This window comes from Natator depressus, chromosome 6 (genome assembly GCF_965152275.1).
Source record: "Natator depressus isolate rNatDep1 chromosome 6, rNatDep2.hap1, whole genome shotgun sequence".
In the NCBI taxonomy this organism is placed as follows: Eukaryota; Metazoa; Chordata; order Testudines; family Cheloniidae; genus Natator; species Natator depressus.
In genome coordinates, this window is record NC_134239.1 from 102,603,493 (window position 1) to 102,724,363 (window position 120,871).

Here is a 120,871-nt window from a genome sequence, read left to right on the forward strand (position 1 = left end):
CTCCATTCACTAAAAATGGGTTGTATCAACTTAAACCAAGGGCATAATTTGGCCTACTTTGCCTATACTACTTAAAAACTAGAAGAAAAAACTGTCAGCATTACAAGCTAAGTCTCTCTTCTCAAGGAGACTCCAGTGATGACACAGGAAATACAAACTAGACAACACTCCTTTGATACATCTGCAAGAGACACTCCACTGTTACCTGGAGGTTCCACCAAAAACAAACAAACAAAAACAAAAAATCATCTCACTTAACTGATGATATTTCTAAACTGGTTAGGACTTGGGGGGGGGGGGGGAGGGGAAGTGATGTATGTTTACTATACACAAAAATATAAAACACCCCTGGGATTAGAGGACAATTACTATAATGCTGTCTCATGCAACTTTTGGCTTCAGTAATTACACTTTACCGACAATTCAGAATGTAGATTAAATCCTACAATCTAAAATAAGAAAAACCCCAATGAAAGATGACAAACGGTTACCCTCCGCTGAAAATATTTTCAGATCAGCAGCAATTCTCTATCTTCTTCCCAGATCAATATGCTTAAGTGAAAGTGTAGATTGTCTTAGTGGCCTGATTGTCTTATGGCCTGTCGAGGACATCACGCTTTTTCATGGATTTTTTCCTTAAGTACTGCTTGACGGTGTGAAATGCCAGCTTCTGAGATCTTGAAAGTGGCAACTGGTTTCTAAGGGCAGACAAACTTTCCAATAAAAAGCTTCTCACCAACATATTCCACCACAAACACATTTCATGGGTGCGTTCAAAATATACTCAAAAAACTTGTCAGCCTTCTTCACAAGCCACCCCTCCACAAGTTCCATCAAATAACTACTCATACTATTTCTAAGAGATTTGAGCCAGTTTACCATACTGTACCACATCAAATATCGTCAATAGCTAAAACAGGTTTCCTGTAAGCAGACCTATCAAGGTGTAGGTAAAGTAAGTTATACAGAAAAGTCAGTCTTCTGTTGGAAGCTAGGATTTAAAGTGATCAAGTTACTAACATTTGAACACAGGCTTCAATGCAAGTAGTAATTTACTTTTTGGGAGAGGGTTACATTGATTTTAGTGCTCATGAGCATGGCGGGGGGAGGGGGTATACGTATGGCTAAGAATTAGTGTTAGAAAATGTTGTGACAGACTTCACAGAGCAAGACCAATGCACCTCAGTCCCTAGCCAGTGCGACACCAGTGTTAACCCATCCTACCATTGCTGGAGGTGAGGACAACTGTCACACTGTGTTACAATTCTGTGAACACAACATAGATTAGACATGAGGTTAGAATCACCACATGCATTTTGTACTTGTGACCCAACCCAGATTTCAAACCAAGCCTCCTAAGATGAAAAAGACAAATTATCAACTGTGATTTAGTCAACCTTCACCACCCAGTATCATTAGACTAACATGACTGTACCTTAAAGGAATCTTAACATGGTATGAAAGCGCTGCAGGAGAGATTATGATTTACTAGATCACAAACCCATGATAGTTTACCCAACCCCCACTTTCTAGATTGAGAATTCAGTATATAGTTGCACAATAAGGTCTTATGGCTCCTAAGCCTTGTATACATTAATGAGAGGCGGGGAGGTTGTTTTTGAGTTTTGGGGGGAAGGGATGGGCAAGAAGAGACACCTATCTTTTACATGAAAATTGACTTATACTAAAGAAAATTGAAAAAGATTTACATTTAAATAGCATTAAGCATTTTTAAGGTTAAAATAGTCTTTAGCTCACACTGATTGAGGTCTTCAACTGCTACAAGATCTTTCGTTATAGTGACCAACCCAAAAAAAGGCATTTACCAGAAGTTACTACACTGTGGTATCATATACCAGAGTCTTCACAACATTCAGAATGGGAAATAAGTGTGGGGTAACTATTGGCAAGTGTTGACTTTCCAATGACTATCACTAAACCCCTTATACCATGTAACCGCAGCACAATGGCAAGGGACGTGTCTTGGCAAACCACCAGTCTCTCCTCTCTATCTTGTATTCATGTTAGTGGAAGAGTCAGGACCCCCCCCCCCCAAAAAAAAAAATTACTGTTTTAATCAAGGGGCTAGAGGTGTAATTTTAAAAAGTACTAAGCCATATGCAACCAATGAAGCTAACACAGTTACTCTTCAGTCCATGAATTTGTTCACAAGAGAGAACGGCTGAAATGATAAATTCAAGACTTTAAAATGTTAAGGAACACTGAATGACATCAGGTAGACTAAAGCCCTTTGTTTTTCTCATAGGCAGAACAAAAGAAGGCAATGAGCAGTCACTTCAGCACCTCCACTAGAGAGGCAGCCCTCTCATTTGACAGTGTTATAATTTAGACATCATCAGATACTAAGCCTGATCTTCATAGAACTTTAGGTTTTGGCATGAATCCTCTGAACTCTGACCTTCACTCAGCCCAATTCAAGGGTATCCTGTCTAGCACAGTAATGTTACGATCAATCTGCAGTATTTCTAAGTTTTCTTCGCAAATCAATCATTTGAGTCTGATAATAAGTATTTCTCAGTGCCCATGAAGTTCTCCAAAATCACAAATGGACCAGATAACGTAGGCTGAGATTTTCAAAGGAGTCGAATGCAGCAACACCCAACTTCAAATGAATTTCACTGGGACCTGGAAATCGAAATCCGTTAGGTTCGTTTGAAAGCCTCAGCCATATGTTTTAGAGTAGACTTGCTGAATCAGAATGAATGGAGACCAGCTGCCATGACTCGTTAAACAGAATGGTATTAGACTGGATTTGCAGTAGTGATAGACCAGGAAGATTTCAGACCTCAACAATGTTACTAAAAAAGTATTCTGATGTGCTGTTCTTTGGAATTCCTACAATAATTCAAAAATAAACACATTGTTACTATCTCATAAGAAAATACATTTCATAGTGTGCAACCCAATGCACATGGAGAACTGGGAGGTGAAAGGTAAAATGCAGAAGTATGAAAATACAGTCCTTTAAATGTAACAAGAAAGTTTAACATATTAGTACAAAACGAATACAGGTAAAATAAATGTACAGGTGCAAAAGGCTACCAATCTGTAAAAAAAAAAAAAGTGCCAGCTATTTTTTTGTAAAGACTTAATATCTTCAAACCACAAAAATAAACCCAGAAGCAGCATTCAAAATAAACTGATAGCATGCTGTCTCTAATAAAGCAATGTATATACAAAAAAAGTGAGCAAAATTGAGTTTTCTGCTGGCATTAATGAATTTGTCTGACAAATGTCAGGCCAAAAGCTGTGAAGAACGGGGTGTTTCACAACTCTCAGGCACAGAGAAATAGTGGAGGTTGCTTTCAGAGGGCAGATTTTTTGTATAGAAAGTCTGGTTTGCTTGGAGACCTCCTTCCTCTGCTTACTGCATCTTCCCTTTCCAAATCTGTATTTCTCTGTGCTTCGTGTTCCAGAGGCTCTTCCTCTGTCAGTCTCCTGCTGGATCGCTCTTCTTGTATCTCAGAGCTGTACGTAGAGAGTGAAGGTCTGTTAGAGGTTAGCCCATACGTTAAGTCAGTTTCCATTTTTGTTCTTCCCCTGATGTGAACTGGGCCATTACCAGCATTTTCCTGGGCAGCCAATGCCAAGTCCAACCGCTGGGGAGGTTGTTCTAAGACATCGAGGTGTATTGGCTCATTCTTTTGTCTGTGCTGATGCCCATCTTGGGAAAGCACATATTCTCTCCTAGAATCCTCTTGCTTTTTAGGAGATAACTGGTTAGGTAGATAGGCTGACTTTAAGCCACTCGGTGATGCCTTATTGTGGCTATACAAATCTGGACCAAAATACATGCCTTGGGAAGGTGAAGGAGTATGTCTGCTAGGTGCTGGAGTTGAAGGTCTGCATGCAGCATTAGAGAAATCATAGAAATCTGGATACTCCTGTTGATTTTCTCGAGTATCTATTTTTTGCTCTATTGCATGTTTCTTTCGAGAACTGTGTATGTGCCTAGTCTGAATACATGAAATATGCTGGGGTGGTCCAGGTCCGACCTCTGCCACTGGCTGGCTTAATTCTGTGTCAACAGTGAGCTCTGGCAATCTTCTGTCCTTTAGAGACATTGTTGACACACCCATAGCAATATCTGGCATCAACTCATTTAACATGGGCTGAGTACACTAGAAAAGAAAGAAAAAAAGAGTTAACTTTATTTGGATTTTCCTTTACTTCTATATTTGAATAACATTTATCTATATCATCATTTTCTCTAGTAGTTGGTGATACTTTTCCTTTCTGACCCACTTCAGTCTTCTAGAGCAATCCTGGCCAGTAAATTCAACATTGTTTCAAAACTTGTTTAAGAGCATGTGCTACTCCAAATCAGTTAATATTTATATTTATACATATATATATACACACACACACACACACACCCACCATACCAATCAGTAGTTTACTTTTCAGTTTCCTAGAGGAGGGACTCATCTACTGTATTCCATACATTTGATCCACACTAACCAGCTTTAAAAGCAGGTTATTACCCAAAATTAGCACTGAGAAGCAACTATTGAAAACATCCAACTCTGCACATTGCCCTTGGAAAGAATAAGTAAAAGGCAAAAGATCATGCATATCATTTCTACATTGGAATATGCAACTAATCAAATCCCAAGAGAATGTCCCTCCCTTGCAAAGAGCAAACCATGTCCAATCTCTCTTCCCCACTCCCTTATGAAATGGTAGCTACTTTCAATTGACAAAGAAGATTATTTTAGTCCTTTGTTCAATAAACAATACAACATAAAATGTATTACATGTGCAAGTTCAGACTGCCAGTCAACAAACTTTAAATATGACTGCTTTCAGCCACCTACAATATTAGTTTTTCAAAAAATATACATTCAGTGCAAAACACAACATTAGTGAAACATTATGGCTGAGAATTTAAATGCATAAAAGTCAGGAAATGTATATATCTGGTTGCAACTTCTCTGCACGTATACATATTCTGTATTTTGTAAATACAGAATAATTACATTTATGCTTTGTATATTTATATGCACACAATATGGCTGAGTTAAAATTGCTGTGGTAGTTATGAAATTGATTCTTCTCTCCTTGTTACATGTTTGGAGGTGATCTTGCCAATTACAGACCAATAAACCTCCCAGGAAAATGATAATTTCTACTTTTATCATCTCCAGCAAACCATTAGATGAACACGACTTGACAGGGATAACCTAGTACAAGGGCTGTGAAGGAAAATTGTGCGTTTCTACTTTACTAGAATTATTTGACCACACTGGCTAAAGAATGGATAAAGGAGAAGAAGCTGACAAATTTGAACCCTCATATAAGGCTACTGAGGAAGCTACATATTCATGGATTGAGAAGTAAACATTTTTATTGATTAGAAACTAAGACAAGTCGGGATAAATAGTCAATTTTCAGCATGGCAAAAGGATACAGCAGGATACGCTATCAAGGATTCTTTGCTAGGACTGGAATTGTTTAATATATTTATTATCTAGAAAAGGGAGTGAGTAGTGAGATGACAAAATTTGTAAGATGACAAAATTATTTAGTTTAGTCAAGACTAGAGAAGACAGAAGAACTTCAGATGGAGCTAGCAAAGATAGGTGAATAGGCAGCATAAGTGGCAGGTAAAAAGTCAATGTTAAATGCAAGTGAGAAGGAATAATTTGAAACAATCATACATGTTTCTGGCTCCTAAATTAATTGTAATCACTCAAAAAAATACCCAGGTGTACTTTTGCCTACCTCAATTAACACTTCCCCCCCCCCACCCACTTTTACATGCTGAGCAAACATTGGTATGTCTAACAAAACAGGGATAGGAAAGACTGGATGTATTACGTCATTTTATGTATTAATGGTATGCCCTCACCTGAGATACTGTGTTCAAATCTAGTCACTCAATCTCAAAGGGTAACAGAAAAAGAAGGGCGCAGAGATAAAGTGAAAATTGAACTGACATGGAAAGATTTCAACAGGAAGAGAGACTGAAAAGATTGTAACTGGTAAGAAAATGAATAGGGGACAAGTTAAAGGTATCCAAAATAATGAAGTATAGAAAAGATAGTTGGGATTCCTATTAGACTTTTTAGATAATATAAAAATAAGGAGACAACCAAAGAAATTGAAAGGCAATACAATAAGGAAATACTTCTTACCCCAAAATATAAACAAACTTTGGCGCACCATTGCCACAGGATAAAGAGGCCAAGGGCGTAAGATTTTTTTTAAAAAAGGATTTATATGGATGATGACAATGTCTAAAGTTATGTTAGAAACGATAAAAGGATATTTAAAATGGTTCCTTATGCTTTAGCATGAGGCAATTATTAACTGAGTGTGCTAGGAAGAAACTTCTCCTGTGGGCAGGCTGTCTACTACAGGATTTCCTGCACCTTTTTCTGAAATATCTAGTATTGGTCACTGTTCAGAGACCAGTAGGGCAATTCCTATGCTAAATACTTAGTTATTACTTTGCATTCAAGAGAGTGGGGGGTTTCTTTAAGTTAATGTTAAAGAGAACACAAAGCAGCATACACACAAGTGCTTTAAATCAAGTTCCTTCTTTAAAAGCAGTTTCACTCACTCCAATCTGTGGAGTTCCCACCATATATTTGCTTGTTAATAATCTAGCGGCAAATAAGCATGCAAGCTTTGTGCATGACTTTCAGACACTAACATATGTCAAAGGCATTTCTTAATATGAGGAATAAGTACATGGCAAGCTTGAAATCACTTAAAAAAGGTCTATTTTGCAATGGGATCATAAGAAAGCACTTGAATATTTTTCTTAAAATATGAAAACAATTTCTCCCAAGTTCAAATAATTTAGAACAGGGGTTCTCAAACTGGGGGTCGGGACCTCTCAGGAGGGTCGTGGGCTGTCCGCCTCCACCCCAAACCCCACTTTGCAACCAGCGTTTCTAATGGTGTTAAATGTATATAAAAAAAGTGTTTTTAATTTGTAGGGGGGGGGGTCGCACTCAGAGGCTTGCTATGTGAAAGGGGTCACTAGTACAAAAGTTTGAGAACTACTGATTTAGAAAGAGCTGAACTGAGTTTTACCAACTGAAAAACAAGTCACCTTTGGGTGCAGAAGCATACAGAAGTTCAGATTTAAGTAAATATAAATTGTTTGGAAAGATCTGAGTGACTATAAGCAGGTTTTCAGAAACTGAAGTATAGTGTGTTGGGAGACATGCACATGCAGTCTCAAAACAGGTTTAGGAGTCCTAGAACTGATATCAAGTAATGTCAACATTAAAACTTTTCTTTTTAAAATGTGCTTTTAGCAATTACATTTCTATCCAGACATACAACCAATCATATGATGAAGTCAGCTTCAGTCAAGGAAACCAGTCTTCCTACACAATTTTTTCTTTACCTTTAAATATTAATCCATGAACGCTTTCTACATATGCATATATCCCATTCTCCATCACCTGCCACCGGCTTATTCATTTTAGAATCCAATTCAAAATTACCCCCCAGGCATTCAGAACTCTCCATGGATTTCCTCCACATGCCTGTCTGTCTACATTACTTCTCAAGTGAATGTGTATCGCAAGACTAACACCTACATCCACCTATGCCCCTGTCTATTCCACTAGTTCTGCTCCTTCTGTTTTGGCTCCCTCTACCATGATGGTTCAGGTATTTTACAGAAGGGGTGGGGGGAAGAAGGTTTATTTATGCTCCCTATTGAGTTATAAACCCAGCCTTTGCACCTCCCTCCAAGCCATGTTATGTCATTACATTTCACCTTAACTTTCCTTTTTAACAAATTACTTCAATGGGGGGAAAAAACATGCACTCACTGCTTGCTTTTCAGCTGCCATTACTGCTGCTGCTGCAGCTACTGTTTGTCTCCCCAGTCCTGTAGTGTTAGTGCAATCAGGGGGTGCTGCTGCTTTGACACCAGGTAAGTAGACAGGTGGGGGAATTTTAGGAGCTGTCCTGGAGTGGAACAGTGAATGGTTACATGGATAAGAAAAGGAACGTGAGGGATGTTGACTCGGCGCCCTTTGCTTCCAGCCCATTTTGAACTGGCTGTGAATAGGAGTAGCTGGTGGATGGTAAGGAGGTGGAGGAGGGGGCAGTGGTGGATGGAAGGCCACATAAGAGTCAAGTTCTGTAAACATGGTTTCTGCAGTGGGAGTGCTGTTAACTCGACATCGTCCAGACTGTCTCATAGTTAGGAGTGGACTTTCATCCCCAAATCGCTCGTCAGGAAAGAACTTGTGAGGATTCTGCAAGGGAACGCAACAAAATAGAAGAGATTAAAAAAAGTTGCGGTTTTTGGGGCAGATTTCCTATAAAATTGACCAAAGACTGGGACTTGTAATCTAAGATTAGTACAATGACTAGTTAGTCCCAGCATTTTAAATAATACACTGAAAAACTCAAAGAAGGTGACGAAGAGCTGATCACGAACGAGTCAGAGGCGAGAGCCTTGCATCAGCTTCACTGGTCAAATTACTCACCGTGATCAAGATATCCAAATGTATTATTTGCATTCCAGCAGCATTTGGAGGCCTCAGTCAAAATTGCCCCTTTCCCTTCCCACCAATCACAGTAGGTGCTGTACAGGCACACTGTAAATTCTTTAGGGGGCAAGGACTGACTTACTATCTAAATATTTAGTCCTTTTCACTCTTCATGACTTGTTCTTGAACCAATTTGTTATTCTTAAGTATTCAGAGTCGTTTGGATGAACAATTTGCAGCCTCAAAGTTGTTCACAAATTGCTCATTTTCACTATTTACAGTGAGTGGTCACTTAAGTCACATGGTATAATTTTTGCTCCGTGTCTAGATGGAAGCTTTTTGAAACAGGAAAATAACCAACAAATTACAAAAAGCAAATAATAAATAGTGAACACAGTCTGCTCCTACTCATGCTTGAATGCTTGTGTAATACCTATATTATTTTGGGGGACAAGTATACCTATTCTCTAATGTTCATGCATAGCAAACACTGCAAACGTTACTGAACCAATAAACAAATCAGAATTCAAACCAGTGTCAAGCACTGGAACACCGTTTTTGCAACATTTAACCAACCAGTTCAAGTGGAGGAAAAGACAAAACTCTTCTTTAGTGGGTGGTTGGGGTTTTTTTTTTGTTTGTTTGTTTTAAGTGACAGAAATGTAAGAATTCTTATGTGTAATCAGTTTAAAAAAAAATCTACTGGTGTTCCCCTGGGGGGTTCAAAAACAGTGTATTTTACCACCACTGTATTACATTATTGCAAAGACCTTCTCACCTTCCTATCTACTTTGAGTCTGTGCGATTATCAGCCCTTTCCCCAGTGAGAATTTTTTAAAGGTAAGAGAGAAATGTCTGAACATCAAGTGCTTTGCACAGTGACAATGACAACAGCTTCTCAGATTCTGAGACTACATGTAACCAACGTCACTGGAATCAGGCACTGGACATTTTCACTCCACATTATAGCATATTTTCCAAAAAGAAGCATTAAAATTCCTTCTGTGTCTCCTCCACTTCTTTCAACAAATGCCACTGCTGGTTGATGCTGGAAATAAGCTTAATTTATTTGATATAATAAAAATATGCGTTTTCTCACTGGTAAAAATTCTTCACTTCCAAGCCCATTTTATGATGTATGAATACCACCCTCTTTCTAGCATCCAATTTTCTACACCTCCAACAAGCAGTTCATTACTAGTGCCTGATCACTGAGTGTAAATACAAGGGCAGATTAAAAAAAGTAGTGAACACCTATACGTTTGTTTTTGTTGCAGTCCTAGTCAAACATTCAGTTTTCAAAAGATTTGCACCAAATCACTCTGGAAAAGGAATTAAACTTATCCAGACAATTTTCCATACCTGCAGAAGCTCAGCAGCAGCATCAGAAAGTCCAAACTCTCGCAATACACGAATCTGAATCTCATAACTGACAGTGGCTCCTTCTCCACAATTAAGACCATATGCTCTTTGAACCTGCTCAGTATGACGGAGTTCCTGGAGCCGTTTGACCATCTCTTTAACAACAAGGAGATGGGGAACTGTGGGGGGAAAAAAAATGACAGTGAAAAGTTACATGAGAATTTATTTCTTAAGACATTAATGGAACTAAGCAATTCAACGCCGTGACTAACTTTAGTTTTTCATTCAGAATTAATGTTAGGCTGACTACATTGCTGAAGACGACCGGCACCGAGCCAAGAATAGTATGACTTACATATTTGTGCTTAATGCCTTAGAGCATCTTTATGGGATAAAGTGTAGAATAAACTAGTGCTAAGGATGTGTGCCATTTTTCTGGCTTTTACGAAAGCGAACCACAAATATACTCTTCTTTGTAAACGTCTTACAGGATGCAGGAATTTTATGATTTGGGGGCCATGATATTTTAAATCTCAACTGCACATTCCCTCTAGAATACTATAGGCCAACAATATGCTGATATTCTTGGCGCAATTTATGTTTTTGGTGGAACACTGGGATCACAAGATCATAGTACCAGTAATAACTACAGAAAATGCATTTTAAAGAAATTACATGAGTTTTAAGCCAACATAAACCTGTGAAAATTACACTGTTTTATGCAGCTGCCTTGAAATAATTAGAAGCCTTTCCAAAAGGAAATCATATGTAATTTTGGTTATTTGGTTATCCTATTGCACAACTATCATGTAACATTTTGCTGCTGTCTGGAGATGGGTGATATTTCTTCGTGAATTTTCTGTCCCTAGTAACATGTGCATATCTTGAGAAAAGTTAAATTCAAGCCTCCCTAAATGCAGCGTCTGAATCGTGAACCTCACCAGCTATCCAATGGCAAAATATTACCATCTGTGATGTCCACAAAGATTAAATGGATTAGACAGCAAGAGTAATGCATGGGGTATTTGCATTTCAGAGGTGAAATAAACACCACGTCACGTAACGACAATCAAACATCAATTGCTTCTAGTTTCATAAAGATCACCACAGTGTGTGCAGTACAGGGTGGATTTGATTTAAATAATGATTTAAATCACTAGTCAGGAAGACTTGATTTAATAATGGATTTCTACATAAAAGTGCATTCTTGTTGGTTGTTATAACCTTAATGCATATTCTTCACAACTCAGAGATAGATGTGGGTTTCATTTTTAGAAGGTACACACTATAGATTTTTAACGTAGGTTATTTTGAAAACTTTTCAGATTCGTTTTACAGCTATATCAGAAAATGAATGATTGTTTGGTTATTTCATTTACCAAAAGTAATAGAACCAGATATTTATGAAGTCATTGAGAGGTGAACTATCGCCAATTCAACAGGTTAATCATTAGTATTTGGAGGATTTTCTTGCCATGCTGTATCAGGAGGAAAACATCACTAGACAGACATTTAAATTGTTTTATTTAACTAAAACAACAACAACGTTATGTATTCTGGTTTTTTTCTTCAACAGCAAACATATAATATATTAACAAAACAAGCATATGAATTTTTGAATTTAGTTAAACATTCAAGTTTTTTAAAATCAGGTTTGTTTTTGTTAAAACTGTTTTTAACTAAAAAATTAAATCAACATGACAGCCAGCTCAACATGAGAAATTTAAAATATTGGCTTCTGCAGCTAACTCAGTTGTCTTCCATCTTCATTTTCCTGTTGGTCATAATCTGGAAAAGAAAAAACAAGCTTTCCTGCTTTTTCAGATCCCAAATGATTTCTCAGTTTGGAATGAATTCATCCAAAGGAAGAAACTATTCTTTCGACACCGACAGAAGAAGCTACTGCTGCTAAAAGTGAGATCATCACTTCAACAGTCTCTGAATCCAAGTGCTTAAGTGACTTCTACCAGTTCACTGGTGTGACTTTCTTTAAAACATCATCAGCAAACATATTTCTTGCATGGTTCTTATCCCCAAACTTGGTCTCTTTTACGGTCTGCTGCCATTGTAAGTTTTCCCTTCTAATGAGAGAATGGGATGGTAGATCTCAAATCAATGAAGGCTACACTCAGAAAGACCTCAAGACTTCCGGAATATGCTGTTCAAACAGTTTCACTTTTGTTTCTACTGCCTGTCCCTCCCTTCTCACATTTATCTCCAGACTTCTTCTCCTTGTCCAGATCTATTCCACCCCCAACAATCTTCTAGTCATTGAAATTTTTGAAACTTTTCATTTTTAGAGAGAGGTAAGGGATTGACTGTGTACACAAATGTGCAGAGGGACAATAGGGTTGAGATCTGTTATTTCTCACCTCTATACGTTATTTATTTAGAAACATTTTTGCTGTTAACAAGCATGTTGTCTCTGGAGACACAAATCCACAGTCTGAGAACTGCAAAACTAAGCATTTCTGATGGTATCTTCTAGACTGAGCACTGAGTTCCATTGGGTAGATGGAAAGATTAACCTAAATAATCTATACAGAAGCCCTTGAAACCCCATAAAATTGGGTCTCTAATTCATGAACTGCTGGAACTCATTTATAAAACTTTTCTTAAACATTACATGAATATATTGTCTCATACTATAGAATTAGTATTTATAATCCCTATTCCATGATGAGCTATCTTTTTTTTTTTTTAAAATCATTGATTTTTATCCACCCTGGTGCAATATCAGACTTGCTAATTTTTCCAAAATGTTTTCTTTTTTATTTCTGGCATATGAACTAACATAGTAAAAACGTGCAGATCTGCAATATCTCTAAGAGTCTCAAACAAACCTCTATACAGTGGAGTTGCATCTTACACGGGGGTTAGGTTCTGAAGTCAGCGTGTAAGGTGAAAATCGCATATAGTCAAAAAGAGAGAGAGCGACGGAAGAATGAAAGAATAAAAAGGAGAAAGACTACTTCAATGTCGTTATGCGCAAACCAGAGTGCCTCAGGATGGCCAGGAGCCATCTGTCTACGATCAGCAACACTTTAAAGTCAAGTCCTTTCTCTTCGAGGTACCGCTTGCCCTCCGGAATGAAACACTTGTGGAACCAATCCAGAAATAATGCTGCCGTCACCCAAACCTTTTTATTTGATTGCCAGAACACAGGCAGGAGATTTTTGTTCTTGCCTTTTAGGGCACAGGGATTTGCAGCCCTGTAGAGCAAGCCCGGCTTTATTAAATTCCCAGCTGTATTGCCACAAAACAACACAGTCAAACTGTTTTTAGCTGCTTTGAAGCCAGCGGCTTGTCTTTCTGATTTCAAAGTGTAAGTGCGGTTGGGCATTTTTTTCCAGAAGAGCCGAGTCTCGTCAGCATTAAAAACTTGTTCCGGAAGATAGCCCCTTTCTTCTATGATTTTCTTTAATTGTTCGGGGTAGGCTTTTGCTGCCTCTTCATTGGCAGATGAAGCTTCACCAGTAGTCTGCACGTTTTTGAGGTTGAAGCGGTTCCTAAAACTGTTAAGCCAACCTTGGCTGGCTTTGAATTCCTTCTCATCAGAAGGCTGTCCCTCTTAGATGGGAGGTTTGAACAGCGCGTAGAGGCTAAGAGCCTTTTCTCACACGATAGGCACATGTTTACAGTTCATGTCTTCCAGCCATAAGTTTAATGCCTTTTCAGTCTTCACTAAAGTCTTATCACGCACCTGGCTCTTCACCTTAGCAGTTATTGGAGCACTTGATGCCATGGATTGACAAATTTCTCTCTCTCAAATCTTGACACAGATGCTAGATTCGTTGCGGCCATATTTACGCACCACATTGGAGACCGACATACCCCTCAGTAAGTCCAACACAGCCAGTTTTTCCTCCAGCGTTGGAACAGATCGCTGTTTCTTCGGTTGAGCACCAGATGAAGTAGTTGGCTTGTGTTTAGGGGCCATGTTGTACAAAAAATACGTATCTTTAAACACTAGAATCACACTCAGCGCGGTGAGGTGCTCACCGGATCGGCAAGCAGCGACAATCCAGCGGGGGTCAATTTATCGCGTCTAGTCTAAACACAATAAATCGACCTGAGCGCTCTCCCACTGACTCTTCTACAGGACTCCACTACCGCGAGTTATTGTTATTTTTCTTTCTTTTTTTTTTTTGCTGAGAGCATATAGTTGAATTAGCGTAAGTTAAATGTGCGGATGATGCAACTCCACTGTACTCTGTTTCACCATGGCAAAACACTCAGACAGTTAAACACTGTATGTATCAAGGTAACACTATATGAAAGGAAGATTTCAAGGCAGTATGACTCAGCCTTCCCTTCAAAAGGTTTGTTAACAATAATCTGGCTTGAGTTTGGAGCTATTTTTCATAAGTCAACACACTCAATCTTCTAAAATCACACACATTTTAGTGTTTCTGGATGACATGAGTGTTGTAGAAGCAGGATACAGAACAATATAGTTTCACTCAGGAGTTCATGGGCCAAGTTCAGCTCTTGCATGATTTCTGATTCAGACAAACTCAAACAGGTCCAAAGCAACCCCGACAAGAGTTTGCTGACCCTAACCTGAATACTGCAGGCACAGTTCAGCAGAGGTTCACAAAGCCTCAGAAACATGTCACGCTACCAGCCCAAAATGTTCAATCTTGTCCTTGTGGGGGAATGATCAGCTCAGAATCATACCTAGCCCCTGGAGCACAGACAGGAGAACGCTGCTTGGTTCTTCAGGCGGCCAGCTCTTTTCTGCTTCTGTGCTCCAGGGACGGCTCCTGGCATGAGTGCACAGCTTGTTGTAACATATGCCTGTAACACAAACCTATTTGGCTCAGTCCACAGCTCTAGTGATTTCCCTGCTCATGAACCTGGCTAAACAATCCCTCTTTCATGTTGTTAGTGGAGCATTAAATAAGGTGGGCCACTACCAGAACAAAATCCTTGTGCTCAAAATGCTGCACTGACTCACACCTGAAAACAAAGAGTGAGCCAAAGTGTTGATGACAATCTTTAAACCTTGAATTGCTCAGAACCCAGCTACAATGGCATTTAAGATTGGTCAAGATGTTCTCATTCCATGTCCTTGGTGTGGAATTTTTCAGGAGTGGCAGCAGAACATTTTCAGTCAAGGCCAACTTATTTTGGGGAACTTTTTCCCATTGGCAGTTCACTAGTGTTTGAATTTGGCACAGTGCAACGTGTTATATAATTTGACATTTGGTTGATTTTTTTTGAGTCTAGTCTATAGGATGGCAGTATTTCTTTCTTCTGCTGTTGGTGGCATAGCTGAATGCTATCAGTTATGGACATCTCTGTAAAGTAGATATTTGATTCTAGTCTCATTTATAAAAGTGCTTCTAAACTAACTGAATACTAGCACCCTTTCTACCAGGGCGCCTCTCCCTCACAATTAGAATTCTATTCAAAAAAATTCCTACTCATCCCAAACTCAGAGTCCTTGGAGGAAATCTCTTAAAACAAGCAGTCCATCTACCAACCCCAGATGTGAAAACTCTGGGAAACAACAAGAATTTAATAATCCCCACGAACAAAACCCCCAGAGAAGAGTAAATAGTTTGCTGCAGATCTGCTAGCATTCTTACCTGGGATTTCATTCGCAACAACTGAAGGAGGACTGGACTGATTACTGCTGATTTGCTGGTGGCTAACCATATGACAGCACTGTGGCACTGCGTTGTTTACCATGTAGAGGGTATCGGGGACGTTGGACATTCTAACCATCCGCAAACGAACTAGGTCTGTTTGTTCCACCATCATCTCATCTAGCACAGACTAAAATAATAGTAGTTAGATAATAAGAACTGCTAAAAAAAATTACTACTTTTCCAAAGTCATATTTTCCACATGGAGTAACCATAACACAACCAACTACTGCCCCTTGAAATATGCAGATCAATTCTTTCAAAAGATAACATGAGTACATAGGAAGCACAGTACAGTGCTTATGAAGGCCCAACAGTACACAAACCCATTTCTTCTGCTCCCAATTTATAACATTACTTGGGTATTCTAGAGTATTTTCCACTCAAAAAATCTCACAGCACTTTACAATCAACAAAGTAAGTTTAGGCACCCCTCACAGATAATGCTGGAAATATAATATCTTCATTTTATAGATGGAAGAAGGAGAGTCAAGTCTGCTCTCCCTCCACCCCCCTTGGGTCACACAAGTAGTTCGAGACAGAGGCGGGAATATTACTTATATTTCCTGACTCCTAATGCTATAACTCTTAAAGATAATCCTTCCTTTAAGCCAACACACTATGCACCTTTCCTAGAGGTGAAACATGCTTCCTTAAAACTTCTCAACTGATGACAGAAGGGGATTTTCATGGACACCCTGATTAAAGTTCTCATTTAGTTCTAAACTGATTCCTTTACATGAGCAGGAGGGTAATTTAGGTATCTAAACATTAATGAAGGTATAAGAATTTGATGAAACTGGAAATATGTGAATTCTGTGCATAACAATACTAATCTGGTATATGAATTAACATATATAATCACTAGATGCAAAATGAGTATGTATGTATCAAAGGTCAAACATAAAATGTTCATGAGAATCAATTTTTCACATACAAAGTTAAATACTTAAGGATTGATTTAGAAACAGTGGAACCAAGCAATCAAACACACTCAGACACCTCGATTCCAGGCAATAAATACATTTACAGAATGTATCATCTTGTTTTTCCTTAAGACTAGTGGTAATGCACCCTCATGCAGATTGCTAAAAACCACAAATATTAAATCTGTTATCTTAAAAGCATTACACTAATAGAAGTTACAATCAAAGATTTATTATGGTTAACTTTTTTAGCCAATATCTTTTCTTGCCGCTATACACATCAATGTTAGGTTTCAGAGTAAACAGCCGTGTTAGTCTGTATTTGCACAAAGAAAAGGAGTACTTGTGGCACCTTAGAGACTAACCAATTTATTTGAGCATAAGCTTTCGTGAGCTACAGCTCATTCATCGGATGCATACTGTGGAAAGTACAGAAGATCTTTTTATGCACACAAACCATGAAAAAATGGGTGTTTACCACTACAAAAGGTTTTCTCTCCCCCCACCCCACTCTCCTGCTGGTAATAGCTTATCTAAAGTGATCACTCTCCTTACAATAGTGATCACTTTAGATAAGCTATTACCAGCAGGAGAGTGGGGTGGGGGGAGAGAAAACCTTTTGTAGTGGTAAACACCCATTTTTTCATGGTTTGTGTGCATAAAAAGATCTTCTGTACTTTCCACAGTATGCATCCGATGAAGTGAGCTGTAGCTCACGAGAGCTTATGCTCAAATAAATTGGTTAGTCTCTAAGGTGCCACAAGTACTCCTTTTCTTTTTACATCAGTGTTAGAAATTTTAAACAATATTCTCTAAGTCTAACACACAAACTAGAGGGTAATGTGGATATTTTAGTGCAAATGTCTTAGTTCTTTTGAGTAACTCTGGCCAGATCCAATTTTGTTTTAGGTAAGATCTAAAACATGGAGGAATGAATTCCGATTAACATTAGCAAAAGAGCCCTTTAATGGTAGCAAAAAGGAATTTAATGTTGGAATTTCTTTAGTTTGACCCCATGAAGAACAAATTAGGAATCTCCCCTCAAAAAAAACACGTCAAAATCTCACATGCTTATGGACTCTTCTTATGATTACAGAAGTTCGATCTTCAGATGCACAAGAGCACCATGGGGGGAGAGAGGTGGAGGGGCAGCGCTGGGACATGAGAATAGCTGGCTTTACACTGCCCTTCTGCCACCCAAACCTACACACTGCTGAGGCCAAACCAGCTCCTGGCGTAAGTCATGCCTGCTTTAACATGTAGCAGTGGTCTACAAGGGGTCACTCTGTGATCCAGGATTGCCAGATTGCATCATACTCCTGGCCCCATCACAGACATGCCCTGGCCCTTTCCTAAGCCTATCCTAGAACATCACCTACACCTCAGCTGCTACCTTAAGGTGAGTTATGGGAAGACGGTTGTTAGAGGTGCACAATGGAGGGCTTCAGAAAAGCTGGACAAAGACAGTCATTCTGTTTTGCAGAGGATTTAGAGATTTTAAAATGTGGCTTAGTTTACATTTGGAATGAAAACCAAAAATTTCAAAATTCTCTGAAAGGTGGAATTGCCATTCTCCACCTAGCAGAAGCCAGAACCCCTAGGCTCTCAGCTCTCCATCAGCCCACCAGGCAGGTCTTCCCTCAGAATTTCATCAAAATCAAAGACTCATCAAAACATTTTGATTTCAGTGAATCAGGAAATTCTGACTAGAAAAGTTGTCAAAATTCCTCCGACAAGCTGTAGACTTGGGTCTGATGATCAAGCCCATAAGCTTTGTTAAACTGTAAGTGTTAGTATTTTAGACCAGCACATGCACACAATACAAGATATACGGAAACTTTATGTCTGCAGAATTCCTTGTTGACGCCAGTTTAGTAATGTCCACATATTATCAATGGTTACCTTTGCCTCCTCTACATATGGTGAGAACAGTCGTGGCCTAACATATATCCCAGCACTTTTTTGCCGTAGCCAGGCATTTGACTTTCCACCTTCTGCTGTTGGTAGCATATCTGAAGGAGGGGTGCTAATGAGGCCTCTCTTCATCTGTAAGAGACAGAATTTTTAAACTGAACATATTACAATTTATATTACTAATATTTTAGTAACCAAACACTCTGAATAGGTACAGCCATATTCCCTGAGGAATTTAAGTGAAATCTTTTTTTTTTTAATCAAGTAGTACTCACTTGGATCCAAAATTCACTAGTCATTCCAAATTTTAAATTTTGCACAAAACTTGCATTAAAAACATTATTTTAGGATAATTATTCATAACAAAAGTTTATAAATATTCTGACTGATAACATTTTGGTGCTTCTATCTCAAAAAGGTAAAATAACCCAGGACTTTTGCACTGCTTGAAGTATAAAATCCCATAGGCTAGATCTGTGTGTCTGAAAGGTAGACTGTGGAGTGAGGGAGAAGAAAAACTTACAGCATCACTCAGTATTTCACTGTTCATAGGTAAAATGTGCTCAGTGCGGACAACAGGTAAAAGAGAAGACAGGATCTCTCTCAGCTCCTCAATGTCAAGATCTCGCCTCTTTACCCCTCGTTTGTTCACACTGTGGGCAGTACCACTCAGTAAATTGGGCTCTGTGGAAAGGAATAATAAATATATTGTCTCCACCTGAACATTTTTTTAATAGGAAAACAGAAGTTCTACCTTTCTGTTGCAGGAAGGAAAAGGACAGTGTCTGGTATTGTTTTCCCACAAAATGAACCTGCATGCCACCAGCATAATCCAGTCTGGTTCCTATGGATGAGAGTCACCTGCCCCAAAGCCATTTCCCCAACATTTATTTTCTATCTGGCTTGTTACTGCTTAAACTGACAGAAAGATGGTTTGTATAGATATTTCTCAGGCCTTTGCAAAACCATGCTCCTGCAGCAACAAAAAACTCTTTTCATCCCCAACTGTTGGTAGTTCCTCAATACTCTTTTGTGGATTCTTTCCCTTTCCCCAGTGGTTTCCAAGAAAGACCAGACTATTTTCACAGATTTTTAAGGGCAAAAGGGACCATTATCATAACTGAGTCAGCTATACAGCACTGGCCATATAATCCATCTAGTAATTTCTACATCCAGCCCATTATTTCTGCTTGAGATACAACACACATTTTACTACATACAACTGCAAATATGTTGAACAGCTCTGCAGAACGACTTCAGAAAAAACTGAGGAACCATCTCTTGCACCTCACATATTCCAGAAGGGATTACCTAAAACAAGAAATCACATGCTTCTACACACTGGAAGAAAAAATATCAGGAAACCCACCCAGAGATCATGCAAGAACCCCCAAACAACTATAAAAAACCTGATGACAGCTACCCACCACAAAAACAGAAAGTGGAACCAATTACAACTATTTGACAACCATGGAACACCACATTCAGGAGAAACCATAAACCAGGACCCACCACTTGGACACTACACCCAATCCTCCACTTATCAATGCTCCTTTAACTGCAGTTGAATTATATGTACTCTCCACGGGACTGAACTTCTCCCCACCACAGAACTTGACACCATACTACAAGAGAACTAGAAGAATTCTTTTGCTTACTCTGCTTCAAACAATTCTTTCACAACAAAAGACAGCACCACCCACAACTACCGTCATACGCCCACAGACAGTCATAAGAAAAAAATCATCTGACTGGACATCCCACAGCAGACGAAACTACACACTTGATCATTACATTAGTTGCTTGAGGAAAATAATCAGTGAAATTCTTAACAAGCATCACATCCACCACAATCTTTCCACTGCGGAGAGGACAGCTATACAGTCCCTGAAATCCAACCACCAGATAGGGATCAAACCAGCAGACAAAGGGGATGCCACTGTAGTCCTCAACCACGATGATTACGTCAATGAGGCCAACTGACAATTCTCTGATACCACCTATTATAAAGGAATCAAAGAAGATCCCACACCACTATTCAACCAGCAATTTAAGGATATCATCAAATCCTTTCCCAAACAACTCTGAGAAATTATACAACCTCATCCCCCATCCTCCCAAGATACACAAATACGGGAACCCAGGCAGACCCATTTTATCTGGCCACAGCACTCTTACTATAGGAATATGAGGACTCTTAAACCAACCTCAAACCACTCAACACAAAGGGACAGTTTCCTCCACGACACAACTGACTTTCTCCAGAAACTCCACAACACCAACCTCCCACAGAACACCATTCTTGTACTTCCTAAATACGTCAATCTCTCTCAAAACAATAGAACTGCTGCCTGTCTCAAATATCTAGAAGACAATGGACAACACTGAGATATCCACTCCACAGACATTGTAAAACTCATCCTTTTCATCTTCAGCTTTAACAATTTTACATTCAATAACAAACTTTATCCAAACCATTGGAATAGCCAGGAGTACTAGAATGGCTATTCATGGACCACCTTGAGGAAGAACTTCTGAACAAATGCACCACAAAACCAGGGTGGATAAAAATGATTTTAAAGTAAATAAATAAATAAATTTTAAGAAATAGGTTTTTTTCCTCAAAAAGCATTTTATCAAAAAAATCCGATGTAAAGACACATTATAGCTCAAAGATCTCTCTTCATGGAATAGGGATTATAAATTCTAATTCTATAGTATGAGAATATGTTCATGTAATGTTTAAGAAAAGTTTTATAAATGAGTTCCAATAGTTCATGGATTAGGGACCCAATTTTATGGAGTTTCAGGGGCTTCTGTATAGATTATTTAGGTTAATCTTTCTATCTACCCCAATGGGACTCAGTGCTCAGTCTAGAAGATACCATCAGAGATGCTTAGCTTTGCAGTTCTCAAAGTGTGGATTTGCGTCTCCAGACATAACATGCTTGTTAACAGCAAAAATGTTTTTAAATAAATACATAAATAAAATAATATAGGGAGATGAGAAATAACGGACTTCAACCCTATTGTCCCTCTGCAAATTCAGGTACACAGAGTCAATCCCTTACTTCTCTCTAAAAATGAAGAGTTTCAAAAAGTTCAATGACTAAAAGATCTTGGGGGCAGAATAGACAAGGAGAAGTCGTCTGGGGATAAATGTGAGAAGGGAGGGGACAGGCAGTAGAAACAAAAGTGAAATTGTTTGAGCAGCATATTCCAGAAGCCTTGAGGTCTTTCTGAGTGTAGCCTTCATTTATTTGAGATCTACCATATTCTCTCACTGGAAGGGAAAACCTATAATGGCAGCAGGCCATAAAAGAGACCCAGTTTGGGAAAATTTTAATGAAGTTCCTCCATCTGTGCGTAAGACAGGCATGCGTGCAAAATGCAAACAGTGCAACAAAGAAATGCAAGGCCTGGTTGCGCGAATGAAACATCATCATGAGAAGTGTTCCTTTTCAAGAGGAAGCTGCACTGAAGATGATGAAAGGAACATGTCTGAACATGCAGGATCTTCAGGTTGGTAACCTTTTTTAAAGGTAACTTCTTTCTTAAAGACTGCCTGACTTCCTTCTGGACTATTCTTGAATTCTCATGTTTGAGCAAAAAATATAGTTGTTACTCTATGGTACTATCATTTTAGATGCAGTTGTGATAAAAAAAATAAATAGCTGAAATAGGCAGATCTTCCTTTTACAATCTCACCTTTAAAGAAGTACTGAGTGCTAGTGAATGCAGTGAGTAATATTAAATGAGCAGTATGGTAATAATTAAATAACTGCATTGACTTATTTTGTTTAGGAGAATCCATCCTCAACATACAGGATTCTGAAAACTATCCACCTTCAAGATCACCATCATTTTCTATAGTTTCAGATTTATCTGCCAATGATAGTGTTTCAGTCACATAATGTATGTCACATAGCCACAATATTTCATCTGTAGCAAAAAGAAAAAAAAAATCTCCATCATCTAGAAACAACCATAGATAAGTTTGTGATACGGTTCAAGTGCTCATTTGATGCACTTCCTAACCAAAGACTTCAGTGTTCCAGAAATAAAGGCTAATGTTGTTGAAACTGTAAAAAACTTCCGTAACAACCACTTCGCAGCAGCTGCTCTGAAAAAAGTGGGAGGAACCAAGCTAACTCTCCCACAAGACGTGCGATGGAACTCAGTAGTGGACTGTTTTGAGCACTATATCAAGAACTGGCCTAATCTGATGACAGTTTGTGAACAAAATCATGAAAAAATAGATGGCACTGTCACAACCAAAGTTCACAACATTGGGCTTAAGAGAAATGTTGAACACATGCTGAGTACCCTGAAGCCTATTTCTGTAGCCTGCAGGGAAACAGCTGTTTTATTGCTGATGCTGTTGAAATTTGGAAGGAACTGAGTGAGATCTTAAAAAGAGAAATATGCAATGACAGAATTAAATTACAACCATTAAAAAACACTAATGGGACAAGCACTGTCTCCAGCTCATTTTCTTGCAAATACTCTCAATGCTCAGTACCAGGGTCAAACCTTAACTGCTGAAGAAGAGAAGCTGGCTATGACATGGACATCCAGCAATCATCACTCCATAATGCCAACTATAATAAACTTCAGATCTAAGGGTGAACCCTTCAAGAAATATATGTTTGCTGATGATATTTTAAAGAAAGTCGCACCAGTGAACTGGTGGAAGTCACTTAAGCACTTGGATTCAGAGACTGTTGAAGTGATGATCTCACTTTTAGCAGCAGTAGCTTCTTCTGTCGGTGTAGAAAGAATAGTTTCTTCCTTTGGACAAATTCATTCCAAACTGAGAAATCGTTTGGGACCTGAAAAAGCAGGAAAGCTTGTTCTTCTTTCCAGATTATGAATAAACAGGAAAGTGAAGGTGAAGACAACTGAGTTAGCTACAGAAACCAATATTTTAAATTTCTCATGTTGAGCTGGCTGTCATTGTCGATTTAATTTTTTTTTTAATTTCATTTAACTATTTTAGTTAATACAATTTTAACAAAAACAAACTTGATTTTAAAAAACTTGAATGTTTAACTAAATTCAAAAATTCATATGCTTGTTTTGTTAATATATTATATGTCTGCTGTTGAAGAAAAAAAATCCAGAATACATAACGTTGTTGTTTTAGTTAAATAAAACAATTTAAATGTCTGTCTGGTGATGTTCTCCTCCTAATACAACATGAGAAGAAAATCCTCCAAATATTAACAATTAAGCAGTGGAATTGGAGATAGTTCACCTCTCAATGACTTCATAAATATCTGCTTCAATTACCTTTGGTAAATGAAATAACCAAACAATCATTCATTTTCTGATATAGCTGTAAAACTAATCTAAAAAGTTTTCAAAATAAATCACTTTAAAAATGTATAGCGTGTACGTTCTAAAAATGAAACTATATCTATCTCTGAGTTGTGAAGAATATGTATTAAGGTTATAACAACCAACAAAAATGCACTTTTATGTAGAAATCCATGATTAAATTGAGTCTTCCTGACTAGTGATTTAAATCAGTTCGAGTGCTGAGGGAAGAGGGGTTTGGGATGCGGGAGGGGCTCAGGGCTGGGGCAGAGGATTGGGGTGTGGGGGTAAGGGCTGCGGGGTGGGAATGAGCCGCCTTGACCCAGTGCCTTACATTCCGCGACCCAGTACTGGGTCGTGACCCGCAGTTTGAAAACCATTGCCTTACCCAAACAAGGATATTCCACCAGAGAAGTAGACTGCATCATGGAATGGACCACCCAAATACCCCAAGAGAACCTGCTTCAATACCAGAAAAAAAACTGCTGACCACACACCCCTAGTTGTCACCTATCACCCCACACAGGAAAGTATATGGGGTATCAAACAAGCAATAACAACCCATACTTGATGAGGACCATATCCTGAAAGAAATCCTTCCCAAATCCCCTCTCCAGAGGTAAGTTCCCCACAGACCAGGAGACACAAACTCAAAATGGTACCAGACCCTGCCGTAACAGATGCAAAAAACCTGCAGACATATCTCCACTGGTATGATGTTCAACACCCACCACAACATACCCTTCAATATCCACGAGTTCTACACATTACTATTACAACATGTTGTGTACCACATCCAGTGCATTAAATGTCCCTATAATTCAGTGGGGGAAATGAGACAATCACTATGCTCTTGAAAGAACTCAGAAAAATAAAAGACAAAAACACCATATCACCTCTGGACGAACGCTTCTCAAAAAACCATCACTCCATAGCTGTACAACACCTTCAGAAGATGAGCCTGGGAACTTAAATCCAAAATTCTGCTAGACACCAAAAGTCATGGACTTAAAGACACTGTTATAAGAAGCCATAAATCCAATCTGTAACCAACTAACCCACTTTGTCTTATGACTATGGCCCTACCAAATTCAGGGTCCACTCTAGTCAATTTCATAGCCAGAGGGTTTTAAAATTGGTCAATGTCACAATTTCAGATGTTCATATCTGAAATTTCACAGTGTTGTAACCGTGGGGGTCCCAACCCAAAATGGGATCCTGGGGGGGTTGCAAAGTTGTTGGGGGGTCCAAGATTGCCACCCTCACTTCTATGCTGCCTAGGTAGCAGCCTCCGAGATTCTTGCAGTTAGAGGAGGTTCTGGGAGGTGAAGGTGGGTAGAATCTCCCCTATGCCGCTAGGAGCATCCCAGCCGGGGGCTCATAGTCCAGGCCAGTGACAGATTAAGGAAGTCCCAAGTCTAGCCAGTGTAGTGCGAGAACCTGCTACTTGAAGCAGTTACTCTTATGCAAGGGATTGTAAAAAACGGCTATCTGATATAGCAAATTCCTACAGATAGCCGTTTTTTGCAATCCCTTACATATGAGTAACTGCTACAGGTAGCAAATTCCTACAGTTAGCAGTTTCAGTTTCTCGCACTACACTGACAGGAGCTGAAGCTCAGAGCCATGGGGGGGGGGGGGAGGTTTGAGAGGAGGAAGAGGGGAGAGAGAAGCCCTGAGCCTGGGCTACCCCGGATGCAGAAGCCCAGAGCCCAGCTCCTGGGCTGCTCCAGCACAGAAGAGAGGGTGTATCACCCTCATTTCTGTGCTGCCTCTGGAGGTGGATCTGATCTCCCCACCAAGAGCAGCCATGCAGGGGAAGGACAAGTCCTGTCCCTCCCCAGCATGGCTGGACTAGCAGCTAGGAGCCACAGGCTCCCAGCAGCAGGGGAGATCAGATTTCACAGGGAAAGACTGATTTCAGATCGCGAATTTGGTAGGGCCTTACCTATGACTGTAGAGGTGTTAACTGGCCATATTGTGTTAAATGGTCTTATTTTAACTGATCCCCCTTTGTATCTAGCTGTAACACTCTGAGTACCTTTCCCAGACCTGAAGAAGAGCTCTGTGTAGGTCAAAAGCTTGTCTCTTTCACTATCAGAAGAAGATAAAATAAAAGTTATTACCTCACCTATCTTGTCTCTCTAATATCAAGAGTGCTTGTGCTTTTGGCTATTTTCTAGTACAATGTTTATTTGCTACTGCTGATGTTTCAGGGCTTGTCTACACTGGCACTTTACAGCGCTGCAACTTTCTTGCTCAGGGGTATGAAAAAACACCACTTGAGCCCTGAACGTTTCAGTGCTGTGAAGTGCCAGTGTAGACAGTGATCCCAGCGCAGGTAGCTATTCCCCTCATAGAGGTGATTATTTTATAGCGCTGGGAGAGCTCTCTCCCAGCACTATGCTGTGACTACACGGCCATGTTAAAGCGCTGCTATGGCATTGCTAGTGAAGACATGCCCTCAGTGAAGACAAATTCCCAGTGCAGTGCTTTTGTTTAGCTTTCCTTTGCTCACAGTATAGTCAGATTACATGTTTTCTTGAACTAAAAACTATCAGTTTGAAATGTCCTCCATTCCATTCAATTTTTAAAAACAAGGTTCTTACCTCTGTCTGCTATTCTTTTCATCAACTGATGTTCTCCCCATTTAACAAGATACTTAAGAATATCTTGTTCACTTGCCTATAATAAAGAAAGGGAACACAATGCATACTTAGTTTATTAACAATGCGTTGCATGGGAACCACTGAACATACAAATATTTCTCAGACAAAAAACTTAATTGAGTCACCTCACAACAAAAGCATATTCACATTAGCCTTCATTCTACTGTACCACTATTGCTTCAAGTACTTTGTAGTAAAACTGATAGCTAAACTTAGGAAAAGATAGAGTAGGAATATCTAGCTTTAAGTTCTGCTATACAATATATGTTTCCCAAAGCAATACAATTTGCAAAGAACCTGGTGTAATTCATCTAATCTACAAAGTGACTATTTATTTAAAAAAACAAAAATAAATCCTCCTCAAACCTGCTAACGCTGTTTGTTTTTTTTCATTATGATTTTACAAGTGTCTGCCCCCACTGCCTTCTCTCTTTTAGGAGTTTAAAATTTTTTAAAAAAATATTGTTTCTAGAGTTAAAAAAATCTTCATTTTTAATAAATTCTTTCTATTCATAAAAAGTTCTGGAACTCACCTGTGCCACATGCTCCACCCTTTTCTTCTCAGCAATCTAGAGTTACCACTGGGCCGGAATTTTTACCAGTTGCCAGGGAAATAATTTAATCTGCGCCCCCCCCCCTTTTTTTTTTTAAATCGCAGGATCTAAAGCTTTCCATCATCATCACAATACACTGGGGGGAGAAGTGGGGAAAGATATCTAATGTTAAAACTTTGTGCCCAGTAGGGCCATCAATCGCAGTTAACTCAAGTGATTAACTCAAAACAAATTAACTCGATTACAAAAATAAATTGTGATTAATCAGTTTTAATAGCACTATTAAATAATAATAAAATACCAATTTAAATTTATTATGAATATTTTTGGATGTTTTTCTACATTTTCAAATATATTGATTTCAATTACAACACAAAACAGTCTATAGTGCTCACTTTATATTATTTTTTATTACAAATATTTGCACTGTAATAAAGATAAGCAAAACAAATAATATTTTTCAATTCACCTCATACAATTACTGTAGTGCAGTCTTTATTGTGAAAGTGCAACTTACAAATGTAGATTTGTTTTGGTTACATAACTGCACTCAAAAATAAAAAACAGTGTAAAACTTTAGAGCCTAAAAGTCCACTCAGTCCTACTTCAGCCAATTGCTCAAACAAGTTTGGTTACATTTGCAGGAGATAATGCTGCCCGCTTCTTGTTTATGTCTCCTGAAAGTGAGAACAGGCATTTGCATGGCACTGTTGTAATCAGCATCGAAAGGTATTTATGTGCCAGATACGCTAAAGATTCATATGTCCCTTCATGCTTCAACCACGATTCCAGAAGATATGCATCCATGCTGATGACAGGTTCTGCTCGTTAACAATCCAAAGCAGAGCAGACCAATGCATGTTCATTTTCATCATTGGAGTCAGATGCCACCAGCAGAAGGTTGATTTTTTATTTATTTATTTTTGGTGGTGGTGGTTCGGGTTCTGTAGTTTCTGTATCAGTGTTTTGTTTTTAAGACTTCTGAAAGCATGCTCCACACCTCGTCCCTCTCAGATTTTGTTCGGCACTTCAGATTCTTAAATCTTAGGTCAAGTGCTGTAGCTATTTTTAGAAATCTCACAGTGATACCTTCTTTGCATTTTGTCAAAATCTGCAGTGACAGTGTTCGTAAATCAAACAACATGTGTTGGGTCATCATCCGAGACTGCTATAACATGAAATTTATGTCAGAATGAGAGTAAAACAGAGCAGGGGATATACAATTCTTCCCCAAGGAGTTCAGTCACAAATTTAATTAATGCACTATTTTTTTAACGATCATCATCAGCATGGAAGCATGTCCTCTGGAATGGTGGCTGAAGCATAAAGGGGCATATGAATGTTTAGCATATCTGGCACGTAAATACTTTGCTACACCATCTACAAAAGTGCCATGCGAACACCTGTTCTCACTTTCAGGTGACATTGTAAATAAGAAGCAGGCAGCAGTATCTCCCGTAAATGTAAACAAATTTGTTTGTCTTAGCAATTGGCTGAAGGAGGTCTGAGTGGACTTGTAGGTGCTAAAGTTTTACATAACTGCACTCAAAACCAAAACAATCTAATAAAAACAATTTTACATTTGTAAGTTATACTTTCATGATAGAGATTGCACTACAGTACTTGTATGAGGTGAACTGAAAAATACTATTTCTTTTATCATTTTTACAGTGCAAATATTAGTAACAAAAATAATATAAAGTGATCACTGTACACTTTGTATTCTGTGTTGTAACAGAAATCAATATATTTGAAAATGAAGAAAACCAAAAATATTTAATCAATTTCAATTGGTATTCTAGTGTTTAACAGTGTGATTAATCAAAATTAATTTTTTTAATCAGTTAATTTTGAGTTAATCGCGTGAGTTAACTGCGATCAATAGCCCTACTCACAATTAATTGCGATTAATTTTTCAAATTGTTTGACAGCCCTAGTGTCCAGCTAAAGATGCTGCAGTGTTCCCACTTCCGCAGTTTAAAAAAAGAAAATGATGTTATCAACCTTGTGTGTGTTCCCTCTCTAGATGCTATAAGTGGCTGTTGAAGGGGGGTTTGTGAAGTCACCTTGTGGTTGGAGTTGCAGCGGGCTTGCCTTGTGAGGTGGGGATGTATTTATTTTGCATTTCAAAGGTGGTAATCCTATAACAATCCTATATATTACTTTTTAAAAATATAATTTTCTTAGTATGTCCCCAGTTACAGACATGAACATGATCTTCAAAAACAAGTTTTGTAAGCTTAAAAAGGGAAAATTGTGTCTTATCTGTGAATTTTCATTCTAGAACCCTCCATGTCAGACAGTCTTCACAGTGGGCATTCCCTGTCTCCAGGGGAACTAGGACCAGATCTTTGCTCAGAGCCTGAATTTAGGATCACCCCACAGAAGGAACTCTCCAGAATTATAGCTTCCAAAGCTGAAGAATACTAATTATATAGAAGTTCAAAAGCACTATTCAACTCAAACCATTTGAAGTATTGTGACATGAAATTTAGGGATTTCCTGGAGAAACACATTCTTCCCTTTCAAAGTGCTTAAGAGAGCAATAGCAAGAAAATACCCTGGACATATTCCAACCTTCCAAAGGACAGTCCTAGAATGAAAATTCACAAGTAACAGAATTTTACCTCTCTCAATCCCCTTTCTGTCAGTCTTCACAGTGGGATGCAGAAAGCCATCCCTAGGCAGGGAACAAGGATTCATTTTACCCACACGGGATTGAAGATGAACTTGTGGGTTACTGGGCCATCCTGGTCTGGAACATCTTTGCTACCAAACGTTGCATCAGGAGGACTGAAGATGTCAACATAGTGTTTGAGAAAGTGTGGGTGGGAGGTCTCATCATAACACGCGTGATCTCTTTGCCCATTAAATGGCTGCTGTTTTCACAGAATGCATGGTAGTGAGAGGAGTTTTACCCCCTGTAAGCTCTGTTCACATCTAACATGAATTTTACTTCCCTAGGATGTTTGGATTCATCCAGAAGGACAATATCACCACTTATTACAGGTGGAAGTGGAGATGGAGGCCTGGCTAGTACATGGAACCACCATGTTTGATAGAACATATAACAGGTTTTCAGTGAAGCATGGCAAGCTCTAAAAGCCCCTGGGAAAGAAGGTGGTGAATACGCAAGATAGTTTTAGTGAGAAGAGGAAGGGACATACAAACTGAAGCTGAAGGCTGATTTTATTAGGATTCGTATTGCACAGATCAAGATCATGACAGGAATCTTCACATTGTGAGAGATTTGTTAAGATTGGTGATACTCAGGAATCTTATGTGACAATGATTAGGAATGGGTTTCTTACAGTGAAATATGCCTGCAGTCACTGACGTGTCTTTCCAAGAAGTTTTGGCCTTGATCCCCATGGTTGGGGAATCTTGTAAAAACACTACAATATCCTTTGCTTCAGCCGACTTGGCCCATGTCTCTTTCTTTTAATGCCAATATCTAAACCTCAAGTGATATATACAGAGACAAAATTTGTGAATTTTCTCTAAGATGCTAGTAGAATATTTATCACCATTTTAGAACAAGTGACCATAGTTCCTTTCTCTCAGCTTCCCAGCTGATGGGTTAGGCAGCACTGGATGCACTTAAAGGCTAGATGGTCAACAGCATTCCCTCAGTTCTAAGTGTGTCTTGCTGAGCTGGCAGACCTTAACTTTTCTTCTTGGTGTAGAACCCTGAGGAACAGAGTGAACATGGATAGGACATGAGCAAAGCTGCTTCTCCAAAGAGTGCTGAAGGTTTTTTGCCTTTTTAGAAACATACCCCATGTGTCTGAAGAACCATCTGCTAAAAATGAAGGAGTGAGCGTGATGGTCCATCGCATGAGACAAGGTATACTCCATGTCTTCTCCTTGGGCCACCCAGCCCCTCTGAAGTCATATGAGTCTAGATATATTTCTACATGCAATCTGGGACCTGCACTGATGACCAGATTCTCTGGACTTTACATCTGGTAACTTAAATAATATTAAGAACCAGTTCACTATGAGATTATAGTACTGGATCTGGATCAAGATCTTTATATACTGATTTCTTGCAATTCATGGTTGGAAACAAAGCAAGAATTGTGCTGGGTGTTAACACAAGACCCACTACCCCAGGAACTGACTCAGATTATTTTAGGCGGCGTGTGCTAACTTTTGGCAAATAAGACACAATCTTCTATCTCTTTTCTGAAATAAAGATGGTCTTGGAAAATAGAAGATGTCCACATTTTGTGAAGGCTGTAACTGGCCCTTCCACTTGTTCATTCAAAGTCATGTTTCTAGAGACTTGGTGATGGCTTCTGGGCCCTGCATAACATGATGAGAAGCCAGTCGGACAATGGTAGACATAAATCCCTTTTGCTTGAAGGAAGGGATGATATGGCATTTGTGAATAATCATGCAGAAGTTGCAAGTCCAAAAGGGGACTATACTATATTGAAAATGCTTGTTGTAACAGAAGCCAAAGTATCTTTGAGTGATTCTCCCCAATCATATATTCACTAGATTCCAGGAGTTTGTTTTCATATTCTGAAACTCTGGGAAGATAATTCTGTAATGATAGATTTCAGTATTTCCATTTGGAATGTATATCTCCTTGTAGAGCTAAGACCTGAGATCTTAAATGGGCTGCACTGTTTTATTTTGTACCACAGACAATTGTGTGACCATACCAAAATGTGTCTCTCTCCATGGAACTGGTGCTACTGTTCCAATGAGCAGGAGATGGACTATTGCAACCTGCATCATTTGATGCTAACAAAGATCTTAATCATGTTCGTATATTTTAATTTACTTTGGGGAAAGAATCAACTTGCCTCTGGAGCAATGAGTGAGTTCTACTGCATACAGTTCTCAGATTATCTCAAGCCTCCTTTTCTGAAGTGGTCCACTCCCAGGAAAGGGCCAATCCTGAAGCACCGCTCAGAGACCTTGACCCATTCCTACTGGGAGCTGGTTTCACTGTGGCCTGTTTGAGTCCATTGGTGGGATCTTGCCCATACTCCAGCTGGGAGCTGGGTTCCTTCGGCCTGTTTTCTCCATCTGCCATTTCTGAGGGTGGGGAAGGGAGAAGAGATGCTGTCCTTCAAATCCTTCTCAGAAAGCCAAACACATTTTTCTGCTTTTCTTTTGTAGTTTTGAGGAATACCTTGAAGCCACTGAAGAAACCAAGACATTAGTTAAACGTCTTTTGAAAGCTCTGCTAAGGAGGGAAACCTGGAGACTGTTGTGTCTGCTGCTTGGAGGCAGAGAATTCTGCAGAGTTCTTCCTGAGGTGAGGTTCTAAGCCCAGGCTCAGAGAAAAAGATCTGGTCTGCCCCCAGTTGCCCTGGGGGCACCCAATGTAAAGACTGTCTGACATGACAGATTTGTGCTGCAGAACTGAAGCTTCTAGGACATGGCCTGGATAGTTTCACTCTTAAGTTCTTACATTTTGCCCCATAGTTACAACCTTTCCTCTAAGACAAAGGTGTTAGAGAGGCAGGCCATTAGCATAACTGCTTCAACATATCTCCCAAGTCTCAGAAGCTTACTAACTAGGGCTGGTCAGAAAACAAGAATTCTATTTAAGGGGGTGAGGAGAGGTTTTGACATTTGTTTTTGTTCCACATCAAAAGACATTTCTTACTTACTCACACATACACACGTATAGGGCACTCATCTCTGATGTGGGAGACTCAGGTTTAAGTCCCTGCTCTGCCTAATTCAGAGAGAGATCTGAACCTGGTTTTAAAACATCCCAGGAAAATGCCCTAATCAGTCAACTATACAGTGAGTCTCTCTAGTTTTGACCAGAAATTCCATCCTACACACGAGAAATCTTCGAATTGAAACCAATATGTTTCTGCAAAAAAGTCTTAGTTTTAACAAATTGGCATTTTCTGATGAAAAACATTGTCAAAAGACATCCAACCAGCTCTGCTACTCATGGATCACTTGTGTGGTGCAGTATGGCCATTACTCTTTGCCTATTATCTATTTCTAGGATGCCAAGGGCCAAACTACAAGAACTAGCAGTCTGGGACCATGAGAAAATGCCAATAAATCATGATTAAGAATGAACTTTCATCAAGCCATAGAAGTTACAGAAGTTATTCCAGGATCTACAGCACATCACTATGAAATTATGAGGAGCTTTCGCTTGAATCAGCAGGCTCTAAATGAGAAGGGAAGAAAGGACACAGAGGCTAAATGCACTGCTGGCTGAACATCATTGCCACAGAATGGCACTTATGTCATTTGGATTCTAGATTTAGCTCATACATTCAGCCACACTGCAAACATAATTACTTTGAGAGGAAAGAGAAAACAGACAAGTGGGAAAGTATAAAAATAAAGGTTCATCTGAGTGACTACTCTTTAGGTATGTCTATGTTACCCGCCGCATTGGTGGGCAGCCATCGATCCAGCGGGGGTCGATTTATTGTGTCTAATCGAGACACGATAATCAACCCCCGATCACTCTCCCTTCGACTTCTGTACTCCACCACCGTGAGAGGCACAGGCGGAGTCGACGGGGGAGTGGCAGCAGTCAATTCACCACAGTGAAGACACCACAGTGAGTAGGTCTAAGCACGTCAAATTCAGCTACTTTATTCACGTAGGTGAAGTTGCGTAACCTAGATTGATCTCCCCCCCCAGCGTAGAGCAGGCTGTAGTTGTTTAAAAAGGTGATTTGGAAAGGAAAGAGATGTGGGCTTATGCCACCCATGATAATTTTTTCCACTTGTTGAAAGAAATTCAAAGTTCATTAGAAGTTCATAGTTTTCCAGGCTACACAGAACCTGATAAGTGGAAAATTAGTGAAATGGCCACATCAAAGGAGTTGAAGAATGAAAGAAGAGACTTTTATTAAGACTCTTCAAATCAATTTTGTTAGTTTTTGTTAACATTTAATTTAAATTACTAATGAACATTTTAGAGAAAGGCCATATATTATGGTTTCAACACTTCTGCCCCTTCAAGAAAGGTGTAAGAGCAAACAGTATACATCCTCACAGAAGACCAGTGTAATCATCAATATTTCTAAGGTAAAAAATAAGCAGTATGTTTAAACACAAACCAAAATAATGCTTGCATACAGTTTATACATCAAAGTAGCAAAACTGAGACTGAAATTTCCATAAAAACTTAAACAGGCAAGGCAAAAGTTTAACCTAGAACTGTTTCACTTAAAATAATTCACAGCTGTGGACTACTCTTAGACTTTCAAGCAATAGTTTATACAGCCAGTTTAGGCTGGGTTAAAAGTCAAGAAAACAAAGTACTTTCCTTAATCAGTTCCTCTACTGTGGTTTTTGTGTATACGTGAGTTAAAGAGAAAGCTTTATTCTGCGCACCCAAATGCACAAGAATATTAATATCTATTCTTCCCATTTAGGAAGATTTAAGATTTTATTCACTCTGAATGCTTCTGCTAAATGTAAAATACAGCTTCAAAACATAATTAACTACTTTTGGAAGGATGAGATTAAACATTTACCTGTAAATAGTCAGACTGGATAGCAGTCAGCAGGTGGTCCTTGCTCAGTTCATAAAAGACATCTGAAGTCATGACCTGGGTAAACTCCTCACAGAGGAAATGCAATGCTTGGCGGTATACCCACTTGGAGCCATACGGCTGAGAACTCCACTTGAGAATGGCAATTAAAGTGTCTAGTGAGATGCTCTCAGCAATAATATCCTCACAGCCTACAAAAACAAAACAGAGCAGCAAGACTACTAGAGGCAGTTTAATACTTAAGGAGAACACGCACCTAAATCTGTACCTAAGGTCTTATACGGCTCCCATCACTGCATAAATCTAAATAAAACTAGAAGAGCCCTGTAGACAAAGATTAGAAAGGGCCAAACTATGGAGTTCTGAGTACATTTAAAAACATTTATAACTGTGTTTCAGCATTCTGATGTATGCAATCATTCAAACTGAATCTTCTTAAAGCCAAACAGAACTAGAATTTTGTTCATCTGCTTGTGTGCTCTAATAGAAAGAGTAGGATACCTGTAACTGGAGGTTCTTTGATGTGTGGTCCCTATCTGTATTCCACCAAGGCTTATGAGCATGCACCATGTGCCCAAAGCCAGAGCTTTTTAAAAGTAGTAATGTCTGTTGGTCTGCGCATGCACGCTTGTTTCACCTCATATCGACCGAGGTGATTAAGGGTGGGGCGGACCAACTGTGCCCTAGAATCATAGAATATCAGGGTTGGAAGGGACCTCAGGAGGTCATCTAGTCCAACCCCCTGCTCAAAGCAGGACCAATCCCCAACTAAATCATCCCAGCCAGGGCTTTGGCAAGCCTGACTTTAAAAACTTCTAAGGAAGGAGATTCCATCACCTCCCTAGGTAACGCATTCCAGTGTTTCACCACTCTCTTAGTGAAAAAGTTTTTCCTAATGTCCAACCTAAACCTCCCCCACTGCAATTTGAGACCATTACTCCTTGTTCTGTCATCTGCTACCACTGAGAACAGTCTAGAGCCATCCTCTTTGGAACCCCCTTTCAGGTAGTTGAAAGCAGCTATCAAATCCCCCCTCATTCTTCTCTTCTGAAGACTAAACAATCCTAGTTCCCTCAGCCTCTCCTCATAAGTCATGTGTTCCAGTCCCCTAATCATTTTTGTTGCCCTCCGCTGGACTTTTTCCAATTTTTCCACATCCTTCTTGTAGTGTGGGGCCCAAAACTGGACACAGTACTCCAGATGAGGCCTCACCAATGTCGAATAGAGGGGAACGATCACGTCCCTCGATCTGCTGGCAATGCCACTACTTATACATCCCAAAATGCCATTGGCTTTCTTGGCAACAAGGGCACACTGTTGACTCATATCCAGCTTCTCGTCCACTGTCACCCCTAGGCCCATTTCTGCAGAACTGCTACCTAGCCATTCGGTCCCTAGTCTGTAGCGGTGCATTGGATTCTTCCGTCCTAAGTACAGGACTCTGCACTTGCCCTTGTTGAACCTCATCAAATTTCTTTTGGCCCAATCCTCCAATTTGTCTAGGTCCCTCTGTATCCTATCTACCTCTCCTCCCAGTTTAATGTCATCTGCAAACTTGCTGAGGGTGCAATCCACATCATCCTCCAGATCATTAATGAAGATATTGAACAAAACCGGCCCCAGGACCGACCCTTGGGGCACTCCACTTGATACCGGCTGCCAACTAGACATGGAGCCATTGATCACTACCCGTTAAGCCCGACAATCTAGCCAACTTTCTATCCACCTTATAGTCCATTCATCCAGCCCATACTTCTTTAACTTGCTGGCAAGAATACTGTGGGAGACCGTGTCAAAAGCTTTGCTAAAGTCAAGGAACACCACATCCACTGCTTTCCCTTCATCCACAGGACCAGTTATCTCATTATAGAAGGCAATTAGATTAGTCAGGTATGACTTGCCCTTGGTGAATCCAGGCTGACTGTTCCTGATCACTTCCCTCTCCTCTAAGTCCTTCAGAATTGATTCCTTGAGGACCTGCTCCATGATTTTTCCAGGGACTGAGGTGAGGCTGACTGGCCTGTAGTTCCCAGGATCCTCCTCCTTCCCTTTTTTAAAGATGGGCACTACATTAGCCTTTTTCCAATCTTCCGGGACTTCCTCCGATCGCCATGAGTTTTCAAAGATAATGGCCAATGGCTCTGCAATCACATCCGCCAATTCCTTTAGCACTCTCGGATGCAACACATCCAGCCCCATGGACTTGTGCACATCCAGCTTTTCTAAATAGTCCCGAACCACTTCTTTCTCCACAGAGGGCTGGTCACCTCCTCCCATGCTGTGCTACCCAGTGCAGTAGTCTGGGAGCTGACCTTGTTCGTGAAGACTAGGCAAAAAAAGCATTGAGTACATCAGCTTTTTCCACATCCTCTGTCACTAGGTTGCCTCCCTCATTCAGTAAGGGGCCCACACTTTCCTTGACTTTCTTCTTGTCATTCCTCTGCTGAAGAGTGCTGCTTTGGAAAGAAGGCAATAAAGCGTATGGGTTGGTTGAGGTGTAAACAGGAAACCACCTTTAGAAAAAAAAACTTAGGATGTAAGCATGGGAAAACCTTGCCCTTATGTAATGTGGTGAAAGCGGGGTCTGCTATCAGGCCCCCATTTCGCCAACTCTTTTCGCAGAGGTGGTAGCTATCAGGAAGGCAACCTTCATGGAGAGAAGAGAAAGAACAGGAGGCCAGAAGTTGCAAGGTGGCTTCATGAGTGCCATTAGGACAAGGTTACGGTCCCACTGCAGAGTGATGGGTTGGACAAGGGGATATGTTCACATGAGGCCCTTCCAGAACCTGACGGTCAATGGGTGAGTGAAAACTGTGTCCTTCCATAGGGGGTGTGGAAAACACTAATGGCTGTGACATGCACCTTGATGGAGCTGAGAGCGAGTCCTGATGCTTTTAGGGACAGGAGATAGTCCAGGAGGAGCGGAATGCCTATGGCCACAGGTACCAGACTCTTGGGCTCAGAAGACTAAACGTTTCCATTTGGCCTGGTAGGATTGCCTCATGGACTCTTTCCTGCCACACTAGCAAAGATGCCCATCAACAAAATAGGTTCTCAGGTGAAGCATCTGCAGGTCTGAGTGTCTGATCCTGCGACTGTGTTGAGTGAGGAGTTCTGGAAACGTTGGTACCATGAGTGGATGAGGAGGAGAAGGGGAAACCAGAACTGGAGAGGCCAGAACAGGGTGATCAGAAGGGCCGTCTCACTCTCCTATCAAATCTTGTGAAGGACATGGGGCAGAAGCGGAGGGAGGGAAGGTATAATTGATCTGGTCCTATCAGTCAAGGACCAAGACATTGCACTGGGAGCAGGCTCTGAGCATGCCCCTGGAACAGTACTGGGAGTATTTGGCGTGGGAAGCAATGAGATCCCTGGCCAAAGCCACCCAGCGATCAAAAATGTCTGCAACTACTGAGTCGTGTAGCTCCCATTCATGGTCAGTCACAAAGTTCCTGATGAGAGAATATGGAACTACATTCTGAGTCCCCAGGAGATAGGTTGCTGACAACAGGATACAGTGCATGATGCACTATTTCCAGAGGCTTACCACTTCTGCACAAAGCACTGGAGACCTCATACCCCTTTGCTTGCTTATGTAGTAAACTGTAGTGGTATTGTCCAACATGAGAACATGACCGGAGTGGATGGATGGGAGAAAGGCGTGACATGCTCGTTGTACTGCCCGATGCTGTAGGATGTTGATATGCAGCCTGTACTTCCAAGCAGTTCAAGTTCCCTGAGTCATGTGGGCACCCCATCCATCCAGCAATGCATCTGTAATGATCAGCATGCTTGGGGAGGATGGAAGGAAGGATATCCTGGAGCAAACCTAATTTGTGTTTGTCCAACACCGAAGGGAGGACAGCCAGAATGGCGTCCAAGGAATGGAATGGAGAATGGGCTCTATAACCACAGTTGTAGACAGCAGAAACAACAATGGTATGGGCACTGTGCCACGTGGCCAAGAAGGGAATGGCAAGCACTGACCAGAACTTAGTGGTTGGAAGTCAACGAAGTGATCAGTTCCAGCCGGGTTCAGAACCGGTCCTCTGGCAGGTAAGCACATGCAGAGGTCATGTCAACCAATGACCTGTGCTCCAATGAACTCCAGGGACTATATGAGAGCCAAAGTCGAATTTTTTGGTATTTCTTCTCCTCCTCTCCTCCCTCAGGGTGAGCATGATCAGCTGGGATGTTGACGGTTGAGTTTCTCATCTGGACCATGCCATCAGCAACCAATTGTTAATGTAAGGGAAGATGAGGACTCAATGCCAGAGGTGGACCACCACTACAGAGAAAACCTTGGTGAAGGCCCAGGGAGCAGTGGTGAGTCCAAATGGGAGAGCTCTGTATTGGAAGGGTCAAGGGCCCAGCATAAATCTCAGGGATCACCTATGGGTTGTGTGGATGTCTATGTGAAAGTAAGCATCTTGCATCTCGAGAGCCATAAACCATGTGCCTTTTTCTAGCGAGAGCATGATGGCTGCAAGCATGTGAACCTTTAATTTGTGTACGAAGTGGCTGAGACAGCAGACATCTAGGATTGGGGTCTCCATCCTCCTTTCTTTTTGGGTACCAGGAATTAGGTGGAGTAGAACCCTGTGCCCTTAAAGGTCATATGGAATGGGCTATATCACTATCTATTCCCCTTCGGGGGTGGGGATGTGGATGAAGTAGCATTGTGAACTCAATCATATAGCCATGTTGAATGACACCCAGGACCCACTTGTCCCTTGTTATCGCACTCCATGCTGGTAGAAAGTCCGACACTGCGCCCCCCAGGGGGGTGACTGGCAAAAGTGGTGGGGCGCAAGGTGGCTCTTTACACGCACTCAGAAATAACTTACATGAAGACAGGGTGTTTTGTGCGGAGGACAGTGCCAACCGGACCTCTGGGTCTCAGGATGCTTTTAGGGAGGCTAATAGGATCGCTGGTGGAAAACCTGGGGAGCTCTAGATCACTGTGCAGAAGATGGACGATAAAACTTTATAAATACCCAGCGACCGCAGAGTGGCTTTAGAGCATTTAAGTGAATGCAGGAAATCATCAGTTTCTGGTTGAAAAGGTGAGCTTCATCGAAGGGGAGGTCTTCTATTATGTTCTGAACCACCCTAGGGAAACCAGAGGAGTGTAACCAGTAGCTACAGTGAGCAAAGATGCGTCTGTGGAATCTACCACAGTCTGTAGCATCATTTTGGCTACCAGTTTGCCTTCCTCCAGAACAGAGTGGAAGCGGGCATGACCCTGTTGGGCAGTTTGTCCACAAAGTCCTCTAACTGGCCATATTTCAAGAAGTCATATTTAGCCAGCAGTGCCAAGTAGTTAGAGATGCGGAACTGAAGGCTGGATGAGGAAAAGACCTTGCAATCTAGAAGGTCTTACCTCTTGTCAGCTGGGGTGGAATGCAGGTGCTGCTGCCTGTCTCGCTCTGAAGCAGCTTGGATAACCAAAAAATGTTGTAGAGGGTAAGAAAAACTCAGATCCCTTTGGGGTGGGAGTTCATGTGGTTGGGGTATGCCAGACAGTGTGGGCTGGTTGGAGAATGGCATCGTTGATCAGTAGTGCCACTCTGGTTGGTATCGATGCATGCAGAATGTCCAGCAACTGATGTTGACCGTCCTGCATCAACTCCAACAGAATGTGTAGAGCAGGTGGCCACCCTCCCCAACAGTTCCTGGAATTGGCAGTAGTCGTTGGGGGAGAAGACGATGTCAATGACTCAGCCGCATCAGGAGACAATGAGGGGAACCGCTTTGTATCCAGTGGTACTGTCAGACCCTGGCTAATTGGTGCATCCTCCAGCCCTGATTCCAAATGTCAACTTGACAAAGGGTGGAGTGGCAAAATGTGGGATTCCTCCCAGGTGGTCCAGGATAGTTCTGAAGGCAGATATAGCCACCAAGAACCCCAGTACAGCCAGCCAGGCAGATCCTACAGCTGTTGTGGTTGTCCCAGTGGAGCTGGGTATCAGTGACTCCTGTGCTGGGGCAGGGGAGGATAGTGCCACTGGGCTGGTGGAACTGTCAAGTAATTCTGTCAATAGTACAGGAACGGTGGACCATGTGTACTGTCAAAGTCTTCCCACTCTGATGAAGAGTCAGATCCTTGTTCAAAGGGTGATGCCACTGGAGCTGGTGGAGTGAGCCACAGGGGAGCATGCAGGAACATGACTTGAAGGTGGCATGCCTAACATAAGGGAGTGGGCCTGCTTAGGCTGTGAGTGCACCAGAAAATGCGGAGACCTCACTGCACCCAGGGCAATCAGTTCATGAGGGCTGGGAGTGGATTCAAACCTCTCTGGTATCAACGGCACACGTTCCACAGACAGAACCAGAGCTGGAACGGGAGTGGAGGGCTTCCTCGGAAGCGACGACTCCCGGGACTTCAATGGCACCAATGCAGAGGAGGTACGCTGCTCCGAAACTGGGACCGATGGGTCTGGCTTCTGATGCAACTTCTTGTGTTTGCGGACCTTGGATCATGCTGCTTCTCTGTGACTGGAACTTGTGGACGATGCAGCATCTTTCTTAGGCCTTGAGGAAGATTTATTGCCATGCTTATGCGCATGCTTCCTTGCCTCACAGTTAGGCCCCAGCACAGGCTCTGTAGTGCTGGTACCAGTGGAACCAAATTGGAGCTCCATGGTAGGAGGTGAACTCCTTGAGTGCTCAGACTGATGTACCAGGGGGAAGGGGAGAGAGGATCTCCGGCCTCGGTCCAACTGTGGTGCTCTATGAGGTGCTTCTTGAGGCAGAGAACTTGGCCTTCCCAGGTACAGGCAGGGAAGAGGAGGTAGATAAGGCACCTGGACATGATATGGGCTTCCCCCAAACAGTATAAGCAGCACTGGTGCTCATCACCGATCAACAAGCAAAGGCAAGAAGCACAGATCTTGAACCTCATCTTCAGCATAATCATGTACTCAGGCTTGGTGTTGGGGGAAGGGAGGGAAGAAAAAGAAGGGGGCTGTTATAATTAAAAACTATTACAAAAACAATAAAAGGCTAAGTGCAAGAATAAAACAGTGGTTTTTGCTAAGTTTGGGAAGTGCGTCACAAGGGATGGGAGAACAGCAGAAGCACCGACCACGCGGTGGTGAAAAGGAACTGAGCGTGCTGTCGGTCCACTCTGCCCTTTATTACCTCAGTCAGTACCATGAAGTGAAACAAGGGTGAATGCATGGACCAAGGGACACTACTACTTTTAAAAAGCTCCGGGCGGGCATACATGCATAACCGTCAGTGGAATACAACAGGGACAATCGCTTGACGAAGAAACTGTAATTACTGAATTGAGATACTACACTATGGCTCCCTTTGGTTTAAAAACAAAACATTATCTGAAGTTTTATCAAAAACAATAAAATTCCTTACAAAATGTTTGAGTTTTGGATCACTACTGTTTACACTGATGATGCCACTCTTCTCAAACTGTAATCTGTTTTTATTAAGTACTTTCCATTTAGTTCTGCACATAAACCCAATCTTAATCTTTTTCCATTCACAATCAACTTCAGGTGCAAACCTGCAAATACTTACCACCAGGCACAGTACTTAATATCATGAGTAGCCCCAGGATTACTCATTATAGTAAATTTTATGTCCAAGTTGAATAAGCTGTAACCACTATTATCTTAAGAACATCTATGATGCTTTCAAAAATACCTTGAAATGGCATTGTCCTCAAAGTTAAAAGAGATGGTCAAAGTGTATGAAAAGCTTCTAGGAAATCAAATTAATACAGCAGAGTAACTGTAGGCAATATTACGCAGTTGAATGCTTTGCTATTTATCTTATAAATATTCCTGACAATCTTCTGTAATATCATCTCCTTTAAGGATGCATATCAAAACAAAAAAATATTAAGAAATTGTTTTAAAATTATTTTCTATTACTGAATCTCACTGGTGGACTTCATTCTGTTCTATTATATATTAAAGATGTATAATATGGTAGCATCCAGAGTGCCTAATCTAGATCATGGCCCCTTTACGCTAGGAATTGTACAAGCAGAAAGAGCTCATATGTTGACAAAGATAAGGTTGACAAAGCTGATCAGGGTATATTAATGAAATCAAAAAGATACAAACCACTATGAACAAAGGTGAAAAGTCAGTATAATGGTACATAAACATTTTCTCCATTTCTGTTGTATCCAAAATGGTAGTAGATAGGTATCAAATATACAAGAGTAGTAAGATTTATATAACTTCCCAAATAAACATAGTGCTTTACAGACAAATTAAAGGAAGTCCCTACTACAAAGAGTTTACTTGGTTGTACAGATGCTGGTTTCATTATTTTCATTTATAATTTGTTAAGACACCGTGTGAGATGCTTTCATCTGAAAAGACAGTCACTTCATTGAGTATTCTGGGGAGAGTTCTCAGATTACGTAGTTGATGTTATGTGGGAAGAAACATGCAGGCACATGGGCCTCACGTTGTGACCCACAGATAGCAAAGCAAACTTATCTTCTGTTTTCTGGCAGGAGGGAGTCAGCTATAGTCAAGGACCTCCAGCTCCCAAGAACTTCACCTGGAGCCGTCAACCACAGTGCAACCATTTTTTGAGGTTGCCCATGTTGTCTCCAGAGAGAGACAAGCAGTATTTGAAAAGTAACTGAATATTGAGTGCCGACAGCAGTGTGCTCAGTGGATGGCCTCTTATTTTTTAATTCATTTCACCACACTGGTGCTACAAAGCCCAAGTCCACTGATTTTTGAGGCATAGTTCAATGTCCATCTGTTCTTCTCAGGCCTTCCCTGAAGTAATAACCACTGGATTAACAGTTTGTGTTTTAGAGGGCTGTGGTGGTTATAAGTGTCTTGTTGACTTAGGATTGAGATTTCAAAAGCATCTAAAAAAGAAGTCAGGCTCTTAACTACTACTGAAAGCCCATGGAAGTTAGGCAACTAAAGGAATTCAGCGTCTTTGAAAATCTCAACCTCAGTTTTATTATCCTCCCCTGCTCCCCTCACCTCCCAAAAATGGCAACAAACAAATCTAGTGGTATCTCTGATGAGCAGATTTCTGTACATTTTAAATTTTAAACACTTAACTTGTTAAATTTTCAAACAAACACCTTCATTCTTTCTCGGTCGCCCCTTGCGCTTGGGAGGAACTCCCCATAAGCAACTACAAAGTATTATCATCTAATCCCTCCTTAAAACTCTCCTTCTCAGTGATACCTAAAAAAAATTCAGAGTGCTAAGGCCGCTAGTGTCCTATGACCACTGCTGACTAATAATGTCTCATTGTCTCCTGGTTTTCCATCTGTACAAACTGTTGTCTTGTTTTATATTTTTGAATGTAAGCTCTATGGGGTAAGGAGCATTTTTTGTTCTATTTGTACAGCATCTATCGCAATGAAGTCCTGATCCAGGAGTCAGAGTTTATGCCCAGAAGGGATCACCAGATCATCCAGTCTGACCTGTATATCACAGGTCACCTACACACAAACATTAAACCCACCGACCAAAATATTCCAGCCCACAGGAGAGGAGATTATCATGTGCCACAGGCAGAGAACAGGAGGGACCAAGGTGCACTAGTGCCCAAGGCCCTGCAATGACAGGAAATTGATTAAATGAAATATAGCCTGATGATCCCAATAAGTGACATGCACCCTACATTACAGAGGAAGGTGAAAAAATCCCATTGTCACTGCCAATCTGACCTGGGGGAAGTTACTTTCTGACCGCACATATGGCAATCAGTCAGACACTGAGCATATAGGCAAGGACCAGTCAGCCTCAGAGTGAGAATGGTCGGTACCACCTTAGGACACTGAGTGGGGTGGGCTGGGCTGGTGTTTATCCCCAACTGGGGCCAATCTCCGATTCTTCAGGGGAAGAAGATTAAAACAATACATTTGGGGGAGTGGGAGAGAAATCCCTTCCTGACCTCTATAGGTTATCAGCTGAAGCATGAGATTTTAGGAACATAAGATATAAACCACAAGGGACTCCAAGGGCTGCAGAGCCCTGCACCCCATCATTACAAGCAGCCCTATCATAGCACTCATAAATTTGTCTAACTCTCTCAAAACTAATTTGTCTGCACAACTTCTTTTGGGAGGCTGTTCCAGAACCTCACTCCTCTGAGAGTTAGAAACTTTTGTCTAATTTCCAGCCGGAATTTGTTCATAATTAGTTTATACCTATTTGTTCTTGTGCCAGAAGTATTCTTTAGCTTAAACAGCTATTCACCTCTCCAGTGTTTACTTTCCCGCCTCCCCATCCCCCACACCCAATGTATTTATAAAGAGCAATCATATCCTCTTCTCAACTTTTGTTTTGCCAGGCTGAACAAGCAAATCTCTTCCAGTTTCCGCTCCATTTCCCTGGTCATCCTAGTAGCTCTTCTCTGCACCTGTTCCAGTTTCAATTAATCTTTCTTGAACATGGGTGACCAGAATTGTACACAATATTCCAAATGAAGTCTTACCAGTGCCTTATACAATGGCATTAATACTTCTCTCTCTACTGGAAATGCATCATCACATTTGCCTTTTTTGCAGCCACATCACCCTGGTGATTCATAGTCATCCTGTGATCGACCAACATACCCAAGTCTTTCTCCTCCTCAGTTGCTTTCAAATGATGAGCTCCCAGCTTACATTAGAAATTCTTATCAGACCCTAAGTGCATGACCTTGCACTTTGACTACAGACTTTCATCCCATTTTTGTTACTCCAGTCTTCAATACTGAGGGTGAGTGGAATATTATTCAGGAAAACTTGGATGACCCTGATGATCCCTCCCAACTTGGTATCATCAGCAAATTTCATTAGCACATTCCTACTTTTTGTGCCACGCTAATTTATAAAAATATTAAATAAGATTGGTCCCAAGATCAGTCCTTGAGGAATTCCACTGGCAACCACCGTCTGGCCGTTCACCTATCAGCATAACCCATTGCCATCTCCCTTTAGCCAGGTCCTTACACACCTCACAAATCTTGTGCTAATCCCCATCATCTAAAATTTAACTAAATTTCCCATGCGGTTCCATGTAAAATGCTTTACCGAAGTCCAAGTATATTAGATCAACTGAATTTCCCTTATCTGAAAAAAACAGTTCTCTCTCTAAAGAAGGAAATCAGGTTAGTCTGGCATGATCAATCTTTGGTAAACCCACCGTTGCATTATACCCCCTTTTCCGTTTGCCTTCATTAATTATTCTTTCACACAATTTGTTCTAAAGCCTTGTACACTACTGAGGTACAGACTAAGAGATCTAATTGCCTGGATTGCTCTTTTCCCCTTTTCTTAAATATAGGTATGACAGTAACTATTCACCAGTTATATGGTATCACCCCCAAATAAATAGCAAGTATTTTTAATAAATATACATAAGAACATAAGAATGGCCATACTGGGTCAGACCAAAGGTTCATCTAGCCCAGTATCACTGTCTTCCGACAGTGGCCAATGCCCGGTGCCCCAGATGGAATGAACAGGTAATCATCAAGTGATCCATTCCCTGTCGCTCATTCCCAGCTTCTGGCAAACAGAGGCTAGGGACACCATCCCTGCCGATCCTGGCTAATAGCCATTGATGGGCCTATCCTATGAATTTATCTAGTTCTTTTTTGAATCCTGTTATAGCCTTGGCCTTCACAGCATCCTCTGGCAAAGAGTTCCATAGGTAACTGTGTGTTGTAAAGAAATACTTCCTTTTGTTTGTTTTAAACTTGCCGTCAATTTGGTGACCCCTAGTTCTTGCATTATGAGGAGGAGTAAATAACACTTCCTTATTTACTTTCTCCACACCTGTCATGATTTTATAGACCTCAATCATATTCCCCCTTAGTCACCTCTTTTCCAAACTGAAAAGTCCCAGTCTTATTAAACTCTCCTCATACGGAAGCCATTCCATACCCCTAATCATTTTTGTTGCCCTTTTCCAAACCTTTTCCAATTCCAATATACCTTTTTTGAGTTGGGGAGACCACATCTGCACCAGTATTCAAGATGTGGGCATACCATGGATTTATATAAATGCAATATGATATTTTCTGCCTTATCTATCCCTTTCTTAATGATTCCCAACATTCTGTTTGCTTTTTGGACTGCCGCTGCACCTTGAGTGGATGTTTTCAGAACTATCCACAATGACTCCAAGATCTCTTTCTTGAGTGGTAACAGCTAATTTAGACCCCATCATTTTGTATATACAATTGGGATTATGTTTTCCAAAGTTCATTACTTTGCATTTATCAACACTGTAGCTCTTCACAGTCTGCCTGGGACTTAACTATCTTGAGTAGTTTTGTATCATCTGCAAATTTGCCACCTCACTGTTTACTCCTTTTTCCAGATCATTTATGAATATATTGAAGAGAACTGGTCCCAGTACAGATCCCTGAGGGACACCACTATTTACCTCTTTCCATTCTGAAAACTGACCACTTATTCCTACCCTTTGTTTCCTATCTTTTAACCAGTTACCAATCCATGAGAGGACCTTCCCTCTTATCCCACTACCGCTTACTTTGCTTGAGAGCGTTTGGTGAGGGACCTTGTCAAAGGCTTTTTGAAAATCTAAGTACATTATATCCACTGGATCCCCCTTGTTCACATGCTTGTTGACCTCCTCAAAGAATACTAGCAGATTGGTGAGGCATGATTTCCCTTTACAAAAACCATGTTGATTCTTCCCCAACAAATTATGTTCATCTATGTGTCTGACAATTTTGTTCTTGACTATAGTTTCAACCAGTTTGCCCGGTACCAAAGTCAGGCTTACTGGCCTCTAATTGCCAGGATCACCTCTGGAGCTCTTTTTAAAAACTGATGTCGCATTAGCTATTCTCCAGTCATTTGGAACAGAAGCTGATTTAAATGTTACAGACTACAGTTAGTAGTTCTGCAATTTCATATATGAATTCCTTCAGAACTCTTGGGTGAATACCATCTAGTCATGGTGACTTATTACTGTTTAAGTTTATCAATTTGTCATCTAATGACATCTCAATCTGGGACAGTTCCTCAGATTTGTCACCTAAAAAGAATGGCTCAGGTTTGGGAATCTCCCTCACAACCTCAGCCATGAAGACCAATGGAAAAAATTAATTTAGTTTCTCCACAATGGCTTTATCGTCAGCACCACCATGTTGCACAATGGACACTTGACAAAATTACCATACTTAGTGACAGACATTTGGGGAGGTTACGTCATTCAATCATTCAATTTGAGAAATTACTACAGACCTCAAAATTTTTACCACTGACATGTTGCTGACCCTTTAGCACTTGATCATCTAGTGGCTCCACTGGTTATTTAGCCGGCTTCCTGCTTCTGATGTACTTAAACATTTTGCTATTACTTTTTGAGTCTTTGGCTAGCTGTTCTTCAAATTCTTTTTTGACCTTCCTAATTATATTTTTACATTTCATTTGCCACAGTTTATGCTCCTTTCTATTTTCCTCACTAGGATTTAACTTCCACTTTTTAAAGGATGCCTTTTTGCCTCTCACTGCTTCTTTTACTTAGTTGTTTAGCGACAGTGCCACTTTCTTGGTTCTCTGTGTTTTTTAATTTGGAGTATACATTTAATTTAAGCCTCTATTATGGTGTCCTTTAAAAGTTTCCATGCAGCTGGCAGCGATTTCACTTTTGGAGCTGTACCTTTTAATTTCTGTTTCATTAACCGCCTCATTTTTGTGTAGCTCCCCTTTCTGAAATTAAATGCTACAGTGTTGGGCTGCTGCGGATATTTATATTATAGGATATTTATACTATGGTTTCTATTACCAAGAGTTCCAGCTATATTCAACTCTTGGACCACATCCTGTGCTCCACTTAGGACTAAATCAAGAATTGCCTCTCCTCTTGTGGGTTCCAGGACTAGCTGCTCCAAAAAGCTCCAAGAAGGTGTCAAGAAACTTCCTCTCTGCATCCTGTCCTGAGGTGACATGTATCCAGTCAATATGTATCAATGACTGAATGACAGATACATTTATCCAGTCAAGTTGAAATCCCTCATTGTTGTTATTATTATTGAGTTTTTATTTTAATAGCCTCTCTAATCTCCCTGAGCATTTCACAGTCACTATCAGCATCTTGGTCAGGTGGTCGGTAATATATCCCTACTGTTCTATGCTTACTATTAGAGCATGAAATTACTATCCATAGAGATTCTATGGTACAGTTTGGTTCATTTAAGGATTTTTACTTCATTTGATTCTACTCTTTCACATATAGTACCACTCCCCCACCAGCATGACCTGTTCTGTCTTTCCGATATATTTTGTACTCTGGTATTACTGTGTCCCATTAATTATCCTCATTCCACCAAGTTTCTGTTATGCCTATTATATCAATATCCTTATTTAACACAATGCACTCTAATTCACCCATCTTATTATTTAGACTTCTAGCACTGGTATATACCAGACAATCAATCTCATGTGCCAGCTCTTTCAGTGTTCTGGGATAGAAGTTATTCCCCCACACTCACCCAATTTGAATGCATTAAACCCTAAACAGCCCCCCGGTACTGTAACAATATTAAAATAAGTGAAACTGCTAATAGCCAAGATGTATTTAGATAGGCTTCTGCAGATTGTCTTGGTGAACCCAGAAGATAGATCTTCATTATCCACCAGATAGCAGCCATATGCCATTGCAGAGCTCCAAGAACCACTCAGCTCCTTGATGTTGACTGCCCCCTGGCATCATAAAGGGATACACCCATTGAAGCAGGTCAGTAGAATTAGAGTGGGAAATGACAACTGCATTTACTTTAGGACTGAATAGCCAGAGCTCATGGATACTTGGTTCCAGATTATGGTTTTCCAGAGGTTCTTGGTAGGTTGATGTCAGCATCTGAAATGGCACAGCCTATTTTAAACCAACTTTTAGATGGAAGTATGAACCAAGAGAACTTTTCCCAGGAACACTTTGGAAGATGGTGATGTTCTTTACAGAGGAATTCTTAGCTTCTCTTATGGAATTTGTTGTAGGCATCTCAGTGCAAGGCGGTCACATACACCTATAGGTCACAACATGGCTGAATGCTAAGAGAAGAACAGACTCTTTCACAAGAGGTATATCTGAGGACTCCTATGCCTCAACAAGTTAAATGTTGCCATCTTAGTCCCTGGTGTCGGGCTCCCTGTAGAGTTTCAGGAAAGGGTGGTGCCTTCAGTGAGATAAGCACACTGTTCCCAATGGTGACTTAGTGTGGTGGATCTCAGAGCTGTCTCCTGATTACAGTGAATAGAACTGCTGTCAGGAAGGCTAGAAGTAGATTTCTGCAAATTCAGTCCTCCTGCTCTCACAGTATTTGAAGATTTGGCTCCCCTCACCCTCTACAACTGCATGGGCCAAGCTTCAGTTTAGTATATATGGAAGGCCTACTTGGGGCATCGGCTGCTTCTAGGAGCAAGGCAAAAACAGACTGGACCCTGTAGTGAGAGCCTGTGGAAGAGGGAGTGCCAGATTCAAATATCCTCTATTCAAATTGGCTGCCCTCTATCTTACGGACACACCCTTCATTTATAGTGGTGATATCCAAAGCACAGAAAAAAAATATTCTCTGAAAATGAAAGCTGTTAAATAAAAGTAATGACCAATTAAAACAGAGACCTACACACAAGTTCTTGAATGCTACTTATATTTGTGTAAGAGTTACAGTTTTCTTTCCTACATGTGCAGACCTGGGATTTTCAAAGGAACCTAATGAAGTTGGGTGCTTAATTCCCTTTAGATCCTTCAAAAATCCCATGTTAGATCTTTGAAGACTAACATTTAAAAGAAAGGCTATTTCAAAAGGAGGGGGTAAGCTGAAATCATTTGGGAAGTTTAGCTGTTAAAATACTTCACAGTGTGTTGCAAAATGTCATAAACCGGATCTTGGAGCTTAATTTGTATGGTTTAGAAGCCATTTTAACTACCATGAGATTTAATAATTTACATTTTAGTGAACTGCTATTTTAAAACCTTTTCCTTTTTGATTTTAAATAGGAAGTTCTAGCAGAACAAAAAACTTGGCAATGAAAACCTATCAGCCCCTGGGAGATGATTTATGGTGGTATGTTTAGAAGAAGGATTAACTTTTCTAAACAAAACAGTCTGACTTCTTGAAGGAGTTTTTTATGAGGTGGGCTTGTTTTTTTGTTAGATTTCTTGTTGCATTCATTCTGTCCCTGCCAAATTGCACTGCAGGTTTCTGTGCAATCTGGTTATAAAGAGTCAGATTTGCAGGCAAAAAGACTATCCGATTATTCCAAAAGTGTCCTGAACTCTGAAAACTACATGAAAAGATTTTTGGTTCAAAGGAAATAAGCAGAGATAAACACTCTGACACATCACTCAAAAGGAAAGTCTCTCCTCAGAATCCTAAAGAGATTTATTTCAAAGTAAATGCTGTTCATATATTTTATACCTATCATTTGTTTTTGGAAAAAGATGACTACAGCTGTACTGTGCAAGACTGAAAATCTGCATTTCAGTGAGATTCTTATCACATACTTGTCTAGTCCTGAGAAGCTGAACAACATTACTAAAAAACGCAGAAAAGCAAAAGAATTGATCAACTGTCTTAAATTTTCTATTGAGATTTACAGGTGTATAGTGACCATATGTGTGACTGATTGGATGCAAGGCTCATTTGAAGTACAGAATAAAGGAAATGGTCCTTTCTCCAAAACAGAATGTGACAGAATACAGGCACATTAAATAATTCCTTGGTAAGCAAGGAAGTGTTAGGCAATAATGGAACTCTCTTTTGATTATCTAAAAAAATTGGTACATCTTGAACATTAGGCTATGGAAAGAGTCCAATTTAGTCTCTTTCCAGGCAGTCATATGGCTATGAGTGACAGCCACTTGGCAAGGAAAAAGATTTACCTAAAGGATATTACGAGCCACAGTGTTGTTCCTCCCAGTGGAATGGAGCTTTCTGCTCCCAAGTACAATAAGGCAAGCCAAAATAATTTGAAGAGCCAAGAGCACAAAAATTAACAGCAACTTTTAAAAAAAAAATATATCAGAAGCAGGAAGCCTGCCAGGGAGCGCGTGGGGCTCCTGGACAATCAATGTACTAAAAGAGCACTCAAGAAAGACAAGGCAATTGCAGAGAAGCTAAAAGAATTCTTTGCATCAGCCTTCAATGCAGAGGAAGATCCCCACACCTGAGCCATTCATTTTAGGTGACAAATCAGAGAAACTGTCCGAGACTGAGGTGTCAATAGAGGTGGTTTTGGAACAAAATGGTTAACAGCCATAAGTCACCAGCATCAGATGGTATTCATCGAAGAGTTCTGAAGGAACTCAGATATGAAACTGCAGAACTGTGGTACATAACTTATAGCTTAGATCAGCCTCTGTACCAGATGATTGGAGGATAGCTCATGTAGCCCTAATCTAAAAAAATTAAAAAAAAAAAAAAAAAAAAAAAAAGGTGATCCTGGCAATTATAGGCCAAATAACCTAACTTAATTACCAGGCAAATGGGTTGAAATGATAGTTAAAAAGAAAAAACCCACTAGAAATAAATGTTCAGTTTTCACAATGGAAAGAGGTAAACAACAGGGTCCCCAAAAGAATCTGTACTGGGACCAGTGCTGTTCAACATATTCATAAGTGATCTGGAAAAAAGAGGTGAATAATGAGGTGGCAAAATTTGCAGAGGACACAAAATTACTCAAGATAGCTGACTGCAAAGAGTTGCAAAGTTTGACCCGGTGACAAAATGGCAGATGAAATTCAGTGTTGGTAAGTGCAAAGTAATGTACACTGGAAAAAATAAACTATACATACAAAATGATGGGATCTAAATTAGCTGTTACCACTAAAGAAACATTTTGGAGTCATCATGCAAATATCTATTCACTGTGCAGTGGCAGTAAAAAAAGCTAACAATGCTAGGAGCCATTAGGAAAGGGATAGATTATACAGAAAATATCATAACACCACTATATAAGCCCATTGCAACCACACCTCGAATACTGTGTGCAGTTCAGGTTGTCTCACCTCAAAAAAAAAAAAAAAAAAGATACTTTAGAACTGGAAAAAAAGCAGAGAAGGGTAACAAAAATTATTAGCGTTTGGAACAGTTTCCATGTGAGGAGAGGGGAAAAAAGGGCTGTTCAGCTTAGAAGAGAGACTAAAGGGTAGGAATGACAGAGGTCTATGATTTTAAAAACCATGAATGGTATGGAGAAAGTAAATAGAGAAGTGTTATTTACCCCTTCACATAATACAAGAATAAGGGGTCATCAGATGAAACTAACAGACAGCAGGTTTAAAACAAACATAAGGAAGTAATTCTTCACAACACACAGTCAACCTAGAGAACTCACTGCCAGGGGATGTTGTGAAGGCCAAAACAATAACTGGGTTAAAGAAAGAACTAGGTAAATTCACAGTGGATAGGTCCATCAATGGCTATTAGCCAAGACATGACTCCATCCATCCCTAAGATTCCAACTGCCAGAAACTGGGATTGGATGACAGGGGATGATCACTTGAAATTGCCCTGTTCTGTTCATTCCCTCTGAAGCATCCGGCATTGGCCCCTGTCAGGATCCTGGGCTAGATGGGCCATCAGGTTGACCCAATATGGCTCTTATGTATTTCAGTCCCCAAGAGTCAGATGGGGGCAACCTTTCCAAAGACCTGTTTGCCTGACTTGCCTGAGAATATTCTAACTCCAAGCTTTGGCAGCCATTACCATGATCTTTAGGAGATTCCTATGGAGCCAAATTTTGCCCTTCACATCTCCTATTGTCTCATACCTCTACAAAATTATCAGACTATTTCACAGGAGACAAACACAGGCTTCTTTTGTAGGATGTCAATTTGCTCTCTTAGGCTTTGGCTAGACAAGGAAAACAGGTGCTATTTCAATCAAGTTCTCTTGATTGAGCTAACTTTGCTCAATTGTTATTCAGTGGGATTTTCAGTGTAGACAGCCCTTTAGCTCAATTTGAACAGATTGAATTATAGCCTGGGGTCTTGCCAAAGCGATAATTCACCTTGCTATAAATCAAGCTGAATGCAACTACAGTAGAACCTCAGAGTTACGAACTGACCAGTCAACCACACACCTCATTTGGAACCGGAAGTGTGCAATCAGGCAGCAGTAGAGACAAAAACAACAAAAAACAACCAAACAAAACAACACAAATACAGTACAGTACTGTGTTAAACCTAAACTACTAAAAAATAAAGGGAAAGTTTAAAAAAATTTGACAAGGAAACTGTTTCTGTGCTTGTTTCATTTAAATTAAGATGGCTAAAAGCAGCATTTTTCTTCTTCATAGTAAAGTTTTAAAGTTGCACGAAGCCAATGTTCAGTTGTAAGCTTTTTAAAGAACTATAACATTCTGTTTACAGTTAAACATTTTAGAGTTATAAACAACTTCCATACCCCAGGTGTTCATAATTCTGAGCTTCTACTGTAACAACTTAATTGGAGGAAAATAAAGAGAGGACTTCTTCCTTATTCTGGACAAAACCTTGAATCAAAACCCCACGTCTCACCTAGCACATCAGATCTAAATTTCTTGGTAGGAACCTTGGATTTATTATTTTAAAGCAGCAGTGGACCAAAAGGGAGAAAGAGAGACCCGTGAAAGAGAGGTGATGTACCAGTTCTGCTTGCTGGAGAAGGTATCCATCCAACAGAAGCCCACAGAAAGGGGTTTATGTGCACAGGGATGTACATGGAAGGCAAGGAGAAATTTTAACTGGGGATCCAGGTGTCAGTGGGTATGTCTACACAGCAACTGACTTAGGCTCGCAGGGCTTGGGCTGTGGTGCTGTTTCATTTCTTTATAGACTTCCAGGCTTGGGCTGGAGCTTGGCCTCTGAGATCCTCCCACCTCGGAGAGTCCCAGAGCCTGGGGTTTCCAGCCCAAGCCCGGAAGTCTACACAGCAATGAAACGGCCCCAAAGTCTAATGTGGCTGGCACAGGCCAACCGTGGGTTTTTCTTTGCTGTGTAGTCATACCCAGTAAGGGTAAGAGGGACTTGGGGAAGCATTAAAATTTAGATAGGCTTGATAACCATCAGCCATACTATTAAAACTTGGTTGTATGCACAACACAAATTTTTAAGCTGCAACTAATGAGCTTTTAATGTGGTCTTTGTAACTTATTTTCCAAGCATCCCTCTTTGCCTTCCTTAGCCCCCTAGGTCCACTGCTTCCCCCTCCTCCAACCCTCACTATGCAGATTACCAACAGCCCTTCCCCACCCACGACCCCAATCTCCTGTAGACCTCAGGAGGCACCCATGTCTTCCTGTACTTCTTGAAAATATTTTAGAACAATGCCTGCCCACCCAGATGCACAGCACCTCATCTCCAATCTGAATTTAGGAGCTTTGCACAGGTAGGTAAAATGTCACAGAAGCAGCAACAGCAAAATGGTGGAGTTATGCAGCACAAACAGGAAACTGCAACCTTTTTAGGAAAAAAAAAAAGGTATACTACGCACCAATTTGCATGGCTCCATAATTGCATAGGACACAGGGGGCCTTTCTCAGAGGGAATCTTTCACCGTAATCTGAATAGTCCAGTGGCAGGTACAGGGCAGGCTAACTTCAGCATAGTGCCTTCTCCTCCTAGTTGATTAACACTTTTCTTTAACATAAGAGACATGGCACTCCGGTAGTATACCACAACATTTAGAAAAAAGGTTTTGGTATCCTCAGCTGATCTTAAGAGTTTGTTTTTACTGCCAAAAAATGTGTTTTTTTACTTCAGGTAAACTAACATGCATATGTGGGCTATCCTGAGGTAAAAACACCGTGAAGACAAGGCATTCTGATTTTACAAAGAGATCAGCTCACCAAGTTCAAACCTGGGATTGACCTCTCTGAGCTCACTTTGTGGTAACACTGAAGTGCCTTGCTTTCACTGGGCTTTTACCTCAAGATAGCTCACGCACTGTATCAGAGAGGTAGCTGTGTTAATCTATCCACAAAAACACCGAGGAGTCCGTTAGTCTTTAAAGTGCCACCGGACTCCTTGTTGTTTTCACACAAAGTAGTTACCCTCAGGGGTAAAACAAAAACAGAAAGCTTTTTTTTTTTTTTTTTTTAAACAAAAAGGATAAGCCCTTAGACATACTGATTTTTTTAAAATATCAGTGACACAAATGGCATCGGTACTCATCTGCTCTCAGTCCATTCTAGAGTCTTATCTTACCAGGAGATTCTCTGTTTCTTCAAGACAGCAGCCCTTATTAAGCACTCCAAGCAAGCAAGTTGCTCTTATCTTCAAAACAATCCCCAACTAGTGTAATAGTTTGTCCTCACTCACTGCTCTAAGACTTCCTGGCAGAAGACCAAGAGAGTGGCAAAACATTTAGTAGTCCAGTGGGGTTTTTCCAGTGCTCTTGTTGGAAAAATACCACTGTCCCAGTGTACATATATAGCCAGTCATCCTGGGGTTTCTAATAGGTGGGAGACCAAATGTGGAATGCCTGCAATCTCATATCAGATTTAAAGCCCTAAGTGCATACACACGTGTTTTTGTTTTGAGGACAGACATCCACCATGGAGCAGAGTGAGGCAAGCAAAGACATTTCATTTAAGAAAGCCACATTTGAACTCCAGATTTGAGAGGAGAATAGCTGATGGATTTAAGGCCAGAGTGCCACTTCATATTCTTATCTGGTTCAAAGGGAAATTTCAAGTTTGTTTTCTGCACCTCTGACCTACTTCAACAATGTAGGTTTCTTTTCTGCTCTTCAGAGGATGTTTACAATTCAACTCTCTCAGGTTTTCAATCTTTAGTTTCTTCTAAACAGACTTTATAACCATTAAAAATTTCAGATATTCATATGTTACCATTCTTGGAAGGCTGAATATAAAATGTTTTCTTAATTGCTACAATACAAAGTATGATTCTTTGCCCATTTTCAATACACATCTGGCTTTATTTTATGCACTTGATATCCTATTTGATTTTTTCTTTCATAACAGTCTTAAATTTAGTCCATGCACCATTTTGTTTAATATTAATTGTAGCTTATTGTTGTCCATGGAAACACATTTTCTTAGAAGGGGCAAACGGCTATTAAGGAACACATTCAATAACTATTATGGATAATTCATATGAAGTTAAGATTTTTCAAGTCAAATATTTAAATTGTGACAAAATAGTTGTATAATTTACCTACTCTTCACAAAAGCTTCAACAACTGGATTTCTGAAACACTGAATCCACCAAAAGGTCACAGATATCTAACAGTCACATATTTAACATATTAAAATATTTCCAGGCAAAAAACAAAAGATGCCCTTTTTCCTCGGTATGCTGAGAAGAATATGAATTTTTCCCATTTCAAAATCAAAAAGAACTGCAGCATGTTTGAGTAAAATTTGTGACAATAACGTTAAAGACAGCATGTAATTTCTTCATGCAAATGATTCAATAACTAGGAAAAGCACTCATGCACAGATTCATAGTTCATTTACTCTGAAACCTGAAATAGTTCATTTAGTTTGTCACACAGCAAACAGATACACAAAGTTGTATGGATTTAGCAAGCCTGAAGTCTGCATTTACCTCTTCAGCTCTGTTTGTAATTATCAGTTGATAATGGCCCTCAACTTGGCTTCAACATTCCTTAAGAAGCACATTCAAACTGCATGAGCTAAACTGCTGAACAGGAAATAATCATGGAACAGAAGTGAAAGAGCTGCCAAATCAACCAAACTAAAACAGAAGGAAGAACTTTAACATGGGAACAATGTGGGGGAAGCTGTAGTGAGTGGGAAGAGTGGGGGAGGGAGTGCAGTTAGCCAACACTGTTTAGTATTTGTGTAAAGCCATGCACCCTGGAACATAAAGAGGCCACTGAAAGAAAAAATAGGACAGTGCTTTCAATCAGTTTCCCTGCTAGTTTTCCCATTTCAATTTCTTTTTAAATGCCGTAATTATTCATAACAGACCAAATCCTCCATTCTAGGAACCGTTCTCAAACTGGGGGTTGTGACCCCCCTCATGAGGTCGCGAAGTTATTACGTGGGGGTCGCGAGCTGTCAGCCTCCACCCCCAAACCCTGCTTCGTCTCCACCATTTAGAATAGTGTTAAATGTATATATTAAAAAAATGTGTTTTTAATTTATTGGGGGGGGGGAAATTGGGTCACACTCAGAGGCTTGCTGTGTGTGAAAGAGGTTACTAATACAAAAGTGTGAAAACCACTACTTTAGATTGTGTATTTAGATATACTCACTTATATTTACTTTACTTTGTTGAAATGAGTAAACAAGTTTTGAGTACTTGATTATTCATGCTGCACTGATCTATAACTGACATAATATTTGCTCTAACTTTCCCACAACACATTTATGTACATTTAATGCTGCTAGTGTGGGTTTCCTGGCACTTGGATATGTCAGTCTTGCTGAGATCAAGAGTACCTTTGATGTTAGATGGTGTGTGCCTCCAGATCAAAGACTGAATAAGGCTTTGAAAGAAATGAAGTGTCTTATTTTTTACTGCTGTTGAGAAACTAAATCAGCATCTCAAAAATAATGATACAACATATAGCAAGAGGCCTGGAATTAAAGTTAATTTTTCATACAATTTAAACCTGTTTTCCACACCAACTTCAATCTCTAGATAAGGAAAAACTACAGACAGGCAAAATCTTAATACAATTGATATTTACATAGTATGCTATAGTATCTTAGGATCTACAACTCTATAAACACTTACTGCCCAAGCATAACTTTTTTTCCTACCTGAGTAGTCCCATGAGCATTAGGTCCAGTGCTACTGACATAATCGGTCTATAGAGCAGACATGTTCTCTGACCAGTTTAGTTCATACTCCAAAAGGCCTGATCTGATTTCCATTAAAATTTATGATTCTAGAGTAAGCTGCAAGACTCCAATTAACTTTAATGGAAGTTACATCAGGCTCCAAGTAAAGCAAAACATTTTCATTTGAACAGTAGAGAGTCCTTCAAGAGCAAATTTATTTTTTAGTTACGAAATAAAATCAACGGCTTCATTCTTAATTGAATACTCAGTTAATCTGAAAGGTACTATTTGATTCATAGTAGATGTCTGGCAGCTATCTAAAGTTTAGCAATTTGGTTTGAAGATTTAGTAAAAAGCTACTAATAAAGGCTAGTAATGGAATTTCAAATGTTAACATCTCCATTAAAGAAAATTAACAAAACTGACGTGGGGCCTTGTCTTGATCTTCATACACAACTTAACAGCTGGCTACTCTGCATGGTATTTGGAGTTGTGTGAAAAATACTGCAGGTATCACCAGGTGGCTCTGTTGCACACAGTCTAATTTTTTTTTCCTATTAGCATGAAAGTAAATGGTCTGTCTTGGGAAGACATACTGTATTGTTATTTTTGATTATGCAAGATTACGTGCAGAGGTTCTTGGAGAGTGTGTTGTATGAGCAACAGAAGAAAGTTTGCTCTCTGCCTTGGTCTCTAATGAGAGTCAATTCTCAAGGCAGAGTAGCTCTTAGGAAGTGGGCTCAGATTACTAAAGAAGGGATTGCCTGCATGCTGTTTGACCACCTCTATTGCAGGACCGGTTGTGTAAATAAAATAAGTTACACTTAGACTATACCCAGACTCTGTGTTACTGACTACTTCTCCACTGGGAAGCCAGCTTGCAGGGCCACAGATAGTAGGACAATGGTATCAGAAGAAATAGAAAAAAAAATAGTTGGATTAAAAGCTATAAAAAGTGTTTGCGCTGATTTTGAAGCCCACCTTCCAAATGCCCAGTCCGGGCTGGGGCAAAAACAGATTGGAAAAGAAGATCAGCAACCTGACTAGCATGAACCAAGATGTTTTCCAGGAAACCAGGGAGACTCAAAGCTTTGGTCAATTTGGAACTTGCTAACAGGGAGGAGCTGCAGCAAGGATTTAAGGAGCTGAAAAAAATCACCTGTAGAGGTAATGTCACAGGATTCAGCTGCTTGAATGGGGCCAGAGAACTTGGGTGAGACAGGATTTACAGCACTTTTTACCCATTCCGTTATCCAGAAGCACAGATAGATCACTCCTAACTGTCCCCGTTTGAGGAAAAAACTTTCTGGGAGGCTCATTTCATCCAATTTAACATCATACCACAAATGAATGGTTGAATGAGTGGTTGAAAGGTGGACAGATAGGGTTTTTCTAGCAGCCAACTTAAGTGAACCAGTTCTGATAGGGTTGCATAACTTATCCCCAGAAAAGACAGCTATCTAGACTTGGTAAAAGCTCCTGATATACAGTTTGGAGCCAGCAATCAGAGCTAGAAAGGGTTCAGCTAAGGGCCAGGAAAAGAGCAAAAGTAGAGACCACAACTAAACTAGCAGAGGATCTGATGAGACTGTTTTATCTAGCATATCCAGATACCTGTGAAGACATCCAGGATACACTGGCAATAGACCAATTTCTTGATGCAAAGATGGACATAAACTTGCATATCAAAGTCAGCAAAAGGAGACCAAAGGCACTTCAGGAGCGAGTGGAATTTGCTACATAGCTAGAATCCTTCCATAGAGCAGCCCAGCAGAGAAGGCAGCTATTAGTGAAAAAGGTGGAAGGTGATTGCCCATAAGTCCTACACGCAGAAATCTGTATCTAATATGCAGGATAAAAAGGATTCTAGTTCAATTAATTACATTCTTATTAGTTAGATAAGTTGTCGCTTTGAGACATAGGCTCTAAAAGCAGACAGATTCCTGTTCACTTGCTGAATGTTTTAGACAAACAAACAAGTAAAAAATGGGAACCTCAGTGGCAAAAAGTAAGCCAGCGATTCTAGTAAATGCTGGCAGAAGAAAGCTCAAAGAAAGGGGAAGGGGAAGAGGAGGGGCAGCTACCAATTGTTCCAGCACAGTGATGTACATTAAATGAGCAACAGAACGGTTAAAAGCCTTTGTGGGAGTTGTGCTCCTGATTCAGAGAAATATGCTGTACCACTGCAACACTTAAGATTGGGTCAGCTTCCTCAAATGTCAAAACATGTATCTCAATTGTTATAAGTTCCAAAGAGAGAAGAACACCAGTCTCAGGCTGAGATTCTTGAGAGAAGGGACAGCCTGAATGTTGTTCGACCACCTCTACTCCAGGAAGGTGTGTATAAAGAAAATAAATTACACTTAGAATATACTCTATCTCCATGTCACGTATTCCTTGTCAACTGGGAAGCCAATCTGAAAGGCCCTGAACATCTGCTGCTGCTTTCCAGAGGGGTCATGTGGTATCAGAAAAGAACACTGGTGTGGAATAAGAGTTATACCATCACATACAGTACAATAGGTGGAGTTTTGCTTTGATTAAAATGAATCCTGTTACTTGTGTCATTGTATACATATAATTAGCTATACTTTTCCTTGATAGGTATACAGTCACACATTTAGTGTGCTAACTAGAATAACTATTGTTCTGAATCTTACAGATACCCACAGAAAGTCAGTCAAAATGAAAAAAAGGAACAGCAGTCTGGAAGGCTATTTTGCAAGTTCCGGGTAGTCTCCGTTGTAAATTTAAGATGTTACTGAGTAAACTATGGTTCTTCTACTATGTTTGAAGTTTGAACATTAAGACTGCACCATTACGCACAAAGAGGCCAGGAAATACCGGTGTTAAAGTCGCAATATACAGTATTACCTTTTTTTTTTCCAACAGTCTTAATTTATTACATGACCATATACTATTTCTGTAGCAAGTTATTACATTTTTTTTCATTCTTCATGTGCCTACACTATATTAATATTGTTCAGTATTGCTGACTTAGGCTAAAGTCTACAAAAATGCCAAAGGCTCTCTCTTCATGAGGAAAAAAGATATGTTCTTTACTCAAGTTAGTTAATTTGAGTTAACTAGCATGAGTAAAATCCTAGTGAGATAAGGCAGTTTGTAATTTTCACACTAGTTAACAAGTTGAGATAAATGCTAAGGAGCCGCCAAGCGTTTACCTGGACCCTAGGATTTTAATTGTGTGAAAAGTACAAACTTTGTTGTCTTCATCAGAACTTAGCTAAATTTAGTTAACTAAACTGAGATCAAGTTGAGTAAAGAACATGTCTTCACTAGGAAGAAAGGTGTCCTAGGAGCCTAAGTCTCATTTTCAAAAATTACTTAGGATCCTACAACTCACTGAAGGTCAGTGGATGAAATGAATGCAGAATTTGACTCAATCTGAAATAGCTTTTACTGTGTTCTTTTCATAAAGTGAATTATTGACCCTTTGGCATAGAGAGTAGCATATAGTACAAGATGCTTCAAGTTATCTTAGATGATGGGGAAAGTGTGTAAGATATTATATTGTATTTACAAAACTCTATCTGATCATGTAATTAAAAACTGTACTGAAATACATATCCTCGAAGAGGAAGAATTAGGGTTGTGTGCGCGCAACTTTAATGCTGGCATTTCTTGACCATTTCACTAGTCTAGTTTATTAACAGCTTATTTTAATAGATAAATAGATTTCCAGGAGTATTTTAGGGGGGTTGTTTTTCTTAAAAAAAAAAAAAACAACCCTGAAAAAGCTTCACTCTCCAGGACTTCAAATTTCCACTGACTTTCAAATGATTCCAAAGATACTATTTATTCCATAATCAGACTGCTTGGCGAGAAATCACTGAACAATTCCATGCATCTTAGGTGCACCTCCCATACTTTAAATCTTTTAAACGGTCACAGCTTCAAATATACTAGATATGGAAGCAGAGAATAGTACACTACTGGAGATTTATGTGAACTAATTATGTGAGGCTAAAATATTACCCGTCTCCCTTCATCTTATACAGTGATCATTGGAAGAACCACTTACTATTGTTGTTACCCTTAAAAAAAGAATTCTGCACTGTGCTAAAGCATTTGATAATCTAAACACACCCATCTTTTTTTCTTGATTAATAAAATGCATTACTTTTCCATTTAACTGAGATTATACCTTTTCCCACAAATCTTGGTATCAAAACATTGATAAACGGGAAATATGAATTTCTGAGTACCACAGAAATGCAGGGAAGGAAAGAACCACAAGAGATCATCCAGTCTGGTCCCCTACACTGAGAAAGGATCAAGTATACCCAAGCCATCCCTCACAGGTGTTTATCTAACCTCCAGTGATGGGGATATCACAATTTGGGGCACCAAAACCCCCCCACACTAAATTTTGATACAATCCACTAACCTGAAGCTACAAGTAGCAAACACAAAATTTCTACAAAGTTCAAAGATATCCAGTTACTGGGAAACGTCTTAAAATAGCACTGGACTTTTAAACTTAGCATTGGGACAAGTTAATACCTAGGATTACTATAACTGAAGTTGAGAAAACATGTTTCCACTTTCCATCCTAAATTTACATTGGATAGCACTTTGCATTCACTTTTCCCCTGTTTATAGTCCATCTCCCCTCTATACTGTTTTTTCCATTGAAAGAAAAAAATTTGAAAACAGAAAAATATTTTTGTAAGTCTTCAGAAATTGGCATAGGTCTTTAGGAATAGGCTAAAGCACATAATTTACTTTTAAATTATTATGAAACGGAAAAGTTTTCAAGATGACTGTGCCCCAATAAGGAATACTTAAATTAAACCCAATAATTTAAAATTATCTATATCAACAATGCCACCATCTTCATGAAAATAGAATAAAAATATAATTAAAGTTGAAATTCTATCATCTTTAGTTGAAACAGTTTAAAACACGCTGAGCCAAAAATGTTTCAGTTAAAAAAAAATTAGAAGTAAAACAAAATGTAGGTAGTGAATCAAATTTTAGTTGTTCTTCAGTAGTCACAGAAACACCTAATAGAATCATTTCTCTATGCTCACTATCAATAATTCTCTCAATGTCCTTTTGCACTCAGTTTCATGTCCAAATATGACAGTTTATCAATTTAAAAGCTGATTTTACTCCTGAGGGAGTTCTGTGCCAAAAAAATTAAAAATTCAGCAAATTTTATTTGTCAATAAATAAATGTGGAGGGTCCAGCATGGCAGTGGAAAGCACAGGCCACTAACTGCACAGAGGTGGGAGATCACCGTGCAGCCCCTCCCCCTGTCCCTCAGGACACTGATTCAGTGGTGAGACTGCACCTGACCCTGACACAGTGCAAAGGCTAGACCTGCCGCAGAAACACCTCGGGGCTCTGTCCCTTCCTGCCAAGCACACAAGATGTAGGCAGGCAGGCTCAGCCCAGCAGCATCCAGGTGTGGAGGGGCTTAGTGTGGGGAGATCCGGGTGCGAGATGATAGGGTTCTGTGTGGGGCTATCCAGGTGCGGGCAGCTTGGTGAGGGGTGCGGGGGTGGGGGGAACTGGATAAACAGGGGCATCCAGGTGAAGGAGATTGGGGCTCAGCAGTGGGAGTCTAGGTGTGGAGGGCTCAGCAAAGGGATGTCGGCTTGGTGGGGCTCAGTGGGGTGGGGGCCTGGATGAAGGGGGCTAGTCAGGGTGGTCCAGGTGGGGTAGGGCTTGTTCAGGTGGGAGTTTGAGTGCGGGGGGGATGGGCGGTCTGTTTGCAAGGGTGCGGTCCTGATGCAGGGAGGTGGGGACCTCCAGATGCAGAGGGTGAGGCTTGTTGGGGTGTGGGGCTTGGCAGCACTATTTGGGTATGAGGTGGGTCCAGATGCACAGGGGTTGGGCAGATGGGGGAGCAGCTCCCTGTACAGTGACCCCTCCTCCCGCTGGCTGAGGAGTGATGGGGCAGGAAGTGTGGTGGGGGGGACAGAGCTTCCTGCAACTGGAGAAGTTTCTGGGGGTGACTCTGACCCAGCCCCAGCCACTCCTTACAGGGGAAGAGGAAGTCCCATCCTCCCCAGCCCAGCCAGAACTAGCAGCTGAGGCTAGTATAGGGTAGGAGCCACTGGCTGCCTCCCCCCAGTGATTTCTCTCTCTGCTGGCTGCTCTGGACGCCCAAAACAACGCACCCGAGCTGCTGGGGAGCAATGCATGACCGCTTTTGCGGCATCCCTTTGCTCTCCCCATCAGAAAGTCAGTTTTCTGTGGGGAAACAAAGAAATCTGCTGTGGACATAAATTCTGTGCATACACAGTGGTGCAGAATTCCCCCAGGAGTATAATTTATACATTTGTGATGTTTACTGAGCATCTTTAAATTCCTCACTTTCATTTGTTGGGAATCAGACTTCTGATTTATTTATAAAAGAAAATAGCACAATCGTTCAGTGTCTAAATGCTTTATTCTCAGCTTCTAGTTCCCTCATTAATATTCTTGAGAGCTAATCCTTTTGCCAGTATGTAGTGTGTGTGTACACTTAAAAACTGTTGAGTTTTGAGAGGTTCTACACTTAGAAGTAGACATGAAAAATGATAAAAAAAATTACCTATCTTTCATAACTTGTTCTTCGAGATGTGTTGCTCATGTCCATTCCATTCTAGGTGATTCACAAGAAATATCTGTGGAGGTGGGCTCGGAATTCACCGCTTGGCAGCTTGCTGTACTGCTCTACCAAAGCCAGCATTTTCCCAGGCCTGCTGGGTAAGCGCATAGTGGGACGTGAAGCTATGGACCAATGACCAGGTGGCCGCCCTACAGATGTCCTGGATAGGCACTAGAGATGAGAGCGACAAGCCTTGAAGCTTGAGGTGTAGGAGGTAGTCTAGAATGACCTGCAATGCGGCTTGCTCAGGACAAACTCCCTTATCCACCATCAGCAGGGGAATCGCTTCCATTTGGCCAAGAAGGTGGGCCTGGTAGAAGGCTTTCTACTGCCCAACAAGACTTGCTGGACGTTGGATGAGCACTGTCATTCTTGCGTGTTTAGCCACGCAGCAGCCAAGCCGTCAGATGAAGCGCCGCCAAGTTCCGGTGCAGGAGACTGCCAAGGTTCTGGAACAACAAGTCCATCCCGAGTGGCGTCCGGAACAGGGTCGTCACCAAGAGGTCCAGCAGTGTTGGCACGGCCACGCCGGCACTATAAGGATGACCTTCACCCTGTCCTGCTTGATTTTCACAAGGACCCTAGGCAGCAGCAGCACTGGAGGGAAGGTGTACATCAGAGCCCCCAACCACGAGAGCAGGAAGGCGTCTGACAGGGATCCCCTTTCCCTGCCCTGGAATGAGCAGAAGACGTGGCATTCCTGTTCTGCTTGGATATGAATAGGTCCACCTGGGGAGTTCTCCACCTGTGGAAGATAGAACTGACCACCTCCGGGTGCAGGCACCATTCGTGGTGAGATGACAATGTTCTGCTGAGGTGGTCCGCCCAAGTGTTCCTAGCCCCTGGGAGGTGAGTGGCCATAAGATGGGTGTCATGCTGCAGCCAGAAATCCCAGAGCCAGAGCACTTCCTGACATAGGGTAGACGACCTGACTCCCCTCTGCTTGCTGATACAGAAGACGGTGGCAGTGTTTTCTGTGAGGACCCAAACCGCCTTGCATGAGAGGCCCTGACCTCCCTGACATTGATGTTCAGGGACCGATCGTGACTGGACAAATGGCCTTGAGTACTGAGATCACACAGGTGGGCTCCCCAACCCAGGTCCGAAGCGTCAGAGACAAGAGTCACCAATGAGATTGGGGCTGCGAAAGGGATTGCCCTCCAGCACTGATGCAGAATCTTGCCATCAGGTAAGGGACGACAGTACGCTGTCCGGAACCCGATCACCCGGTCCGTACTGTGCTGGTTGGGCACATAGACCGACACCAGCCATGCTTGTAGGGGCCTGAGGTGGAGTCACGCATGCCTGACCAAGTAAGTGCACGCTGCCATGTGACCCAACAGTCTCACGCACATGTGGGCGGTGGTGAGTGGTTGGGCACAGAGACAAGATGAGGTCCACTATGGCTTGGAACTGAGCCAGAGCCTTCCTCCTCAAGACTCGAGTACTGCCCCAATGAATTCTATAGGTAGCACTGGAGTCAGGGTAGTTTATTATTAGGCCCAGGTAGCAGCAGGTGGAACAGATCAGATTGAGATGCCTCCGCCTGATCCTAGGACTGGCCCCTTATCAACCAGTCCTCAAGGTACAGGTAGACCTTGACTCCCCGATGTTGCAGGTAAGCGGCCGCTGGCACTAAACACTTTGTGAACACTCTCCAGGCCGACGAGACACCAAAGACATCACTGTGAACTGGAAATGGCGCTGGCCCAACATGAAACTGAGGAAGCGCTTGTACCCCGGGAATATGGAAATATGGAAGTACGCGTCCTTTAGGTCTAGGGCGGAGTATCAGTCTCCTGGATCTCGGGAGGGAATGACGGAGGCCAGGGAGACCATACGAAACTTCAACTTGAGAGACGTGTTGAGGTGGCACAGGTCTAGGATAGATCTTAGGTCCCCTTTTGCCTTCGGAATGAGGAAGTAACGAGAGTAAAACCCTCTTCCTTCCATTTCTTGTGGAACCTCTTCCACTGCCCCTAGGCTCATGAGGTTTTCGACCTCCTGAACAAGCTGTTGCTTGTAAGAAGGATCCCTGGAGAGGGATGGGGAAGGGGAATGGAAGGATTGGTCGGCTACAAACTGCAGGGTATAACCCGATAAAACTGTGTCAAGCACCCAGCGGTCCAAGGTGATATGGGACCAGGTTGACCAGAAAGGACTGGGGCGGTTGAGGAAGATGGAGAGCGGATCCGATGTAGTGACTGGGGCATCATCCTCGGGCGCCATCCTCAGGCGCACCCTCAAAACGATTGCTTCTGGGTGCCTTGGTCCCTGGAAGAACCAGGCTGAACAGGTGGATGAGATGACAGCAGGTGGTGTCACTTAAAAACAGTCTTTGTCCTTTTTGTAGGAGCCAGATCCAGGGGTACCCCAAGACCTCAACAATGGTGGACGGGGCAGAATGGCTTTCTGGCCCGCTGAGGAATATGAAGGCCTAAGGAGTGGAGGGTGGCCTGGGAGTCTTTAAGGTCATGGAGCCTAGCATCAGTTAGCCCCGTTCCCTCGAATGGGAGGTCCGGGAGGCTGGATTGCATCTCCTGGGACAGCCCATAGGTTTGCATCTCCTGGGACAGCCCATAGGTCTGTAACCAGGAGCTATGCCTCATGGCTATTACATAGGTGAACACCCTGGATGCAGAGTCTGTGGCGTCCCAGTGCATCTGGAGGACACCCTTGGCTACCGCCTTGCCCTCATCTATGAGAGTGGTGAACTCCTGCACCAGATCCTGTGGGAGGCTCTCTTTGAACTTGCTGATGGAGTCCCACAGGTTGAAATTGTACCTGCCAAATAGGGCCTGATGGTTAGAGACCCTAAATTGGAGGCTTGCTGTGAGAGACAGAGCAAAAAAACCCAAAACAAACCAAAAACAACCCCCCAAAAAACAACTTTCTTCCAAATACATCTAGTCTCTTGGAATCTTTATTTTTGGGGGTGCCACTTGCCTGGCCCTTTCATTGGCGGAAGACATGACCAGGGACCCCACAAGAGAGTGGTGTATAGGTATTCAAACCCCTTGGTGGGAACACAGTACTACTTTTCCGCCTTCTTGGATATGGGCAAAATGGAAGAGAGGGTCTGCCACACCAACTTGGTGATCTTCAGGACCCCTGGGAGAACGGGCAACGTGACCCAGGCTGGAGCAAAGGCAGGAATGACACTGAAGAGGTCCTTGGGCTCCTCGACCTCCAAGTTCAGGTTGGCTGCCACCCTTTTAAGGAGGGCTTGGTGCTTGGTGGGCTACCAGTTTGTGAGGGCCCCACCACCGCCTCATCCATGGATGAGGACGATGACTGCACCACTGGAGGCCTCCCTCGGGATTACCGCTTCAGATTGGGCCCCTTGCTCCGATGCTGGTTGTGCCAGAGGTAGCTTGTCCGATGACACCTGGGGAGGAACTGTGGGAGTACGGTTCCAGTATTGCCACTGGGCGGGCTAATGCCCCATACTGGTACCACAGGCACCTTGACAGGCTCCCAGCTGGGAGATGATTCGTTCCGTACAGGGGACGGGCTAAACAGTTCATCCAACCCAGACCACTGTCCTTCTGGAGACCAGGGCAGGGCTGTGGAAGCCTGAGTCTGTTGATTGACTCTTGTCGACAACCAGTACAGGGAAAGTGAGGGCCATTTCCTGCCTGAAGAACGGTACCGGCGACTGGTGCCATGACCAGGAATGGTCTTGCATCTGAGGAGACCGACGCCTAGGTGACATGCGAGGCAATGGCGACCTGCGCTTTGGCGATTTCTGGCAGGAGGACCATTGATACAGAGAATACGGGGATCGACATCGCAATTCCGGAGTCCCGTGTCTTGGTAGCAGAGACCGTGGCGTCAGAGATCTGGACCTCCTGGCCAGAGACCGGGGTTGCAGTACTGGGGTCCTTGGCCATGGTGAAGGGGAATACCACCTACGGTCCGGGGGCATCCCACTGCCTTTAGGGGCAGTCCCATCACAGGCTTGGTCATCTGAGCTGGTGTCTTGGTGGAATCCGCCATGCGGCCAGGTGTCTGTTGTGCCAGTAACTAACTGTTCTTCTGGCCGCCGGGCCCACCTCAAGCACAGATGGCCCTGCTGGGATCCCCTACCACTCCCTGGAGTCGGAAGTGGGTCCCTGGCTGGTACCCACCAACTGGTACCCATGAAAGCCTCCGTTGCAGGCATGAGGCCTAGCTCAGGTCCTTTGCCTGAAGTTCCCTTTCGCGGTGCCTGCAGACCAGATGACTTAGACCACTTCTTCAGTACTGGCGAGAGCTAACAGTGCTGGGTGGAACCTGGTGCCGGCGGTGCACTGCATGCCAACACTGAGGTAGTAAGCGTGGAATCCGAGTGAGAGGGTTCCGATGCTGGGCACAGAGCAGCCTCTATGAGGAGGGCCGTAAATCAAATGTCCTGCTCTTTTTCAGTTCGGGGATGAAAAGTTTTGCAGATCCAGCACCTGTCATTTCGATGAGACTTTCCCAGGCACTTCAGACAACTGTTGTGAGGGTCACTGATGGGCATCGGCCGGCTACACTTGGAACATGGCTTAAAGCCGGGGAGCAGGGCATGCCCCGCTCCAGGACAAAGTCCCAGCTGGGACTCTAATTACTAAACTACTACTAAAACACTTAACAGCTAACTAATCACTGACGGAATAACAAAGGAGAACAATCTGAACAGTGAAGAATCGCTAATGCTCTTGCTACGCAAGACCAGGCACTCCAACCAACTGTCAAGGCCGGTCAGAAGGAACTGAGAGGGCGTAGGGCTGGTGGTGCCTGATATATCGCCGCATGAGAGCGCCACTCCAGAGAGCACCACAGCTGGCTCTACAGAAACAACTGTACACATGGGTGCGCACACACCTAGAATGGAACTGACATGAGCAAGCACTCGAAGAACATGTTTTCACTATTTGCTTTCAATTCATATGCCAAATACTCCAGTTTTTAGATTGTAACAAATGTTACTGCTTACAAATAAACTAATACCTACTACTTTGATTAGCTACAGTTGTATATTTTGTCACTTTTTACTTACGAACTAAAACCTGCAGTTTTATTTCCTTAAAATATGTTTTATGTTATTTGTCAAGTTAATCCATAACTGCAATATAAAACAGCAATACACAAACAATTATTGACCTGAAAATTCCACTATCAAAATTTTGAAACCCAAGGAGACCTCAAGGGATGGTGGCACTAAAGCTCTCTCATCATGACTTGGAACATACCTCTTTAGTTCCCAATTTCATCATCATCATCATCATCATTTTGCTTTGCTTGCAAGATGGACATATATTGCTCTGGTACCTTCCTTCTTATCATAATAGAGATTCTCATTTGGACACTGACAAAATTCTTATACAAGAGCAATGGACTAATCAACTTTCTGATGTAGTTGCTAAACCGACAAGCCAGGAGATTATACAGGTGATTTTCCATGTACTCGGACACCTTCAGAGTAGAAGCAATGACATTTCTTAGTGCCAAACACATATTTCACATTCCTCGACTGTAGAGGTTACAGAAAAGTGTTTCATTACAGTCCAGTTCATTCTACATTTCATGGTTCAGACACATTTCTAGTAATATTACAGGAAAGAAAACTCTGCAGTAGCATTCTTCAAGAAACATGCATCCTTCATGTTTCAGTAGTTCTTATGTCAGCGTCAAGAACTGTTTCACAGCCTTCAATACTATTACCTACAAAATGTTTTCCTGATATAGTCCTCTAGGAAAGGGCACAAACTACTTAAACAAGTCAACATCCCACATTTCTGTCTTCCACAGTTCAATATCACTCTTACAGTCGCCCATATAAGAGATGATCTTCCTCCAGTAATTTCATCTATTCTTTAATACCCACATTGCAGACTAGAAAGATTCTGGCAGTGTCTGTTAAATAATCTATATTCTGTAAGTTTCTTGTTACAGTTAGGAAATATCTGAAGTGCAGATCTACTTTGAAAAGTGACTGTTTAAAAAATGGCATAACAGTACTGTATGTCACTAGATAGTCTCAATATATTCCATTACAAATCTGCCAGTTTACAAGTAAAATTATGTTTTTTTTCCCTACAACTGTCAACACTGAAGACAAACTGAGTTCTGAATGTCATGCTATGTTCTCTACTTTATGCATCATTGTCAATAATAAAGATGCCACAGGACAAATTATACCCTCAGTTATACCTACACAATGCCTGTCCAATGTCAAGCTGGGTAGGAAAGGGCCTCCATGAAAAGGAGAAGAAAAAAAAAAGGTACTCAGGAGGAGGTCTGAGCAATGGTGGCCTGAAAGGATAGAGATGATCTTTTCTCCCTCAGACAGGGAGACTAGAAGCACTGCGGTTGCTGCTCCATGCTGTGATTCTCCAGAGGATCCAAGCTACCTATATACTTGACCTGCCATATACTGCATCTTCTGTTCAAATTCATTGCAACATTATAAGGTCTCCCGGATAAGAGCATACAAATTGCAATACTAGCCTAGAATCCTGCCTCTGACAGCAGCCAATACCAGACGCTTCAAAGGTACAACTCCCAGAACGCATGATATGGCAGCACCTTAAATTCAAACAACAACAGATAGTAAGGGCCAACACTTGACCTCACCAGAAGTCTGCAGGTATACTGGAGCTCTCTGCATTATCTTCACAGACGTAAGGACCAACATAAAATGAAAGCCCAAATTATGCATTAATTGATTACTCCCTAACCACCACTCCATTTGCTAGGAAGAGTCCTACTTGTCAATGATTAAATGATTTTTTCAAACCCAGAAAAATGTGTGTGGCTAAAACCACTTTTTATTCCTGTTATCCACAATGCCCAACATTTATGTTTCATACATTTTGCTTTATTTCATTCTTCTTCTTTGTATTCAGTGATCTTTCTCATTAATCTAACCTTGAGAGGCACTAGCCATCAACTTCTCTCCTCTGAATTTTTATTTGAAAACTTTTTTGAAAATTGAAAAATTGTTTAAATATCCTTTCAATTATCAACGTATCTTTACGAATTTAAAGCCTTCCATTGCTCTGAACTTCCCCAGTAACCCGCAGAAATCATGTAATCTATTTTGCATAATCTATATAGCCAATCATTCAAATTTATACATCTTAACAATTTACATCCTATTATGAAACTCGGAATATTTCCTTCTGTCTCAAGATGAGGCTTAACAAAGCTCACTAATTTTCCCATCTCATGTCATTTACACCCACAAATGGATATCTGCCTTCATTCTTTTTCAAACAAGCGAAAATGTATTTCATTTAAACAAGTAAGCCTATGCTAACAGTGAAACTTAATATCTAGGCTCTTATCATGCTTTTCACCCACAGAGTTTAAGTATTTTATAAAGGAATACATGAAATTATCCCCAATTTACAGATAAGTTAGCCACAGAAAGATGAAGTGATCTGCGCAAGATCACCCAGCAACTCAGTACCAACACAGCTCATATTTTCCATCCACTGGACCTTGCTCCCTCCCTTGAAGTGAAAATATTAAACAAGGTTTAATTCAAGACTTACAAAAGTGACTAGTGATTTTAGGTGCCCCACTTTTGGGGTGTCCTAGTTGAGACACAGTAAAGGGCCCTATTTTTCAGGTGCCATTTCTCAAAGACGTACTCATATTAGCACACCCTGACTTAAAAGTAGATTAGAACAAATGAGCCATGTCTTTCTGTAGCGTCCTGGCTTTTGGTCTTGCCAAAATAAGTGGCTATGTTATGGAGACACTGTGGCCTAGTGGCTAGAGCACTGGATGGGACTTGGGAGACATGGGTTCTATTCCCAGCTCTGCCACTACTGGGTGACGTTTGGGCAAGCCATTCAAGTTTTCCTTGGTGCCTTGGTTTCTCCATATGTAAAATGAGAACAATGACACATACTTTGTAAAGAGTTTTGAAATCTACTGATGAAATGTGATAAATAAGAGTTAGTATCTAATGGCATAATAAAACTCAAGTGTGACTGGGAAAACGTTTTCAAAACTAAAAGGAAGCAGTTTAACCTTGTATTCAATCTCAGGAGCTAAAATGAACACATTACATACCTTGTGCAAGCATGTTAAACTCCAAAAACAGTGCTATGTGATAAAGCTCCATAGCTTCTTCGGCCCTAGTCATGTTTAGTTTTCCTGCTACAAGAGCCTGAACTTCACTTAGACTCCCCACTGAGGGGCTGCAGTGCAAAACTGAGAGGTCCACCACATCTGTATACATACAGTTTAAAATGACCTTGGCATATTTTTTTGGTATGATAGATTCATCCAGTATAATTCTAGTTGGAGTCCGCAGGGTTCGGTCTGTGATTTCTTCACCAGTTCGTATCCTCCTTTGCAGTAGGTGTCGAAAAAATGGTGACCGTGATGAAATAATAGCTTTGTGAGCTCTGAGCTCTTCATCTAAACAGTTTGGACTTCCACCAAATGATTCTACCAGTTCAGAGTTGGATGAAAAACTAAGAACCACATCATAGTAACACATATAATCAAACAGCCCACGCATATCAACATCTAAGGAATTTGGTGTTCCAAATTCTTCACTAAGCTGCACAAGGATATCAACATTTTGGAATCTCGAATCCTCCATTCCAAACTCTCCTGTATAAAGGTAGTGTAACAAAGCAGAAAACATAGGCATGTCTATGCCAGCTGTGTTGATATCCATTATTATCTCTGCTCCATATTCTGGTGAGGAAGAAAGCAGTGTCTTAAAAAATGGACACCTTGCTGCTAATATCGCACGATGCACAGGGAAGCAAGTTTCTTGAAATATTAAGTCTACATCAGTACAGTATTTGTACTCATACAAATCAGCCATGTCTTTCTGTAGTGTCCTGGCTTCTGGTCTTGCCAAACTCGCTTGTAGAGAAAGTTCCTTTAAGGCTGAAGTTCCCTCATACTCTTCTACTAATGCATTGACATCTCTAACATCCCAGCCTGAGAGGAGCTCTCGCATCTGCTTGGCATGATCAGCAGACCGGCTAGATTTCCGACGCTTAATAAATTTCTTTTTGAGGGTGGCAAGGCCAGAGCTTTTCTTTTTCTTGTCTTGAGGTTTCTCATGGCCATGGTCAAGGCTATACAGTTTTGATTCACAGCCATAACCTTGATGAGAGTAGGATGATGTTCCTGAAGATGAAAGGAAAATTTAATGGGATTAAAAACATTTGAAGAAAAAATTTAATGCTGAACCACTGGTATCTTTGGTTAGATAAAGATTAGCAAATGTCATCACAATTTACATAATCTTCCCTTCTCTTTACATCAAGTTCTTTAAATAGGCACTAGTCAGATTTGCAAATGAATCACTGCAGGTTCATTTATTCATCTCACAGCAATAGCCTGTAGCACAGTTTTGCTAACCAGAGGCAAAAGAGTAATAAAATGATCCACTTTTCCAGAGTAGATAATAAATTTGTATTATCTAATTCTAAAGTTCACAAATACAATATGGTTTCCTGACCCCACCCTAACCCACTACATTGTGAGAATCCATTTTAATTTAAAACAGATGTTTTGACTGCATTTCCAAACTGTATCTATTGAAAAAGGCATGACCAAACTATGCTTTTTGCACATTTTTATTTCATTTAACAAATTTTTAAAATTTTGTTGCAACCCATGTGTTGGCCTCATTTTACTCAAACTCCAATCTCTGAATACACTATTGCAAACATGGCAAAACACACACCAACGGAAGTCTTATTTTTTCCAGTTGCCATATGACAGGTGGGAAAAAGATTTCACCTAAGCCATACAAACCTTACATGGGGAAATACATTTGTCTACTTTAGAAAGGCAGCAGATATAATCTAGCAATTACAAAAAAAATTCCAAAATGGTTACGATAACTATGCTCATTTAGAATAGTATTTTCAAATATAATTTTTAATAAAGTATTTTACATGTCTATTGATATTACACAGTGTGGGTCTATCCTTTTCAGTCTGCAGATTCACTACACCACCTCTATTCTCAACTAACTCTAAGCCTCTGTGCCCTATATAAACTAAAAGTTTTATCATAGACTTTATAACATATATACTTTATTGTACATTTCTCTAAGAGATCTTTATTATTTTAAGTAGGATTGAGTGATACTCATGTTACAACATTACCATGAAATTAGCCTGTGAAAATACAGTGTTCCTTATATAGCTAATATTGTAGCATTTCACATTAAGCCACGTGAACTGTGAAAAGCACAAACTCAGCTGAAACCACTTTTTAGAACCTGGTGGACTGTGGGAACAAATAATTCTTCTGTAAATTGTTGTGACTCACTGTCACCAATGCAAATGGCTATGTAATTCTACCGTTTACCTGTTATGCAAAAGCAGTTAAAAACTCGCCATCCATTTTATGGGATTTGCTTTACTGGTTCTGCAACACTTTGTGGATGAAGGAAGTGTCTCTCCCACTGTACCCAGCTTCATTTAAATTCTACCGGACCAGGGAATGCATCCAGTTTACAGTATGAGTAACCAGTAAAATTATCTAAAGATTATTTAGATGAAAGGCTAAGGACAACTCAAATGATTGCAAGCCAAAATATCCTACTTCACAATTCCAAAAACAAACATCCTTTCTCCCTGTGTTTTATTGTTCATTGATCTCCCCATTGCAACATCTTTATTTGTGCGATCTTTATATTAGATAGAAAGCTTGGAGCAGGATTCTGCTCTTATTTTCTATCAATGAAGTGCCATCCACACTTGCAGCACTATGTAAATAATTATAATTCCATAAAATACACTATGTTAAAGTGCATTTTCCAAAAAAAGGGACAGGCAAAATGTCAAAAGACTTGCAGAAAAATTAAAAGTACTTAAGTCGCATTTGATAGTTCTGTGATCCCCAGGCTCCAGAATAATGTAAGATTACAAAAGGCACCTAAAATAAAGTAAAAAAAAAAAAATGCAGACCAGGACTGCAGAACTCTCATCCCCTCTTCTCTTTCACTTGCACCTGAATCACCACTGGAAATCAAAACATGGTTCAAGTTAGCATGTACTAGATACCATGTACAAGGTATAGACCCTAACTGTAATTAATATTACAGTATTACCCACAATCATGTATTCGCCTATCTATTCTGAGAGACTAATAGTACACTATTATTTTAATAACTGTATGTCATCCAGGTTTGAGCCGGAGGGAAAAAATGAGAAAGCCTGAAGATATAGATGGGTCATTGTTGTAATCTAGCAGCATTTAGCAGCTCAGCATCTCTCTGCAAAACACTATTTTCAATTAATGTCTCCGTATGCTGATTTGATTTTCTTCTTAGTGCAACAGTGGGAAAAGAAAATTAAAGAATTTATTTTTCCCCTGTGAGACACTGAGTTGTTAAGTGCTGTGAATTTTAAGATGACAATAGCTTCATGCTCCTCAGTTTATACTGGTCTTTGAGCAGAAAAACATTTCAAAAAACAGATAACTGCCCAAAGAAACTACTTGGCCAACTGACACTGAATAATAATGGGATTTATCCAGTCCTCCGCATGCCTATATTTTTTCAGAATGGAATTGTAGAACTATATTTAAAAATAAAACCTTAAACAGGCATCTCACCACGGTAAATGGTATGAAAGCCTTATTCTGAGTTTTGTAAGCAAAGCAGTAACAAAGATGAATATGTTATGTTTAAATCTTTAGTGGAACAAACGTATTCTCACAGCAGCAAAAAAAAAGGGTGTACCTTCTATTTCATGTACTCTCTCTTTATCAATGTTAGGATATAGATATTCAGGCCTGTCTGTAAAGGCCTATACTCTAAGAATTTAGGTGTATTCTTATCTCTTGGCTAGTTATAGAGGTACAAAAGAGAATCAAAATCACTGTCTGCTGGTGTAAGGGCCTTTTCTTACTGTGACAGTCTGAGGCCCTGTTCTTAGTCTAAGGCCTTTGGCTAAGCAACAGAGGCAGCCATAAGCTGGGAACCGAACGGTCACATCCTCACATTCCAAACTAGTCACATTGAAATAAGGTGCTATTGGGCTGTTAGGAATACAATCCTGTCCTGAATACAATCCTGTCCCGATAGTGCCTATCACCTCCAGAGAAAGGGAAGTGCCTAGAAAAAGTAAAAGGAAACTTAGTTTGATAGCATCCTGTCTGGCAAGAACTCACTTATCAATAGCTGGGATGTGAAATCCTCACTTCTGTATTGTTTTGTCATTATAGTTCCCACCTTGCTATTGTTTGTCTGTATAATCTCTGTCTGGTTCTGTGATTGTTTCTGTCTGCTGTATAATTAATTTTGCTGGGTGTAAACTAATTAAGGTGGTGGGATATAATTGGGTACATAATCATGTTACAATATGTTAGGATTGGTTAGTTAAATTTCAGGAAAATGACTGGTTAAGGTATAGCTAAGCAGAACTCAAGTTTTACTATATAGTCTGCAGTCAATCAGGAAGTAGGGGGGTGGGGGTGGGCATGCGGGTGGGGGAAATGGGAACAGGGAATGGGGGTAAGGAAATTGGAATCATGTTTTGCTAAAAGGGGAAATGGGAACAGGGAATGGGGCTGGGGAAATTGGAATCATGTTTGGCTAAGGGCAGGAATGGAAACAGGGACACAGGTGTAAGGCTCTGTGGTGTCAGAGCTGGGAAGGAGGATATAAGGAAGGAAACTGGAATCATGCTTGCTGGAAGTTCACCCCAATAAACATCGAATTGTTTGCACCTTTGGACTTCGGGTATTGTTGCTCTCTGTTCATGCGAGAAGGACCAGGGAAGTGAGTGGGTGAAGGAATAAGCCCCCTAACAATGAACTGCAAGTGACTTTAGTGTTCTTGGAAGAAAGTGACTAGCAACACAAGGCAGGCACCATGAAAATACTCCAACTGCTTTGCCAATCAGTTTTCTCAATTTGTAGCACTCAGACTATATCTATACTAGGACGGTGGTATCAAGTTTTAATGGGGAATAAATAGAGTCTAAGATAACATGATTTGAACCTAGATCCCCAGAAGTAAAAAGCTAGTGTATACAAAACCACTTTATGACCTTGTTCTCATATATCCAGTTCTATTTTTAGAAAGTAAGTAAATCTCATGAATAGAAAACAAGTTCCATACACAATCACCGTCTAGAAAAGTGATGATTTCTAAGAATAAATACTAGTTATTCGATCAACTGCTGAAACGCTCAGTAACAGTCTTAGTCTGTTTGAGCAAAATATCCGTTTTCCTCTGTCATGGAACCAAAAGAACGAAGAAATAAGAATCAAGACGACAAAAAGGCAGAGACAAGAGGGGGGGAAAAAAAGGTAGGGAAAGATATTAGGCGAAAGGCCCTGATAATCCTTATTTATCCTTCTTATATATCATATGTAATCATGGTATTGTAGGGTTTTAGGCTGGGATTTTCAAAGCAGCCATAAGAGGACTGGGTGCTTAACTTCCATTGATTTTTACTGAGATTTGATGCCCTATTTCCCTAGGCTTCTTTGAAAATCTCAACCTCAATTCTCACTGGATAAATTGTGCGTCGCTGAAATTTAGAGGTGACAAAAAACATTGGTATCTATCTTAGGGTTTTATATTGCAGCCCATCACTGCATCTTCCACATATAATTAATAGCAATAGCGAAGTTCCTAGTTAACTCCATGGAGTCTCTGGCATGTCTCCTTTTCAGGGTAAAACTGCTTGGGGTATGATCTGGTTGGCTTGGTGACTGACTTCAGGGTCAGCTGTTTGGGGGGGAGGGTTGCAGCATTTAGGTAGATAGAGATATCAATCTTGTGAGTGTCATTCTTGCAATGGTGGAAAGACTTTAGCTTGGGATTGTAAAGGAAGATAGCTCAATTTGTTTACCACTGCTAGTTAATCAGAAATTAAAGGGATATAAGTGGAACACTTAAATTTTTAAAGCCTTGCAGGAAGTAATGTCCCATACTCTGTAGGCACTCAGGTGATATTTACTACAACAGTTTTCTTGGCATCCTAAGGCGAGTACACACACAAAATGGAGAGTCTACTTTGGAGATAAGCAATATGTAATGAAGATTGCATCTACTCAGATTTTCAGTAACTTCTGGTGGATTAAAAGATACATATTCAAAAAGTATTCGCAGATAACAGATGCTTCTCTGCTTAGGACACATCTGCACTTTCAGTGATGATTAAATATAGAACAGGAGTACCTGTGGCACCTTAGAGACTAACAAATTTATTAGAGCATAAGCTTTCGTGGGCTACAGCCCACTTAATCGGATGCAGAGAATGGATCATAGAGTAAGAAGATTATATATGCCCACGAAAGCTTAAGCTCTAATAAATTTGTTAGTCTCTAAGGTGCCACAGGTACTCCTGTTCTTTTTGCGGATACAGACTAGCAGCTGCTACTCTGAAACCTGATTAAATATAGGAATAACATTGCATCACGATCATTGGTTAACTATTGATTCCACATCACAAGTCAAAGCACTCAAAAAAAGGAGTTTTACATCTTATATAACTATGTGTTTACATTACAATTTAGGATTTTAAATCTCAACAAGGGGTAATCCAAGAAAATAAGTGGTAGCATAAGAACATTTATGCTATATACCATTACAAGAACAATCTTTAGGCTGTCAGATTTCTGAATAAGTTTTTTTTTAAAAAGATGCCATCAGTGAAACCACTCAGCGTTTTAATTTTTTGTACTATGGTTGTGTTTAGGGGTTCCCATTGTGAAACACACACATACACCTCCAAAGATCTTTGGTTTCAGAGCTCCTAAAACACACAAATTTCTGTTTAAGTGATTTTAGTGCTGCTGGAAAATAAAGGCCTCTGTTTATCAGAAGAAAAATGTAGTAGGGACAGGAGGATGAAGTTTCCCAAGTTGTGCCCGAACCATATACTGGAGTGATCATCTCTATGGGGGAGAAAGTGATTCAATCTCTGTGTAGACAGTGTCAACAACACAGGAAAGAGGACATGGGGGGAGAGGGGGGAAGAGGAGAAAGAGAGAGAGGGGAGGTAGGAATAAAAATAGAAACATTTTAATTCTATTAAAATATGATGCACAGAGCTTTCTGGAGCAAACAAAGTAGAAAAATGGTACATGTACTGTTTAACAGGTACCATCTGTCCCTTATAAGCAAGGACAGTTGTCATGTATGGTTGAGATCGTCCAGAGAGCCAACTGTGATGGTGGTTTTTATCACATGGACATCTGTCCATTAGGAACTGGAAACATCATCAACTCATTTTGCACATAGGCCAATTAGTTATTAAAAAGTACCAAATTTCACACACTACTGAGCTTAAGTGGATTCAAACAGGTGAAGATGATAAAAGGCTCTGCATCCCACTACCAATACTGCAAGCAATCCAATACAAGCACATACAATACAGTAAACGTTATAAAAATGGCAGGAGAATTGAAAGTTACCAATGAATGTCTGTTGTGCCTGCGAATTTCCCCCTACCCTTGGGGAACACGAATGAGGGTAGTTAGATGCATTAGCACCCATTTTCTTTAGTCACTCAGGCATGCCGCCTGCTGGCTCTTCAATGTATAATTCCATAATCCATTATAAACCTTCAATCCCTGATCCAGCAGACTATGTTCTTCCATTTCTAAAGAAAAAACAAAAAAACAATAAATTATTTAGTTTTGTTCATTGTTCTCAGTAGTTACTCTAAAATATATTAAATTGAAAAAGTTCATTTATGTTCCTAATCGGATATCCTCAAGTACAATTTTCAAGACAAAAATAACTTTAAAAAGTGATCATCCCATGGATGAAGATCAAAGAATATTTTTCTTCCAAATTATTCATATTAATAATGCAGTTGCATGTTAAAATCGCCAAGTAACAGGATAGCTTTATCATGAACTTTTAGCTCGCAAGTTTACAATTATGGGCTTGCCTATACTATACTGATAATTAAAGCAGCAAAGCTTTAAAGTTAAAATGACAAGAATTCCCTTTAATGTAGGTACAGCTGTCACTGTATAGAATTGATTAAACCAGATACAGCTTCTTCTGGTTGGGAAAGCAGAATAAACTATTCTAGTAGAATGCAACTTTATACCATTATAACTGCATCCACACCAGAACTTAAAAACATTATAAGTGTAAACTCCTAGCTTACAGTAATAATTTTCTACTGTAGACCACCCCTAAAATTTAGATAAATTTGTTAAAAGCAAACCAAGTCTTCACATAAAATAAATTCCTTATAGAAAATATAAGGTGTACTTTAATGTCAAAAGGTAATTAATCATGTACAAGTAAATATTGTGAGGCACGAGGTAAACCAGGGAACTCAGCACCAGAGACATACAGCACAACGATTCATGTTGTATGTACGGACCTTAGACCAGGAGTCCCCAGTGCGGTGCCCGCGGGCGCAGTGGCACCCATTGGGGCAGTTGTGTGCGCCCGCAGGACACCACGCCGCCGAAATGCCGCTGCAGAGCTGTCAAGGTTCCTCCCCCACTCTGAACTCTAGGGTACAGATGTGGGGACCTGCATGAAAAACCTCCTAAGCTTATCTTTACCAGCTTAGGTCAAAACTTCCCCAAGGTACAAAATATTCCACCCTTTTGTCCTTGGATTGGCCGCTACCACCACCAAACAAATACTGGTTACTGGGGAAGAGCTGTTTGGACACGTCTTTCCCCCCAAAATACTTCCCAAAACCTTGCACCCCACTTCCTAGATAAGGTTTGGTAAAAAGCCTCACCAATTTGCCTAGGTGACTACAGACCCAGACCCTTGGATCTTAAGAACAATGAACAATCCTCCCAACACTTGCATCCCCCCCTTTCCAGGGAAATGTTGGATAAAAAGCCTCACCAATTTGCATAGGTGACCACAGACCCAAACCCTTGGATCTGAGAACAATGAAAAAGCATTCAGTTTTCTTACAAAAAGACTTTTAATAGAAATAGAAGTAAATAGAAATAAAAAAAAAATCCCCCCTGTAAAGTCAGGATGGTAGATACCTTACAGGGTAATTAGATTCAAAACATAGAGAACCCCTCTAGGCAAAAACCTTAAGTTACAAAAAAGATACACAGACAGAAATAGTTATTCTATTCAGCACAATTCTTTTCTCAGCCATTTAAAGAAATCATAATCTAACACGTACCTAGCTAGATTACTTACTAGAAGTTCTAAGGCTTCATTCCTGGTCTATCTCCGGCAAAGACAGAATATAGACAGACACACAGACCCTTTGTTTCTCTCCCTCCTCCCAGCTTTTGAAAGTATCTTGTCTCCTCATTGGTCATTTTGGTCAGGTGCCAGCGAGGTTACCTTTAGCTTCTTAACCCTTTACAGGTGAGAGGAGATTTCCTCTGGCCAGGAGGGATTTTAAAGGGGTTTACCCTTCCCTTTATATTTATGACAGGAGCGAGGCCACCGGAGAACCACCCGCCGAAATGCCGCCGAGAAGCGTTGCCATTTCTCGGCGATGACGCTTCTTTCTGCTGCCACTTCTCGGCAGCATTTCGGCAGCGGGTGTCTGGCGCCCACCTCAGTCTTCTGGGAATAGGAATGTGCTATTCCTACAGAAAGGTTAGGGACCACTGCCTTAGACCTTAGTCCATCCCATGCTTTGCTGCATATTGGGCTACCCACATTTGCCATCTTTGCCTGTCAACTGCCCTTCTCTTCAAATCTTCCCATTTCATGTTGAGGTGCTGGATGTCATTCAGAACTGTTAGTTTCCACGTTATTCGCGATCTTCCTCTCTTTTTTCTTGCCTTTTCTGGCTTCCATTCAAGGGGTGGCATTTGGTAAGCACTCTTTTTCCACTCTCAGCACGTCCCAGCCACTGATGTCTTCTTTTGTAGATTACTTGTGAGAGAGTGCCTTGTCCACTAATTCTGACTTCATTCCTCTTCCTCTAGATGTTATTCCCAATATTCTTCTCAGACATTTGTGATGAAATGCATCCAGCTTTTGCATATCTTTCTTGGTAAGTTGCCATGTCTCACTGCTATATGTTGTGATGGCGATAATTGCTTTGTACATGTTCAGTTTTGTCTTGAGGAAGATGTTTTTGAGTTGCCAGATGTTTTTGAGTGGTATAGAGAAAGTAAATAAGGAAGTGTTATTTACTCCTTCTCATAATACAAAGAACAAGGGGCCACAACATGAAATTAATAGGTAGCAGGTTTAAAACAAACACAAGAAAGTATTTTTTCATGCAACACACTCTCAACCTCTGGAACTTCTTTCCAGAGGGTGTTGTGAAGGCCAATACTATAACGGGGTTCAAAAGGGAGCTAGATAGATTCATGAAAGATAGCCATTGATGGACCTATTAGCCAGGATGGGCAGGAACGGTGTCCCTAACCTCTGTTTGCCAGAATCTGGGATTGGGTGACACGTTATCATCAAGTGATCCATGCCCTATCTGTTCATTCCCTTTGGGGCACCTGCCATTGGCCGCTGTCAGAGAACAGGATACTGGGCTTGATGGACCTTTGGTCTGACCAGTATGGCCATTCTTATAGTTCTTCCAAATGCAGCGTCTGCCTTCCCAATTCTTCTTATTTCCTTAGAACTTTTATCATCTTGGCTGATGGTATTTCCAGGGTATGTAAAATTGTCCACCTTCTCCAGTTTCTCTTCTTTAATTTTGATTTCTGTCCCTATAATTCCCTTTAACATGACTTTACATTTCTTTGCATTGTATCTTCTCCATTACTTTTACTTTGTTTGTACATTTTTGTAGTCTGTTGGCATCTTCACTGATAAGAGCAATGTCGTCAGCAAAATCTAGATCAAATAGCCTTTAACTGTTCCATTTTAGGATGTATGTATCACTGTTGCATTGTTTTATGCCATAGTCAATGACTAGCATAAACAAAAATGGAGACAGGACACAGCCCTGCCTTATACCTGTCTTGATACTGAATGGCTTACTCAATCCATTTTCCATTTTAATGCAGCATTTTGAGTTGGCGTAGAATGCCTTCATAATGTTAACTAATTTTGTTGGAATTCCATATTGTTCCACAATTTTCCACATATTTTTCCCTCTGTTTACACTATTGAATGCCTTTTGAAAGTCCACAAAATTGATGGCAAGACTGCCTTGGAATTAAATTGTGTTCTCAATAATCCATCTCAGGGTGAAAACAGTGCCTGTGCACAACCTCCCTTGTCTAAAACCAGATTGTTGTTCACGTAGAGTGGTATCCATCTTTCCTTTCATTCTGTTCAGGAGGACTGCTGGTAATACTTTTCCTGTGACTTTTCCTTACTCCCTTCCAATTTGAACAATTGTTTAGATCACCTTTCCTTGATAACTTGATGATGATACCAAGGGTCCATTTTTCCGGCACTTATTCCTCCATCCATATTTTGTTGCATAGCGAACAGATGACTGATTCCACGTCTTTGCCTCCATATTTAAGCATTTCAGGATGAATGCCATCCAAACCAGGTACCTTGTTGTTTTTCAGCTTCTGCAGTGCTTTTTTTTTTTTTTTTTTAAACACTTCTTTGATTTTTACCTCAGATACATCTATATCTAGGTCTAATGGTTTATCATTGTTACATTCCAGTCTTGTAATTGGTTCTGGTTGGTTTAGCACTTCTTTGAAGTGTTCCACCCATCTATTTTCTTGTTCCTCCTGCGTTTTCAAAATTTCTCCTTGTTTCCCTTTCATTGGGACACTTCTGAATTTTGATCCATATCCTGTTAACTGTTTCAGGATTGTGTAGACTGTTCTTGTACTGTTTCTTTCCCCTGCTTCTTCAGCTTCACTAGCCTTACTTTCTATCCAGTTTCGCTTATCTTTTTGCATTGTTTCTTTACTGCTTTGTCTATGCGTCTATGTACAGGCACAAGCTTATTTACATTCTCCTCTTCTCAAGAAGATCTGTTTAGATTTGTTTTCAATTTGCAGTGTTAACATTTTATCACCATAGGGAACAGCCTAATTGTCAACTGAATATCAGCAGCTTAAGGTGCACATCCTCCGCCGCAATGAAAACACAGATGCATGGGATGGAGGGGATTATGTACTTATAATGTCTAAGTTGAAAGATGTCTACAAAATTCCTTATTATAATAGCCCATGAACCCCAATAAGGTTTAGGGATCCATTGTGCTAGACAATGTAAAGAAAGAAAAAAACAGTCCCCTGCCCTAGAGAGCTTACAGTCTAAGGGTTTAATCTTCATACAAAACTTGTATCATTTTAACTATACCAGTATAAAGGTTCAAGTAGTACAAACCCTCTCCCCCCCATAATTAACTTTTGTTCTGTTGTTCAACCAACATTAACAAGTTGCATTCAAATGTACAAAGTCAGATAACTGTATTTAATTCTAACACTGGCAAACAGTACACATTTTACTCCTTTAAATCATAAAAGACATGACTTTGAGAGTAGTGACTTTTGTGGTGGGGAAGGGGAGGTGGAGGATATTCTTTCTAGTTAGAAGGCTTAGGACTTGGGCTAGTAAGTAAGTTTTTCAAGCTCTGTACTTAAGCAACAGGAAAAAAAACTGTCTCAAACAGCACAGGGGCTCAGAAAAACCTGTCAAACAGAAGATGACAATCAATTTTTTTTCTGCCAACTCCAAAATTTGGTTTAATTATAAACAGATTTAGTTTCTATAAAGAAGATACTCTTTTTTTCTTGAGCTCTCTATTCAACAACTGTAGTGTCTTTCAGGATACATAACTAAAGAGCAAAGGTTACAAGGTTCTCTTGTTTCTGTTCTTAAATATCATGAAGTGACTGTAAAGCTGTCACAGCTACTGACAATTATAAACAGTCATTTAATTTCTATTCCCTCAGCCTTATTTTCCTTGTGTGTTAGTTGTACTTGGGGATTGATCCTCAAAAGTGCCAAGTACACTCAAGACACAGTGAGTCAATGGAAGCTGAGGATGCTCAGGACACTTGCAGAAGCCACTAAGCACCTCACAGTAACCAGTCCTTAAACTGCAATTGACTGAAATCTCTTGGTATAAGTTTCTTGGGCACCCAAAGTCCCCACTGAAGTCAATGAAATATCTGGATGAGCAAGACATGCAAGTGGCCCATAAGTCTACACGATATAATAGAATTCACAAATATTTAAAGCTGCTCAAGTGTTGCATATATTCACTAAAAATTAGTTGCTAAAACTTCCCAAATTATATTAGATGAATAAGCGAATTTCAGCCAGAGACGGATTACAAAAATATTAGATGCTATATATTCTAACTACTATTAATAATCAAAGTGAATCCTTTCAACAAATCTAGAATATCTAATGTGAAAAAGTCACCCAAGAAGACGTAGGCTATGTCAAAACAGTCACTCCACAATAAATAAAATTCCATTTATATACGTGGGATTTCAGCGTGGGAGGAATTTAGTGAAACATTCAGTAAAACATGCTTTGCACAACCTTACCAAAACCTCATGCTTGAAAGTCTGCTGTTTTATCTCCTTTTTAGCAGTCTCTTTGTTCTTCTTGAAGTTGCTTTCTGGTGTTGCATGGCCATTTCTATGGAAACCATAGGAGTTTCACCAGCCACCATGCAAATAGCACAGAGATATATGTGGAAAGGGATGCATATTTGTAATGTTTATATTGAAAGAATTCTTTAGCCCAAGATATAGATGTATGAAGGAAAGTGTAATTAGAATATATTTAAATTATATACATACATTTAATTATATCTTATAGATCAAAGTTAAAGTTATTGAATGTTCATGTCAGTACGGGTCATTAACTACATATATGAATTGTAAGTGTAATGGAATACTTCTGTAAATTTTAATTGATTGATATTTTCCTCCCCCTCATATTTTGAAAGCTTGTTTTTCTTCTATATATTTCTTCTGGAATTGGAGTTATTGGCAGAGAATTATGAAATGTCCTACTCTTAAAACTGAACAGGCTAGTAAGTTACTTACACAAACATGATGTGCTTTTTATGTCTACAGTTTAAATCAGTGGTTCCCAAACTGAGGTTCATGAACCCCTGGGGGTTCGCAAAATGTTACAGGGGGTTCTTGGGAAAAAATTCCCTAATGGTGGACAGCTGTCCCTAGGGACCCCAGGCAGTCCGGGGCCAGCAGCGCGGAGCCCCTGGACTTCCAAGAGCTAAGCAGATCAAAGCAAGCATATCTATCACACTGAGGAGATTTAAACTTCGAGACTCCTTATAAGAAATGGAAAGGGAGGTGGATATTTTTTGCTGTTTTTAAAATTAAATAGGCAGCTAGTATTGTTTTTAAAATTATTACGAAGAACACATTTAAACTTTGTTGCAACGTGCGTTGTTTGCCTGGACTGCTCAAGACCCGAATGCTTGTGTAGGAGGAACTCTCTTAGTTGGCTTCTTAAATACCTTCATGCTGTTTCACATCTGACACTCCTTGATGAACCATAGGAGCCTTGTCTTACAACTGGCTTATTCAAAGTGATAGAAGCTATGAAAGTGAGGTCTTGGAAGAGTGTTGCTGTTTTCATAATGTAATAAAAATACTGTAATGATAAACAATAATTAATAATAGTGTGTAATAAGCATGTCATAAAAACAAATTTTATATTTCCAAGATCACTGCTCTTGTCATTTATACTCAGGTAAAGGAGAAAATCCCTGGAAATATTCATTTTTAGGAGGGGGTTCACAAAACTTGACATTTTAGTGAAAGGGGTTCACAGGTTGTTAAAGTTTGGGAACCACTGATTTAAATGAACACATTTTACACAAAGAGCAAAAAAGAGTTCACAGATAAGGCCAGATGAGACCATTGTGATCATATAGTCTGAGCTTCTGTTAAAATAAATAGATTGAACTCCTTGAGTCTATCATGATAAGGCATGTTTTCCAAACTTTAATCATTTTTGTGGCTCTTCACTGAACCCTCTCTAATTGAAGAATACCCTTCTTGAATTGTGGACACTAAAACTAGACAGACATTCTATTCCAGTAGTGATTGCATCAGTGCCAAATACAGAGGTAATATAGCCTCCCCCTATTCGTACTCAATAGTGCTGTTTATCGCTCCAAGGATCACATTAGCCTTTTGGCCACAGTAAGAACTCATGTTCAGAGTTAGGAATACCAATTACACATTTGTTTCTTATTGCTTTTATCCAGGCTAGGGATACTATAGTGTTTGGTCACCCAACCATTCCTTGGACTTAATATCAAGTAACAAACAAAGTTAAAACATGAAAATGGAATCTTAGACAACCAAGAAATAGCACAGCGCTGTGATTATACCATAAAAACAACTGTATGCAGTGTAGTTGTAGACGTGTTGGTCCAAGGATATTAGTGACAATGTGAATGAGGTAACATCTGAAAGGCAAGGTCCAACCATAAGTATGTCAAATATTTACAAAAAAAGAACTTTACAGACTGTGCAACAAAACCAACTGAAGGAGATTTTGGAAAGGCCCAGTCAACTACAGGCTGACACTACTGTTAATCTCAAAGAAATCTGGCTTGATGTAGTTAAAGCATTTGAACACAATAGTAAAAAAACCTAGAGAAACTACGGAACCTTTCAATTACCTAGCCTGACCACAAATATGAAGGTCATAAGTTTAGGCCAAAAGAGGAAGAAACATAGCTGATGGAAAGTAATCTTGACTTTATCCTTCTCATTTAGCATTAAAAACCTGATAGTCCAAATCTATAGCTCCAAATCCGTGCTTGCAAAGGAGGCTGTTTCACAGTTCTTTGCATCAAAACAGTGAGCAAAAATCACAGTAGAAAGGACCGTTAAAAATGGTCAGAAATGTAAATTTAAGAAACCAGCACATTCAAATTAGCTTGGTCAAAACTTCATACTAGGCATAAAAGCGTATCAGAGGTTACTAAGGAGCAAGTACAAAGAGTAGGCCTAATTAGTCAGTTGTACTAGGAAAGACTATTCTTGTGGCTTTCTTGAAGAATTACAAGCTTCGGACAATGTGCTCCTTTATGAAGTTAGGATAAAAAAAACCTTTTCCCTGTAAAAAAGTGGGTGTTTTACAAATTGGAGAAAACAAAAAACAAAAACAAAAACAAACCACAGTAACCCTGGTCCTTCATTCTAAGGCCTTCACAATAAGGCTTAAGCAAGAAGGAAATACCAGCAAAGCTCTCTGGTACCATAGTGGTGAGAACCACATCCAAGCTTTCTTCTTCCACAATGACACATGTGTAGCCTCGGGGGTGCATTACACGAGAGAAAGAAAATAGAAGATGGTATATTTACAAAAGCAGTCAACTTTTCAAGACCATTCACAATAGGCAAAGTTGGAATTTGACACCCAAGGCCAAGACCAGATCAGTGCAGCTCAAAGTGATACTCTGTGCACACATCCTGTCCTAGCAGCAATCAAAAAAATTTCATCAACAGGAAATGCTAAATCCAAGGATTCCGCTCCCCACACCCCAAAAAAGCAACATTTATATAAATGGCCAGACAGAAGAACAAAACCAACAATAAAATGTTGTGCTATACAGCAGACTAATACAATAGCAGTACTAAGTCCCTATATACTGTACCAAGCTACTCTCAAACAACCACGTTTTAATATACTGACAAATTGAATCTCAATCTTATCACCACATACGTCCTTCCAACTCATTACACGTGTGCTCTAAACTTAAAATCAACCTACTTGCATTGATCAGATTTACATGCAAGACTTTAATAATTCATATCTCATTCAAGAAGCTGATGAACATGAAGCATTTTTTGGTCTAGCAAATTCAACAACAAGCCACCATTTTTACCTTCTAGGACTTCTGTTCAAATTACACACATGACTGCATGTCTTCTGCAATGACTTTCCATTTTCAGAAAGTTGCTTAATTTTATCTGACTCAAAGATAAAATGTCTTTTACATCTGTGCTATGCAACAGCATTAAATATACCCAGTCCCCCACCCCCAAAAACCACCCATGCAAATATCACTGAACAGTACCAAGTCTAACTGCACACCTTTACAAAGAACACAAAAAATGAGGAAAATCCCCCTAATTTAAACTGATCTCCGGCATTTGCAATGTCTTCTGACATAATATGCTACCGTGGCATATTTTTGAGAAATCTGAAATTTAAAAAAAAAAACATTCTGGGCAAATCAAAAGGAAGTATTCTTTTTCTGTTTTTTTAAGTACACAAAATAAAATAAATAAATCCTCTTTTTGATATAATTAATATGCCGCAGGGGCATTAGCAAAGTAAAGATGGACAATATAATTGTCATGGAATATTTCAGGCTGTTAAAAACAAAGTTGAAAACATTTTATGTGCTTTTAAATTTCCTGTATATTTATAAAATATACTGCTTGTTTTAATGCATATCTCTGTGTGCTATATAACCATAAATCTTGTTTACTGTATGACTTTTCCAGGAAGAATCAGTTAAAGCTTAAACCAAACTAGGAAATTGCTTGGACAGCGTTCCCCTCACTCCCCCCAAGCCCCCTTGAAAAAAAACCAAACAGCTATACGATAAGTCTTCATTCTAGTTGAGTCAAATATCTGAGAACTCGGTTTATATTATTTTAACCACAGCACATAATTAGCTTCAGCCATTTTGTTTGACAACTGCTATAATTAGTTTTCAAATATGCAGTCCAACTAGAAACACTGCACAAGGCAAAAGCTGCTACTATCAGCACAGTGTATCACAGTCAAAGTGCCAAGAAAAAAATACCTTAAGACTCAAAAACTAATCTTTTAGTGGTAAAAAACCTATTAGAGAAGAGGTTGGGGTTCTTGTACAGCATGTTTACATTGCGAACCATTTAGTAAGCATCAGTAAGTTGATTAGCCAAGCCTAAATAATTTTAAAAAATATAAATATATGGCATCTTCACTTCCAAAAAGCAGCAGCTCTCTTATGCACGGAGGAAATCCATTCTTAAAAATATGTGAAGATTAATACTTCTTAAAGCCTTTCACAATTCGAATTTGAAAGAACCCTTAAGCGTAGATGTCCACTTTTGGTTTGTTCTCAGAGCTTAAACTAACAATATCACATAAAACAGAAGTGAACTGTAACAGTTGTCTTGGAATTGGCATGCAAAAAAGCACACAAACAAAGGCTATTCAGAATTCTTATGTTCTGGGCCACCAAAATAGATTTGCTTTTATTTATAGGCATTTTTATGGGGCTTAACACTAATATCTAAATGTCTCACAATACCTCATAAAATAGGAAAGTATTATTCCCATTTTATAGATTGATCACAGAGGGAGTTAGTTATAACTTCCTAAAGTGAGTATGCAGTAGTGTTGTGGCCGTGTTGGTCTTAGGATATTAGAGAAACAAGGTCTATTTTATACCTCAACCACTCTGTCTCTCTAATTTTCCTAAAGTAATAGTGCAGGGGTTCTAAAACTGGGGGTCGGGAGCCCGCAGGGGGTCAGGAGGTTATTACATGGGGGGGGGGGGCACAAGCTATCAGCCTCCACCACAAACCCCGCTTCGCCTCCAGCATTTATAATAGTGTTAAATATAAAAAGTGTTTTTAATTTATAAGAGGGGGGTCACACTCAGAGGCTTGCTGTGTGAAAGGGGTCACCAGTACAAAAGTTTGAAAAGTAGAGGAAGTAATCAGCAGAGCCAGGAATAGAACTCAGACCTACTGATTCCCAAATGTGAAACATAAGACCATCTTTCCTGCCTCAACATATAGTTTTATAGATTGTAGCAGGTTAGCCCAATAAAAGCTATTGTCATAGCTCTCATAACAAACTAGATGATCTATATTAACATGCTTGTCCGAGCATCCAGAGTTCCACAACTTGCTGCCAAAGCTCAAAAAGAAGGCTGCTTTCCTTTCTTTTAGCCTCCATATATTTAGGATTTTCTCTCTGATAAAAGAAAAGGAGTACTTGTGGCACCTTAGAGACTAATCTATTTATTTGAGCATAAGCTTTCGTGAGCTACAGCTCACTTCATCGGATGCATAAAGTGGAAAGTACAGTGAGGAGATCTTATATACACACAGACCATGAAAAAAAACACATTGTAAGGAGAGTGATCACTTAAGATGAGCTATTACCAGCAGGAGAGTGGGGTGGGGGGGAGAGAAAACCTTTTGAAGTGATAATCAAGGTGGGCCATTTCCAGGCGTTAACAAGAATGTCTGTGTCCACGTATCTATTCAGGGGACACCATCATAGGGCCTAATCACATCAGCCACACTATCAGAGGCTCGTTCACCTGCACATCTACCAATGGGATATATGCCATCATGTGCCAGCAATGCCCCTCTGCCATGTACATTGGCCAAACTGGACAGTCTCTACGTAAAAGAATAAATGGACACAAATCAGATGTCAAGAATTGTAACATTCATAAACCAGTCGGAGAACACTTCAATCTCTCTGGTCACTCGATTTCTGATCTCAAAGTGACTATCCTTCAACAAAAAAACTTCGAAAACAGACTCCAACGAGAGACTGCTGAATTAGAATGAATTTGCAAATTGGATACAATTAACTTAGGCTTGAATAGAGACTGGGAGTGGTTGAGGCATTATATTAAGTAAAACTCTTTCCCCTTGTTTATTCCCCCCGCCCCCCTCCGCCGCTGATCCTCAGACGTTCTTGTTAGCCAAACCCATCTGCAAGACTTCAGAGCTACACTTGACTCATACCCACATAGCTGCAGCCACATTGGTCCTGCAGTAGTCCAAGTTAACTGCTAGGATTTCTGTAGGCATATCCCAGGATTCTTAGTGCCTGACTAACTTGAGCCACTCTGATTTATTTTGCAATATATTGTGAGAGAACTTGTCTGTCCTTCCCAAGCCTCTGTGTGGAAGTGTTCACAGCCTGCCACCATAGTAGCATAAAACACTTCTGGCTCAGAACACTCCTCACTTCTTTCTTCTCCATCCAGGCCAAGGTATGGTTCCCACATCAGGTGCATGAGCTGTTTCCTACTTTTGGCAGCACTGTTGTTTCAGCAGGATGCAGTTACAGGTATGGGATATGGTGGAGGGCATTTCAATAGCTGTTTGTGACCTCCTAAGGCAACCACAGTTATTCATTAAAAGATCATGCAAGCTAGATGTTGATATGGCAGAGCAGAGACAGCTGACGCATACCATCTATCGTATGTGGACTCACACTTTTAGTGTACAGCAACCTGTAGTGTGATTACATCAACATGCAGATCTGGGAAGATCAGCAATGCCTCCAGAACTTCCCCATGAGAAAGCAGATCTTCATGGAGTTATGTAAGGATCTTGCCCTGACCTTTCAGTGCCAGATCATGCTAATAAGGGAAGCCATACCAATCCAGAAGTGGGTTGATACTGCCATCTGGAAGTTTGCTACCCTATACTGCACAGGTCCATGCCTAACCACTTTGGTGTTGGCAAGCTAACTCAGTGCTGCAGTGATGGAGCTTTGTGGGACAGGTACTGCTGTGTTTTACCCATGGGTAGCGGACACAGTTAGTGTGCCTGAAACAACTGGCTTTGAGAGAATGAGGTTTCCAAACTGCACTGGAGCCACTGATGACGTACCTCTACCCATTGTTTGCCCGGCACAAGCAGCATATGTCAACCAGCATGGACATTACTCAAATTGTCATGAAGGTCTTGGTCGACCATAAGAAGTCATTCACTTTGTGCAGGAACTGCAGTTCTTCAAGATGCATGTCCCTATGGGTGCTCCACTTCAGGAGCACATGTGCCTCTCAAGGCCTGAGTCTGCAATTTTTCTGCTAGCAGTATCCATTCGGCCTATGCCTCTTGGTATCTGGCACAAGGACACCAACATCTGCGAGAATAAGGGTGAGGGCTTCCATCAGGAATGGACTCAGACACTGCCGGTTTACAAGTCCAATATAGGCAGTCAGAGATTGCACCAGTCATCACTGAGGCTGGGTTCAGGTAAGCAAAATAAATTAGGGATTCTTATGTGCCCGCATTGCCCACATCCTTGCATCACATGGTAACATGCCTCAAGAAGCATACTACTGCAGTGTGTGTGCATGAACGCGTATGTGTAGATATGTTTATTTGCTATTGTGTTTGTGCAAAGTAGATATCTCCTCATGTGCTGACTGTAAATCAAACAGAGATGGTATACTACAGGGCAGCCACTGGAAGAGTGTCCTGCCCAGGAATCTCACCAACCATCTCGGGTCACTGACATAAAATTATATTATATATAAATCACCAGCCAGGCAGGAGTGGAGAAAAAAATTCAGGAAAGCAGTAAGCGAATGTTTACCCAAGAGACAGAAGCTTGAGAACACCACAACCACCTTCCCCTCCCACAGGCCTGGACAGCATCAGGAGACCAAGTACCACAATCACCAAGGACTTTTTCCACTTAGTACAACCACTGGGACTTAAAATACAGACTGTCTGGAGTTAATACTATTATTGGTATAACTGTGTAATAGTACACCAGTGTGTAGAAAGTTATAAGGCGAGGAGTCTATGTGGAAATATGCATTTATGCTTGCTAAGCCTATAATCCCATCTTTGATTCTCCCCCCATTCTCCAGTAATTAGTTCAAACATAGCTCGACTGAATCATTAGTTGCATGTTTAATATCCATTCCCTCCACACAGAGCTTGGAATCCATCTTAAATCACACATGTAGGGATGGAAAGGGGGATGGAGAAAGGGTGAACTGAAGCTAAGGCCACCCCATAGCTCTAGCCCCGCCGCTGCTCCTGCAGCAGGGATTGACTGCTGCTGCTCCTGCCCCAAGGTAGCTGACCCAACTCCAGCCGCTGTTCTGGTGATCCCAGGGCTGGCCACCAGTCAGCTGTTTCGGTGGCCACTGCTCCAGCAGCCCCAGGGCTACCAGCTGCTCCAGCCCTGCCCCAGAAGTAGTCATGGAGGTCCCCAAAAAAACCCACGGAATCTGTGACCTCCATGACAGAATCACAGCCTTAGTCATAACCTGGGAAATATTCCCACTTAAGTTGCAATTTCCCCCCAAATAATGAAAATGGAAGCAGCCAGTTATTCAGCTGTAGCTCCATCTCTGCTGCTGCTTCCTATGCAGTCCATTCCCCAGGCTCATCCCCAAATAATTGTCAGAATATAGATCCAGGATGTCCCCAAGACCATCAGACCACATGGTCTGTTCCAGCTCTTCTGTACCCCCTGCTGTCCCTGTCCCTGATCTAAAAACAACACACACAAAAAAACAAAAACCCAAGCCATTTTGGGTCAAAAGCCTATCATGCATGATGGTGGACTCAGTACTTGGGGCTATGGCGATCACTTGATTCAAACTCCTTATGTTAGGGGCAAGGAGACATTGAGTTGCCTGACTTGTTATTGGTGTCCTTTGCCGTGGGATAGGCAAGCTTGACATTTTTAATTCACTCCCGACACTGGATAGTTGGCCACTTGATCCGCCTCCTCTGGCAGCCTCTTGAAAAGGACAGTTTCGGGTGCATCTCAAAACTATATTATTTGCTGTACCTACACCAGAGGGCAACCAGAACCCTGACATGATCCTCTAGCCAGCTAGCAGCACACTGGCATGGCATCTTCTCACATTATTCACCTGAGCTGATCAGTGCAGAAATGGAGCAAGCCATGAGGACTTAAACACTGACCAGGTATATATAAGCCAGCAGGTTGCTTCTAGTAGATCGGAGATGAATGGAAAGTTAGTAGGTAGAAGGGACAGAAAATATAGACCTAGAGGATTGAGCTATGGCATTGTGGACTGGTACTGAAGGACTATCAAAACCCAAGCTTCATAACCCAGGCTTCAGCTGCTTCCCCTCTGCAGTGTAAGTACATTTGAACCCAACTTACAACAAAACCTGTGGTTCTAACCTATACCCCTCACTGGGCAAGCAAACCTGGGTTCAAAGCACATATAAACCTGGGCTTAAGGGTTGTGCGTGTGGATGATGGGGGGTTGGTCTAAATCCCATGTAAGAGCCTAGGTTAAGCCTATAGTGAAGACATACCCTGACATAAATTTGGCTCCCCACGCATTCCTGTGCTCTCTTGACACTCATCCTCTCCCCCCAACCCCCCGCAATTGCTCCCCTTAAACATACTTCCTGGGACATTTGTTGCCACTGGAGATTAAAAATGCAAAATCAACCCTTAAGTCCTTTTTTTTTTTAAAATAAGAGATTGTATTTCATTTCATTTATCAAGCTGGACATGGTACTGCGCTGTTGTCTTTGGGTAATGAGACTGGGCCAAGGATCTGAATTCAGATCTCCTGCTTCATGACTTGCTCTACAAATACTACTATGCAGAACCAAGGTAACTAGTAAGATTAATTTAGAAAGCAGAACTTGCATAAAATTGCCTTCAGCATCCACATCCTAAAATGAAGTTATAGAAAATTTGTTACTCTATCCATATTTTAGATTTAATATAAAGTAGAATATTAAGGTGTGGGAAATTCTGATACTAGAAAAATTAATCCATCAAGTGAGTTTTATTAGCAGGAAGAAAAAAAAAGGAAAATGACTACTTAGAAATCTAATGAACTTTTTGGAGTTTGCTGGAAAAGGTAACTGCCTGCCACAAAACCTGATAGCTTGAGAACTCTGTTTACTACAGGAAGAGAAGCCCCTACAAAAATAGTCAAAGTTAAACTTGATATTAAAATAAGGGAAATAGGAGGGAAAAGGAGAAATGCTTAATATTGCTTAGAGTTTTGACAGGACAACTAATGAACAGGTTATGCATCTAAATGTAAGAGACGCAGAGGTCTGGCCCTAAACATGAGATAATGAAAGATCAACTGACAAGATGGAAGAGGAAGAGTAGAAAAGCATCACTCACAGTGTTTGATCAATATAAAGTTGAAGAAAGTGACTAAAAGCAGCTTTAGAGACTTCCTTAGGCCAATTTATAAATTGTATGTCTGTGTGTATACTAAATTTCTCTAAGTTGTAAAACAAGTTTTACAAGATTTCTGTTATAAAGGAGTGGATGTTAATAAACACAATATTTAGAAATACTAGTAAGAGGAAACTGTACAAAAAATGTAAACTTTAGACACACTGAGATTGATGCAGTCTAGCAACTCTAGCTAGGGACGTGAAGTATGCAAGCCAGGACCCAGTCACTTTGACCTTTTGGCTGAGGAAAGTGAGGTCAAGATCAAAGAGACATTTAAGTGTTGGTTTTTGAAAAAATATTTCCAGAGGTGAACATTTGAAAATACACAAGATAATAGCCAACATTTTCCCTCCCAGTGGTACACCAGATCACATTACATTGTTGAGATGCTTTATACATTAGTCTGTTGTGTCACATCTTTACACACTGCAACCAGTTTTGATACTCAGTGGCTGGGATTGAGGGAGCATGAAAAAGGCAGCTCTCGACCTCTGACACCAGAGAGGAGTTTGCATCTGACAGGCTGAGCAGAGGACAGTCAGAAATGATAAAAGGAGAATGGGCTCTTTAGAAACATTTTCCTTTACTACAACTAATCCAAGACATACCTACCTAGCTATACTCTTGCTACACAAAGACTAGCTACACTAGCACACAATTTCTTTGGTTTAAATCATCCCAATCTTTGATTGTTTTGAGGTGAAGTCACGTGGTAAATCCCACAAGGAAAACCAACTTCTGACCTCTTTTGAAGAATTGTCTGGGCGAAGATAATACCGATCTTAGAGCATTCTGTTGAGGCAACTCCTAAAGTAGTACCACTCAAAATACCGGCTGTAATGACGAGAGAGACACAGAGAGAAACTGTCCGTCATGATGCAGAAAAGAAGTAATCATTAAATATTTCTGTTCTGCATTTGGAAAGCAGCAAGATATATTCAGCCATACAGTGATGATGATTTTTTTTTATTCCATCAGTAAGCATGGAGAATGTTAAACAGCAGCTATTAAAGTTTTTTAAAACCTGGAGGACCAGATAACTTTCATGCAGGCGCATTAAAAGAATTGACCCAGGAGCTCTCTGAATAATTGATGTCTGTTTTTAATCTTGTAATACAAGGGACAAGAGAACAAGAAAAAAAAAGTGCTAATGATGTGCCAGTATTTAAAAAGGGTAAACAGGATGACAGATCTTGTTTTTTGACTATGAGACTGCAAGTTTGGTTGATAAACTCTGTTGACATAATATTCTTCCATAAGTCATTTGACTTAGTCCCATATGACATTCCAATTAAAACATTAGCACCATATTAAAAACTCAATGTAGACCATATTAAATGGATTCAAAACTGGCTGATGAGATTTCAAGAAGTAATCCTTAGTAGAGGAATCACCACCCAGCAGAGGTGAGTCTTGTGGGGATCAGTTTTTGGCTCCAGGCTACTCAAACTTTATTAATGAAGAAAGAATTACCAGTAAAATTTTCAGACAAACTGTGGAGTGATAAACAATGGGATCAGTTACAAAAACTGACCTGGATCACTTGGTAAGGTGGGCTCATTTGAACATCAGTTTTAATGAAGCTAAATGCTAAGTCATACATACCTAGGAAAAAAGTACGTAGGTCACACTTGCAAAATGGGGGACTGTATCCTAAAAAGCAATGACACTGAAAAGGACGTAGTGGTCATTGTGGGTAGCCAACTGAACATGAGCTCCCAGTGCGGTACTGTAGAGGGTGAACGTGATCCTTATATGTATAAGCATCTAGTTAGGAGAAAGAAGGTGGAATTATTATACAGCATTATGTATACAGCATTAATGAGACCATTAGTGGACTAGGGTGTCTCGTTCTGGTGTTCACATTTCAAAAAGGATGCTGAAAAAATGGAAAGGGTTCTGAAAAGAGCTACAAGAATATCTGCAATATGGATAATGTTGCCTTATAGTGAAAGACTTAAACTCAATTTAACTTACACAAAAGAAGGTTGAAAGGTGACAATCATAAGTACCTACAAGAACCTACATGGGGAAGAGTTCTTTAATCTACCAGAAAAAGGCACTGGAAGCTGAAGCTAGACAAATTCAGACTAGAAATCAGGCACATAGTTTTGACACTGAAGGTACTTAATCACTGGAACAAATGACCTAGGGACATATGGATAAATTCTCCATCTCTGGAAGTCTTTAAACCAAGATGGGATATTCTTCTAAAAGAAATGTTATAGCTCAGAGAGAACTTACTGGGTGAGGTTCTATGGCCTGTATTATGCAAGTGATCAGACTAGATCAGTGGTTTTCAAACTTTTTTTCTGCCAACCCAGTTGAAGAAAATTGTTGATGACCGTGACCCAGTGAAGCTGGGGCAGGGGGTTGGAGTGTGGGAGGGAGTCAGGGCTCTGGGTGCAGGCTCTGGGGTGGGGTTGGGGAATGAGGGATTTGGGGCACAGGAGGGTGCTCTGGGTTTGGGTAGGGCTCAGGGCTGGGGCAGGGGTGCAGGCTTACCTCGGGTGGCTCCCAGTCAGCGGTGCAGCAGGGATGCTAAGGCAGGCTTCCTGCTTGTCCTGGGACCATGGACACCACTGCACCCTGGAAGTGGCCAGCAGTAGATCTGGCTCCTAGGCAGAGGCAAGCAAGCAGCTCCCGCCCACAGGCATTGCCCTCCCCAGCTCCCATTGGCCGATTCCCAGCTAATGGGAGTGTGGAGCCAGTGCTCAGGAGGGGGTCAGTGCATGGAGCCTTGTGGCCACCCCCACCTAGGAGCCGGACCTGCTGCTGGCTGCTTCCAGGGCGCAGCGCAATGTCAGAACAGGTAGGGACTAGCCTGCCTTAGCCAGGCAGCACCGCCGACGGGACTTTTAACGGCCGCGTCAGTGGTGCTGACCAGAGCCACCGCGACCCAGCGCCTTACATTCCACGACCCAGTACTGAGTGGCGACCTGCAGTTTGAAAACCACTGGACTAGATGATCAGAGTGGTCCCTTCAAGCCCTAAAAACTACGAAAGCCAGTGGACCAAAAGCTGGTAGACCAAGAGAAATAGGGGACTGAAGTTAGAGTTTACATTACCCAAATTCGTTGTCATACAGGTGACAAGCATAGATTTTCACTTCACTAATACCAGCAGTGGAGGTGCTGGTGAGTATAGCAACTATGCTAAACCCGGGGAACGTGTGGTGCGATGAGTATGTGAGAAAGAGGCAAAAGTGATCCTTGCATCACATTACAGCTCGTACAAACTCAAAGATGCTAACAAATGTCAAAAGAAATAAGTTCCAGCTCTCTGTTCAAAAAGAAAGGAAATTTGAACCTACAGGGATAGGGCCTTACTGAGAACATTTTCTACTGGTAAGGATCCTCAGGACCTAATCTACCTCAGTTTTAATATAGCTGTACCTCATCAGTATGAATACTGTCATATTTTCAAAAATATTTCTCCACAAAAATACAAAAAGCTATAGGTGAAAAATAGGGCAACCGGGTAAAAATAACAGATCCCTAGAAAACCTAGGAAAGGCCCAGCCTATTAATTACAACTGACATTCTAATCAAAATAATTGTGACTGAAGAACCTCTTAAGGCCAACTGCAAGAGGGTGAAGGGAGTTACAGAAATCTCATGCATCTGCTGTGTACATTCCAGTTCACCACACAACATTATGTGAGGCCTCAAATGAAAGTCAGTGTCACGCTGGTCATCGATATTATGAAACATATGTACATGTACTACTAAAAGAGTTATGTATCTGTACCAGAAAATTTATGTTCTTAAGCATGTAAAACAAAAGCAGGACACCAAAAGGTGACACGCTTTAGACTGATAATCAAAAAGGCTGACATAGGAGGTACTGTAGTCATCATGAATAGGTCAGAATATGAACGAGAGGCTGCTAGGCAACTCTCTGACACCACATTCTACAGGCCATTACCATATGATCCCACTGAGGGTTACCAAAAGAAACTGCACCATCTGCTCAAGAAACTCCCTGAAGCCGCACAGGAACAAATCTACACAGACACACCCCTAGAACCCCGACCAGGGGTATTCTGCTACCCAAGATCCATAAACCTGGGAATCCTGGACGCCCCATCATCTCAGGCATTGGCACCCCGACAGCAGGATTGCCTGGCTATGTGGACTCTCTCCTCAGGCCCTACACTACTAGCACTCCCAGCTATCTTTGAGACACCACTGACTTCCTGAGGAAACTACAATCCATTGGTGATCTTCCAGAAAACACCATCCTGGCCACTATGGATGTAGAAGTTCTCTACACCAACAATCCACACAAAGATGGACTACAAGCCACCAGAACAGTATCCCCGATAATGTCACGGCAAATCTGGTGGCTGAACTTTGTGGGTGAGGACAAAGTCACAACTATTTCAGACTTGGGGACAATTTATACTTTCAAGTCAGCGGGACTAATATGGGTACCCACATACCCACAGAATGCCAACATATTTATGGCTGACTTAGAACAACGCTTCCTCAGCTCTCATCCTCTAGTGTTATACCAATAAATTAAAAACCAGCAGGATCTTATTAAAGGGAAAAAGGCAAAATACCACATTTATTGTGAATACAGAAAGAATCATAGTAAGCAGTTAGTTATAGCTATAACATTCCATTCAATCTCATATTTCTTCACACATTCATTCATATACACACACACACACACACACACACACACACAGGTTCTGCAAGGTTGTTATCATAGTTACCAGCCTTAGAGTTGCTCATGCCAAGCCACTGGCCAGGTGGCCTGGACATGAGGAGGGAGCAGGGCCTTGTCAGATGCTCATCTGATGCTCCTGGAAGTTGGTTTGCAGAATCAGACCCCAAAGTTCTCACTTTTTTAGAGTCTATTTTTATAGGAATTTCTTCCTATGCCAGTCTATGGGAATTGCTTCATCATGCTGTTGCTGAATCAATCAGCAGATAGCACATTCCTGACGGCTCCGTGCTGCTAGATGTTATTTTGTTCTTTGGTTCTCCCATTCTTGAGGCTGTTGGGTGGATTCCAGTCTGCCCTCCGGGGTCCTCTGGTTATTTCCACTTGACGCCTTCTTCAGCCGATGGACACTGGATTCTTAGGCTGGCACCTCCCTGATCATTCAGTTCTTATCCACACCAAGCATCCATCCACATCCATCCTCTATCTCTATTTTAATCACAGTTGTTAATACAACAAAAGGGCGGGGAGTCTCTGGGTGCTGTGTCTGTTGTTAGAGTATTGCTTTGAGTCTCTCTCTGTGAATTGCTTTGAGAACAGACTCTGTCTTAGAATGTACTAACGCAATTAGCAGCTTGCAAGTTTCACACACAGAGGGAGAGAAACAGTACCAAAAACCAAGAGACCTCTTAATTAGTAATACCCTGGAATTTAAACTATGGGGAATCAAACTCATTTGTGATTTTAATACAGAACTTCTTTAATATGATCCAACACTAGCAGCCTGCTCTACTTGAGGTATATTGATGACATCTTCATCATCTGGACCCATGAGAAGGAGGCCCTTGAGGAATTCCACCAGGATTTCAATAATTTCCATCCCACCATTCCAGCCCAGACCAGTCCACACAAGAGATCCACTTCCTGGACACTACACTGCAAATAAGCGATGGTCACAACCACCACCCTATACCAGAAACCTACTGACCACTATACTTACCTACATGTCTCCAGCTTTCATCCAGACCACATCACACGATCTACTGTCTACAGCCAAGCTCTAAGATACAACCGCATTTGCTCCAATCCCTCAGACAGAGACACCTACAGGATCTCTATCAAGCATTCTTAAAACTACAATACCCACCTGGAAAAGTGAAGAAACAGACTGACAGAGCCAGAAGGATACTCAGAAGTCACCTACTACAGGACAGGCCCAACAAAGACCACCACTAACCATCACCTACAGCCGCCAACTACAACCTCTCCAGCGCATCATCAACGATCTACAACCTATCGTGAAGGACAATCCCTCATGCTCACAGACCTTGGGAGATACGCCAGTCCGCACTTACAGACAGCCCCCCAATGTGAAGCAAATACTCACCAGCAACTACACACCACACTACAAAAAACACTAACCCAGGAACCAACCCCTGCAACAAACCCCGTTGCCAACTCTGCTCAGATATCTATTCAAGGGACACCATCACAGGACGTTACCACATGAGCCACACCATCAGGGGCTCGTTCACGTGCACATCTACCAATGTTATATATGCCATCATGTGCCAGCAATGCCTCTCTGCCATGTACATTGACCAAAGCGGACAGCCTCTATGCAAAAGAATAAATGGACACAAATCAGACATCAAGAATTGTAACATTCAAAAACCAGTAGGAGAGCACTTCAGTCTCCCTGGACACTCAATAAGACTTAAAAGTGGCAATTCTTCAACAAAAAACTTCAAAAACAGACTTCAGTGAAAAACTGCAGAACTGGAATTAATTTGCAAACTGGACACCACAAAATTGGGCCTGAATAAAGACTGGCAGTGGCTGGGTCACGACAAGAAGTAATTTCCCTCTATTGATACTCAAATCTTCTTGTCAACTGTTGGGAATGGGCACGTCAACCTTGATTGAATTGGCCTTATTAGCACTGACCCCACTTGGTAAGGCAACTCCCATGCTGTTATATATATTACTGCTTACTGAATTTTTCATTCCATGTATCTAATGAAGTGGGTTTTAGCCCATGAAAGCTTATGCGCAAATAAATTTGTTAGTCTCTAAGGTGCCACAAGGACTCCTCATTTTTTTCCAGGCAGGGATTAAGAATTGGATCTGTCAGGATGTAAATTAACCATTTTAAGCTTACAATAGTTTCCCATTTACAAACAAAGTCAAATGTTTATGAAGTCAACAAGAAATGAACACAGGAAAAAAAATAACCTGAGGGAGGGGAAAGTGGTTAGCCTGTCTAGGAGTAAAGACAATGAACTTGGGGGACGGGGGTATTTCCAGAAAGCAAAGACAATACCTGGGCATCCTGCACCTAGGAAATAAATGGACAACGTATTTGCATTCATGAAAGCAGGGTCTCAGCCAATCTTGGTTGAAAAAGCTGTAGAGGACTTTGGGTGACAAACCTCTTTAGACAGGAGGTTACCCTATTAAGTTTAGTCTCTAGAAAGCATGTTACGATTTTGCTTTATACATAACCACTTGTTCCCAATATCCTTACTCGCCATCTCCTGAATCTCTAGTATTTGATAGTACAGTAGATTCGGCTTAATATCAATCCTGATATTAGCAGCTTCCGGTTACTGGCAACATATTGCTGGGAATCCCATTAACATCAGTCTTAATGGCATTCAGATACTAGCAATGGCACACCACTAATTTAGAAACATTTTTGGAAGGAAGACACCACCTGGAGGCAGGTTTACAAGGCCGCAGCCAGGGAAGAAAGTGCTGGGATATGTCTTCTCTGGCTGCAGCCCTGCAAACTTGCCTGCAGTCTCAGCCTACCTCAGCCCTTCCTTCTGGGGTTGCAATCTGGCAAACCTGCCTGCACACAGGGACCACACAAGTAGTAAGGGGCTGTGGGCAGAGCAGTAACAGGCAGAGCGGCTGCAGCCCAGATGCTGGAGCTGCATAGTACCTCTCCCTGTGCTCTCCAGGCTGTGCCCCGCTGTGGGACTGTATGCAGAGAAGGAAATTCTGAGCCCTGATGCCTGGAGAGCACATAGAGAGGAACAGGCATGCAACTCCGTGGGCCCCACACCTCCTAGAAAGCACCAGAATCTGGGCTGCAGCCCCACCATCCTCCCTAACTTCTGCCTTTCCCACAGGTAGGTTGCAGGGCTCCAGCCAGGGAAAGCACCTCCCAGTGCTTGCTTCCCCAGCTGCAGTCTCACAAACCTGCCTTCTGCTTATTAGAAACTGCTGAATAATAGAAATTTTTTGATGGCAACCAAGGGGTTACTAATAAGTGGAATCTACTGTAACATATTTATAGTGAAAACTGAACATCTCAGTGCTGTGGTGTTAAGCAAAGTGCTCCTCCTCAGTTGAATCTCACAAGCTGTTACGTACTGTTCCTGTGGGAATAGCAGACCTGGTAACTCTGGCCCATCTGGCTAGACATTGCAGAGAACGCTCTGAGGACTTGGGGGTTGGTATGTGCCTATCATATTTAATAATTTTATTAAGATAATGTTGAAGTAAAAAGAAAACGGTACAGAGTTTAAGCATAGAAGTTTCTGGTTATCAGGGAATAAAGTACAGATTATCAAGGGGTGCAAAATTTGGTTTAGGAATGGGTGGCGTAAGGAATACATAACCTGCAATCTCCCCGATTCGGGGTAAAAGTTTAACGGGTCAAAGTACAGACATTGAGATATGGGGGTATATCTCACACAGAGAGCAAAGCCTGCAAGGACCTGGAAGGCAGTGCTTGTGTCACCAGAGGCTGGTGGGTTCTGGGAGCTGTTCCACAGCAGGCACAGACAAGGCTGCTTCACCCTAAGGGCAGGTGTGTAAGGGGTTACACAACCCTGGGTACCCCAGCAAGTATCACAACAATAAACTGCAAAACCGTTCAATGTGTCAAAATTACTTGAGATGTTCTCAGTAGTGAGGATAAAAATATTTGACAAAAAATATACCTCAATCTCTGGGTGTACTCTCCTTAAAATGATAGTTAATCCAACAAAAGCAAATACTGATCTTTTGTAAATCTCTGACTGGTAACTGACTACTGATATTTTCTGGACTCAATGGTTAGAGAAGAATTTTATCACCAGTACTGCCTAGGTTACAGAGTCATTTACTCAGTCAAATAAAAGCCTAGATTAAGCACAGAAATGCCTCCAAAAACACTTTCCCAAGACTGTAGTCTACATATTTGTAATTAGAAATTAATATTGTAGCAGTCAATGACAACCCTGCTATAATAAAAAGTCTTTCAGTATTTCCATTATAAATCTTTTTTCTGGAGGTGTTTAATAAATGAATAAAAACTAAAGTGATTTTAATGGTTGAGTCAGAGATGGGAGCTACTTTATGATCCAAATCTGATAGTTCAGAAACAACAACAAAAAGAACATGATAAGCGTTCAATTCTCTTTCAATTCAGACATAATAGATGGCTGAATTACCAGCATATGCACATTTCTGGAAAAATCAAACCCTCATAGCACCAACTATAACAGAATTCAGTGAGAACACAGGTGCTTGGTATGTCTGAAAGTCAGGTCATAACACAACATTTCTCATGTTCTTCTACACACTGTATGTGATACCTGTTAGAAAATACTAAGCTTTCACTCAGTACGTCATATTCGGTGTCAATTACACTGCATTTACAGTTTGGAAACAAAAATATTGCAAAGTGCACTGCTTTGCTTTATAGTTAAAAATGTCACTTCTATTACTACACCAAATGATCCATGTCTTCATGGCTCCAAAATATGCATTTTGTCAATATTTAGTATTAATGTTTCCATCTATGCGGCAACGCTTAAAGAACGTAATAGTATAATGCACCTCAAAACTTCCTAGAGGTACATCAGACTGTAATGGAGGAATCTGCACGACAAGTGGCAGGTCTGATTAATTTAACTGTTTTTTTCTTTACCAGTAGATTATAATAATGCTTCTGAAGAAAGCACACAGCCAAAAGAAATTGAGAAATAAAGCTAATTAACTCAGCTATTCCGATGTATTATAGGACTTTATATCTGTATCAGTTCATCCCCCACATATCAGAAATCTGCAGCACAGATGCCTATAATGGGGCAAGACAAAATGTCAACCTTAAATGAATTTCCATGTTTGGTTTAAGACAAGAGCCTTCATGAAGAGTGAGCTAAAGGAGAGGGGATGACCAGAGAAGTCAAATGGAGAAAGAACAGGGTTTCACAGGCCCCAATAAACCATGTAATCCAGAAGTAATCAATAGTTGGACCGCAGGACAAATCTGGACCGCCAGACACTTATGAACAGACTGCAAAAATCTTTACTTACTTATCATTGTTATTTTTGTATTATTTTCTCTGGAGTCTGGACCTTGACTACATTTTGACAAAGAAATTTGGACCTTGTCAAAAATTAATTGATTACCCCTGCTGTTATCTTATAGCATTGTGTTGTTTTGAATGGTCCACTTTAGGGGAGGAAGGTGGGGAATAAAAAGAAAAAAGGTGAGTTATATGTTGGGAGCAGGAGGAAAAGAGTAAAAAAACCAAACCACCTTTCCTTTCATTAGGATTACTTTAAAAGATAAACTTGAACCACCTCCCTATCATGCAAAGGCATTATAGTATCTTGTTATAGTCTGTAAAAAAAAAAAAATTAGTGTTGCAGTTGCTGTGGGAAGCAACATTCTCATTTCACATCTTAACACAAGATAAGCCAGTGGTTCTCAAACTTTTGTACTGGTGACCTGCTTCACATAGCAAGCCTCTGAGTGCAACCCCCCTTATAAATTAAAAAAACACTTTAAAATATACTTAATACCATTTTAAATGCTGGAGGCAAAGCAGGGTTTGGAATGCAGGCTGACAGCTCACGACCCCCCCCCCATTTAAAAACCTCGTGACACCCTAAGGGGTCATAGAATCATAGAATATCAGGGTTGGAAGGGACCCCAGAAGGTCATCTAGTCCAACCCCCTGCTCGAAGCAGGACCAATTCCCAGTTAAATCATCCCAGCCAGGGCTTTGTCAAGCCTGACCTTAAAAACCTCTAAGGAAGGAGATTCTACCACCCCCAGTTTGAGAACCCCCGAGATAAGCAATCCAGTCATTCAGAAAAATACTTCACAAGAGATCAGTATATAATACGTGAGCATATTCCTTAAAAAATTTAAGATACCTTGGAAGGAATGCAAACATCACAAGTTGCTTAGGTTAATATAGGTACTCTTTTCAGAAAGAAGAGACTACTACATATTACCAGACACAGATAAGAACAGTCCTTGCCCCCAAAGAACTAACTAGCTGGCTAAACCAACTACCTTAACTAAATTGATAAAAGCTACTTTTAAACCAAGAGTGTCTCCATACAGGGGTCTGCATAAATTTAAAGACATTTAAAGATAACCTTAGTTAAAGGGGTGCAAATTTGTGTGTAGACAAGGCTTCACATGAATAAGCGTTTGCAGGACTGGACCATGATACACAGAGGATAAGACCCACTTGGAAGAAAAATAAGCTAAAGTTAACACTATCTCAAATTTCCTCCACCACCAGTCTTTTCTATTAAGTAACACTGAGACAGAGATGGCATTTGACTGCATGTTCACACGTATACGTTGTGGAAGTCTTTACAAAGAACATGAGTGAGACGGGTGTGGGCCTGGCAAGTGTTTCCAAAGTATAAGGGACTGAGGTGGGAGAGGGAGAAGGAAACAACAAAAGCACTGAGGGTGGCACCATTAGTGGAGTGAAGGAAGACACAATGAGATCCAAGATGTAGGCCAGGATGAAGTTGTGTTGAGCCATGAAGGCAACGAGGAGAGTTTGATTTAAGATTTTATACTGTTTCCTAAAATGCACTTCCTTATTTTTCTAGCTTTTTAGAAGTATTTTTCCTCAATTTATCAGAATGACTAACTCATGGCAATAACTTTACTTTTAAGCTTTTTAATTTTGCTTCTTTGCAGAGTTATCAAAGCAAAGACAGGTAACTCCCCTCTCGTATCACATTGTATAAAGAGATCCTGCTTCTTAGGCACACTCCTAAGGTAACTGACAAATATTATTTATGTCAGTACACAAAAGACACTCCACAGGATTAATGTTAGAGACAGGTTTGTACAAAGTATTTAAGCAAAATCCTGATTAAAATCCTACCACTGGACTATCAGTTACATACAAGCGAGCCATAGTTGCATCTAATCTCAGTATCTGACTCCAGATCATAAGATGACATTGGTTGGCACTAAATTTTCAGATCCACTAATTGAGGGACACGTCTCAAAGTATGTAACTCTGATAAAGTGACATTTACTAGCAAGCCTCTACATGTTGAAACTGAGGCATCCATACTAACAGTAGAAGTTTAACACAGATCTGTCAATTAGTTCTGAAAGTAGCAGAATTTTATTAGCTCTTGAAAAAAACAAAGCTGAAAAGCTAGGGAAAGATTTTCTATACTCATTAACTAGTTAAAAGTTTAACGATGACAAATATATTTCCCTTGGGATGATCGTCTTGAGTCTTTGGTGTTAAGAAGTTGGGAGACAAATGTACTCCTTTTACCATACTTAAGAGTAACAGCTGCAAATTAGCATACTGAAATAACGCTATCTCAAATAGGATATAGTAGAAAGAGGGAGATCAAAGGTGAACAACGAGAATGATCAGGGGCACGGAAAAATTCTCACATGAGGAGAGACTGAAAAGATGTACTCTGTTGACTTTAAAGACACAAACAGGAAACATGATGCGAGTTTACAAAAACTACAAATGGTAAGAGTACATCAGGAGCTTCTGTTCATCTCAGTACAAGAAAAAGGGGACATTCATTGAAATTGAGAGGTGGCAAATTCTAACAGTAAAATTTTTCATACAATACACAATTAGACTGTTGCACTCAGTGCCCCAAGATAGAGGCCAAGGAGCTAAAAGGATTCAAAAGAGGATCAGACATTTATATAGAGAAGATTATTCAGTTATCATAGTAAATATATATTTTTAAAAAGCTCTGCAAGTTATTTGAACCCTCAAACTTCAGAGCATAAACTAATCTCTAACTTTGAGGGATTTGAAATAAAATTCCCCTGGAGGCAGGTTATCCCACAATTACCTACTGCAGGTCTCTCTCTCTCTGTAGCAGCTGGTACTGGCCACTGTTGGAGAAAGGATACTAACTACATAGGCCACTGGTCTGATCCAGTATGGCTATTACGGGAATGATTTAAATGTAAGAAAAGGACAGAGGCTAAACCCTCCTTCCCCCAAAAAATCTGTAAACCATTCAGTTTTACTTAGTTATTGAATTACAGGCTTTTAAAATATACACATATAAAGGGTCCTTCACTGTTTGGTGTGGACTTCGGTACTACTCAATGAACAACTTAAACAGTTTCCGATTTAACTCAATGTCTTAATGCTGCAAGAGAGCTTTGTGCTCTAGTCATGAGAACAAAGAACTGCAAGCACAGAGGATCCTGAATCCTGGTCCCAGATGAGCTGCTGACATTATCTGACTTCCTGGTGTAAGCCTAGCTAGGGGAAAAAATGGGTAAAAAGCACCACTGCACTAAAAATTAGAAGCTGCAGCTAAGGTGAGATTTCAGATACAAGTTACAAAATAAGTTTTCCTTAAGCCTGCTTCGCTATTTTGCTTTCCCTTCTTTTTTCAAAAGATTAAAATAAAAAGTACAGAGATTGTGTACTGGCTTATCTGTGAAGTGTGTTGTGGTGATCTCAGTCCAGTTCCCAGCAGTCATTAGCACTCAAAATCACCATTACAATCTGTATACTTTTTGGTAGATTATCATAGAATATCAGGGTTGGAAGCGACCTCAGGAGGTCATCTAGTCCAACCCCCTGTTCAAAGCAGGACCAATCCCCAATTTTTGCCCCAGATCCCTAAATGGCCCCCACAAGGATTGAACTCACAACCCTGGGTTTAGCAGGCCAATGCTCAAATCACTGAGCTATCCCTCCTCCAAAAGGGCACACCATTGACTCATATCCAGCTTCTTGTCCACTGTAATCCCTAGGTTCTTTTCTGTAGAACTGCCGCTTAGCCAGTCGGTCCCCAGCCTGTAGCAGTGCATGGAATTCTTAGAAAGAAAGATCATAGAAATCATAGGGTTGGAAGGGACCTCAGGAGGTCATCTAGTCCAACCCCCTGCTCAAAGCAGGACCAATCCCCAATTTTTTTTGCCCCAGATCCCAAATGGCCCTCTCAAGGATTGAACTCACAACCCTGGGTTTAGCAGGCCAATGCCCAAACCACTGAGCTATCCCTCCCACGTAGTGTAGGCCAGGTCTACACTACAAATTTATATTGGTATAACTATGTCACTATGGCACTCAGGGGTGGGAAAAATCCACATCACTGAGCTATGCAGTTATACCAACCTAACCCCAGTGTAGACAGTGCTATGTCGATGGGAGGGCTTCCCCCATTGACATAGTTACCGCCTCTTGCAAAGGTGGATTAGCGATGCCAACAGAAGCAGCTCTCCTGTCAGCAGAGCAGTGTCTTCACTGAAACGCTACAGCTTTTTAAGTGTGGACCTGCCCATAGTCGTATACAGGACAAAGACTGAATGAGCATGAAAATTCAACTATTCTCTCATCCCCAAAGACAGTCCTGTCAGGTCACAGCATATGTATATTGGTAGATTAACATGGGAAACACTGTGCAATTGTGTAGCAATTTCCATCAAAGCATTTAGCAGCACATTGAGAATTAAGCCTCACACATTCCTGAAAGTACCTGGGCAGTAAAAATAAGAAGAAGAGTGATTAGGTGACTCACCCAGTATCACAGAGTTGGGGTTAGAGCCAGATCTGAATACAGATTTCCTATATTCAGGTTGTGTGATCTAACCACAAGACAAAGCTTGCTGATTACTTTTCTGCATCTGTTCTGAAGAGAGTGTATAACAGTCCCAAAAGCCATTTGGCAACCTTCACAAATACATCTACAGAAACATGTTTAGAAGTATGAAAGCCTCAGTTCTAGTTATATTTTTGTAAGTTTTAAACAAGAGTTTGCCACAATAAATCCTTAACTAATGCCAATAGCAAGTACGATGTATTTTTAAAGGTTTTCTTGTTTTCTCCACTGGTATGAACCTGGTACTAACCTGGTACTGTATCACATATGCAGCAGTTTCTTCTCATCTCAAATGAAGGCTAACTTTGGCCTCAAGGCTCTGATAGTCCCGCTGAAATTAATTCAAAGAAATGAACTAAGAGACTGCTTATTCTACAATTGCATCAGAATATGTAATATGTCTACACACAAAATTTCAAGCTGTCTCCTAAACAGGCTCAAAACCTGAGAAAACAGCCCAGCAGCATGTCTATGCATGTATTCTAAGATGGCTTATAAAAATAATTCAAGTCTTTCATATATGCATCTCTGTAAATCAACCAATGCCAGGTATACATGATTACAACACAACCATCTATGACTCAGCAGGGGAATCTGGACATACAAGGAGACTCCTTTACATTAATAAGTACAACCATAAAAAATTAAGCCAGAGTAACTAAGAAAAAGTAGTTTGAGATTTCCAAACTTTAAAACTGTGTTTCTAGTCTGACCAAATATATAAAATTGGGAGGAAAATGTCAACCCACTCTAAAGGATGCTCAGCATCCTGAAACAGATTAACATAACTTAGTGAGACTGTGTCAAAGTATAAAGAGACAAGGTGGGTGAGGTAATATTTTTATTGGCCCAACTTCTGCTGGTGAGAGAGACAAGCTTTCGAGCCACACAGAGCTCTTCTTCAGTCTCTCACCCCAACAGAAATTGGCCAAATAAAAGATATTACCTCACTTACCTTGTCTCTCTAATATCCTGGGACCAACATGGCTACAACACCACTGCATACATCAAACGATAAAGAACTTAGTGTCAGTTCTTTGGAAAGCATCAGGAATAGAAACAAACATTGACTGCAAACTTGAACAGGACTTTCTAAATGTCCTCCTTTCCCACATGAAGACCCCAGGCAAGTCAACAGTTGAACTGAATTACCAATTACTGCCTATCACACCAACTTTTCAAGTCATAGATAATAAAAACCTGATTCACTAGGCCAGTGATTAGTATGTGTATGTGCAGGAAACAGTCACTAAGTGCTGTATGTATACAGAGCGTGGTGTCGAAGTACAACACTTTGGGAATGGAGGCTGTTCGTAACTTTGAAACGTTCATAACTCTGAACAAAGCATTATTCTTGTTCTTTCGAAGTTTACAACTGAACATCGAAGAAAAACACTGCTTTTCAACCATCTCAATTTAAATAAAAAACATAGAAACAGTTTCCTTTTCTTGTCAACTTTTTTTTAAACTTTCCCTTTATTTTTTAGTAGTTTATATTTAACACAGTACTGTACTGTATTTGTTTTTGGGGGTTTTGTTTTGTTTTTTCATCTCTGCTGCTGCCTGATTGCATAGTTCTGGTTCTAAATGCGGTGTGTGGTTGACTGGTCATTTCATAACTCTGGTGTTTGCAACTCTGAGGTTCTCCTGTAGTAGGTTCAATGTATCGATTATAATTCTAGTTATAGGAAAATTATTCTCTGAAGGTACACACACCCCAAGAGCATTCCTTTGAGTATATTACACTTTCAGATATTCTGCTAAGAGTAACCATTTCTACCTTTTAAAAGTTCAGACAATACAATCCACGGAGTTTATTTATATCTGGAAAAACTAAAGAACATAACCCCACCCCTCACTAAGAATAAAAGTTCCATCTACTCAGCCAGACAGTTACGCTTGCATTGAACTTCTAATTGGGAAATAAACATTTGTATTCTGGTTTCATAAACAAGAGCTTCAAAGCAGGAAACATAAGTCAGTGAATGTAAGTAAAAGGAATTCCCCTCTCCTTATGTAATACAAGTATAATACTTGTCCACAGAGAGTGGTGTTAATGTTTGTAAAGTGCTATGAGATGTACTCTTCTATACCACCTTTCAGTCAAATAAATCAAAGCTTAACACCTCTGTGTAAGGTAGATAAAGTTATTACCACTAACAAACCCATGTCCAAAATGGATGTAAGAGGAAACAGAAATACAAAGTGTTATTATTTACACACCAGAAGAGGTTGCATTTCAGTGGTGCTGTATATGCAGTTTGCCAAGCATTTCAGATGTATCACATTATGCTGTATTGGTTTGGCTACTAGGAAAAAAAGAAACAAAGCTAAAAGATGCTGTGTTGAATTCTCTGGGCCAAATCCAGATGCGGTTTAAATGGGTGCAAATCCTACAAAGTTGATGTCTTATTACCTTCCTATTTATCTGTTAGGATGATATTTGCATTTCTGGGCATCTTTTGCTCAAGAATTTCAGACTGCCTGAAAAACACATGAAGTCTCACACCACTTCCACCGGTGAGGTGGGGGGAGTCATACTCTTCTGTGACAGAGGAAAAGTGAGAGGCATAAGCCAACAGCATGAAAACCCCATCCCACCAGCAGTGGGAATGTTCCAGAGGGACAAACATGCACATTGTCTGCAAAGCACTCCAAGCTCGTTTAAGACGAGCAATGAGATATTCATGAGAAAAACAGTTGGAGTGGGGGTCCTGCAACCCACCACAGGGACGGTGCAAAGTCCTGTGGAGTGGAGAGGGGGCCAGCCACTCACTGGTTTAAAGCGAGACCCTGAAGACAGCCATGGAGAAGGAAAACTAAGCCAAGCCCCGTGGGCTGAAAGGGAACCCTACAACTCAGTACGAGGCAGAAGGGGAAGCTGCCTGAGGTGGGTGTAAGGGGAGCCCTGCAGCCCAGCACTAGGGTGGGAGCGCAGGGGAAACCTGGAGGGAGAGAGTGAAGGCGGCCGCAGGCCAACACTGGGGCAGGTGGGCAGTGGTGGTGCTGGAGGGCTATAGTCCAGTCCAGCCCCGCCCCAGCGCTCTAGAGACGGCGGTCTGGGGCAGGTGGGCTGGAGCTCAGCTCTTGGACAAGTACCGAGAGCCCTGTGGGAGAGAGGCCACGGCGATGGGAGCAAGAGCCCAGCTCCCGGTGGAAGGGGCCGTGGCCCGGAGATGGCCCGTGAGCCCAGATACTCATCACACTGCCCCCGGTGGCTCCTCACCTCCAACAGCAGCTGCTGCCCGCGGCCTCCATTCGCGACGCGGCCCAGCCCGGCCCGCTCAGCGGCTTCTCCTGTCTCCCCTCCCCGGTTCCGCTACTGCCGGAGCCGCCGCCGCCATTTTGATCCCAAGCCCTAGACTTGGGGAGGGGAGCGCCAGGGAGCCTGCGCGGCGGCGGCGGCTCTGCGGCGCCTGGGTCACGTGGTTGGCCGTGGAGGGAGGGGAAGGCTGGCGCCCAGGTGGCTCCCCCTGCAGGCGGGCGGAGGCGCTGGCGGAGCCGCGGGCCGTGAGGAGGAACCGAGCAAGGCAGCGCCACGGATGCTGGGGAGCCGCGGGTCGGCGACGTGGAGCGAGGAGGCGGGGCGGGATGTGGGGGAGGCAGCACCCCACAGGTCTCCCGCGGGCCACGCCCGCCCTCGGTGGGGATGTGCCCACACCGAGAGCCCAGTCAGCACTGGGGCCACCAATGCGCGCGGGTCCCGCCACCGTGGGTGTTCCCCTCCCTGCTCCTGGCGTGTGCCAGGTACCAGCTCCGGGCCAAGTGGCGTGGCCCGTAAACGCAACAGGTCCAAGCACGTGAGCCCCCTTGAGCCTGACCAGCGCGCCTGAGGCGATGCCGATTGGCATCTGTTATTTTGCAATCTTCTGTTCGTTGCTTTCCCCGGCACCGCCCCTCCCGCCGCCGCCGTGTGGAAATTGTGCTCGCTTTGCGTGCCAAATTGGGGCAAGTCACAGCATTGCCCCTCTTCTCGCCGTTTTGAACACGCACGTGTAATTTACACCAGGGTTCATAGTACCGGTGTCCTGAGACTACCGTGGGAGTGGTAGCTGCTTACAACAAGAATTAATTTAGCTCCTGTTTTGTTTAAACGTCCTGTGAGCTTGTTCACAGATTACAAGCAAAATTCTGATCACGGTCAGATTGCAATTTTATTGGAATTACTCTGGATTTATGCTGGTGTATTCTGGATCACAATCTGGCCGCTTTAATCCTCCCCCTACTTTTTCTACTTGTCTAGCATTATTGTATTAGACAAGGTGGGTGAGGTCATATCTTTTATTGGACCAACTTTTATAGCAGCCAAAAGTATGCTAGCTGTGCTTCAGAGGAGACACAGGTCAGAACAGGTCTAGATCAGTGGTTTTCAAACTTTTTTTCTGGTGACCCAGTTGAAGAAAATTGTTGATGCCCATGACCCAACGGAGCTGGGGATGAGGGGTTTGGGGTGTGGGAGCGGCTCAGGGCTGGGGCAGAGGTTTGGGGTGCGAGGGTGAGGGCTGCAGGGTGGGGCTGGGAATGAGGGGTTCAAGGTGTGGGAGGGGCTCTGGGCTGGGGCAGGGGTTTGGGGTGCGGGAGGGGGTCAGGGCTCTGGGCTGCAGGTGCAGACTCTGGGGTGAGACCAGGGATGAGGGGTTAGGGTTGCAGGAAGGGGCTCAGGGCTGGGGCAGGGTATTGGGGTGCGGGGTTAGGGCACGGGCTTACCTCGGGCGGCTCCCAGCAGCTGGGGTGCTAAGGCAGGCTTCCTGCCTCTCCTGGCACCATGGACTGCGCTGCGCCCCGGAAGCAGCCAGCAGCAGGTCCGGCTCCTAGGTGGAGGCACACAAGTGGCTCCAAGCAGCTCTTGCCCGCAAGCACTGTCCCCCACCCCAGAACCAGCCAATGGGAGTGCAGAGCTGGTGTTTGCGGTGGGGTCAGTGCGTGGAGCCCCCATGGTCCCTCCGCCTAGGAGCCAGACCTGCTGCTGGCCACTTCCGTGGCGCAGTGTGGTGTCAGAACAGGTAGAGACTAGCCTGCCTTAGCCAGGCAGCACCGCCGACGGGACTTTTAACGGCCTAGTCAGCTGTGCTGACCAGAGCCGCTGCGACCCAGTCCCTTACATTCTGCGACCCAGTACTGGGTCGCGACCCGCAGTTTGAAAACCACTTGTCTAGCTGATACAGTAATAAAAATGCCAGAGGTCCTTTTTCTGCTGCATATCCTACCATTGCTAGCTCCGCTGCTACTGCAACAGTTATTTTCAAGAAAACTCTCTGTAAATAGATGCAGCCAGAAAGGATCAAATCATATTAAAACCAATATGGCCAAGAGATCAGTTTTCCCTGACTCCACAGAAGCCACACAAACATGCCTCAAAGAGTTATTATTGCGTTGGGCGGAGGGTAGAGGGTGAACCACTTCATCAAACCTGATTGCCTGTGGTCCACAGCAGAACCCAACACCATGTGTTATAAGGAACAAGCATCTTTCTGTGTTGGGAAAATAACCTGCATCTGGGAAGGTTTTTCAGGGTGCATGGAACTGGATTTCATACACATTCCAAACACCAGATCGCCTCTCTCCCCCCAGCTTAGCGTGTTCATTGTGTAAGAAGTGCTGGGCACATTGAAAAAGGCATGGCCCACCACCTGTGAATTAGACACATCTTTGCTTGTTGGTGAAGAAGAGCTATGATCAGTTATGTCCTCTTCTGACTGAGTTTTCTAACATTTAACATATGGAAGAAATCCTTCCACCCAGTAAACTTTCCTAGGTGCAACAGAGCTAGCTAACTACTACAAGGCATAACATTTCCCATTCCTAAGCAAACTTATTGAGAAGCTAGGAAAAAGTCAACTTCAAAATGCAACAGTCCACAGGACCACAGCCAATATCCTAGAAAAACTCTTCACAAACTGTTTTCAGACTAGAATATGGAACAGAAAAGCAAGTGGTGGTACTGATGGATGATCTCTTACAGTTCACGGATATCTGTCTATCTATGGTACTTATATGGTCCGCATTATCATAGTATCTGAGCACCTCACAATCTTTAATGTATTTACCCTCTTAAAACCCTTGTGAGGTAAGGGAATGCTATTATCCCCAGTTTTACTGATTAAGGTCATGTGCCCATCAGAACCCCCCCCCCCCAATTCGTGGAGTACCACTTGGCTCAATTCTCTCTACAGTCCTATTATTTATTTATATGCAACTGATAAGAGAAATGATTGCACTTTATGGATTTAAATATCAACAATATGCAGATGACACACAACTAAATATGCAGTGTTGTAGCTGTATCAGTCGTAGGATATTAGACGGAGAAGCTGGGTGAGGTAATATCCTTTTATTGGACCTACTTCTGTTAAAGAGAGAGACAAGCTTTTGAGCTTACGCAGAGAAAAGCCTGGAAGCTTGTGTCTCTCACCAACAGAAGTTGATCCAGTAAAAGATATTATTACCTCACCCACCTTGTCTCTCTTAACACACAACTCTGTATGGCATTCACAATTTACATTAATGCCACTGTTATATGGCCCTCCGGGTGCCTAGCCGAGATCAGCACCTGGATGAAGAAGAGCTGGCTAAAGTTTAACCCTGGAAAGGTAGAAGTTACAGAGCTTGTAGGCTGAAGGAAACACTTCGAAGAGTTGGTATTCACACCTCAACTGCTATAATAGGGCCTCATCCTCCCTGATTGAACTAACCTCGTTATCCCTAGCCTGATTCTTGCTTGCATATTTATAGCTGCCTCTGGGAATTTCCACTACATGCATCCGACGAAGTGGGTATTCACCCACGAAAGCTTATGCTCCAATACGTCTGTTAGTCTATAAGGTGCCACAGGACTCTTTGCCGCTTTTACAGATCCAGACTAACAGGGCTACCCCTCTGATACTTCAAAGAGTTTGCCACCCTTGGTTTTCTTCAGGAGATAGGAACTAGCTGTGGATCTGTTCCTAAACAGGGAAGTGCCCATTTTCTGTAGAAAAAAGGCACAATGGTAGTGGATGCATTTTTCCTTCATAGCAGGCACAGTTCATTTTACGTTTATTCAGTAAGATCCTACCAGTAGCGAGGCGCAGAGGAAGGGAAGAGACAACAATCTTACAGGCTGAATGTTTGCGTTGTTTGCATTCCTTTACACACAGAAACCACAGAGACGGGTGCATTCAAAATGGGTAGTCAGAAGTGAGGAGGGTTCCATGATTCTAGTTCCTACCAGCTGAGATAAACTTATTTCTTCTATGAAGGTCAGGAGATTACCATAATCAATTTCACAGAGCCCATTAGTTGTGATTACATCCATTTGGAACTTTTCTAAACTATTCTTTATTAAAAGGATCTGATCACTACACAAATGAATGTGATAGTGAAGCCACATATGTGGATGACATACGATAATATGCTTAACTGCTTTGAGTCAAGTCATATGCTCCTCAGTGCCATAAACAGGAAGCTATGATGTGATGTAGAAAGGGCTATAAAAATCCTGTCTTCAGAGAACTTTTCATACAAGTAAGTAGTTTTCCCCAGATAAAAGTTTCAACACCTGACAACCTCTCCCCCAGTGTATGTGCGCCTGTTCACAAACACATATAACTTTTCTCTGATCACCTGATTATGATCCCTGTACAATACCCACTCAGTAAAAAATTGATATTCCATTGCTAGGCACTTAAAGAAATGTATTTGAATTTCTGGATTTATAATTATGTTATTAAGGTCTTGTTAACCAAATCTTTTGATTCCACAAACGTTATGTAAAAATTAAGTAAATAAATATGAATTCTATTATTTGGTTTTTTAAAAAATAGATTTAAACACAATATTGACTTCTTGTTACTTACTGGCTCCATACACCCAAAATTACAGAATCTGCCATTTCCAGATACTTTATAAGGCCTGTTGTGAAGTATTTACAGAGGACCGTTTGTTTACACTCATGCATCCGATGAAGTGAGCTGTAGCTCACAAAGGTTTATGCTCAAATAAATTTGTTAGTCTCTAAGGTGCCACAAATACTCCTTTTCTTTTTACAGATTATATTGGTACGTCATAAATCCAGAATCCTAACAGGCAAGTAACTGGATTATATGCCAGTCCAAAAGTAGCTGCCTATTACAAATCTTAAAAAGTCTACTGAAGTTCATTCATCATTTGCACTCTAGATAGCTCAAGGTTTGAAACACCTCACTGCTACCTATAACTGCTTATTAGAGACAAAATATATTTTGCAAGATTGGCTATTAAATTTGAAAATATCTTGTAAATTATTAATTTCCTATTTTACTAAATGTTTCATTCGCTTTTAGTTCCAATTGTGTATGCATCCGCTATATCTTATTATTTGTGGTGCTATTGTACCCATGTTGGCCCTAGGATATTAGAGAGACAAGGTGGGTGAGGTAATATCTTTTATTGGACCAACTTCTTTTGGTGAAAGAGACAAACTTTTGAGCTTATACAAAGCTCTTCTTCAGGTTTTCTTCATCAGCTCTGTTTAAGCTCAAAAGCTTGTTTCTTTCACCAACAGAAGTTGATCCAATAAAAGATATTACCTCTCATACCTTGCTCTCTAATAATATATTATCATTTATTTATTTGTATTCTAGAATCACATCAAGGTCCCACTCAAATTTGGGGTCCCATTGTCTGGGTGTTGTGCAAACACAGAGTAAAAGATGACCTATGCTCCAGAGAGTTTACAATTAAACTAATGGGCTTGATCTTGCAAGATACAGAGAGACTCCTGCAAGGTAATGAGCACAGCTCAGCATACATTATTTTCAATGGGAGTTGGGCTCACTCAGCACCTTGCAGAAGTTTAATGCATAATAATTCCCAGAGATATTCCATTTTCCACCTTACTCAGACAGTATAATTATATTTTGCTGAAAGCAACACTTCTTTATTCATGGCCACCTGAACTGTGACTTTATAATGTTATAGATCAAACCATTCCTGTCCAGTTTACCACTGTTTTTTTCCAGCCACTGCTTTTTTCCGGATAGATTGCAATTCAATTTTATGGTGCTTAGGGCAGTATATTACTGTAAAAAAAAAAAAAAAAAAAGTCTGTCACCCTTTAAAGTACCATATATTGACTAGTAATTGAGCAGAAAGTAACAGTATTCTCAAGTGGGCAAAACATAAGACTAGAGATTGATGTTTATTATGCTAAGTAGGCATCTTTAGTGGTGATATTGATGTGAGACTCCAGGCATACAGGCCTGGGCTATTACCAGCTCTTTATCTTAACCCTCCCCTTATTTATTTCCCACATGCCTTTCTTGCTGCCTGGCTCCTGCTGTGGTATGATAGAACCAGCAATGAGACCAGGCTGTGCAGCTCTCTCTTGGGACTCTGTCAACATCACTTTTTAAATTTGCTAGACAAATTGTTCCACCATATGCACATTTATACGTCTGTGATACATAGATCACCAACAAACATAGCAGCAGTAATGAAGTATTCCTGCAGATGTGATTCCTAGCCAGTTTGATAAATTAACCATTATTACACATTTAAAAAAAAAGTTAAAAGAATATTATTAAGGTTGCAAAGTCAAGTGCTCAAAAGTTAGGAAATTCCTCAGTTAAGATTGTGTCAGTAACTTAATTCTGTCCCCTTGAGCGTATGCATTATGACACACTCTTTAATCACATGATCATTTATTTTTTCCTCAGGACCACTACCTCATTAAGTGCACAGGCTGGGCAGTGCTCATTTAATCCGCATGTATTCAATATTTTGTTTTCACCTCATTGTTCAATGTGTGGCTCTTAGGCCTTATTTACTGACTATTCAAACTCTG

At 41.1% G+C, this 120,871-nt stretch overlaps 1 protein-coding gene across 2 annotated transcripts; it reads right to left on the reverse strand.

Moving 5' to 3' along the window:
• Positions 1–294: 294 nt before the first annotated feature.
• On the reverse strand, positions 295–114,444 carry BTBD7 (BTB domain containing 7). Of its 2 annotated transcripts, XM_074956150.1 has the most exons (12): positions 114,296–114,444; positions 111,320–111,400; positions 80,133–80,320; positions 72,792–73,871; positions 34,368–34,576; positions 26,271–26,346; positions 18,866–19,026; positions 18,331–18,474; positions 15,443–15,632; positions 9,849–10,027; positions 7,818–8,249; positions 295–4,142 (listed from the first exon to the last, which is right to left on the reverse strand). In XM_074956150.1, exons 3-12 carry the CDS (start codon positions 80,212–80,214, stop codon positions 3,327–3,329), a joined length of 3,369 nt encoding a protein of 1,122 aa, XP_074812251.1. In that variant the 5' UTR covers positions 80,215–80,320; positions 111,320–111,400; positions 114,296–114,444; the 3' UTR covers positions 295–3,326. The 2 variants fall into 2 exon arrangements, with proteins under 2 accessions (XP_074812251.1, XP_074812252.1); XM_074956151.1 differs by lacking the exon at positions 111,320–111,400.
• Between the last annotated feature and the right edge of the window lie 6,427 nt (positions 114,445–120,871).

Coding starts and splice junctions, on each gene's coding strand:
- BTBD7 (XM_074956151.1), bottom strand. CDS start 80,214: ATGGGTGCTAATGCATCTAACTACCCTCATTCGTGTTCCCCAAGGGTA. Junction 26,347..34,367: donor TCCAGTCTGACTATTTACAG/GTAAATGTTTAA, acceptor TCTTTATTATAG/GCAAGTGAACAAGATATTCT. Junction 4,143..7,817: donor TGGCAGCTGAAAAGCAAGCA/GTGAGTGCATGT, acceptor TTTCTTTTCTAG/TGTACTCAGCCCATGTTAAA.